General features: G+C 43.7%; 2 protein-coding genes and 1 long non-coding RNA gene across 6 annotated transcripts; 1 reads left to right on the forward strand and 2 right to left on the reverse strand.

Annotated features, from left to right (window-relative positions):
- Positions 1–22,294: 22,294 nt before the first annotated feature.
- LOC138762969 (zinc finger protein 135-like) lies at positions 22,295–36,360 on the reverse strand. 4 transcript variants are annotated; one of them, XM_069936461.1, is made up of 3 exons: positions 35,251–35,434; positions 30,307–30,411; positions 22,295–25,891 (listed from the first exon to the last, which is right to left on the reverse strand). In XM_069936461.1, the coding sequence occupies exon 3, from the start codon at positions 25,850–25,852 to the stop codon at positions 24,854–24,856; it is 999 nt and encodes a 332-aa protein (XP_069792562.1). In that variant the 5' UTR covers positions 25,853–25,891; positions 30,307–30,411; positions 35,251–35,434; the 3' UTR covers positions 22,295–24,853. The 4 variants fall into 4 exon arrangements, with proteins under 4 accessions (XP_069792562.1, XP_069792561.1, XP_069792559.1 ...); XM_069936460.1 differs by lacking the exons at positions 30,307–30,411; positions 35,251–35,434 and adding an exon at positions 36,232–36,360; XM_069936458.1 differs by lacking the exons at positions 30,307–30,411; positions 35,251–35,434 and adding an exon at positions 35,441–35,845.
- A 1,674-nt stretch (positions 36,361–38,034) lies between these two features.
- Positions 38,035–60,664, forward strand: LOC138765546 (uncharacterized). The gene is made up of 8 exons (XM_069942577.1): positions 38,035–38,112; positions 38,844–38,882; positions 46,061–46,199; positions 47,083–47,208; positions 48,717–48,818; positions 51,532–51,578; positions 54,187–54,360; positions 58,531–60,664. Exons 1-8 carry the CDS (start codon positions 38,035–38,037, stop codon positions 58,741–58,743), a joined length of 918 nt encoding a protein of 305 aa, XP_069798678.1. The 3' UTR covers positions 58,744–60,664.
- Positions 60,665–76,747: 16,083 nt separating this feature from the next.
- On the reverse strand, positions 76,748–78,856 carry LOC138765139 (uncharacterized). The gene is made up of 2 exons (XR_011358492.1): positions 78,421–78,856; positions 76,748–76,863 (listed from the first exon to the last, which is right to left on the reverse strand). It is a non-coding gene; the product is annotated as an uncharacterized lncRNA (long non-coding RNA).
- Between the last annotated feature and the right edge of the window lie 65,323 nt (positions 78,857–144,179).

The following is a 144,179-nucleotide window of genomic DNA, read 5'->3' on the forward strand; positions in this document are numbered from 1 at the left end:
CCCTCCAGTCATGGATTTATGACTCCTGTAATACAGAAGAAATATAATGAGGCTCAGGGGACTGCAGGAATTTTAATAAGGCAGGCAATAGCACTTTGAAGTCTGGCTTAAATACCTGAATACATCTGGTGGGGCCCAGCAGTACGTCCAACACATTGTTGCGGAATTATTGTTGCTTGTTGCATTCTGAATATTCATAGAATTAGTCAACGGAAAAGAAGCCCATTTGGCCCATTTTCAATCCCTGTTCAATGAAAGAGCTCATTTCCATCCTGTTCAATCCAAGGTCAAGGTTCAAGGGTCCTTTTACTGTCACATAAATGATATACTTTAACTTTTGTCTGCCCCAAGTTAAATGGGCAAGGAGGAACGGTTGGTACTTCCTGAAGCAGGAGGCAGTGGTGGTGGCAAAGAAAATGGTGCAAGTTGACTATTGCCACATCTGGAGTTCTCCATAAATGATGCCTTGACAGCCATAAATATGGGCGTGGATTTATCCGAGGCTGCAGTGGGAGGAAAGAGCAAGAGATCGTTGGTTTTGCTGAGATTTTTAAATGTCCATTTACATGTGGGCCTCCTTTCCAAAGAAGGCAGCAGGGCAAAGGCTGGGAATGGTAGACCTGTGAGGCTACATCAGTGGTAGGAAAGACACAGGAAAAAAAATTCTGAGTGAGCAGATTAACAGTCTGATCAGAGGTAACCATCATGGTGTTTCTCAAATGCAGAAGCGCAATAAGCTGCCGATGCTGTGATTGAGGTTAAAAACACCGAAATGCTGGTCTATTCAGCATCCATATGGGGATTTAAGTGACTCTTGGATGGTTGAGAGTTTATTTTTTTTGGTAGGTATATATGGGTCAGCACACCTTGTGGATTGAAGGGCTGCACTGTGCTTTAATGTTCTGTTCTTTGTTCTATGTACTTGTCTGCACTCTTGCTAAAAAGCCCACTTTAAGGCTTACCCCATCTTCCCTCTGATTATATTGTAGCCTCAGTATTACATTTTACATCTGGTTAATTCTGCCGAGGTCATCCATTTGTATTAATATTGTTCAGCTTTTCCATCTATTCACTAGCCAATTCCTACAGAACTGTGTTCTGCAGCTTTACAATCCTTTTTTTGTGTTCCCTGGTTCTAAATAAGCTCATTTCACAGCTTGATGTTATTTGTTGATGCTCTCTCCCACCTCCTTCATTAAACTACCCATTGGATGACCTCACCCACAGCTTATTCCCCTGACAAATCTGGCCTATGAAAGTAATTTGCTTTGTCGTATCCATACCTCTCCAACTCCTTCTGCAGCGCAAAACTAACTAATTTTCACTCTTTCCCAGTTCCGTTGAAGTCCCGAAAGGTTACTACTGATGTTGTCTGACCTGCAGAGTGTCTTGGGCAGTTTCTATTTTAATTTAGATTTTCAGTGACTGCATGCTCTTTGATTTTTGTTCACCAAGAATCCACCAATGGCTTTTCTCAATGCGAAACTATTCTCAGTTGAGGATATATATGGATTTTGCAGTTCCATTTGAGGCTATGCTGATTAGAATTGTAGGGGATGTATATTCAGGGAATGATTTCAAAATTGGGAATGAACTTTGCCACTTTATTGTCTTTAGGGAGAACGGCAGCAACGTCGCCATTGCTGAAGTTAAAGCCAAATGTTGTGCATTGGCTCCATAACATCTGGCTTCAAACCCAGGGGTCATTCTCCTCCTCCTCCTCCTCAGTGACAATGCGCACAGGCATACTTCAAGGATACTTGCTTAGCCCACTCATTATACACTCCTGACTGTGCGGCTAGGCACAATTCCAATGCCATCTACAAGTTTGCCGATGACACCACGGTTGTTGGTAGAATCACAAACAGCTATGAGAAAGTGTACAGGAGTGAGATAGATCAGCTAGTGGAGTGGTGTCGCAACAATAACGTTGCACTCAATGTTTACCAACCAAGGAGCTGATTGTGGACTTCAGGAAGGGGAAATTAGGAGAACATGACCAAACCTCATCGAGGGGTCAGAAGGGAAATGGTTAAGAGTTTCATGTTATTGGGTGTCAACATCTCTGAAAATATATCCTGGGGCCTTCATGTTGATACAATCACAAAGAAGGCTCGCCAGCGGCTATACTTTGTGAGAAGTTTGAGGAGATTTGGCATGTCACCAAAGACTCTTGCAAGTTTCTACAGATCTACTTTGGAGAGCCTTCTGACTAGTTGCATCACTGTCTGGAATGGAGGTTCCAAGGCTTAGGACAAGAAAAACTCGGCCAGCACCATCATGGGCATCAGTCTTCAGTCCATCGAGGATATCTGCAAGAGGCAGTGCCTTAAGAAAGCAACCTCTATCCTCAAGGACCCTCATCACCCTCAACAACAAATTTTGTGACATGTTCATGACAATAAATTCTGATTCTACCCAGGCCATGCCGTCTTCACTTTGCTACCATCAGGAAGGAGGTACAGGAGCCTGAAGATGAACATCCAGCGGCACAAGGACAGCTTCTGCCCCTTCACCATCAGATTCTTGAATGGACAGTGAGCCACAGGCACTACCACGATTTCTCATCTTTTTTGTACTCGTGCATTTATTAACAATATTTTCATTAACATTGAATGGATATACGTTGAAAGTCAAAAAGACACATTACACTTAAATCATATCATTACACCCAAGATACCCCACATTTTAATCAAACAGATTATATTATATTGAGAATATAAAGGAAAATCTAAACCCACTACCAAGAAAGAAGCTGTTTGGCCAAAAATAAGGCAGAATTCTTATTAGAGAGATAAATCACCTCATTATTCAACAGTTCTACCTTCATAACAAATCAAAGATTACAAAGGTAACTCAAAAATGGTCCCCCACAGTGTTTGAAAATTTGAATTCAAATCAGAAATTGAGCATTTATTTTTAAACGTACGTTTATAGCAACATTTGCACTGAAAAGCTGCCGCAAGATTAACGAATTCCGTGACATGTTCACGACAATAAATTCTGATTCTGACTGGAAGAGGTAAGACTCAAAATGGCAACAAGGAATGAAACTGAGGCCAGATTTGCACATTTTGTGATTCCCTACCAGAGTAAACTACATACAACTTCAGGATATTTACCGGTGGTGTTTCTGATGATCCAACAGGAGGTGCAGCAAAATGCTGATAATCTGGCACCCTTGAAAGTTTGATGGTGTCAGACCTTTGAACATTACTCCCAACACTATTTCCCTTTGTTCGTCCTCAGTATTAACATGGTTTTGAATGAACGTGAGATGAGTTTAAGGGCATGAGAGATAGAGTGTAAGTTGATAAGTGCACAAAAACTAAAAATCCCTCAGAACTAGCAGATGATTTGCCTGTTGGATTGTCAGGGCTGTTTGATACTCAGTATTTGAACACATCGCATCATTGGTCTCTTATACCCATCGCTGGAAAGAGAAGGGAGCGACTTAAGATCAGCACTTCTAGAAAATAAATGCTGTGAAACAAAAGACAATTGTCAACCTTCCTCCTGCCTCTTGCCAGATCTGCCTTTCTAGACATCTGTATTTGACCTTCCTGGGCAGCCCGCAAACAGCCCAGCAGTGAATTCTGAAGCATGTGCAGTATGTACCAGCTACTTGTTCTGGCAATGCCCAACTGCTCCAGGATGTTTTTCAGAAGTTCTAATCAAATAAAATTTATGCCTAGCTACAAAAGAACTGTCATGGTCAAAGTAAATGCCAAGGGACATTTTAAATGAGGGAAGAAGGTAGACAGGTTTAGTGAAGGAATTTCAGAGGTGAGGACAGGGATGTAACAGTGTTGGTTTCAATTGTAAGACTTTCCTTGCTATATGGTCGTAAACTGCTGCTTGCATCCAGGTGACACGATTGTAAAGATCAAACTATTTCTAAACTAACTGGACAGTTGCCAGCAGCTGCTCAGGCAGCTGTATCTCCCCATCTCCAATATTGCTTAAAAGTTATATAAGCAAAAGGGTTCAAGGCAATGAAAAGAATCGATATCTTATCCCTCCGGAGTTATTTGCATTAATGCCCAAGGGATTAATTTGTAGGTCTTCAGCACCCTAGGGCAGTGATTCTCAACCTGTTCCTTTCCACTCACAGACCACTTTAAGCAATCCCTATGCCTTTGGTGCTCTGTGATTAGTAAATGATTGCTGAAGGTGGTCTGAGAGTGGGAAGAAAGAGGTTGAGAACCACTGCTCTAGGGCAGTGGTTTTCAAACTGTCCCCCTAAACTCACATTCCACCTTAAGGAATCCTTACACCATAAGTGCTCTGTGATTAGTAGGAGATTACTTAAGGCAGTACGTAACTGGAAAGAAAAAGTTTGAGAACCACTGTTCTATTTGTGGATTGACTCATTATGTGCATGGTTTCATAACTCTAAAGGAACTGGGCTAAGGACAATTTTCCTCAAGCAAATGATCTCAGTAACAATTGGGTCAAGAGCAGAGATTCTCAACCTTCCCTTCCCACTCACAGACCACCTTAAGTGATCCCTTACTAATCACAGAGCACTTAGGGCATAGGGATTACTTAAGGTGGGATGTGAGTTTAGGGGGGCAGGTCTATGGTGTGTTCAAAAAACATTAACTAACCAGTCACGTTATCATCATTTTGGGAAACAGTCAAAAAAGGGAATGGAAGTAACAATATAAAGCAGCCTTTACAGTAGCAAGATATTCCAAAGGGTTCAGTGCCAATGAAGTACTTGTGAATGTACCCGCCATTAAAATGTACATGCTCTGATATCTGATTCTTATAATGGAAGCTCTTTGTAATATTGGTTTAGCACACTGGTTCTCAACCTTTTTCCCCACTCACATGCCACTTTAAGTAATCCCTTCCTCACCACGGATCACCTATGTCCACCGATCTCATGGGTGCTCTGTGGTGAGGAAGGAATTACTTAAGGTGACATGTGAGTGGAACAAAAAGATGAGAGCCACCGTTCAGCTTGGGTGCAAAGTCCAGAAGTGGTGTTTACTTTAATTTTTGTTTAATTCTAGAACAATAAATATTAAAATCAGAATGAAACCTTAGCAATCTGCAGCAATCTCTGGGAAATATCTAAAATTGTAGTTAGCTATTAGCTAGGTATCTCTTGAAATGTTAAATGTGCGTGAGAGGATGAAAGATTTACTCCTCTACAACATTGGTGGGGGGGGGGGGGGGTCTGTCCAATTAAAGACAATGGCGAATCCTGATATGACATTAATATTTCCCCCTAAAGCAGCCTATATAATTTGCCATCTTTGCTTTCCTGCTGGATGCCATTAAAGCCAAATGGATGCCGGTGGAGGAATGAAACAATCAGAGTCTAATGCAGACCAGCTGGGGAAATGAATGAGTTTTCTGAACTGGGCAATTATTTAACTTGCTGGACAGAGAACAGTTAACAAGGAGTTTGTGGTGTTTTAGTATGTTGATTACCTTGTCTGATAGGGATTAATCTAACAAATAAGGTCGGAGCATTAGTGTTCCACTGAGACCTGATGAGCTTTCATCTCTCTCCATCACTTCTAAGCAACATGACCCCAAATAGCTGCCCATTTTCTAAGCTTGTGTTGAGAGAAGCAGGTGTGATGCAGTGGAAGCCTTTGAATCCAATGGGCAAGGTTGGTGTCCCCTCTCTGACATACATACAAGAACTCTATACACACACACACACACACTCCTCTCATTCCCTCTTTCTCTCTCACACACACAAACCCCTCTCTCTTACACACACACACACACACACACACACACAAACCTCTCTCTCTCCCCCCCCCACACACACAAACCCCTCCCACACACTCACACACATCCCTCTCTCTAACACACACACATCCACCCACGCTCAGACACACACATACACACCCTCACACACATTCACTCCCCACACACACAGACACACACACACACATTCACAAACACACGCACATACAGACATATACTACACACACACACTCACATATTCACCCACCCCATACATACAAACACATACAGACACATACTGCATATACAAACCCACACGTGTACAAACACACTCTCTTACACAAACCCCCCTCTCTTACACACACACACAAAAATCCCTCTCTTCCCCTTCCCACACACACACACACACACACAAACCCCTCCCTTTCCCTCACACACACAAACCCCTCTCTCTCCCACACACACACACAAACCCCTCTCTTTCCCTCACACACACTAACCCCTCTCTCCCACACACTCACACACACCTCTCTCACACACTCACACACATCCCTCTCTCTCACGCACACACCCTCACACACACATCCACCCACGCTCAGACACACACATACACACCTTCACACACATCCACCCATACTCACACACCCACGCTCAGACAAAAACATACACACCCTCACATACATGCATACTTACACATGCATACTTACACATACATGCACACACATTCACTCCCCACACACAGACACACACACATTCACAAACACATGCACATACAGACATATACTACATACACACACACACACTCACATATTCAGCCACCCTATACATACACACACATATAGACACATACTGCGCACACACACACACACACACACACACACACACACACACACACACACACACACACACAAATATTCATTCACAAAATTAAGGTTAAAATCCACAAGCACACACAGTAGCTCAGATACAAACAATATAGTTACACACACACCCGTTGCCAGAATGTGACTGAAACCTCACTTAAACACCCACTCATTGGAACCAGAGAGCCCTTCAATATCAATTCCCTCTGCCCCAGCGCTAATCTCTCCAGATGGTAACGCTAGACTCCTGCACTTTTGGTTGCACTGTTCCATTGACAAGGTAATAAACTGTGGCACCTCCTTGAAATGAATGGAGTATCAGTGTGATACTGCAGAACTAATCCAATAAAGGCTACCTGATGCTATCCAGAAGGATCGAGTGGCAAATGAAGTTTAGACAGTGCCTACTTCCATTGCTATAATCAGGAAGGTTCTTCATCCAGCAGCTTTCTCAGAAGAATGGAGCATGAGAGGGCAGAAGCCAATGTAATTTGGCAATACCTTCAGTGCCGTTATCATGGGATGAAAGGCCTGTTTTTGTGCTACATTATTTTCTCATGATCAGGCAGGGAGATCTATTTAAGATCTTGACTGCAGATTTGCAGATACAGTAAAGTCACATTCTCTAGAATTCAAGCAACCTACAGCCTCAAGCAACTGGCAAAAACATTGAGGAAAATAAATAGGCAAAAAATACAGGTTTGAAATTGGCACGCCTTGCCGTTAGTTCGCCAATCCATGCCACACGCAATCTCAAGCAACCAGAAAATTCTGGCATCTACTGATAATCATAGATGCCGGATAGCAGGGGTTTAACTCTGCAGGGAACATTACAGCACAGTACAGGCTCTTCAGCCCACGATTGCTCTACCAACCTATATATACCTATTCCACAACAAAGTAATCTTCTCTACCTCACACCTATAACTTCCTATTTTTCTTACATTCATATGCTCATCTAAGAGTCTTACAAATGTCCCTATTGTACTGAGATGTAGATAATTTTTCACTCAATAAATGGTAAGTCCTTTGATATACCTACATCAAAGAGCTTTGTTAGGTAATAATCAGGGCTGGGGTCAATGAGATACATAGGGAAAATAAGAACTTCAAATCGGTGGGTGTCAACATCTGTCCTGGAGCCTCCATGTCGATACAATCACAAAGAAGGCTCGCCAGCAGCTGTACTTTGGGAGGTGTTTGAAGAGATTCGGTATGTCACCGAAGACTCTTGAAAACTTCTACAGGTGTACCGTGGAGAGGATTCTGGCTGTTTGCATCACTGTCTGTTACAGCGGTGCCAACGCTCAGGACCTAGGCCATACCCTCTTCACCCTGCTACTATTGGGAAGGAGGTCCAGGAGCCTGAAGACAACCACTCAGTGCAGCTTCTTCTCAGTCAAGAGATTTCTGAAGGATCAATGAACCAAAGGCATTGCCTTACTTTGACTTTTCATGCACTGTTGTAATTTATTTTGGGTAGGGTGGTTAATATAAATATTTCCCCCGTGAAGCTGCTGCGAAACAATGAATTTTGTAACTTGTTTGTGGCAATAAATTCTGATTCTGATAGCTGAGTTCCCATCTTACTGAATGACAGGGGGACCCAGTGAGCTACTTCCTCTACCATTATGTTATATTCCAGAAAAACTATAAGTCATAGGAGCATAAATAGACTATTCAGCCCATCATGAGCTGATCTATTTTCCTACTCAGCCCCACTGTCCGGTCTTCTCCCCATAACCATTGACATCCTGTCTAATCAAAAACCTCATTCTCTGCCTCAAATACACCCAATGACCTGGCCTCCGTAAATGCCTGTGGTGACAAATTCCACAGATTCACCACCTTCTGGCTAAAGAAATTCCTCCGCATCTTGGTTTTAAGTGGAAGCCCTTCATTCCTGAAGTTGTGCCCTCTTGTCCTGGACTCTCTCACCATTCTTGGGAGAAAGCAGGAATTGGAGGTCAGATTCTTGTGATGAGAACACGCCTGCACGGGTGAAGTCAGGTACGCAGTGCCATTGCGGGAGAGTGACAATTGGCACCATCTCCGAATGAATAAAGACTCACTTACCGCTTCTCTCGAGTGATGTTTATTTTCAAAGGGAAAATACATGACAAAGTGGCGACAGGGATGATGGAATCTGCACGATTTGGGGGTAAAAGGATGGCGGAGGTGGAAATTGAGTGAAAAAAAAGGATCGACATCGGGCTATAGCGAGACGGTAGCACCTGCTCGACAGCAGAAAGAAAGGAAAAGGGAAGAAACTCGAGAGGAAGATGACAAAAAAGTGAGAATAAATTCTGGAGTTACAGAATAATAAATAATGGAAGGATAATTTGGAGAATATAAAGAAATGGAAAACTGGTATGATTATGTGGATAGGTTCAATATTTACTGTATTGCACATGATGTGACAGATGCTGAAACCTGCAGGAGACAACAGGCACTGCCTTTATGCGAGGTGGGGAGCATATGGTCCGATCAAGGCCCTATTGGCACCGGTAAAACCAAATATCAAGAGAGCATCTGTCCCCATAACCAGTGGTGATCACACAAAGATACAAATTCTACATCCTGGGAAAAATTCAGACGGACCAGGAAAATTGCAATGGGAATGGAAAGCCAAACCTAAATTCTTTAGCCAAGGACGGTACCCTTCACGATTAAAAAAAGGAATTGAGACGGAGTTCAACAGATTCAAAAATGAAGGAATACTCGAGGAACGTCAGTGCAGTGACTGAGCCAACTCCTATTGTGTTGGTCAAAAAACCCAATGGTGAAATTCGAATAAGTGGAGTCTATAAGGCCACAATTAGCCAAGTGCTGCAAGTTCCCAGTTCTGAGATTGGATGAATTATTTTCAAAGCCAGGTAGAATGTAAAAAGGAACCAACCTCTACACCACACCTAAAACACATCTCTGATAATTCAGGTTTATATTAGTGTAATTTCTGTGGGGTGAGGTACAGTTGATGGAGAAAATTATAATGGACCAATTTACACCTGGCATTGATAGTAGTCAAGAAACGTCCCTGACACAGTCTGACCAGAGTTGTTCTTCAACTGTTGTATCTAAGTCTGACTTCCATCTCACCATAGATTTTCTCCTTTTCAGTGAGTCCAGGTAGAGTCATTTCAGGGCACAAATTGGCCCTAAGGAATGATTGTAACTGAAGGTAACAAAAAAAGGCTTTATTGAACAAGTCATATTTCTTCATTAGCTGTTCAAATGACGTGAAGGGTCCTTTTTCATAACAATCCTTCAGCATTGCATCCCTAATGATACCAGGTTTCCAAAATTTTATTTTTCAAAGTTATTCTGCCTTAAAGATGTCTTCAGTGACAATCCAACATCGTCAAATTAAACTTTATGCTATTTACCAGTAAGTATAAAAGATTTGTTTGAGGGGAAGAATGTTGTGGGAACATGCATATGCATAGGTGATATCAGGTATGCGGAGTATTATAGGGACATGCATACACGCATGACATCAGGTATGCAGAGTGTTGTGGGAACATGCATGCACAGGTGATGTTAGGTACGTGATGTGCATTGTGGGAGAGTGTCAGTTGGCTCTCCCTTCGAATGAATAAAGATAGGGTTACTGCTTCTCTTGAGTGATGTTATTTTCAAAGGGAAAATACATGACAACCCTGAGGACTTGATGGTAAAGTGATAGAAAAGAATCCAAACCAGAAGAAAATTAGCCTTGAAGAAACTAGATTCACCATGAATCTGTCAAATTGACTGTTGGGTCATGGTAAATGTTGTTTGGGACAGTCGACAAGCACCTTGAATGTTCAGTTAAAGAGTAGGAAATGATGTTTACCATGACTGTATGAAAGATTGTGGTACCCCTATAGTGTAGAAACAATACTTCAACGCACCAAATCCACGGCAACCATCAATTACCTTTATTACAATAATCCTCCATTAATTGCTTTTTAATATTTTGTATTCTCCCCACATTTGCATCACTGACCCATACACTCAGGGCAACATATAGTGGTTAATTACACTGGAAAACAATTTTTTTCCTTGAAGGGTTGCTTCCTGCAAAGGAATTGGGAATTATGATAGACAACTTCAAGCTGAACACAAAGATCATTTCAGATTTGCTGTGTCACGTAGGAAGTTCAAAAATCATTAAATTAACTTTTATTGAATTTAGCAGGTTTAATCGCATAATAATGCTGACACATTGCGTAAGTTCAACTGACCTAAAAATGTTTTGCCGCTGATTTTCATTTGTACTCAGCATCTGATGCCTCTCATATTAATGTCCAAAAATAGTTGGCCAGCACTGATGGATTCCAGTTGCCCTGATACCGCTTTTCCATGGTCTCAGTGATACCGCTTTCACCATGTTCGTCACTGACTGCACCAAGATCAGCGGGGAAGGAATCCAAGTCCGAATGCAGAAAATGAATTTTCAATGATGTTGCACTTCATAGTTTTGTCTCCTTGAGGTAATAATCGCAAAAAATAGTAATATCTAATTTGTTAAGGTGATTTTCGTGATCAGCAGTCCAAAGTCCATGTGTTCAAGAAGCAAAATCTTTGTTGCCCAGTGTGTCTTTATCAGCCCAGATGGCTTAGGGACATAGAGGTAATTGAGGCAACCCAGAGCACCCAGAGGAACCTTGTGGTCAACGAGACAATATATTGGGCATCATGGTTGGCATAGCGGTCAGCACAATGCCTTTACAGTTCCAGTGATCGGGACTGGACCTGGGTTCATGTCCCGCACTGTCTGTAAGGCATTTGTACATTCTCCTTGTGTCTGCGTGGGTTTTCTCTGGGGGCTCCAGTTTCCTTCCACCGTTCAAAAAAAAAAGTATCAGGGGTTTAGGTTAATGGGGTGTAAATTGGGCAGCACAGACTTGAGGGCTTAAATTGCCTGTTACCGTGCTGTACAGTATGTCTAAATATAAACCCTACACATAGAGCACCTGAAGTCAGGGTTGAACCCTGGTCTCTGACATGGTGAGGCAGCTGTTTGAGGCAGCTGCCCCGATAGGCCCTGGGTAATTGAAGAGAATAGATGATGCGGAAAATGATGATGTGTAAAGTCTATCTCATCATGGGAAAGATGGGGCAAATTATCCTTCATCGCTACAGCACACTTATGTTTCCAGGATCCCCCGAGAGTATGCACAAGAAAGCAATGTTGTGACAAAGCAAGGTTTCAAATGAACCAGGTATTTGTTATGACAAGCCCCTTGGCTAACTGCATATCTCAAACACAGCTCTAATAGAAACCAGCTGACAACTGAACAAAGGTTATTGAAACAAGGTCTCCATTTTTCTAACACTGTGACTTGAGGAGCAAAAAAAGGAAAAAAAAATGTAATTCATTGGTGGAAACGTGTCTCTTTTTGGGAGGAATCCTGGAGGAACTTTTTTTCCAAAATGCTTAGAATATGGAGCTCAATTTTGCATGCCGTTCTTGATATTAAAAAACATGCTTCCATTTGAGCCAAGCAAGATATTCCAAGGTTAATCCGATATGGCTGAATGAACTCAAGGAAGTGGAACATGGACCATGTTTTAGGACTGCAAGGATGAATAAGAATCCATACTGTAATAGGTGCAAATAATATCTTACCTCTTAAACCACATCATCTTCTATCTTTTGTGTAAAAAAACAGAGTCTGTATCTTAAAATAAAGATGATGTGAGCCATTGCATGGTGCAATTATGAAATAGAATTGGACTGGCACAGAGAGCGTAGAGGTTAGCCCAACGCTATTGCAACGACAGCGATGTGGGGTTCGAATCTGTCGCTGTCTGTAAGGAGTTTGCACGTTCTCCCCATGTCTGCATAGGTTTCCTTCGGGTGCTCCGGTTTCCTCCCACCTCTTGCTCCCTCTAAGCTATGCGCGTGTGTGCGCACACTTATTTCGCAACCAGCGCACAAAGGAAAGTAACAGGCGCACCAAAGGTGAGTTACCTAGTTCAAAGTATAGAATAAAATTTGAACTAAATACGTAACTTTGTAGAAGGGAATAATACTTGTATTGTATTAAAACATGCCAATACAGTTTTATTCACCCTGAGAGATAGGCTGTGCCAAAATGATCTTGAAACAATTTCAAGTTTACAGTTGCACAAGCATTTGGCCACAGGGAAAAAATACTTGCACAAGAAGATTTTTCTGCACACTGACTACCAAAAACTAGAGGGAACATTGCCTCCCACCGTTCAAAATGTATGTGGATTGTAGGTTACTTGGGTGTGATTGGTCAGCACGGACTCATGGGTCGGAAGGGCCTGTTACCGTGCTGTACGTCTAAATTCTGGGAATAGAAGGGAGAATGAATGTGTGTTTTACATTTCAGGTAAACATTCACTTATATACCATCTTGCTGCAACTTCAGTACCTCTCATACTTATGTGCTGCTTTTCATTCTGCTCACTTTGTGAATCTATCCCCTGATGGATGCTAGTTTCTCCTGTGGGAGCATCTTTATTTCATCACCTTTAATAGCCTCAGGATTGAGAGATTCCTACTCCAATCAATGGTGCATTTCCAAACATATTTATCCACTCAATTTAAGCTTTAAGTCAATCTAGTCTTGAGTACAACAGGTAGTTGCAACATAAAACAAGGCTGCACCATGTACCATTTTATAGGGAAACTTACTGTAGCACAACGCGCGGCACTTTCGTTTAATAAGTGTGCTACCTGCTTAACTTATGAGCTAACTTGCCAGGAGAACACGAGAAAACAAACCCTTCCATGGTACACATGACAATGAACAATCAAATTCCATTTGTAAACCAGTAACAACTAAATAATCTGCTTTTGTGATTGATCGATACATATTGGAGAGGACGCTTTGATTAACACCCTTACCGTTCTTAAATTCTAGTCAAGGAATCCTTAATTCAAGACTCACAAACACTGGAGGAAATCAGCGGTCTCACCACATCCATACAAGGTAAAGATATATTACTGACATTTCAGGCCGGAGCCCTTCCTCAAGGTACAACGAGGAAGGGCTCAGGTTTGATATATGGATTTTGCAAGGCCTGCTGAGTTCCTCCAGCATTTCTGTGGTTGGTCTACAATCATAGCGGTTGCAGACTTTTGTGTGTCAAGCCATCTTTTCTGTCTGCCTAACAGAGCAGGTGGAGCCCTGGCTCCAATTCTCTTCCACAAGGAGGAAGCAGCCAGAGCAGTGCTGCACTGTAATGCCATTCTAGATCCCCCATACATCATTAACGAAAGCAAGTCAACTCAGAAGCCAACATTGAGTCACAGACAGTACTTCTGTTTATATAACTAAAGACACAATTACACTGGGAAGCCTATTGTTGCTGGATTGTGGGCAAATGAGGCAGGGAACTTGACATAAAAGAGATGGTCAGAGAAAGGCTGACGAGATTGAAAGTGTCATAATCAAGCAAAGTTAAGATAGTTGAATAATGCACGTCAATCAAATATATTGCCCTTCATAATGCAAGGGTCCGAGATTACTTTTTTATACCTAAGATTTTGTTCTGTATTTAGTTTCCACTCACTGAAGTAATCTGGCAAAATTAACCTGAATTTTAGAAATGGCTGTAGTTTCTGCTTCCTCCACTCTCAGTTTTCTGACTGTGTTTCCTGTATACTATTCCAGTCGCCATGAATCATATATCCTGCTTGACCCCTATCTCACTCGTTGAATTAAAAATACGCTACAAAATTTTGATTTAAATATTCTCTGGTTTCCATATTATATGGAGCCTATAAACAATTCAAGACTGTATTAAAGTAATTGCTGGGAAATTGTGCCTCTAAATTGAATCATAAAATCAATGATCTTTCTGATAAAAGTGCAATTCCTGACAATGGGCAGAGATCTGTTTGTGCGTCAACAGTAACTGAGTTGGCAGCACCTTCACCTACCTCTGAGACAGTAAGTTTGGTGGTCAAGATCCTTACGTGTAGAAATCTGAGCTGACAACTGGGTGAAACAAGGAGAGAGCAATTTAATGCATCAACTTCAGGGCCTCTCACCCATGACCTCACTTGCTGCACCAGGTGAAAATAAAAGATTCTTTGCACAATTTTAAAGCGCCCTGTGTCTCTAAATACAAATGATCTTGCCAGGTTTTTTTGTAGAACTTGATTTCTTAAATACATGTGCCTTCACCTCGAAAGTACTTTGTTGGCTATAAAGAGCTCTGTGAAAGAGATAAGAAAGGACTTTGGAAATATAAGCCTCTCTTATCTTTAATCCATTTTTAATTTGACGTCTGGATCTACTTTATGGTTATTATTGGGAATGAAGTAGAAAGTCTCTTCGAAAAACTCTTAAGTTTGCTTCCTAACTCCCATATGAATCAAGCAGATCTGTTACTATCCACAGTTGCCATCCAATTTGACATTTGTTGACCCAGTGTTGACCAGGTATTGATCCAGGGTAGCACAGTTAGCCTGGCGGCTGGTGCCACGCTGATACAGCGCCAGCGACCGGTTCATATCTGCTGCTGTCTGCAAGGAGTTTGGAGGTTCTCCCTGTGTCTGCACGGGTTTCCTCCGGGTGCTTCAGTTTTCGGCCCTGTTCAAAACATACACAGTTTGTAGGTTAATTGGGCTCGTGGGCTGGAAGGGCCTGTTACCATGCTGTATTATCTAATTTAAAAAAAGTAAAATTAAAAGTTCCTTTTGAAAAAGGTATCAATTGCCCTAAATTAACATATTTTCATCCTGGGCTGCTTCTTTATTTGGGGTAAACATGTGACTCGAATGAGAAATCATTATGTCTGCAGTAGAAGATCTTGGAACATACTTGTATACAAGTTCCCGTAGATCAACAACTCAGAGATTATTAATTTGCTTACCAGTGGAAATTTCTCAGAAAGCAGTGGCACAGTCCATAACGGATGGAAGCCAACTCTTAACAGTAAATATCCCCACCTCCTTCAAATAATCTTCTGTGGAAGAATGGCTTGTTTGTGTGAAATGCCTTTGAAGACATATTGAGGGATGATTTGCCCTTAAAAGGGCTAGGGTGAATGGGCAGATGATGCTCAGCACGGACTCAGCAGGCTGACTGTATCTTGCTGTGACTAAGACAATCTTGAGCTATAGTTGCTGTTGTCACCCAATCTATAAGCAGCAAGATCATAGAGTCCTTGAGCTCCATACCCGTGTCTGTGCCATTCCAAGTTGCCTGGTTCAGCTGGTCCCACTTGCATGTGTTTTCCACATATCCCAATAAAATTTAGAGTCTAAACCTTCCCTTTCCACATATCTGTCCAAATGTCTTTTAAGTATGGTAACTGTACTCATCTTTGCAGCCCGTTGCAGAGACACACCACACTCTGCGTGAAAAAGCTTTCCATCAGCTCCCTTTTAAATCCCTCCCTTCTCACCTTAAACGAATGCCTTCTAGATTTACACTGTCTGGGCCGGCAGCAGAACATCGAGCACCGTCACGCTGAGCACTGGCGCACCACAGGGCTGTGTGCTCAGCCCGCTCCCGTTCACACTACTGTCCCACGACTGCATCGCCAGATCCAACTCCAACAGGGTCATCATTTTCAGATGACACAATAGTTGTCGGCCTCAGTAGCAACGACCATGAATCGCACTGCAGAGAAGAGGTGGAAATTCTCATGGTATAGTGAGAGAGTCTCAATGTGGACAAGAGAAAAGGAGATGATCTTGGACTTCAGGAGGACCAGGAACAATTCCTTTCCACGACACATAAATAACTTGGTCGTGGAGAGCAGCAAGTTCCTTGTTGTTTACCTTACAAGTGACCTACCGTGGACACACAACAACTCCTAATTATCAGAAAGGCACAGCAGTGACTTGACTTACTGGGAAGACTGAAGCGGGCAAGACTATCGGCCACCATCATGTCAACTTTCTACAGGAGCTCTATCGAGGGCGCCTGGCCGGCTGCACCATTGTGTAGTATGGTAGATATGAAGAAGTGGATTGGAGGTCAATCCATGCGACCATAAGTGTGGCAGAGAGGATCACTGTGTTCTCCTTCCCTACCATCGATGTGATCAACTGGGATTGTTGTCTGAAGAGGGCACGGAAAGTCATTGAGGACCCCTTCCATGGGCAGTGAGAATGTCGAATGGTCAAAGGAATTGCTCCCACTATTCATCTGAGACCCTAATATTTACTAAACAATAATTAGTTGTTTATTCGTAGATATGTATTGCTAGTCTATGTGTGTGATATATCTGGTTGTGTGTCTGCATGTTTTGCACTGAGGACTGGAGAACGCTGTTGCGTTAGGTTTTACTTGTACAATTGGATGATTTAAAAAACTAACTGACTTGAAAAAGCCAATGAGTATTTATCTTATCTATGCCCTCGTGATTTCATGCACCTGCATTAGGATCACCATGGATATTGGATATCACAGTGAGAAAGTGGCTTGCTTTGATCACTCTGTTTCCTGGTGAAAAAAGTGATCACTTCCAGTTCTGACAATTCCAATGTTTTCCTCACCTTTCCGTCACTCTTCCCCTCATAAACCTCCATTTGACTGAATTCCGCTCTCCCTTTCCTACCTGCGCTATTTTGCTCACCCATTGCCCCCCGCTCCTTCTGCCCCAACTTGCTCCCATTTGGTTCACTGGTTCACCATTTACCATTTCCAAGCAAGCCACCAAAACCGTGGCTCTGAAGGGTGACCCGCTCTGTGATCATTTGCGTTTTCTACCTCATTGCTCACACTCTCTACCAGGAAGGGAATTTGTTTCCAGAGTCCGATAAGAGAATGGAAATATAGCGGGGAATTCCATTTAGGAGTTTATGGGTACATTTCCTGAGCTCCTTTGACTGGGGTGGAGTTGATCCTGTGAGCCGCAAGCTGAATGAATTACATGGCTGTACTGAGATGGAAGTGGAGGCCAAGCAAGACCGCGGGACTTCCCACTCATCATTACAAACCCACGCTTATATATTACGAACCCTCTTTCAAAAGCAGTAACATTACATCCCTAGTTATGCGGCCTACTATTGTTTGGGGATTTTTTTGCCTCAGCCAAAAAAAAAGGAGGCGCTACTGGAGTTGCTGCTAGTGTTGGCCCATGGAGGGGCGGGAGCGGAGACATGGCGCTTCGCCGCAGGGCTCTACCACCCAGTCCAACTGCCAACAGGCTTTAAATGGCCTGTTAAAGGAGATGACGGTGGTTTATCTTACAATCCTGTGATCACGGGGTCTGTGCCCAAGATGACAGCGCCTGTGTTCGGCAGTTGCCACGTAGGGTTACAGGCTCCGGGGGAGCAGAGGACTGGCACAGAGCCCCAGAAAATGGGGTGGCCATTCTCCCCCCCCCAAACCCCCCCATCCATTTGAGATGGAGAAGCAGAGGAGGCAACCCTACAGGGCAATGGCCTTGGCGGCAGAAGAACACACAGGGTGTGGGCTGTAGGTGAAGAGGTGAGGAATCCATCCAGGTTGCTGTCGACTGAAGTCAAAGGAACTCACACCAGGCTACAGACTTACTGGAGAATGGCTAAAGGGGTTACCAGGTATCAGAACCGGGGTGCAAGAGGGGGCTGAGAGCCCTGAGGCTTCCTGTTCATGTCAGAGGTTTGCATCTGGAGCTCAGGTTGGAGCATAGACTGAAGTCTGTGGGATTGCAGAGGCTGCGGGTGCATTGGAGGCAAATTCACGGACATTCTGTGAATCTCCTCTTTCTCTGACTGTAAGAAGCGTTGGGCAATTTCTGCTGATGGCGAATTTGTCTGCCTTAAGGCTAATGTGCTGTAATATTCTTCTTGGCTTGGCTTCGCGGACGAAGATTTATGGAGGGGGCAAAAAGTCCACGTCAGCTGCAGGCTCGTTTGTGGCTGACAAGTCCGATGCGGGACAGGCAGACACGATTGCAGCGGTTGCAAGGGAAAATTGGTTGGTTGGGGTTGGGTGTTGGGTTTTTCCTCCTTTGCCTTTTGTCAGTGAGGTGGGCTCTATTTTACATCTATTTTATTCCACAGCTGGGTAGGGCTGCACTACCAATATGTTGCAGTGGGTGGTGCTGCTGAGTACAGTAACTTCGCATGGCTCAACAGCACCACCAGCAGGTGTGTTGAGATATTGGATCCTCCTTCCCCTCCCATTATCAACTCCCTCTTTATATTCTTTTATTTTAACTCCCTCTCTCGCTGTGTCTCATCCTTTCTCGTTTACTTTTCTCCTGCTTCATTCTTTCTCATCCTGCCTTTTTTCTGTTCTTTCACCTCCTTATTCTTTCCTTTCTTGATTTTCACTCTCTCCCCTCTCTTGCCCCTCTTTCAGGGGGGTCTCTGTCAGTCTGGGGCAAGGATGAAATGGAGACACACAGGAGAATGCAGATGCTGGAACCTGAAGGTTCGCTGAATCTCCTGGAGGAACTCAGCAGACAGAGCAGCGTCAGAGGGAGAAGAGGAACGGTCCAACACTTCAAGCCAAAACCCTTTGTCAAGGTTGAAGAAATGCTGGTTAACGTTTGAACGTTTCTCCATTCCTTGAAGTTTTCCTGTATCTTGTTGCCTCATTATGCTCCACGTAGCACTGTCTTGCTCATTGTATATCACTTTGTCTCATTATGAGTCTCTATCCAATTCCTCCAACTCTCTATGTTCAAACAGCACAGGAACAGTCCCTTAGGCCCAGCTAAAACTCTGTTGCTTGCTCCGGATATCCCTTCATGGCAGAATAAATCTAATGGGGGGGCATTAGGGTAACCGCAGTGGGGGGAGGGGGCATAAGCCGACATTTGAAAACTCACTCAGCTGGGGGGGTTAGCAATGAACCTCCTCCGTGAGCCGCCGTCATACTTCCCCCCTCTCTCCGGCATAACAAACGCGTGTGCTTACAGTGCAAGGAGAATGCCCCCCCCCCCCCCGCCCTCCCCCATGATGCCAAGCCTGCATGTGTGTCTATCTATAAGCTTGTTAAATGCTCCCATTGTATCTACTTCCATCTGCTGTTAGTGTTTAAGGCATTGGTGAGGCCTGGTTTGGAGTACTGTGCTCAGTTCTTGTCTCCAAATTATAGAAAGGATATAGATAAGATGGAGAGGGTGCAAAGAAGGTTTACAAGGATGTTGCCTGGCTTACATCATCTGGATTACAGGGAGAGATTAAAGAGACTAGGACTTTATTCATTGGGATGTTGATGACTTGAGTAGGGACTTGATAGAGGTATTTAAAATTATGAAAGGAATAGATAGACTGGACATAGACTCTTTTCCCTGAGGGCCAGGGAGGTTGGAACAAGAGGGCATGAGTTAAGGGTAAGGGGGCAAAACTTTAGGAGAAATATTAGAGGATTCTTTTTCAATCAGCGAGTGGTGGCAGAATGGAATGATCTTGCAAATGAGATAGTTGCGTCAGGGTCCCTTCTGTCATTTAAGAGAAGGTTTGGATGTGTACATGGAGGTGAGGGGGTTGGAGGGTTATGGGCAGAGAGTGGGAGGGTTGAACTAGTGGAGTTGTTCTAGTGAACCGGTGTGGACTTGAAGGGCCGACATGGCCTATTTCCGTGCTGTAAATGGTTATATGGTTATATCTCCTGGCAGGGTGCTCCAGGCCCCACCTCTGTGTTTTAAAAAAATGTTCCCCGCACATATTCCTTAAACCCCCCCCCACACCACCCATCATCTCCTTAAATTCATATCCTTGAGAGCACCCATTCTCAATGGGGCCTCCTGGGTGCCACAGCACAGTTCAGTAAAAGCCTTTGGACAGAGCCAAGGCGCTCATCGAAGCGATCTCCCGGTCCTTATATGTGTAGTAAAAGGCTTTTTTTTCTCATCTCACACAACACTTGATGTAGTCTGCAGGAGAGACGTAGGGAAGGAACTAAAACTCGACCACTTCACAGGGAAAGAGGCTCATCAACTTCGAGCAGAGTCACAGGGAGGCAATAGCCAACAAAAGGCTTGCGACATTTTAACCCCAGGAGAAATGTTCTGATTGTCTACCCTGTTAATACCTCTCAAGATTTTATAAACTTCTATCAGGCAGGTTATTAACCTGTGATTCAGCCACACTCTGCTATTATTCAGCATTCTCTCCTGCTGCATCTTCCTCTTCGTAGAACATTACAGCACAGATCACAGGCCCTTCAGCCCTTGTAGCCTGTGCCAAACTATTATTCTGCCTGGTCCCACTGACCTACACAGAGTCCATAGGCCTCCAAACCTCTCCCATCCATGTCCTTGTCCATGTGGCAGCTTGTCCACACTCCCACCACTCTCTGTGTGAAGAAGTTCCCCCTAAATTTTCCCCTTTCACCCCTAACCCATGTCTTCTGGTTTGCAAATCAGTGGTAAAAACTGAGTTACATAAATATCCTCATTATTTTGCATACCTCGATCGAATCTCCCCTGAATATCTCCTAAATCTCCTTCTTTGTCTGAAGCTTCCTTCAACCTAAAAGTATTCTAAGCAGTGACCAATTGTGCACTTAATGGTGACAAGCTGTTACCTTCAGGTGGTGGTGTGAGCCATGGGAGTACAAGGAACTTCAGGATTTTAACCTGGTCGTGATTAGGAGTGGTCACTTTCTGTTGCTGTGCGGATGGTTTGGAGGGGTGGGGGGGGGGGAACGAAGGTGATTGTGTCTGACATTGCTCCTTCTTGCGCTGAAATATGTTGGGAATGGGGGGCGGGGGATTTATGCAACATATCTGGTTGAGTTTCTGTAAGGCATCGTGAGAGTTATCACGCGTCAGCACTGGAGACTTTGGTCTTTATTGTGTTGCAATTCCTGCCACTTGTGAATGTTTCCCAACAAGAGTAGCACAAAGCTAATAGAGCACAGCAATCAGGGTTCGAAACCTGCCTGTCAGAAGTTTGTACGTGGTGGGGCATGGACCACTGGGAAGTCCCCACTACCACAGTGGGCAGTGCGAAGGTGCTCATTGAGATGATCTCCCAGTCTGCGTCCAGTCCTTATGCAAATAGTCAAGGATAGAGCCCTGAAGAGGACTGTGGGACCGAGAGACCCGGTCGGTGTACAATTACAGTTCCCTGAAAGTGGCGACATAGGTAGGCAGGGTCGTGAGGACGGTGTTTGGCATATTTGCTTTTAACAATCAGGGCACTGAGTACAGGAGTTGGTACTTCTATACTTCTCGATGGTCACCTACCACCTCCTACGTTTCGGGGAGAAAAGCCCAGCTCTTCCAGTCTCTCCTGATGATTCAAGACCACGTACCACGGAGAGAGAGAGCTAATTTTAATTTGGCTGCATCATAGTCTGGAGCGGAGGTGCCAATGTACAAAACAGGAAAAGACTGCAGAGAGGTGTGAACTCAGCCATCACGGGCAGTCGTCTCAACTCCATTAAGAGGTGGTGTCTCCCATCATCAAGGACCCTCACCACCCAGGCCGTGCCCTTTCCCCTTGCTACCATCAGGAAGGAGGTACACGAGCCCGAAGACACACCCTCAACGTTAAAGAAACAGCTTCTTCCCCTCCGCCAGCAGATTTCTAAACAGACAATGGACTCTACCTTATTTTTTCCACACTAATTTTTTTTAATAGAACTGTAATTTATAGAAATTTTGCATCTGTAATGCACAATACTGCTGCAAAACAACAAATTTTGGGACACGTGTTTATGACAATAAGCCTGATTCTGTATGCAGTAGTTACCCCCCCCATAGTTGTGTTATATCGATCCTTCCACGATTTTGACCAAGGAACCGAGAGCCCAAAACTATTCCACCCCCACCCAAAAAATAAAGCAGAAGCAACATTTTTTTGAAGATGCTGTCAGTCATTCTTTTAATAGACAATTAGACAGAGATTACACAAGGAGAGGGAGCACAGCAAATTTAGGCAAATACATTAAGATTCCTTCCATCTCCAGCAATGTTCAAACAAAATATTATTAAAAACAGAATCATGTCAGCAAAGAAATTATAAATATGAACAAAGCACAGGAATTTATCATAAAGGGCAGATAATTCGTTAAATGAGCAGGATCTCGGTCTGGTTGCACTTTGAGAAAACAGCAGTAATGGTTCCTACACTTCAACTTTACAATGGATGGGTTTTAGTCTAATTATAAAGATTTCTAATCTTTGGAACCTCCCTGTTTGTACAGACCAGTTGTGAGAGATTAGTTCTACTTTAAGATTAGACAGATTGGGCCATTTTCCTTCACTGAAGACAATGACCTGATAAGAGTCATTAAACTTGAATGGTATTATACAGGGTATTATAGATTTATTGCAAGGGAGGCCTTAGGACCTGGTGTCCATGCCAGAAATATTTCCACATGCAGAAAAAAAAACTAGGAGCTGTTTGCTGAGGAAGACAGGTGACGGACCATCAGAAGGGTGGAATGGTTGGCGTAGCAGTTAGTGCAACACCTTTAGAGCATCAGCGATCGGGGTTTGAATCCTGCGCTATCTGTAAGGAGTTTGTACGCTCTCCCTGTGTCTGTGTGGGTTTTCCCCGGGGGGGGGCTCCGGTTTGCACCCACCCTTCAAAAAACGTACCATGGTGTAGGTCCATTGGGCAGCACATATGTCTATGTCTAAATCACCCAGACCTTGTTCTCCTTCAAGCAGAAGTCTCAAGTCCAGCACCTTGAGATTCAAGAAGGATTGTTTTTCCTGCAAGCTATCAAGCTCTGTATCTCTGTACTACTCCTATACTTACCACACTACCCCCCCATCCTTACTATTACATGACTTCAAGACCACCAAAGTTGGCCCTACTGGCTCAGCGATATTTATTCTGCTACGACCAACTGTGAATATTTATCATTATTTACCTTCCAGTTACATTATTTTCTTCTCCTCTTGCACGTTATGGGCTCTATGTACCTCAGAAGCTGCAGCAAGTAAGACTGCAAATGTGCCCTGCACTCATGTATATGACAATAGACTTTATCCATTTCATCCATCCTTTAAAAACAAGAAAATGCAACAGGAATGAAAGATTTCTTATAATGCAGAACTCAGACACTGGAAGCAGGCGAGGGAAGTGTTTTTGACAGTAAAAGAAATGTTTGACCCTGATGAATAGAAACATTGAATGGATGAGATGAGATGGAACAAATTCCAACCGTCACGTATTAAATGTAATCAGCTGGGTTGGAGAGTGGCCCATTTCAGTGCTAATAATGCTTTTCAACGAAGGTATGAAATGTTTTCAGGAACAATAATGATTTGGATTTAAAAGACACTTTTAACAACTCAAAAACCCAAGGAGTTACTCACCAGGGTTCTCAAACATTATTTGACACCAAGCCACACCAGAACGATGACCAAAAGCTTGGTCAAAGAGGTAGGTTTTAATGAGGATCTTAAAGAGAGGGGTAGGTACGCAGAGGGGGTTTACGTCAGGAGTTTCAGATCCAAAGGTCTTGCCTGCTGAAGGTGCCCCTATCTATAGGAATGGTCAAGGGGTCAGAATTGGAGCGGACAGAGATGTAGGAGGATTGTGGGGCTGGAGGAGGTCACAAATGTAGGGAATAACCAGACTCATATAGGATTTAAAAACACTTGACACTTGGAGACGCTGTTTAATGTGGATCCAGTGCAGGTGAACACGCACTAGGGTGGCAAGCGAATGTCATGGTGCGATGACAAGGCAGATTGGGGCGACAATGTCTGTTGAGCCTCTACCTCACAGAGAAAGTAGGCTCAGTGCCAATTTTCGGTGCTGTCCGTGCAGTTTGTACAGTCTTCCCTGTAGAAGGAGGGTCGTTCTCCAGATTGGAAGTCCGTGACTGGTGTTTCTACCCAAAGGTGTTCTGGTTTCCTTGCACAACATCATAAAAGATCTGTGGCTGACCATGGCAAATGTTGCAAAGGCGAGCATGGAATATTGTGGAGGGTGGGAGGGAATGGATGGGAAATGGCGGCACGCTTAGCCTTGAGGCCAGCGCAATGATGTTACACCGCCCGCGACCAGAGATTGAACCTTGCGCTGTCTGTAAGGAGTTTGTATGTTCTTCCCTGGTCTTCCAGGTACTCCGGTTTCCTCCCACCATTCAAAACATATCGGGGGTTGTAGGCCAATTAGATGTAATTGGATGGCATGGATTTGTGGACTGGAAGGGTCTTTTTCCATGCTGTATGTCCAAATTTAAAAATAATAAAAACTGGGATTGGCGTAGGATTGGTATAAATGGGTGGTTGAGAGGCCTGTTTCTGTGAAGGTTTGGGAGGGAGCAGTTTGGAGATACATAGATAGAACATTACTGCACAGACCAAGCCCTTCAGCACACAATGTCCTGCTAAGCTTTGGAATCCTACCCCGCCATATCTAATTATTCCCTGTCAGAAGAGATGACACAGCCTTACTTTTTGGGCCTCTCCTCTGGGAGGGCAATGCACCGGTGCTTTGCCAGATAACTGGCCAGGATGAAGCCCTTGCCGCAGAGTGGGCAGCGGTAGGGGCGCTCGCTGCTGTGTTGGTACTGGTGCAGCTTCAGGCTGAAGGCCTGCGTGAAGCTCTTCCCGCAGTCGGTGCACTTGAAGGGCCGCTCGCCGGAGTGAATGCGCTGGTGGATGCGAAGGGTGGCGGGGTAGGCCAAGGCCTTGCCGCAGACAGAGCACACGAAGGGCTGCCGCTGGCTGTGGACGCGCCGGTGCTGCGCCAGGTTGCGGGAGGCGCGGAAGCGCTTGCCGCAGGCTGCGCACTCGAAGGCCTTGTCGGCACGGTGGGTCTGCCGGTGCTCAGCCAGCTTGTTGGAGGCGCAGAAGCGCTTGCCGCAGCCTGCGCAGGCGAAAGGCTTCTCACCAGTGTGGATGCGCTCGTGCTTAGCCAGGTAGCCGGCAGCCCGGAAGGCCTTGTGGCAGACAGAACAGGTGAAGGGGCGCTCGCCACTGTGCAGCCGCCCGTGTTTCGCCAGGTAGCTGGCCGTCCAGAAGCGCTTCTTGCAAACGCCACACTCGAACGGCCTGTCGCCGGTGTGGGACGCCCGGTGCCTCGACATCTCGCCAGCCGTCAAGAATCCCTCGCCACACACCGAGCAACGGAAGAGTTGCCCCCGTGTGTGGCCTCGGGTGTGCCTGGCCAGCTCGGCTGAGGTGTAGAAGCGCCTGTCGCACGCCGTGCAGCCAAACGGCCGGTCTTCGCTGTGGATGCGCTGGTGCCTGGTCAGGTTGCTGCAGCTGTAGAAGCCCTTGCCACACACTGGGCACTCAAAGGGCCGCTCCCCGGTGTGGACCCGCAGGTGCCTCTCCAACCCAGACGGGGATCTGAAGCCTTTGCCACATTCGGGGCAGTTGTAGTGATACCAGGGCTGGAACGCCTCACTGGGCTGTGGGCCCTCTCCTTCCTTCTTTGCCTCCATGTCCACCCCTTGTGAAGTTATTCCCAGCACCAGGCTCTACTGCAGAGAAAAAGGACACCTTTAATCTCACACAGCTGAATGTCTAGAGCAGCCATTCTCAATGGGCCCCCCACCCCCATCACGCACCCCTCCTACCCTCCCCATCCTGGAGCACATTTGAGGAGAGGCTGTGGTCTGGAATCATGAAACAACTTTTGTTTTTATGTCATCGCTAGGCGAGAAGTACGAACGAAACCAAATAAACTTGACTTCTTTGCAGGGAAAGGGGCCCATAAACTTTGAGCAAAGTCCTAATGGGCCCATTGCCAAAAAGAGGTTGAGAATGACTGGGCTAGGGCAACACAAACAAAGAAACTCCCACCCCTACAGATAGAGCTATACAGCCCAGGCCAGTCAGCCCACGATGTTGTGCCGACCTACTCAACCGTATTCTAAACCTTTCCTACCTCACCCCATAACTCTCTATTTTTCTTGCATCCATATGCCTGTCTAAGAATCTTTCAAATGTCCCTATTCTCCCAGCCTCCACCACCCCCCTGGCAATGCATACTCTGTGTGTAAAAAACTTACCCGTGACACCTCCCCTCACCTTTCCTCCCCTCGCCTTGTATGCACGTCTTCTAGCCTTTGGTGGGATCCCGAGGAAACACGGGGGGCAGCTGAAGGGACTCAGGCAGCGTCCACCGGGACTGAGCTTTCTTCTCACGTATGCTGCCTGGCCTGATGACCCTCACTGCGGCTGAATGTCAGCCTGGATCTCTCACCCCATCGCTAAGCTGTAATTTACGCCTTGGTTTCAACAGTTCCAAACAGGTTTTCCAGCCTGTGATGCATCCGGTTCAAACGGGCCCTTCAGCCCACCATGTCCATGCTGTTTTACTTAACTACATCAATGAACTACCCAGCCTCCTATGCCTTACAATTCAGAAGACCCTGTCCAACTTCTTCTCACTGTCAACTGTCCACATTCTAACCACCCTCTGTGTACCCTTCAGATTCACTCTAAATATCTCACCTCTCATTGTAAACCAATGCATTCTTCTCTACATTGGAAAGACTGGACGCAGACTAGAAAATAGCTTCACTGGTCATCTTTGCTTCGTCCTTATCAGTGACAGGGATCTCCCAGTGGACAACTATTTCAATTCCGCTGCCCACTCCCACACTGATCTGTTTATCCATGGCCTCATGAACTGTCCGACCAAGACCACCCATAAATTGGAGGAACAATGCTTGATTTTCTGTCTGGGAACTCTCCAAATAGTTTCTGCTAGCCCACTCCCCACTCTCCCTCCCTTCCACAGCCCTGTGTTTCATTTCCTCCAGATCTCCACCTCCTTCCCTCTTCATTCACAGAGCCATCCCTCCTCCCCCTGCTTGCTGGTGTGCCCTCCCTCCCTCTCTCATCCACCTACTACCTCCTCCCTGTAGGACTGTGCTTTTTCTCCCCCCCCACCCCTCACCACGCCCAACATTTTTGTTGAGCGCCTGCCTACATTTTGTTCATACCTTGATGAAGGCCTCATGCCCGAAATGTTGGTTAATATAAAGGACACTGTTTGACTTGCTGAGTTTCTCCAGCGTAGTGTTTTTACAAGCTTTTTACTGCATCTCTTTGCACAGGACAATAATTCAATTCAATTTATAGACCTCTATCAGGTCATCCCTGACCCTCCTCTTCTCTGCCATCATATACCATTGATCCCAACACTGGAGACCCCTGCCAACCATTCTATCTATCTATACTAATCCCATGTTTGCATTAATTCCATATCCCTCTCTACTCTACTCATTCAACTCCCTGTCTTAAACTCCCTCCTACCTCTGTCACCTCATTCCAGCTATCAATTACTCTTTGTGTGGAAATCTTTACCTCTCAGATCCGTTTTGAACATTTCCATTTAACTTTAAGCCTATGCCCTCTAGAGTTAGGCCCCACGATAGTAGCTTCTCACAATGTTATGGATCTCCATTATGCCACGTCTAAGCCATCTTTTCTCCTGAGAAAATAGGCCTGGCCTATCCAATCTCTCCATGTAACTCAAGCCTTATAACAACATTCTGGATGAGGCCTTGCCAACGATTTATGAAATTACAACATGACAACGCAGCATCAGCAAGCGAAGGCTTTCTTCACCGATCCTTGAGCTAGCAAGAGCTGCCACTCTCAGGGAACCCAGGATCTTTCTGTTCCCTTGGGCTCACCATTTACTACAAACATCCTATTCTTCTTTGCCTCACCCTGCTTCTGTCAGGATTAAATTCCATTTGGCACTTCACTGCCCAAATTTTCAGTTGATCTTTGCCTTAGGCAACCTTTCCCACTTTCTGTAACATGACACTTACTTTTCCTATCTCCTACATTAATGTACCAGACATCATGATCCCTGCAATGATCCTTGAGCTATCAACAGTTCAGCACTAATCGACTTTGCTCTACTGGAATAACATGTATGTAAGAGTTTTTGATCATCTTGAATAGCCCTACATTTCTTTCCAGAGAGATTATTTTGTGTGAAGTAAAACGCGAAGGTCTGCGGACACCGTGGTTGAAGTAAAAACACAATGTTGGAGAAACTCAGCAGTGTCCTTTATTCTTCTTTGGCTTGGCATCGCAGAAGAAGATTTATGGAGGGGTAATGTCCATGTCAGCTGCAGGCTCGTTTGTGGCTGACAAGTCCGATGTGGGACAGGCAGACACGGTTGCAGCGGTTGCAAGGGAAAATTGGTGGATTGGGGTTGGGTGTTGGGTTTTTCCTCCTTTGTCTTTTGTCAGTGAGGTGGGCTCTGCGGTCTTCTTCAAAGGACGTTGCTGCCCGCTGAACTGTGAGGCGCCAAGATGCACGGTTTGAGGCGATATCAGCCCACTGGCGGTGGTCAATGTGGCAGGCACCAAGAGATTTCTTTAGGCAGTCCTTGTACCTCTTCTTTGGTGCACCTCTGTCTCGGTAGCCAGTGGAGAGCTCGCTATAGAACACGATCTTGGGAAGACGATGGTCCTCCATTCTGGAGACGTGACCTACCAAGCGCAGTTTGATCTCCAGCAGCGTGGATTCGATGCTGTCGGCCTCTGCCATCTCGAGTACTTTGATGTTGGTGATGAATTCGCTCCAATGAATGTTGAGGATGGAGCAGAGACAACGCTGGTGGAAGCGTTCTAGGAGACATAGGTGATGCCGGTAGAGGACCCATGATTCGGAGCCGAACAGGAGTGTGAGTATGACAACGGCTCTGTATACGCTAATCTTTGTGAGGTTTTTCAGTTGGTTGTTTTTCCAGACTCTTTTGTGTAGTCTTCCAAAGGCGCTATTTGCCTTGGCGAGTCTGTTGTCTATCTCCTGGTTGCTCCTTGCATCCGATGAAATGGTGCAGCCGAGATAGGTAAACTGGTTGACCGTTTTGAGTTTTGTGTGCCCGATGGAGATGTGGGGGGGGCTGGTAGTCAAGGTGGGGAGCTGGCTGATGGAGGACCTCAGTTTTCTTCAGGCTGACTTCCAGGCCAAACATTTTGGCAGTTACCGCAAAACAGGACATCAAGCGCTGAAGAGCTGGCTCTGAATGGGCAACTAAAGCGGCATCGTCTGCAAAGAGTAGTTCACGGACAAGTTGCTCTTGTGTCTTGGTGTGAGGTTGCAGTCCACTGAAGAGATACTGGGCTTCTCCTCCAGGAAAAACAAGGACTGGTTCGACGAAAACAACCAGGAAATCCAGGAGCTGCTGGCAAAGAAACGAGCTGCCCACCAGGCTCACCTTGCAAAGCCGTCCTGGGCAGAGAAGAAACGAACCTTCCGTCACGCATGCAGCCATCTTCAGCGCCAACTCCGGGTGATCAAAAATGAGTGGTGGACTAGCCTCGCCAAATGAACCCAGCTCAGCACGGACATTGGAGTGTCCTTTATATATAACCATATAGCAAAGGTAAAGATATATAACCAATGTTTCAGGCTTGAGCCCTTCATCAGGAGTTTAGTTTGTGTTGTTTTATTTTGAAACAAATCAAATAGTTGCAGGTTTGCATCTTGTATTGTTACAATACTGGCCTGATAATCCCAAGAACACAGGCTTAAATCCCACCATCATGACTTCTGAATCTAAATAGTTCAGTAAAAGCAATTGTGAGGTTGTGAGTTTGTAAAAATTCAATGTTTAATTCATTGTTTTTGGAAAGGAAACCAAACTTTACTTATTGTTGCTCTGTTGGTATCTTCTATCTTGCATGAACATCATTACCGTATATAATTTTTGATACCATGCAATAGTTATTCCCTCCCCTTTTGGCCCAAAGATTGGGTGTTTTTTGTACGACTCACGTAAAGGTCGACCACCCCCCTGCCTCTATTTTTGGCTCCGACCACCCACCTACCCACCCAAGCCCCCAATGCTCCGAATGCAGATCCTCGGCTCAGCCGCCTGTCCACCGGAGCTCCCAACGCTCTCTGAACGCTGATCCTCACCACGCTCAATCGCTTCATGAGCTTCTGACCCCCTGGCCACAGACTCTCTCCTAGGCTCCGACCGCTGACTCACGAGCCAATCCAGGCCATCTGAGCTCCCGATGCCTTGAACAACACAGGTACTTACTGAGGTCAAAAAATATAACCTGTGTAAAAGTTACCCCCACCAAATTTGACCTGAAAAATTGGTTGAAAAAATTCGACCATCACTTGAGTATATATGGTCATTCTTAACTTCCCTTCTAACGTGTCCTTGGAAGGAATGATCAGAAATAGTGAATGGTTAAAAAATAAACGAGCTAAAATATTTTAAATTAGTTGCAGAAGGCGCTGTTAAAATGGATTATGCCACCACAGGCTGTTATATTCTAATCCCATTGGGGAGATTACCCAAGGAGGATTTAAAATACTTCCAATAAATCCACTATCTTAAGAGGAGAATTGGTCAACTTTATTCAAGCTGTTGAGTGGGATGGAAGCAGGGAAGAGAGAAATAGGATGAAACAAAAACATTGCATCTTGAGAACAACATTGAATTTTCATTTGGCATATTCTTGATCTCAATATCTCTATAATGGTCTTTACTGAAATTAAAAACAGATAGTTTCAATCGAGTCCACAAACAGAATTACTACAAAATAAAACCAAGTTGTTACCCTCAGGTGCTTACGTGGAGGCTGGTTTATGGTCATAAAAGAGAGCACATCTACAGTGTTTAATTGACCTTCCAAGTTTAAAGAACGTTAATGGAACCACATTTCTTAAATGGGGACTATCTGACCTGCTGTGTCTGATGAGTGAATATTGAGGGAACTTTGTTCATAATCGAACCACTGAGGTTACTTTATAGGACCATACAAAATGTTTAACCCTGTTTTATGAGATAATAGTTTCTTTGGCTGCTCTGTACTTATCCAGTTAAGGGGAAAATGCATTCTCAGACACTATTGCAATGTAATAAAACAGAGATGTCAATTGCACAAAATTACCTTCAGTCTGCAAAAAGATTCACCAGTAGCATTATAATCAAACCCATGCTCTATTTACACTGGGAGTGTCTGATCAGACAATGCAAGAAAGCCTTTGCCCAAGATCTCAGCCACACCTTTCCTTCCCTGAAGTAGTCTGGAGAGAGAAGCAAGGACATTACATCTATCCTGTATTGTAGATGAAAAAAGTGAAACATGCCATTCATCTGACTTTCCATCTGGAAAAGGGCCAAAAATAATCTTGTCTCCTAGCACAGTATTGACCAAGAATTTACCAAGAATGAACCTATTAGAAATTATTATTAAATAATTTAATAACTACATTTTAGCATTACAAGGTGCACAGGGATTAATATGCTGAGTATTCATGAATCAATATTGAAGGAAACTACAGCATAAAAACAGGCTGTTCTGCCCATCTAGGCCAGTTTAGTAGTAGTCTTCATTCCATACACCGACTGACCAATATCACTGTCTCTTTTCCTGCAGCCACTTGCCTAACCCATTAAAATATTGAAGAAGTATCTGCTTCGACCTCCAACTCCATTAATTCAGAATGTGACCTCATAATTTTCTCCCAAACTCTGAAAATTATAAAGCAAATCCAAATGGTCTCTCAGAACTGACACCATAATGCACTGACATTTTTCTATCTGTTGCTAAGATTTATATTCCTTCAATCACCAAAATATATTAATTTCCACATATTTTTAACCCATCCATTGTAATTTTGAAAGCTTATCTTGCATCATTTTGTGATACCAGTACAACAAAAACACCATAAAAAATTTAATAATGCTGTGGATTATGAAGTATTCAGGAGGGAGATTGGACCTTTAGCTGGCTGGTGTAGTAATTACATCCTCTCTCTAAAACCAAGAAGCTGATTGTGGACTTTAGGAAAGGAAAACCTGAAGTGATCATTGGGAGATCAGAGGTGGTGAGGGTGAACAAATTTAAATTCCTGGCAGTCACTAACTCGGAGAATCTTTCCTGGACCCAACATATTAATGTCATCGTGAAGAAAGCACGTCAGTCCTTTACGTCCTCGGGAGTTTGCGGAGGTTCATTATGACATCGGAAACCCTGGCAAATTTCGACAGCTGTCAGTGGAAGGTGGCTGACAGGCTGCACTATCACCTGGTATGGGGACACCAAAACCTCTGAGCAAAAGGAAGTGGACACAGCCCAGTACATCACAGGCAAAACTCTCCCCACCATCGGGAAACTCTCTACTGCCCTCAGATCCACATCATCCAGCACATACTCTGTTCTCACAGCTGCCATCAGGAAAGAGGTAAAAGTGTCACAATGCATACTAATTGGTTCAGGAACAGCCGCTACTCTGTCATGAGCTGATCCCTTCTCCCACTCAGCCCCACTCCCCTGCCTTCTCCTCATAATCTTTGATACCCAGACTATTCGGATACCTATCAATCTCAGCCTTAAATACACCCAACGACTTGCCTCCACAACCACCTGTGGTAGTAAATTTCAGACATTCACCACTCTCTGGATAAAGAAATCCCTCCACATCTCTGTTTTAAAGGGGCACCCTTCAATCCTGAAGTTGTGCCTTCTTGTCCTTGATTACCCTACCATGGAAACAACTTTGCCACATCTCCTCTGTCCAGACCTTTCGACGTTCAAAATGCTTCTATGAGTGACCCCCCTCATTCTTCTGAACTCCAAGGAGTACAGTCCAAGAGCCGTCAAACATTCTTTCTTTTGTATTCAAATTGTTCTTCTTGTGCACAGTTTACAGTTTCTGAGAAGTCAAAATTCTGCCTGGCCCACAGGAAAGAAGAATCTTAGGGTTGTTTCTGATGTCATGTATGTACTCAGACAATAAATTTGAGCTTTGAACTTTGTTTAGAGTTACTAATTAGAAATTCTGCTTGGCCTACATACAGGGGGAAAAAAAAACAAATCTCTTCTTGTGTACAGTTTACAATTTCTGATAAGTCAAAATTCTGCCTGGCCCACAGGAAAAAGAATCTCAGGGTCCTATGTGATGAAATATATGTACTCTGACAATAAGCCTGAAATCGGAAAATCTGACAATAAATTTGAATTTTGATTTTGAAACGTGGTATTTTCTATTCTAAAATGATCACATCTGTAAATGTCTCACAAAACTCAAATTTCCTTATTTGACAAAGTGTTCTTTCTTTGGCTTGGCTTCGCGGACGAAGATTTATGGAGGGATATATCCTCGTCTGCTGCAGGCTCGTTGGTGACTGACAAGTGCGATGTGGGACAGGCAGGCACAGTTGCAGTGGTTGCAAGGGAAAATAGGTGGGTTTGTCTTTTGTCAGTGAGGTGGGCTCTGCAGTCTTCTTCAAAGGAGGCTGCTGCCCGCCAAACTGTGAGGCGCCAAGATGCACGGTTGGAGGCGAGATCAGCCCACTGGCGGTGGTCGATGTGGTAGGCACCAAGAGATTTCTTTAAGCAGTCCTTGTACCTCTTCTTGGGTGCACCTCTGACTCGGTGGCCAGTGGAGAGCTTGCCATATAACACGATCTTGGGAAGGCGATGGTCCTCCATTCTGGAGACGTGACCCACCCAGCGCAGTTGAATCTTCAGCAGCGTGGACTCGATGCTTAAAACATGTCAAATACCTGTTGTATTACTCAACATCCTGCCTTTTGTGGAGAAGGTCTTAAAAACCACGTTACACTGATGCCTCACTAATATTAAACGTTGATTCAATTCCACATTTTGGATTTGATATTTGAAATTGCCTGACATTCTGATGATAAAACATCATTCTCTTGATTTGTGTGCACACATGGAGCTGGGTATCAGCCACAGAGTGGCATTTAGATTAAGAACTGGTGGTCTGGCATGGGGGACACCGATACCCCCCCAAATGAAAATCCCTCCAAAAGGTAGGGGGCAGAGCCCAGGACATCACAGGCGTATCAAAAACATCTACAGGGAACACTGCCGTCAGAGGGCAGCAGCAATCATCAAGGATCCACACCGCCCAGCCCTCACTCTGTTCTCGCTGCTGCCATCAGGAAAGAGGTACTGGTGCCACAAGACTTGCAGCGCCGGGTTCCAGAACAGCTGATCCCCCTCAGACTCCTCAACAACAAACTCCATCAGAGACTCTCTCTGTACTTCACAGTTTGTTTACATTTCTTTATTTGGGTACCTGTGTACATTGTGTAGTTTTTTTGCACTACCAAGAAGTGTTCATTCTGCTTGGGCCACAGGAAAAAAGAATTTCTGACAATAAATCTTCTGAAATTCGAGGAGACTTGCTTGTAGTTTCTCTGAAGCGGCTCCAGCGTCACAAGATCACAAGGTAAAGGAACAGAAGCAGCCCACTGGGCCCATCGAGTCAGTTCCGTGACTCTACACTAAGCTGAATTATGCTCACACCTAGTTCCAATTTCCAGCCTTTTACCCCCACCCCCCCAATCCCCCGATACCCTTACTAATGAGATACTTGTCCACTTCCTGCTTAAATACTCCCAGTGGCCTGGCCACCACTGCTTTGTGCAACAGTGAGTTCCACAGATCCATGACCCTCTGTCTCTAGAAGTTCTTCCTCCTCTCTGTTTTAATCGGATAACTTCTAATTTTAAAGACTGTGACCTCCCTCGATTCACCCATCAAGGGAGACATCCTATCTGCCTTCACTCTGTCAAAACCATTCAATAATCGAAAGGTCTCTATGAAATCTCCGCCCCCCCCCCCATTCACCTATACTCCAACGAATACAACCCAAGAGCTCCCCATAAGTCAGCCCTTGAGAAATAAAGCACCTCACAGAGATTTTGTTCTACTGGTATTTAAGCCAATGAATTAATTTGTGCCTCTCCCTGCCTTGACTCATCTTGAAGTGAAATAAGTGTCAGCTGGGGAAGGGCACACTGAAAGCAGTAGCCAGATCACATCCCTTGGTCATTTTGTATGAGTGTTAATCATCTGTGAGTGAGGTTACCTGCTCCACTTTCTTGTCCCAAAGAGCCCTGAATGTTTCGTTTTAAATCCTTGGTGAGAGTCCAGCCCCTCCGCCAGAGAGCGAAACCTTCTCTCCCTGCCAGGGCTGAAATTAGACGAACCCAGTCCGACGGCTTCGAGCCAAGGCATTTAAATGCCACAGAGGTCGGAGGGGGGAGGGGGGGGGTTACCTCTGCGAGCAAGGCAGCGGCGTCCGACACCCATCCGGATCCCACACGCTCCTTCCTAGCCCATAAGATCACGCAGGGAAGGGACGGGAGGCGAACCCTCGCCCCTCTGTCCCTGAGCCGCAGTACGAAGCTTCCGAGCGCGGGGGGGGGAGAGAGGGAGAGGGGTGGGAGAGAGGTGGGAGAGAGGGAGAGGGGTGGGAGAGAGGGAGAGGGGTGGGAGAGAGGGAGAGGGGTGGGAGAGAGGGAGAGGGGGTGGGAGAGAGAGGAGAGGGGTGGGAGAGAGAGGAGAGAGAGGGGAGAGAGAGAGAGGAGGGGAGAGAGAGAGAGGAGGGGAGAGAGAGAGGAGAGAGAGAGAGGAGAGAGAGGAGAGAGAGAGGGGAGAGAGAGAGAGGAGGGGAGAGAGAGAGGAGGGGAGAGAGAGAGAGAGGAGGGGAGAGAGGAGGAGAGAGGGGAGAGAGAGAAGGAGAGAGGGGAGAGAGAGGGGAGAGAGAGAGAGGAGGGGAGAGAGAGAGAGGAGGGGAGAGAGAGAGAGGAGGGGAGAGAGAGAGAGGAGGGGAGAGAGAGAGAGGAGGGGTGAGAGCGAGAGAGGAGAGAGGATGGGGGAGAGAGAGGAGGGGGGGAGAGAGAGGAGGGGGAGAGAGAGGAGGGGGAGAGAGAGGAGGGGGGAGAGAGAGGAGGGGGGAGAGAGAGGAGAAGGGGGAGGAGAGAGGAGTGGTGGGGGGGGGGGGCTCATGCATCCGCGACCCCTCCGGAGGGGGGGTGGTGCTCATGCATCCCCGCTGCTTACTTACGCTCGTCGCCTTTGCAGCGGCGGGTCCCGGAGCCTCCGCTCTTGCCCCGTGCCGGTTTGCCCACCCTCGACCATAATACAAAGGGATGAAAGCTCCTTCCATGCGCATGTACGACCCGCTCTCCTTTCTCCAGCTGTGGGTTCTGGGTAAATACTTTCCACGATCTTCCCTTAAAACGGCTCCCCTGCAAGGATTCACACACATTTCGCATTCAGAGGCTCGCCTGTTCAGCCCCCAGAGCAGTTTTAGAACCAGGGAACGCAGAGGAGCAGACCCTTTGGCCCATCTAGCAGTTCTTTCCACTCATCCCACTTTCATTATTCCCTGTGCTGTCGGTGCTCTGTGATTAGGAAGGGATGGCTTAAGGTGGTTTGTGAGTGGGGAGGGAAGGTTGAGAATCACTGCTCTAGACCCGATTGTCACTGAAAAATTTTGCTTGAGAAAAATTGTCATTGGCCCATTTCCTTTGGAGTGATGAAACCGTGCACATAACGAGTCAACGAGGGACGATGGTATGGGGAACACTTCAAGTGGGTATGCAAAGGGTTGAGAAGCACTGGACTCAAGCTTGCCATTTAACCCCATTGACCTTTCCCCCCGATCCCGGCCTTGTTGCCACAGGCAGCTGTGAAGTCGAGCTCGTTGGGTATATTTAAGGAGAGAGAGATGGGTATTTGTTTAGTCAGGGCATGAAGGGCTATGGGGAGTAGGGTAGAGTGGGAGGATGGCTCAGCTCATGATAGAATGGTGGAGCAGACTCGATGAGCCGATTGGCCCATTTCTGCTCTATGGCTTATGTCTTGTGAGCCCTCCCCCCCACCCCCCACCCATATCCCTCCCGTCCATATACCTCTTCAAATTTCTCTTAAAAGTTGAAATCAAACCCATGTCCACCCCCTCCAATGGTGGGAGAAGGAAGAGGTGTAACAACACCTCTGGCCATCAACACGAGTCCCTTGCTCTATTCCGTGTACAGTCATTACTTCACAGCCAAGTTCAGTTCCAACTCAATCTACACGTTTGTTCCCAACACTGCCACTGTCGGCTGATTAACTGTGAATGACACAGGATAGAGATCGAGAGTCTGATTGGTTGGTGCCAGAACAGCAGTCTTGCTCTCAATATCGCCAAGACATGAAGCCAAGGTATCACCTGCCTGATTGCTTTGATGGGAAGCAGGTGAAGGAATTCAGAGCCTTCAAGTTCAGAAGAACATTCCTGGAGCCAGCACATCAAGGTGGTCATGAAGATGGTACACCAATGCCTTTACTTTCTAAGGAATCTGAGATGCTTTGGCATGTTGTCGGATGCTCTATTAAACTTCTGTTGATGTATGGCTGGTTGCATGGCAGCTTGGTTTGTGAATTCCACTGGCCAGGATTGCAGAAGGGTGCAGAAGGAATTAAACATAACCAGGTCCATCACGGGCTCTGACCTCCCCCCCCACCCTGCCATTGTAGACATCTTTGTGAGGTGCTGCCACAAGAAGGTATCCAACATCATAAAGGACCGCCGTCACCCTGGTCACAACCTCTTCTCCCTGCTACTTTCGGGCATAAGGTATAAAAGCCTGAAGGTGACATTCGAGAATAGCTTCTTTCTAACAAATATCAGACTTGAACCTCACCTTGGTTACACTAATCATGTAGATGTGGAAATACTTCAAGTAGAGGTGATGGAGCTGAGACAGAAATAGGAGGCCCTGATGGAGGAAGACAAACTGCACAATTTGAAACCTCCCCCCTCCATCCCAAAGAGGAAGTGAAACCTGATTAAATCAAATCTATCTGCATCACCAGAAAAATGAATGGAAGGATTCTGAAGAATGAGCTGACAAATTGGATTGAATTAGGAGAATTGATGAATACTGTGGAAGAAAAAGTAGATGCCCCCCCCCCCCCCCCCAGTCTTTCAGGTTGCACACATCAAGTGTATCACCATTTTCGCCTGACCCTATGCAGTGATGCTGTTGGCTTACCTGTTAAAACCTGCCCAAGAAGTTTGATTCAGAAGTCTCTATTTCATGTAAGATGAATTGCAAACACTTTTATGACCACTGATAAGTCAGGAAGTATCTCTCCACATAAATATTTGAGCAATTTCCATCCTCAAGCAAAAAGCACCAACAAACTTGGCAACAAACGCTGGGTTAAATTTTATGATTGGCATTTTGACAGCAAAGAGGCATTTGACATGGCTTTCTCTTTGTACAAGCAAATTTGTTGACCAGTCTCTTCTTTTTTGTATTAGGATAACAGTGAATATTTATATCTTGTGTATTTATTGTCTCTTTTAGTTTAATTCGATTAGTTCACTATTATATCTTTTCCTTAGAGTGTTTGGCTGAAGCAAGTAAGAATTTTGGTGCATTTGTATATTGTACAATGTGTATGACAATAAACTCGTCTTTTTTTTATTGTGAATAATGTTTAAATTTGGAAAAAAAAGAATATTTTTTCTATTTCACAATGCAGTGTTGAAACATCCTGACGTAACAAGACATGCTTGGTTTTACGGAAGAATCATAAGTTTGTTACAAGAGTACCTGCGCAGAATCTTGGTCACTCTCAATTGCACGAGTATTGAAACTTTAAACTGAACTTTAAATCCAGATCAAGGAAGTTCCCGTTAACCCACCATTTGCTGCCAAGGTACTGGTGAGTTTGTTGGTGATATTTGCATGTGTATGTAGATTGCGCAAATATATATGTGGAGAGATACCTCATGACTTATAAATTGCTACGTTGATGAATGATATGTTCAAACTCTGCCTTAACAGATGCATAAACATAGTAACTTCCCCTCACACTCATTCTAAGCCTTGTAAAATGGTTTGAATTGCGTTAATTGTCCCGAAGGTAAGGGATGGAACTGAAGGTTGCTGCTCTTTGATTTCACTGCACAACAAAGATTTTGCTTCCTTAACACTTTTGGCCATATTTTATGGATTTTGGGCAGGTGATCATGAACAACACCTTAAAATTTTCCTGTCACAAACTATTTTTTAGATATAGCTTATTTTACAATAGGCTACATTTGTGATTTTCTGTCATATTTTAAGTCTCTTATTGCCCACAAAACAAGCTGGTTTGGTCATGCATTCACAACTGGTGCTAGGCAAATGTTGTCTTATACAACATCTCCAACTTCCTTTGTGGTTTGGCAAATCTGAAATGATCTTCCGGTTCAGCTTGAAGCCGTCTGTCATAATCCCTAGTTTTTCTTCAGAAAGCAAACCTTTTGAAAAAAAATGTTGTCCAGTTTTATGGGCCAGAACATAAACACCTGTCTCAAGGATATTGTACTTGAGGTTTTCACTTTTTGTATGTGTGGCAAAATAAGGGGAGGGGGTGTGATGGTATTATCCAGCCACATGATAGAATTAATTCACATGGAATGGAGAGAAATGTTACCAAAATGAAAGGAGTCAAGGAGAATTTAACAGGTGAAGCTGGGCTTGTTCTCCTTGAGACTTAGGGAAGACAGCACCGGACAGCAATTTTTTTTTCAAAAGGTTTGCTTCCTGAAAAAAATAGACAACTTCAAGCTGAACACAGAGATAATTTCAGGTGATCACATAGGAAGTTGGAGAAACCTTAAATTAACTTTTATTGAATTTAACGTGTTTAATTGCACAATGTTGCGGACACATTGTGTTGGTTCAACTGACCTAAAAATGATTTGCCACTGATTTTCATTTTCACTCAGCATCTGATGCCTCTCATGTCAGTGTCTAATAATAATTGGCCAGCATTGATGGATTCCAGTTGTCCTGACACCACTTTTCTATGGTCGTAATATAAATTACTACATTGACCTTCTGCTCGGACTGGGGCTGGGGCCGCCGCCGCCTTCCCTGTGCCCGGACCAGGGCCGCCACCTCCTTCTTTCTGCCCGGACCGGGGCCTCCGCCTGCTTCACTCTGCTGAGACCGGGGCCACCACCTCCCCCTCGCTTCTGCCCGGACGGGGGCCTCCGCCTGCTTCACTCTACCGAGGCCGGGGCCGCCACCTCCCCCTCGCTTTTGCCCGGATCGGGGCCGCCGCTGCCTACCTCCTGCTTGGACTGGGGCCGGGGCTGGGGCCGGGGCCGCCGCTGCCTTCCAGTTACACAACAATAAGAAAGGGTGTGACTCGGTCAACCCCGTCAGAATCCAACCGGGTCCCTGACCTACCTCAGAGGTAGTTAGAGAACCCAATTAAACTTACCTAGGCCATGTCCACAGGTGATTTGCGACCAGGTATGGTCCGACCTAGGAGGGGAGGCAGGCCCCTCCAGCCCGGGTAAGAAACCTGCATAGGAGAAGGCCACTCCATTATAAAACCTACGACCTCGCTGCCACGTCCCAGCTTGCTTGGCCACGGCACACGAACCATGGGTGTAAAGGGTGGGGCCAGTACTGCACACACTGCTCTCCACCTAAAAGCTCCTTTGCTCAGGCCCGAGGGCATGTCCACGTCCTCCCCCTCCACGTCCTCCCCCTCAAAACCGCAGAGCCCACCTCACTGACAAAAGACAAAGGAGGAAAAACCCAACACCCAACCCCAACCAACCAATTTTCCCTTGCAACCGCTGCAACCGTGTCTGCCTGTCTCGCATCGGACTTGTCAGCCACAAACGAGCCTGCAGCTGACGTGGACATTGGCCCTCCATAAATCTTCGTCCGCGAAGCCAAGCCAAAGAGAAAGAGAATATCCTGGTGAAACCTTTCACTATGTCAATGACTGTACCAAGATCAGCGGGGAAGATGTCCAATTCTGAAGGCAGAAAATGAATTTTCAATGACACGTTGCACTTCATAGTTTTGTATGTTTGAAGTAGACTTCAAATATGGCAGGAAATCTCAAAAATGGGTTATATCTTTAAAAATGGTATGTGATAGGAAATTTCTAAGGAGATTTTCGTGATCAGCAGGCCAAAATCCATAAAATACACCCAAAGTGTTTAGGAAGCAAAATCTTTGTTGTCCACTGTAATCAGTCCTTCAAGTGGAGTAGCTCCCATTTCCAGAATTTGCTTTGTCTTCTTCTCCTCCTCTCTTCATTTCTGGTATTTCAGATTCACTTTTACCCCTGGTCCTGACACAAATACCACCTGAGTCAATGACTTTCTCCTAGGCTTCACCTGTCAAACTCTCCTTTAGTTCTGACACGCCCTTGTCCCTTTCTCTGCAACCTAAAACTTGTTCCGTTTCTAACCACACTCAGTTCCGATGAAAGATCATCCATCGGAAGCTTTAACTCTCCTCTTCTTTCCACAGATGGTGCCTGATCTGCCTTTTCTATGGCTTTCAGCATCTGTAGTATTTTATTGAAATTTTGCTCTGGCATTGGCTAAAACCCAACTTGATTTTTTTTGGGTATTCTATGATTGTATGTATATCATGGATACTGTTACAGCACAAGCATCCCGAGTTCAAATCCCACGCTGTTTGTAAGGAGTTTGCTCGTTCTTCCTGTGTCTGTGTGGATTTCCTCCAGGTGTTCCCATTTTCTCCCACTGTTCAAAACGTATAGGGGTTATAGGTTAATTGAGTGTAATTGGTCGGCATGGGCTCATGGGCCTGAAAAGCCTGTTACCATGTTCAAATGAAAAATAAACACCCATGGAAAAATTTTGCATTTGTATCATTCTTCACTTCCATTAAGGTTATCGCAAAGCATTCTAGCCTGAAGAGTTGATCCAGGGGCAAGAATATAGAACATGACAACACAGTTCAGGCCCTTTGGCCTCGATGTTGTGCCGACCTATATATTCCTAACAAAAAAAGATACTAAACCCTTCCTACCTCATAACCCTCTATTTACCTTTCATCCATGAGCCTAATAGTCTCTCAAATATCCCTAATGTTTCAGCCTCTACCGCCATCCCTAATAAGGCACTTCATGCACCCACAACTCTCTGTGTAAAATACTTACCCTGATTTCTCCTCTAAACTTTCCTCCCTTCATTTTGTAGAGATGTCCCCTGGTGTTTGATATTCCTGCTCTGGGAAAAAAAGGCACTGGCTGTCCATCTTATCTATGCCTCTCAGAACATTGTAGACCTCTATTGTCTCCTCTCGATCTTCTAAACTCTAAAGAGAACAGTCCCAGCTCTGCTAACCTTGCCTCATAAGACTTATTTTCAAATTCAGGCAACTTCCTGGCAAATCTTCTCAGCACCCGCTCCATAGTTACCACATCCTTCCTAAAATGAAGTGACCAGAACTGAACACAATACTTTAAACATGGTCTCACCAGAGATTTGTACAGATGTGGCATGACCATTTGACTCTTGAACTCAATCCCTCATTAATGAAGTCCAGTGACCCACAGGCCTTCTTAACTATCCTATTGACCTCTGCAGCAACCTTAAGAGATACAATTAACCCTGGTTTGACCTTCCAAAATGTCTGTTTATTTATTTATTTAAAAAAATTTAAATGTATCATCTCACATTTATCCATTTATCACTTCTGACACTTTTCTGCCCAACTCTGCATCTTATCTATATCTTTTTGTAACCTCGACAACCTTCAGCGCTACCCACAACTCCTCTGAGAATTCATTTCTCATCCTTTAAAGAAGTTAATGCGTCATCTATACCTGTGGTGGCCTAAATATGACCCTAGTCTAATGAATAAAATGTGGACAATAAATATCAGCTTTGTAAATGTTTCTATGACGCATGAGTTTAAAATAAACTAGATCATGTAAGTTAACATATTAATTGAGAACAATTTAACCAAGTTACTGGGTATTTCTGGGAATTTTCTTGATCTAATTTCTTTGCCATGAGAAGGAAAAATTGATTGAGGTTTGTTTGAATGGCTTCTGAAAAATGGTAACTCAGACAGTGCAGCATTCTCTCAATACTGTACTGATGGGCACCTAATTATTTGACCTAATGTCTCTGGAGTAAGACTTGAACTAGGAAGCCTGCTGACCCAGAAGTCCCATAACCAGGAATTATTGCAATTATCAAATCGTTTTAGTTTGGGACATTAGATCAACAATGCCTCATGATCTCTTTATTAATGTTCTTTGCTGTTTGACTTTTTCCATTAAAATTTTTTTTTTAATTGAATCAATGTCTTTTATCAAGTACATAAGGATTAACACATCCATTTACTGTCACTCATCCATAATCTTTTTTATCCTTTTTGATTTCTGGACTGTCAACATTTCAAAATATCATCAAGGATTTGACAGTTTATTTGGCAGTCTTGAAGGATAACACTATTTGCATTTATATTTTGGCATTAACTCAGGAAGGCACCCCAAGGCACTTGACAGGAGATCTTGTAAGCAATAACGAGAGGGTGGTAGTGATCTTGATGAATGGTTCTCAACCTTGATCTTTCCACTCACATTCCACTTTAAGTAATTCCCATGCCATCAGTGCTCTGTGATTAATAAGGAATTGCTTATTATGTGAGTGGGAAGGAAAAGTTGAGAATCTCTGCTCTAGACCCAATCATTACTGAAATATTTTGCTTGATAAAAATTGTCATTAGCCCATTTCTTTTGCAGTTATGAAACCATGCATAGAATGAGTCAATTAGGTACGATAAAAACAGTGGTTTTCAACCTTTTTCTTTCCACCCACATCCCACCTTAAGCAATCCCTTACTAATCACAGAGCACATATGACATAGGGAATACTTAAGAAGTATGTGAGTGGAAAGAAAAAGGTTGAGAACCACTGATCTAGATCAACTGAGAATGGCAGGTGGAATTTAACTCGTATGTGTTGGTGCCAATGCCAAGGACAGGATAAATCTCCAGAGGGTTGTTAATGGCCAGCGACATCACGGCCACCAATCTTTCACTCCATCGAGAACATCTGCAAGAGATGGGTGTCTTAAGAAAGCAGCCTCTCAACTTCCTGGGAAGATTTAAACCTAATATTAAATAAAATTACAAAAAACAACATACCAAAAGATTTTAATAACATAAGAGACAAAAAAGTAGGTCTAAAAAGGTTTATTATTGATAGCGCTTGGAGCAGCAAGAAAAGTGTATAATGACATCTTGAAAAACGGAAGCAAATTTAAAAATACAACAATGGCACACAGAAATGGACAGGTGTATTCCATTAGAAAAAAGTACATGAAACTTAAAGGACAAATATACCTTATTCGAACAAACTTGGGAACTATACACAAAGTATGTTAGAAAATGCCGACCTCAGACCTCCATCTCCTAAATTGATACGAAAACAAATACAATGAGACTTTATGGGGGCGATATGACTTACTTTTCCTTTTGTTGTCTTCTTTTGTTTTGTGTGTTTTTATTATTTATTGGTTTATGAAGGGGGGAGGGGAGGGGGAAGGGAGGAAGGAGAGGGAAAAAAGGGAAGTGTCACCGTGTATATTTTATGATGAATATTTGTATATATATATTGTACTGATATGGTTCATGGTGCAATAAACAAAAAAATTACAAATAAAGAAAGCAGCTTCTCTCCTCAAGGACCCCCACCATGCTCTCTTTCCTCTGCTACCATCAGGAAGGTGGTACAGGAGCCTGAAGATAAGCACTCAGCGGCAGAAGGACGGCTTCTTCCCTTGCTCATCAGATTTCTGAATTGGTAAAGATCCACAGACGCTACCTCACTTTCACCCATTCTCATGGATTATTTATTAATTTTCAAATGTAATTTATAGCAATATTTTCACTGTAATACTGCCACAAAACAAAAGAATTTCATGAAATGTTCATGACAATCAATTCTGATTTTAATTATGGATAAAGGTTAAATGATATATTTAGGTAGGTTCATGAATGGCATACACTAGATGTCAGAACTCTGGGAGTGTTGTTGAACAGAGAAACATCTGGTTACAAGGGCATATTTCCCTGAAAGAGGTAATGGAGGTAGATAAGCTGACGGAGAAGACTTTGGCATCCTTGACTTCCTTGGCTGAGGCACCGAATATAGAATTTAACATGTCACAATACTAGCGTATAAAACTTTGGTCAAACCACCCTCCGAGTATTGTGGCAATTCTGGTCATTCCATTACAAAAAAAAGGGATTAAACTAGAGAGGGTGCAGAAAAAAATTCACATTACCAGTCCATTCTTAATTGAATTAAAGATTGGGGGGACGTGTAAAGCAGATCCCTGGCTCACCACCATCTATTTCACAGAAGGAATAAAAAGCTTCCTCATTGTCAATTAGCTCCTTGAGTCAAAGCATTAGATTCATTAACTCTTGGTATCAGAATACACCTGAGATTCAATATCAGATGGAATTTAGCATCGATGGGGTGCCAAGGGCATGGAAGGTTTCCTGATTATGTCGGAGGTTCGGATCTGGAGCTCAGGTTGCCGATGCTTTGGACTGGAGTGGTTGCAGAGGCTGCAGGAGTGCCAGAGGTGAAAACACACAGACACTCAGATGGGGGGGACCTCTCTTTTTCTTCCTTTTCTCTGATTGAAAGAGGCATCCGGCAATTTCTGCTAATGGCGAATCTTTGTATGCCTTAAACTAAAGCAAATTTCCCATAACATTACACCTGTTTTGTTACATGACAATAAAGGAACGTTGAATCTTGAGATATTTCAGCTGATATGAAGATAATTTTATAAATATTCTCTGGTGGAACGGTTTATTCTTGGTGATTAGTGAGGGGAAAAATAATAATTTCCCTCCAGATCTTAAATAAACAATTAAGGAGTAAAGGGAATTCTTTGATGACAAAGAGATTGAGGCAGCAGAGGTTAATGCTGGTGTGACTTTGGTAGAATGCCAAATGGAAGAGCAGAGCCAAGCAATGATAGTTTGGTGGAAGTTTTGAAAGCTCATTCGATTAACCTGGCTGTGTATTGCATTTATAGGGAGCTCAACGGCTGGCAACATCCAGACACCAACAAGTTAAAGGACTTGAAGGAAACAACCAATGGGTATTTGCTGCCAGCCATTATGTTGTGAGGCTGCATATTACATTAAGGACAAAACGACATGAGCTTGACATGAGTAAGGCACAACATGGGTGCATCATTCGGCAAGATAATAAGTTTAGCATCAATCCTCAGTATTTACTTCCAAAGAATGTCAGGGCTAAAAATTTAGAGGCAAGTTGCTGGATTCTTTTTCAATGAATTGTGTTTAAAAATCTATTTTACTTTTACAGGAGTGGAACCTGAGTATAATGGCTTCACTCTTTCAATCTGATTGGGCAGTTACATTGAAGGGCCAGCATGGTTGACATAGCATTTAGCACAATGCCTTTACAGCGCCAGTGATAGGGACGGGTGTTCGAATCCTGTGCTGTTTGAAAGGAGTTTGTACGTTCTCCCCATGTCTGCAAGGGTTTTCCCCGGGGGCTCTGGTTTCCTCCCACCGTTCGAAACATACTGCAAAGTGTAGGTTAATTGGGCTGTTAAAAGTGTAGGTTAAAAGGCCTGTTACCGTGCTGCATGTCTAAGTGTAAATTTGTGAAGCACCCTAGCACACCTGACATGACTTCCATGATATCATTCCCTCTGCTTTGTTCCTTTTGGAATGTTGTTTTGGAAAGCTCCAATTGTTGGGCACTCCCAGATTTTACAGAAGAACTGGATATTAATCATTCTGCCCTCATACCCCAGCATCGACCCCACTCAGATAGATCCACCATCTCCTCCATCGCCGCGCCTACCCATCAATCTCAACCCCCTCAACCTGCACCCTCCACCCGAGCTTCTCTGCAGCCCAGACCGCAGACCTCTCTCGATAATTCCTGGTGTTCGTCATTAAAATAAGATGGATCTATATTGGTCAGGTTGCACATTCAAACAATTTCTGCGCATGTTGTTCGGATTTTAAAAGATGGGACTTAGCAAGCATTAGTATACCTGTCAATTCTTTTTTTTTGTAGGTCAAAATTCTTCAAAAGGGAAGCGAAAACATTCAGAACCTACCACAACCCCTGAAGCAGCTACAACAACAACAGCAACAACAACAACAACAACAACAGCAGCGACAACAAGAGTGGCTCAAATAAGTACGTTTTCTTTTAGCAGCATATAATACTACGGTCCCACTCTCAGAGTAGTGCACATCTTACCAACGACTCCTCCAGTGATGTCCACAGTTGGCTTAGAGCAGCGTTTGTAGTCAGGACTAAGGAGCAAAGAGAATCAGCTGCTACACATGGTGGGCTTTCAAAGTGCGATAGCTGGGGAGTCTGGCCCAGGTAATTTAAAGGGGCCAGTGGTCAGGTGTGCACTAATGGGTGGGCAACCTTGATGGCAATTGATGCGACTTTTGACTAGGTTCCAGACGGAGAAGCCATGTGACCCTCCACAATCCACATTCCCACGTGGTTACATTACCCCTCTACAATCCACATAACACAGGGTAAACACTTGGGAGTGTGTTGTCCCATGCCAAGGTAAACACTGGGAGTATGTTGTCCCTTGACAGGAGATGTTAAGGGACAGAGCAGATGCTGGGAGGTGAAAGTCTTCGAAGCAGTGCTTGGCCATTTTGTAATGAGAAAGTACGGAATTTATTTACACAGCTGTTGTGAATCTTCAGAATATCTTTCAGAGAGGATACACGTAATGTAGATTGTTGGCCACCAGGCAATCTAGGGATGTGGGTGTACTAACAATAACCACACCAGTAGTGTGAGTATAAGACAGCTTTAATAAACTAATATGTACACTAAGAGGTCTTGTCTCTCTGCAAGACGAACCTGGAAGGCTAGATTTTAGCTCTGGACTGCTTTATACACAAGGTCACCTGGATGACCCCGGGTGACCTAGTGGTGTAATTACATAGCACCACAGTGGGGACCAGGTAAGGCAGGAGTTAGTCACAATATTAATGCCTGGGCATGTTGTTAAGGGGACAAACATTTACCAGGACACCAGGGAGAACTCCTGCTCACTTCCTGTCCCTGTTTCTCCTCTTCTCTCACGTTGACATCGGTAAGATATGATATAATGCAGATGTTTAGTGGAAAGTGTGCTGACCGGCTGCATTACAGTCTAATATGGGGACACCCCTGAGCGTAGAGCCCTGAAAAAGGTAGTGGACACAGCCTAAGACATCACAGACAAAACCCTCCCCCCCATCGAGAGCATCTCCAGCGAACACTGCCATCGGAGAGCAGCAGCAATCATCAAGGATCCACACCACCCAGCACATGCTCTGTTCCCACAGCTACCATCAGGAAAGAGGTAGAGGACTCGCACCACCAGGTTCAGGAACAACTTCCATTATCAGACTTCTCAATAACAAACCCAATTATGTCCTTAAATAAGGACTCTTACCTTTGCGCTTTATTGATTTTTAAAAATCTCTGTATTGCATAGTCAATGTGTTTACATTTCTTTCTTTATTTACATGTGCACATTGAGTACAGTTTTTGTTTTGCACTACCAATAAGTGGTAATTCTGCCTTGCTCACAAGATAAAGAATCTCAGGGTTGTATGTGATGTCATGTATGTACTGACAATAAATCTGAACTTTGAAGTTTGAAGATTTTTTTTCTCTGCCACCAGATTATGTGAAATACATAACAATTGGATCAGTTTTCTTCGTGATTCTGGTTTTACTTCTTGCTGTTTGTCTGTATTTCATCCATAAGAAAAGGAATCATCAACGTAAGTACATCGAAATTCTTTGAAAAGCTGCAACCAAAGAAGGCTTGTACTTATGCAGAGCTTTACACGCCCTCTGCAAACCAACCCCCCCCCCCACCCCCCGCCCGCAATTGCATTGCTATCCGAGGAGTCCCTGGTGATTAAATTGGAGCTACAGTAGCGGATTGGTCCACTGCGGACCACTGGGTAACCCATTCTAAATTTTGGGCATGTCATTGAGGGAATTAATGCTCACTGAATTTTGAGGCAATGCTGTATCCTTATAAGGCACTGGTGAGACTTCACTTGGAGTATTGTGAGCAGTTTTGGGCTCCTCGTTTAAGAAATGATGTGCTGACATTGAAGAAGGTTCAGAGGAGAACCAGAAGGATGATTCCAGGAATGAGGAACATTTGACAGCTCTTGGCATGTGCTCATTGGAATTTAGGAGAATGGGGTGGGGGGGGGGGGAGGGAGGGGGAGATCTCATTGAAATATTTCGGATGTAGAAAGACATGGACAGGGTAGATGTAGAAAGATTGTTTCCCACGGTGGGAGAGTCTAGGACAAGAGGAAAAAAGGCATCAGCTTAGAACAGACGTGTGGAGGAATTTCTTTAGCAAGACAGTGGTGAATCTGTGGAATTTGAGGCCACAGGCGGTAATGGAGGCCAGGTTATTGGGTGTATTTGAGGCAGAGATTAATAGGTTCTTGATTAGCCAGCGATTATAGGGAGGAGGCTGGCAGTGAGCTGAGTGGGAAAATGGATCGGCTCATGATTCAATGGCGGGGCCTATTTCTGCTCCTGTGTCTATGGTCTTTAACATCCACTTGAGAAGACAGCTTGGACCTCTATTTGGCCATCTTATCTGAGAAACAGCACTTCTGACTGCATCTGTCCATCAGCAACACACAAGGAGTGACTGCCACGTCCTATGGCTAAGCCTGTCAAGGGAGACGTTAACTCATACTCTGGGCATGCTGGGCTCCTTTGTGTGGAGCAATGAGTATGAACATCAGGAAGTCATGCTGCAACAATATACAGTAATTCTTTGGTCAGTCCACAGTTGGAGTATTGTGTGCAATTCTAGTAACCCTCAGAAAGGATACCGAAGAGGCTTACCAGGATGTTGCCTCATTTAGGGAGTATGAGTTTGAGGGCTCATAGGATCTTTTTTTAATTTAGACACGCAGCACGAATACAGGCCGTTCCGGCCCACAAGCCTGGGCTGTTCAAATACACCAATGAACCTATGTTTTGAAGGGTGGGAGGAAACCAGAGCACCCGGAGGAATCCCAAGCAGGCACGGGGAGAGTGTACAAGCTCTGTCCAGATAGCGCCAGATTCGAATCCGGATCACTGGCACTGCAGCAGCGTTGTGTCTAACCACTACACGAGCCATGAGAGCGATTGATAAGGTGGACAGCCAGAGAATTTCCCCAGCGTCACACGATAGTGATTTGAGGTGAGGAGGAGGAAGTTTAGGGAGAGATGTACGGGGCGGGGGGGGGGGGAAATAATTTATTTGGTAGGTGCCTGGAACGGGCTGCCAGGGGTAGTGGTGGAAGCAGATGCAACAGAACCTTTTAAAAGTCCTCTACATAGACGCGTGACTGTGAAGGAGAAAGAGGGAGATTTATTATGTGCAAGATGCAGAGTTTTAATTTGATTTAGACATCATAGGTGGCTCAGTTGGCATTGCTGTTAGCGCAACGCTGTTACAGCGCCAGCGATCAGGACCGAGGTTTGAATCTCATGCTATCTGTAAGGAGTTTGTACGTTCTCCCCACATCTGCATGGGGTTTTCCCCAGGAGCTCTGGTTTCCTCCCACCCTTCGAAAAGTACCAGTGGGTGTAGGTTAATGGACCTACGGGCTGAAATGGCCTGTTACCGAGCTGTGTGTCTAAATTTAAGTTTAAAAAAACAATTAAATGTACTGACTTGATTTGTGTTCTTTGTTCTTTTATCCTAGAGGTGAGACACAGTCAAATTTATTGAGGTGACAGCACCCAGAATGATATTGGGGTTAAATTTTAACCTGATAGGCCAAGCGACAGGGCTGGTTCATATAAACCATATAACATGTAACAGTTTAACAGTGCAGAAACAGGCCATATCGGCCCTTCGAGTCTGCACCGGTTCACTTGAACAGCTCCACTAGCTAACCCCTCCCACTCTCCGCCCATAACCCTCTAACACCCCCTTATATCCATGTACACATCTGTTACCAATTGGTTTTCGAACCAGAGGCCGCAACAGATTTATTGTCACAAAACTTGGGGTCCATGTGGCAGCAGTTTTTGTGCATTCCAGGTGCAGAATTGTTACAAATTACAATTTACTAAATATAAGATAGAGGAAAAAAGAGGTGGCATCCATAGATTCATTGTCTGTTCAACATTTCTCACCCTAAAAATGGATCATTTTGGTAATGACAGCCTTGGTCAGGTAAAAAGCAACACCTCTTTCTGGGGAAATCCAGTTCTTAAAACTCTGAATTTCAACTTGTGTTTAATAGGAGCACGACTTCACCCCCAAAATGACCCCAGACTTTTAAAAATTAGAACCGTTATTAAAGCCCCTGAAGTTGTTTTGATCTTTACTTGACACCATGCCTGTGTGGATTGACGTGTAAAGTGGGCGGGATGTGCCGACACCGCTAATGGTCACATCACTGCCTCCTTATGTGGTGCCCTAGCAAAAGTGTCAACATCTGCCTCTGTGTTTCACAGGAAAGGACCTAGAAACTTCCCAGAGAGCAAAAACAAAAGAAGAGGAGGTAAACATGAATTCTTTTTTTAAATTTAGTGTTTGATTATTTAAAGGAAACTATTTCAGTAGATAAAATGATAGAAAGGTACTCTCTCTAGACCACTCCCCTGAGGGTCTTCACAGACTAGGAGGCGTGGAAAGTGTAAACTCAGTGTTGTGGTTGTGAGGCCAGTAAAGTGTCCATTAGTGTGGGACTGTGGTCACAAGCCAGTCAGACTAGATGAAGAGGGTTGGTTTCCTTCCCAGATGGGCTAACAATTTGGACTGATTCATGAACTCATGAGGAAACCAATTTCGGATTTGACCAAGTTAAGAGTGAAATGGACAAGTCTAAATGAAAACAGAGATTATTATCTTCTTCAAGAGAAACCAGGCAATAAAGTCTTGCTGGGTATGATGGTGTAGTTGTTACATAATGGACTAATTACTCAGTTCTAGCCCATCACGTTAATTGATCAAAAAGACATTAACATCGAATACTCCCCCCCCACCCCCTTCTTCTGTCACTCTCTCTCTCTTCCCCTTTCTCTCTGTCTACTTACACAGAGCCAACGTCAATTCTCACCTCTCCTCTTATCATACCCAATTAACACCCTTTTGTCGGTCTGGACTTCTCTCCCTGCCAGTCTCCAGTCTTTATTCTGGCGACTTCCTGATTTTTTTTGCTTATACCTTGAAGAAGGGCTCAGGCCTGAAACATCAGCAATACATCTTTACCTCCTATAGACGCCGTGGGACCGGCTGAGTTACTCCAGCATTTCTCCACCCTAATTGAGCAGTCTTGATATCATCCTTCTGACCATCAGCTTTTAGAAGGTTGTAGAACCCAAACAGGTCCTCAACCAGCCTATAGTCCAACCCCAATGCATCTGATTCTCAATGGCCCTGTGAAGTCTGCTGACAAACCAATCTACCTTCTCAAGGCAAGCAGGGAACGGATGCTATTCAAGTCTTACAAGTGACTACCAACATGAGGGAGGATCAAAGCCATTGACAAAGGGAAGTTGTGTGTGGAGGGCATCACAGCTGGTTGAGCTTCAATGACGTAAGTTCGAATCTGACCTCCAACCCTGTGTGGAGATTGCACATTGTTCCTGTGTTCTGATTTCCTCCCACATCCCAAAATTGAATTGATGGAGGATGGGGGAAAATAAAAGAGGGCTACTGTAGGATTAGGGCAAATGAGTGTCCGATCATCGGGTACGCACAACATACATTTTTGCCGCACCTCAGCTCCCTTGAACTTGGATTTAAGCTTGAACTTAAACTGTTTCACTATAATGGGGAAGTGAGGATGAAGATTTTCTTGCGGTTTTACTGTCTGGCTGAGCAATAGATGAAACTGTCACTTCCTTAAATTCCACACAGTGTTTAGACTTTGAAACTGCTTTGCTGGTAATGTTTTTCTGTTTTGGGAAGGACCTGATATGGGGAAAGATGTTGCATAAACACCAGCCTGCCACATCCATGACCTTGTTTGTTTCTCAACCAGTGACGGATTAGTAGGCTGTGGTTGAAGCGACCCATCCACTCCCATGTGCTGAGGAATGTGCTTCCCCTCGGTTGGAAGTGTTAGTGTAGGAAGAATCAACTTGAGTTTATGCCCTGGCAGACTCCAAATAGTGCCCAGAGAGGGCCTGCAAAGAGCAAAGTGTCAACAACCAATTAATTGTTCGACATTTTAAGGAAAGTATAGGTAAAGGACATGACTGAGAACTCTGGGGTGAAACAAGAAAGTCTGCAGGCACTGTGATTGTAGTTTAATACACAAAGTGCTGGAGGAGATCAGCAGGCCTCGCAGAGAGAGTCCATATATACAATCAACGTTTTGGGCCCGAATCCTTCATCGAGGTATAAGCAAAAAGCAGATTAGACACCTGAATAAAAAGGCTGGGGAGGGGGCGGGGGGCGGGCGGGCGGCTGGGCGGGAAGTGGTCGATGGACACCAGGTGATCGTAAAACCACTGGTTGAACAAGTGGATCCCACGGAGGATGAAGTGTAGGAGAGGTCCGTGGCGAGTGAGGCTCAGAACTGTGGTGGCGAGAGAGCGAGGGTCCTCCCTCCCTGTCCTTTCTGCTTTTTCTTTGCTCATTCCTTGACAAAGGGCTCAGGCCTGAAACGTTGGTTATAAATCTTTGCCTTCTGGGGATGCCGCGGGACCGGCTGAATTTCTCCAGCTCTTTTGGGGATTAATCACAGAGAACTCTCTTCCTATTTGCACCTGAAATTATCTCCCCTCTTTGACATCCCAATCTTTGGAATCAAGATACAGAAATTCATCCTAGTGGCTGATGATGAACAGTTGCTGGTATATTCCACCTTCCTGCCAACAGTGCCTTCCCTGGGTCCCATTGTATGGCAAATGTAATAAGTGGATGGTCAGTTCTTGACCCTGGAGATCAAGATGAATTTCTCAGATTTTTGGCCAAGTTTAACTTGTTGGCTTAGTATCCACTTCCTCCTTTTCCAGCATGAAGATGAAACCTTGAAGGCTGGATGGATCTTGATGGGTTCCTTGTTTCCTGCCCCTCCATTTAACAGCAGGGCGCAGATTTTTATCACTCCAGTTGTCATGAACTTTGCTTAACTACCTTCCTCTCCGATTCCACTACAGAACTCAGGAAGGCCACTCAACGGTTTTGAATATGCAAAAGTCACAAAGCAGGGCAACCAAGTTCAAGGCGTCGACGTCCAGACAGCCCATACACTAATCCCCGAAGGTTTGGAGAAGCAGGAGACAAATGCAGCGAATATTCCCTCAGTGGTTTACAGCACACTGGACTTTGAGGTTGAGACCCAGCTCAAGGGTATCCACTGTTCTAAGAGTGCGACTGAATATGCCACTGTGATGTTTAAATGAATGGGAACTCAATTGGAATCTCTGATCCAGAGCAAAAATAGGGCCTTTCCTTATGATGGGGGTTTCCTAGCATGGTTGAATGTATGCCTGGAGGGAGAAGTCAATGCATGCCCAAGCTTAATTGATCATTTGAAACACTGTGCTTTTAATATGCTATCTTCCCTCAGCCAATTAGTATACAAATAGACTTTTGGTGGCCAGTGCTTAGCTATTACAGTATCAGACAACTCTGCATAAACCTCAGGCTGCTACTCCCATGATCTTGTTTAATTCAGAACCATTGACGGATTGGCAGGCCCTGGTCCTAGTGACCCAGGTTTGACCCAATTGTACCTGCAACCCGGGTTTAAACCTGGGTCTGTCTATGAAGAGTTTGCATGCTCTCCCTGTGCCCTCTCCCTGTGGGTTTTCTCCCACCCTTCAAAAACATACAGGGTTTAACTGGGTATTTGGATGGCACGGGCTCATGGAGGGGAAGGCCCTATCACCATACTGTCAGAATCAGTCATGAAATTCAGTAACATGTGTAACATGGTGAAAGACTTGTATCTACCAGTACTGTAGGGCATGTTGTAAATAACTTGCCTGTACCTGCCAGTGCTTCCTGGTTTATACAGCGATGGCCCCATGTCCACCAGTATTCACGGTAAACCAGAGGTGCAGCAGTGACGGAGCCGGGTCTGCCACTGTGTAGCTACAGATGTCCGTTACTTGTGGCGGCATAACTACTGTGGTCTCCTATGGATTCTATTTTTCTGATAATGCTCCTGTGAAATTCCCCATTTTAAATGGTCATAAAATGTGTTGGACAGTGGTTCGGCTTCGGAGGGCACTACAAGGCGCCTCTGGATATGAATGGGATGCTGGAACAGCCTTTTAGGGCCGCTGTCTGATAGGTAAGTTCTTAGTTTTCCATCTGCTCCTGTAGCCAGCCTCAAGGCGGAGGCCTGACATGAAAGGGCCTATTGAAACACAAGATCCTTAGTGTGATGTCCAGGTATTTTTTGCCAGTGAGAGAGAGAGATCTTGAATAAGCGGGCATGGTTTCAAGTTTAGGGGGAGGTCAGTGTATTTATAATCAAGAAAACAATTTAACAAGGGAGTCAAACAGAAACCTTAGTTAAATCTCTAATTTGTGTCTTTTGTTTACCATTGTCTGCATTTTTACTCTCTGAGACGTGGCTGTATTGAAAATGCTTGTTGCAGCGAGACTTATTTGCAACCGTTTGCACTTGACCCTTACAAATATTGGTGCCCTTGTCTGGGTAGATTGGATTTAGTTTGGGATGATATTTAAGCTGCACAAACATGCACAGATCGACTTGTACGATTTGTCTCAAAGTACATTTTTGTATTGACTCTGATCAGAATGTGGGAACCCCATGCCATGTCTTTTGAACACTGCTAAGCACATATTCTCCCACAGTCGGAGAGCACGCAACACTCGTGGTACCTTAACATTCACAACTTTTCATAATGGAGCTTTCTTTTTATCAAAGTGATTACTACGAGTCCTGGTAATTCTCCTTAACCCAGACGCTGAAGTGACCCTCTACTACCATGGTCCTGGTGTTGCTGGGGTGCAATCTGTGCGGTCACCAGTAGATGGCAGCAGTTCTCCATCACAGGGAGACCATTGCTTCACACCCCAGACATTGTTGAAGATCATTAGGCCAGATTGAGTGTTCTTCTACCCAGAAAAAAATAAATACATTTCTGTCATTTTGTTGGATCTCATATGTGGAATATAAATTGATTCCCCAGCACAGAGTCTGACAGAAGAAAGAGTTGTAGATTTCAAGTAAATATTGGGTGCAAAACACTTCCTAACCATTAAAACAGCTAATCAGAAGGTGCTGTTTTCTTACCCTGGGCTTCTCCTTCAGAGGAAATAAGCTTCCTATCATTTTCACGGTTTCAATCCTATCAGCCCTTAATCTGCTAAATTTGAGGGTATTTGAGGTGCTGTGGAATTAGCTCAAATGGTAGAGTTCTCGCTTACCAAGCAAGACGTAGCGGGATCGATGCCATATCAGTTAGCACAGCACCTTTACGGCGCCAGTGATCGGGACCGAATCCCGTGCTGTCTGTAAGGAGTTTGTACATTCTCCCCATGTCTGTGTGAGCTTTCCCCGGGGGCTCCGGTTTCCTCCCACTGTTCAAAACTTACTGGGGGTATAGGTTAATTGGGTGCCACAAACTGGGCTAAATTTATACTTCTAGTAGTTTAGTTTGGTATATTTTTTTGAAATTTAGGTAGGGAGCTGTCAGCGGGGCAACAGGGGCCAGTGGGGTAGCGGGAGCCGACGGAGCCAGCAGGAGCCATCAGGGGACAGCCTTCAGGGCCGCTCTCTGTGGCTCACATCACAGCAGAGCAATGGCCATCCTCCCTACCCATAATCCCCCCTCGCAGCTGGAACTATTCTGGGAACCACAGAGGATTATAGGTAGGGAAGACGTTTTTATGACAGTGGTGCTACAGCAGCAGTTGTCCCGCCTCCATCGACTTCGGAGGGCGCTACGAGGCGCTTCTGGATATGAATGGGACGCTGGAACAGCCTTTTAGGGCCGCTGTCTGATAGGTAAGTTCTTAGTTTTCCATCTGCTCCTGTAGCCGGCGTCAAGGCGGAGGCCTGACGTGAAAGGGCCTATTGAAACACAAGATCCTTAGCGTGATGTCCAGGTATTTTTTGCCAGTGAGAGAGAGAGAGAGAGAGATCTTGAATGAGCGGGCATGGTTACCAGTTTAGGGGGAGGTCAATCAGAACTAAGGTGGATAGAAATTTCTCATAATCTCTGGACATTTTCCACCCTGGAGGCTAGATTATTGTAAGTACAGTAAAACCACTGATGGGTAGATGCCGGATGAGTGAATTTGCCGGTTGCTTGAGCTTGCGTGATACATGATTGGTGAACTGACCTCGAGGGACACCACTTTTAAAGTTCAGTATTTTTTGCCTATTTATTATCCCAATTTTTTTTGCCTGTTGCTTGAATTTCCGGATAACAGGGATTTTACTCTATAAAAGAGGAGCAAAATTAATTTTTGAAAGACTGGGGAATTGACAGCTATGGGAAACGGGCAGAGTAAAGAGGAAATGAAATCAGAGGAGCTCCATCATGATCACATCGAATGACAGGCTAGGCTTGTGGGACGATGTGGCCTACTCCTGCTCCTATTTCCTCGTGCCCCAATACTGAATCGCCGAGGGCGGTGTTTGCACGGAATGAGCCGCCAGAGGCGGCACAGTTGATGTAGGGGCGGCACAGTTGGCCTTTACAGTGCCAGCGATTAGGACCCCGGGAGGTTCGAATCCTGCGCTGTCTGTAAGGAGTTTGTACGTTCTCCCCGTGTCTGCGTGGGTTTTCCCCGGGCTCTCCGGTTTCCTCCCACTGTTCAAAACGTACTGGGGGTGTAGGTTAATTGGGCGGCACGGACTCATGGGCTGAAATGGCCTGTTACTGTGCTGTATGTCTAATAGTAAAGACAGGTACAATTGCAACGTTTAAATGACCTTGAAGCAGGTACATGGATACAAAAGGTTTAGAGAGGTATGGGCCAAATGCAGGTATACTTCTTGGACATCATGGACATTTTGGGCTGAAAGGCCTGGTTCCTGAGCTGTAAATCTCTATGACAGCCAATCTAGATTGACACAACTGAAGCATTAAAAACCTCCCTTTTATATTCCAGTCCCCTTTGAGATAAAAGCCAATGTTCCACTAACCTTGGTTTCGTTTTTGCACTAGTTATTAGCCTGTGTTCCAGTTCCTGCACTTCTTCCATTGGAGTGTATCAGACCTTAACCTTACGGGGAGGATAGTTCCTCCACTTGTAAGGGCCTCTGATGGACAAAACAGTGACAGGGCTGAGGAGCAAAGGAGGAAGAAGAAAAGGACCAAGGGCCAACAGTAGGAGAAAGTTGGTGTGAACGGTAACAACAGAAGAGGCTCTTTGGCCTTATGTTGGCTCCCCATCCTGTTTTACCCCACGTTAACTGCTGTGAAGTAATCCCATTTTTTCCCATTCCTCCACTTCTGATCTCCTGTGTCTTGTCAGCTTGTTCTCTCCCATCATTTGTCCTTTGATTCTTTTAGCTATCAACCAACGTAACCCACCAATCCCGTCTTTGTGATGTGGGAGGAAATAGATGGACCCAGATGGACAATGGAGAGAACTATGAACAGAAAACACCAAGGTTGGCATGGAACTCTGCCCCCTGGGACCATGAGGCAGCTGCACAAACTGTTGCAGCGCCATGTCATCGAATCATTTGCAAGGTGCCCAGTGAGAGAAGCAGTCTGCTGTGATTCTATGGAAGAGATGGGTTGGATCAGCATTGAGTCTTCTCCATTATTACTCTTCCTGTTAGCTGTGTGTCCTCAAGAGGCCAACGCAGGGATATTTAACCAGGTCACCATTTTCCGCAGTCATGTTATGGGATTTAATGCATCATTGAATTTACCTGACCAAGGTTGACTACTTCAGAGAGGAGATGTAAACATTTACTTCCTCTCCTCCCACAGCCTCAAAGTGTTGCAATGCAGGAAATGATTGCCAGGACAGGCCATTATTAGGACTACAATATTTTGTATGCTCATAGCTTCAAATATTGGCTTGGTACAGCAATGTCATTATCCACTCTGTGACTGGAGGAGATAGATTCAACTCCCACCCTAATGGCTTGAGGACATAATTATAGACTTTTGGAATCAAGAAAGTCACGCAACAAGATGAGAGGTGACTTGATGAAGGTCTACAACAGTGGTTCTCAACCTTTTTCTTTCCACTCACATCGCACCTTAAGTATTCCCTATACCATCGGTGTTCTGCGATTAGTAAGGTGTCGCTTAAGATGGGATGTGAGTGGGAAGGGAAGGTTGAGAAACACTGCTCTAGATCCAATTGTTGCTAAATATTTTGCTTGAGAAAAATTGTCATTGGCCCATTTCCTTTGGAGTTCTGAAACCATGCACATAACGAATCAATGAGGTACGACTAAAACAGTGGATTTTAAACTTTTTCTTTCCACCCACATCCCACCTTGAGCAATGCCTTACTAATCACATACTTAGTGGCATGTGAGTGGAAAGAAAAAGGTTGAGAACCACTGGTCTACAAGATTATGAGATGTATAGATAAGGTAAACAGTCAGTGCCTTTGTCTCAGGGCTGGAGTAACAGATAACATCTGTACAAAGTAAAGGGAGGGAAGTTTAGCGGAGGCATCAGGGATAAGGTTTTTTTTTAACACAGAAAGTTCTGGGGGCCTGGAATTCCTTTCCAGGGGTGGTGGTGGAGGCTGGAACAATAGGGACATTAAGTGACTCTTAGACAGACTCATAGATGAAAGAAAAATAAAGGGTTGCCAGGAAGGAAGGGTTTAGATTTTCTTTGGTAGTATTTATGGTTCAGCACAATATTTTTGTGGACCGAAGGGCCTGTATGGTGCTGTAATGTTCTATGTTAACACAGAAACAGGCCCTTTAACCATCCAGGTCTCTGCTGATCATCGTACACATTTATACTGATCCTACACTAATCCCTTTTCTCCCCATCTTCATGTCAGCTCTCCCCAAATCCCACCACTCATCTCAATATCAGAGGCTATTATAACAAGGACAAATTTAACTGACCAACTTACAAGTCTTTGGGCTCTGAGAGGAAACAGGAGCATTCAGAAGAAATGCATCGGAGAGCATGCCAACTCCATAGAGACAACTGCACTCAGCCACGTCATACTGGAGAGCTCATCCACTGAGGTGATATGGGTGGAGCTCAGAAATAAGAAAGGTGCTACTATAGGCCTCCCACTTGCCAGCAGAACAGATGTAAATGCAACAGGGCTGTTGTAGCAGGTAAATTTAATTTCCCCAAAACTGACTGGGACTTTCTTGGTACAAGATGCATAGATGGGGCATAATTTCCTATGAGTATCCAAGGTGGTTTCTTGAAACACTCTGTGGAGAGTTCACCCACTCTGTGGAGTCCATCAAACTCAATCAGGGACTCTTACTTGTGCACTTGATTGATTTTTATATTCTCTCTGTATTGCAGTTTGCTTACATTTTTTTATCTGTTTACATTTCTTTATTTGTGTAACTGTGTACGTCATGTACAGTTTTTTGTGCATTAAATGGCAAATTCTGCCTCGCCCACAGGAAAAAGAACCTTAGGGTTGTATGTGATGTCATATGTGGACTCTAACAATAAAACTGAAATCTAAATTTAACCAGTGGCCTCACTAGACATGAGCCTGGCCTTCAATGGGAGAGTATTTTGGGAAAGGTGATAAGATCTCCTTGGGTTGAAGATGGTCATGGATAAGGATGCCTATGTGGCGAAAGAAAGTGTTAAATTGAGAGAAGGCAAATTGCAACGAGCGTTGTCACAAGCTGAGGAGAGTAGATCAGGAGTAACTGGTGATGGGCAAGTCCATGTTGGGCATGTGGGAGTTATTTAAAGACCAGCTGATCGGAATTCAGGAACACCATGTTCCTGGGAGGAAGACAAAATTTCAGAAGATAGCAAAAGATATGAATTTAGTCAGAAAGTTAAACAAAGCCTATGTAAGGTTTAGAAAGTTGCAATTGGACATGACCTTTAAGGAATTTAAAGATAGCAGGAAAAAAATCGAGCAGAGAATCTGGAGAGACAAAGGGAGCCATGGCTAGCGTGGTGGTTAGTGCAACAGTATTGCAGTGCCAGTGACCCAGGTTTGAAACCGGAGCTGTCTGTAAGAAGTTTGCACGTTCTCCCCATATCTGCATGGGTTTCCTCCGGGTGCTCCGGTTTCCTCCCACCCTTCAAAATGTGCATGGGTTGCAGGAAATGTGAGCTGGAAATGTGCTGTATGTCTAAATTTAATTTAAAATTTAAATGTAAAAATTTAATGTGGGGTCACAGAGCTCACAGCACGGTCTTTGACCAGAGGACCCTGTTGCGGTGGGACAATGTATGGGATTTTATTCTGTACTGAAACAAAGGAGTAGAGGGAGGGAGGTGATGGCAAAGACTTGCTTATTGCTGATTGGTTAGTGGTGTCAAGACAATCAACTGGGATTTGAGGAATTTGGCACCACCAGTGTACAGAAAGTGGCATAGAGATACAGCTCCTGGAGTCAAGATCCTAGAGGGGTACGGAATCTGATACACTTACTTGGGGCTGAGTGGGAAAATGGATCAGCTCATGATGGAGCGGACTCAATGGGCTGAATAGCCTACTTCTGCACCCATACCTTATGGTCTTACTGCCTGCACCTAGACTACTGGATGTCAGTAAAGTTTTAATGCCATTAACTATCCAACACGAGGGAGATGAGTGCAGGTTTTGTAGACAATGGAGGGCTCTGGTTTAACTCCAGTGGTATTGTCCTCAGAAGCTATGTGAAGAAGATAACGCAACTGGAAAGCATTGTGTGGTTTATCGGCGACGGAGGAATCCTGGAGCCGATACCAACTCGTTCTTGGAGCCAAGTCCTGTTAACACCTCAGAGAACACTGACATGGTCTCAGGTGTACCGAGAAAAAAGACAGAGAAGGGGCAGCATCGTTAGAGTAGTGGTTAGTGCAAAGCTGTTACAACGTCAGCATCCTGGACTGGGATTTAAATCCAGCACTGTCTGTAAGGAGTTTGTATATTCTCCCTGTGTCTGCATGGGTCACCTCTGGTTTCCTCTCACCATTCAAATGGTACGGAGGGGTTGTGGGTGAATTGGGTGCAATTGGCCGGCACAGGCTTATGGGCCAAAAGGGCCTGTTACGATGCTGTATGTTTAAAAAGTTGGGAAAATCAGGAAGATTCCTTTATGAATTGTTATACATCAGACAACGTACAATGAGAAGCCCACTAATCTCATTGCCCCCCATCTGTACTTCCTGCTACTCTCAAGCTCTACGACCATGTACTCACCCAGACTCGCTTCCACGGATCTACCTATTATCTCCCGCCTTTGGGGACTCTGCTCGTCCCCCTGCCCCATCCCCACCATTTTGTTCAGACATCTGCCTACATTTTGCTCATACCTTGATGAAGGGCTCAAGCCCAAAAGGTTGCTTATGTATCTTTATCTTTGCTACATAAAGGACACTGTTTGACCTGCTGAGGTTCTCCAGCATTTTATGTTTTCATTTCAACCACGGTGTCTACAGGCTTTCATGTTTTACTTCTGCCTGGACTTCAGATGCTGAGTTTGGAGCATCAGACAATGAAAGGAGATTTGACATACAAGACTTTGAGGGGAAATGGAAGCAGGCTTTTTCCACTGAGGTTGGGTGAATCACGAACTAAAGGATATGGTTTTCAAGTGAAACGTCAAATGTTTAATTTAATTTTTAATTTAAAGATACAGCACGGTAACAGGACATTTCGGCACACGAGTCTCTGATGCCCAATTTACACCCCATTAATCTACACCCCTGGAATGCTTTGAAGAGTGGGAGGAAACTGGAGCCCCTGGAGAAAACTCATGCAGACACAGGGAGAACATGCAAACTCCTTAATAGACAGCGCGGGACTCAAACCATGATCCAGTCCCGATCGCTGACATTGGAAAGGTGCTGCACTAACTGCTGCACCAACTGTGCCACCCTAAGGGAAATTCTCCAAGGGACTGAGAGTGCTAACAAACCATCAGTGGGTTCGATTTCAACATTTCAGAGTAGATTGACTAGGTCTATGAATGGGAGGGTTATGGCAGGCTCTGCTCAGTGTACTAGGCAAAATAAATTGTTTGGGACAGAGTAGATGGGCCATGGGGTCCTGTTGCTGTAGAATTCTCTGGTTTTCTATCAATAGCTACTCTCCACACTGCCTCCAACAGACACATTCTTCATACAGCAAGCTGGGAGCATAAGGGCATCATTCTAAGGATGAGATGGTGAAGAATGGATAAAGAAGTAAATGAATTCCTTTGGTCCTGCAATGGATATATCAGTGACATTGTCTCTTGGCTGCCCAGTAACCAATTTCAATGAGTGTCAATCATTACAAAAAACCATTAGAGATTTAGATTGGAGTGGAAGAGCCTCAAACAGGAGCTCTAGTAACAGGAAAAGGAAGTTCTTGACCTGGAATATTGACCCCCACAACTAATTAATTTACTTCCTTTGTCACGTCAGAATGGAACTCAGTGGTTGGCTGGGGTGGAGCAGGAACAGGATGGCAACAGGATGAATCCTATCAATTTAAAGATCCTATTTATAGAAATCTGTTCCCTGGAGCAAAGGTTCTCTCTGGGCGAGGTGCCCATTCCAAACACGGATGTCATTCCTGCAAGGTTTCCTGTTTTCCATAGCATTGTGGACACTGCGGGTCTCTGGGGGGAAACAATGTACAGGGGTGGACATTGTTCCACACCAAACCAAAAGGGAGAGGTTTGTTCTATTTATTTACCTTAATCATTTTGTATCTATTTTTATTTTCCAATTTTACTCTCTTTTGTGAAACTAATGACTCAGTAATTTCTCAATTGCTTTGAGACTGTGGGGAAAAAATTGGCAAGGTTCTTCCTTGCTTGTATTAATCCAAATTCTTTCAATTCACCCTCAGGATGTGGTTATCGCTGGTGCGTAGAGAACAGATAGACCATTACACCCGCTCAGGGCTGTTGCCTTTCAGTTACATGAAGGATACATTCTAGTGCACTCTACATTTCAGGTATCACTAAATAGTCATTGCATATTTTTATATTCAGAAATATACTGCTAAGTTTTGGGAGGAGCAGAGTTGTCCTTATTGGATTCAGACCTTGGCGACATGGTTACTGTGGCAGTCAGCACAACACTGTCAATGCATCTGCTGAAGCCCCAACCAATTCAGCCACCCAACCCTATACTTTTCCTAATTCCCTTACCTTCCAAGGCCTTGGTTCCCTCAATCCCCAATCATCCTGACTGTCCAATCTGTTACATTCCTGAACCTTCAACTATCCCCACAATCTCCTAACCAATCGACATCCCCTGCCTTACCTCCTGATTCAGACTCCCAACTCCAAGTATGCCCACCCTCCTGACCTGAAGCCAGATTTCACCCCAACCACAGGCTTCAATCCTTCCACCGATTAATTACAAAAAAATTTTAGACATACAGCACAGTAACAGGCACTTTCGGCCCACGAGTCAGTGCTGCCCAATTTACACCCAGTTTACCTCATCTTGTCAAGTTTATTGTCATCTGATTGTACAAGTACAATCCAATGAAACAACGTTCTCCAGTCCTCAGTGCAAAACACGCAGACACACAACCTGACATAGCACACATAGAGACAGACAATACATATGTAGGACAACTATTTTATCTATAAAATAAATAAATAAATATTGCTTTGTGCAACTGAGAGTCTCAGATGGTTAGTGTGAGCAGTTGTTCAGCATTCTCACTGGCCTTGGGAAGGAACGGTCCGTCAACCTGGTGGTGCTGGCTCTAATACTCCTGTATCTCTTACCCGACTGGAGCAGCTGAAAGGGATCTTCATGATTTTGTCTTCAGACAACAATCCTGGTAGATCACGTCAAATGTAGGTGGGGGGGGGGGGGGGGTGCGGTGCGGTGGGAGACTCCAGTGATCCTCTCTGCAACTCTTATGGTCCTGTGGATTGACCTCCGATCCATTTCTCTGCAGCAACTGTGCAACTCCCATACATTCTGAAGTGCAGGAGGAAACTGGGTCACCCAGTGGACACCCACGCAGACATGGGAGAACAAGCAAACTCCTTAAAGTCAGTGCTAGATTCGAATCCCGGACCCACTTGCTGATCTAGGATCAGGGTGTTGAGGGTGAAGGGTGCTGGTGCTGTGATGGGCGAATGTGGGGCATTGTCATAGGTTAACGAAGTCCTCATTTAGAGACACCCCATTTCAATCTGACATCCCCAATGGTTACCTAGGAATAAACTGGTTCCAGGACAACTTTGCCCTGTGGCCCACCAATTTTCTGAAAGGAATGTTGTGCAAGGAATGACAGCATCCTGTGTGTGACTGCTGTGATGAAATGACCATTGATGCAAAAATGACATATGAACATAATTGGGTAATGCACGTGACCAGGGATTAATTTTAATGGCTTCTGTGTTTTCTACATGAGGAAGGTGACAATAATTCACACAACTTTCTTTGGGTGTAAAGTACTGTCAGATGCCCTGAACTTGTGAAAGCCAATGTAAATACAGGTATTTGTTCCCCTTTCACAGGAGGCCAAACTAATTAACCCAATTTGCATCCCAGCAAAGATGTCAGCTTCATATTTATTTATTTATGGGTTTTAAACAGTTGGTGACAGAAGAAAGAGGAAACTCAGCGATCCTCAGATCTTGGGAAAGGCGACAGTGGGAAGCGATATGGAACATCGTAGTTTCCACGCCTTGGGATTAAGAAGAGAGAGCAAGCCCATTAAGTCATTACTCAAAGGGAGCAGGAGTGGAGAGTTGGAAGGGCTGCCTGTTTCAGTTTATTAGTCATAAAACAGAGACAGGAAAGTACTTGGTGATCCCCTTTTAAGGGAAGAAAAACAGACCAGCGAGCTACTTTGACCTAAGTGTTTATCTTTAATAATTAAAAGCAGATTTTTCAGTCAGAATGAACGGATCCAGATGGGAAAACTGCTCTCTGAGCAAAGCGTGGTTTAGGACAGAGATCCTCTTTGAGGGCAGTAATGCACTGAGGAACCTGACATTTGGTCAGATGTCAACACACCGATTTATTCCCAGATCGATGGGCTGATCCACCAGAGCTTGTCAAGAGAGCACTGTTGAACTTTTATGTGATTTATCTGTGCATGTCATAAGGGAAAGATCATCAAAAGGTAAGAAGTTCTTGTGCCTGAACTTTACATCATTAAAATGCTGCATATTGCAACAAAAAAAAAGGAACACATCACTGCTGCTCTCCAACAACTCAGGCACAGATGGTCCTGTTTCCCTCGCCAACAGATGTATCATCAAGGGTTAGTCCAGACCTGTTTGAGCATTCACAGCTGATCTGTATCTTTGCTTCATACAACACCATTTAGTTTATCATCTTTAATATCCAAGCCTATCCCGGACTTCAGGAACTGAATGACAGAGAAAGGTTAAACAGATTAGGATGGGATTGTAGAAGAGTATCATATCATATCATATCAGTTTAGGGCATGGAAACAGGCCATCTTGGCCCTACAAGTCCACACCGGTTCACTCAAACAACTCCACAAGCTCCCCCTGCCTATTCTCCACCCATAACCCTCCAACCCCCTCTTATCCATGTATATATCCAGCCTCCTCTCAAATGAAAGAATTGACCCGGCCTCAACTATTTCCTCCGGAAGATTATTCCATTATGTATTTGCAAACACTGTAAAGGTACCAAACAAAAATAATATGAGGGGAGATTTTATAGAAGTATTTAAAATGATGAGTAAATGTAGGGTAGGTTTTTCCCCCACCGAGGGAACAAACCAGAGGACATGAGTTAAGGGCGAAAGGGGAGAGGTTGAAATGAAGCATGAGGGGGGACTTCTTCATGCAGAGAGTGGTGGGAGTGTGGAAAGAGCTGCCAGCTGGAGTGGTGAATGTGGACTCATTTTCAACATTTTACAGGAAATTCGACAGGATGAGAGGGGTATGGAGGACTATGGATAGTGCAGGTCAGTGGGGCTAGGCAGATCTAGGCAGAGACTAGAAGGGCCAAAAGGCCTGTATCTGTGCTACAGTGTTCTATGGTTCTATAGTTTCTTCTGATGCTCTAATCAATGTTATTTGGGGAGATTCGGTTCCATGTTATGTGGGACTTCATTCTTGAACACCCGTCGCTCTCCCCAAAAAATCACAAACCAAATCAATGACATTTGTTGAGTCCATGAATGTTAAAGGCAAGGATATTAATCTAAAATCCAAAGATGCAGCCAATGAGGCATATCCAGTCAAGATAGAGCTGTTGCATTTATCCTGATTGATAACATAGTAAAATGACCAAGGATGCCTCCCTATTGCATTATCAAACAAAATCTGACACCTAGCTACATATCAAGCCAGGCCTCCACCCCCCCCCCCACTCCGAGATTTACTTAAAGTTATAGTGTACCTTTAATAATAAATACACATACGACTTTTTATCTGATTCTTGGTACATTGTTGCACCCGACACGACTGTTAATTGAGAGCCTTCAACAAGAATATTTTATTGAGAGCTCTACGTTGTCGTTGTTTGCCTTGGGAAGCAACAAAGGTCAAAAGAATCAAAAGAAGGCAGGCTTCTTGGAGTGAGCTGAGAGGTAAGTTTAGGGCATTAAAAGCATAACCACAAATACTGGGTAGATGAAAAATGAGTCAGCCCAAGATGCTAAAAGAGCAGCGAGGTCTCAGAGGTTTGCCGTGCAGCAGTAAGTTACAGGAATGGAAAGGAATGAGGGTATGACTCATTGTCACACTGGGAGAGAACAAGGGTCATAGAGAGTGGATGCGAATGCAAATTAGGACAGAGGCAGCAGGGGCTTAGATGAGCTGAAGCTAAAGGAGGCTACATGATGGGGAGCTGAACAGAACCTCATTGGAATAAGCAAGGACGGAAGGAGCAAGGATGTAATGGGGGGAACGGTTGGCGTAGCAGTTAGCACAACACCTTTACAGCACCAGTGATCGGGACTGGGGCTCGAATCCCTCGCTGTCTGTAAGGAACTTGTATGTTCTCCCCGTGTCTGTTGGGATTTTCCCCGGTTTCCTCCCACTGTTCAAAATGTACCGGGGATGCCAGTTAATTGGGTGTAAGATGGGCGGTATGGACTCGTGAGCCAAAATGGCCTGTTACTGTGCTGTATGTCTAAATTTAAATTTTAAATTGAAAATGAGCAAAGAGGATTTCAGTAGCAGATGGACGAGTGCGGCTAGAGATGTCAGGTTTCAGAGCCTGAAATATTTGTCCATTTACTTGGCATTCAACCATGACTTTAATAATATTCTAAGGTTTCCAAGCTTGCATTATTTAGTATATTCATGTAGAGTTTAAATCTGGCATGCTAAATGATAAACTTTTGGGTGGAAAATATAAGGTGAAAGCGCTCTTGCATAACTTGTAGCTCCTTCCTGGGTTACACTCAAACCGACTCAGTCCAAATTCTCCAATATAGAATCTAACCAGAAAGACAGAAAGAGCTCTAAACCTATCGAATGTCAGAAACGTTAAAGGGGTAAGAAAAACTAAAAATATTCTGCATAGGGAGAAATAGCATTAACATTACAGTCAGAACTTATTTTTCGCATTTTCAGTTTTTATTTCAGATTTTCAGTATCTGCATTCTTTCTACTTTTCATGTAAAATGCTCAAGGCTGTCACTCCATTCATTGTTTGGCACTGTTCTCCCCACCAGAAATCCCTATAGCAGGTGGCAGCTTGTGATAGTCTGTTGTATTGGTGCGCTACCGATATTAGCCTCAATCAATAAATAGTAACCAGGGGTAGAGATATTCACTGGGTAGTTGATCCAAAATTGTAGGAATTTCAGTATTAGCTGAAGTCAAAATTATCCCCCAGATATGGAAGAGTTACACAAGTTAATGGTGGTTAACATTTCAAGCTCAAGGGAGTCTCAGAACTTAAGTAAATAAACTGCAGATGTTGGAAAATTGAAGTAAAACAGAAAAATGCTGGCAACACTCAACGATCCAAGTATCATCTGTGGAAAGAGAACCAGAGTTAGGAGCTAAGGTCAGAGACCGTTCAAAGTCAGAGTTCAGATCGATTGTCAAGAGTACATACATGACATCGCATACAACCCTGAGATTCTTCTTCCTTCGGACAAGGCAGAATTTTGACTTGTTCGTAAATGTAAACTGAACTCAAGAAGAAAGATATGTATACAAAAGAGAGAAATGCAAATAAACAAAGCAACGTGAACAAACTGTCCAAATACAGAAATTATTATACATTAAATGCAAAGTAAGAGACCTTAAACAAAGTCTCTGATTGACTCATTTGTATAGGAGTCTGATGGTGGAGGGGTAGCAGCTGTTCCTGAACCTGGTGGTTTGAATCTTGTTTCATGATGGCGGCAACATGTCCTAGGTGGTGTGGATCCTTGATGATTGTTGCTGCTTTCTGATAGCTGCGTTCCCTGTAGATGTTCTCGATGGTGGGGAGGGTTTTGCTTGTGATTTCCTGGGCTGAATCCGGGGCTTCCCGCTCAGAGGTATTGGTGCTACAAACCGTGCGTGATGCAGCCAGTCAGCATACTTTCCACTGCACTTCTGTGGACGCTTTTCAAGGTTTCCGTTTTCCAAGATCTCCAAAAATTCCCGAGGAAGTGGTTGCGCTGATGTGCTTTCTGCACATTCATCAGATTCTGTGAGGTAAAGCTGAAGATAAATGCAGCACAGTAAAACAACTGGGATATTGCAACAAATCTAGTGTAATCCACCACTGGTGCAGACCCAGGATCAATGCAGGTTTATACTGCCCAATAGAGCAGGGCTGGCAGAGGCTCTATGTTATGGAAAATACATGAACTTCCATGCTCATGTTCAGCAGCCCAGACCACAAGGGTTGCAGACTCAGGGGGGAGCAGCAGACTTGGCACCCGCTCCCCCTCCCTCCCCCTCACTGCCCTGCCCTCTTCCTGTCAAGAAGAAGCCTGGAAGAGGACCCTGCAGGGTAGAGGGCTACTGCAGCAGACCATCACAGGGGACAGCAGCCAAAGGCCTCACATCAGGCCACTGACGAGCGGCTTGTGGGAACTGGGTAAAGGGACCAGCATTCATGAGGGTGCCAATGGATGCCCGGGAGCTGATCACTTTGGGGGGCAGAGGTAACAACCAGGGGCAAGGAGTGCAACTTGGATGCTTCGAGCTCAGGATGGCCACTGGTCCAGACAGGAGGGCACCCAGTGCAGGAGTATCAGAGGAGGTGCCAAAATCCACAAAAATACTTTCTCCAAAAGTCAAGTGTGTTTGATTTGCAAGGAATCTGGTAACTTTAATAGTCTATCCACATGTTTACACATTGCATCATAATTATTAATGTGGACTCTTGGGCCATGAACTGTATTCACTGAGAGTTGTGGAGGAATGTTGGAAAAAGCCTTGTCCCTTTCTTGATCTTTTCTCCTGTTCCTATTTTGCACCCAGGTTTTTGTTTTAGATTGCCTTTGAATAATAGTTTTTAAAGAGTTCTATTGCATTCATTTAAATTAAATTAAAGAGCATCAGATACAGAAATGTCTGTAATATCAATAAATTACTGTAACGTCAACAGTTAAACTGTTCAGTAATGTCACACAGTATAGATGTTTTGATAGAAAATGAATTTTGGATGACATAAGGATTTTCTGGTCTTAAAAACACCATGTAGCAACTACTTTGGTAGATGCTACTAATTAAAGGCAAAGATAGTCAACTCACTACTTGTTTATTGCAGACATACACAGACCTTTTATTCCCTGTCTGTAAATGAGCTAATTAGTGAACAGCTGCTGGTCCACAGGACCAACAGGTTAAAACTATGAGCCATTAGCGCTCCACATTTTTAAGCAGGGCTTCATCTGATCCACTTGCTATACTTTGGTACGCAGCACTGCTAGCCCGTGATGTGTCAGGTAAGTCTGTGAACTGACGGTGGCAGTTTGCAATGCTGTGCGCCTGCTACAACCATGTTTTTTTACAGTTTAAATGGTTGAAAACTACTGGGCTTAATATTGTTTGGTTCACATTCATAAAGGTTTGGTCACCCTTGGTTTAAGGTGAGGTGGGGAAAGTTTAAAGGAGGGGCAGAGAATGATGGGGCCCTGAAATGGGCTGCAGGAGTAATGGAAGAAGGAGGTATAATATGATAAAAATCTCCATTATCCAGAATTCAAGCAACTGCCAGCCTCAAGCAACCAGTAAAAAAAAACCATGGAAAATAAATAGGATTTAAAAAAAAAAAAAATGCAATGTTTAAAATTGGCACCCCTGAGCGATTAGTTTGCCAATCATGCAACATGCAATCTCAAGCAGCCGGAGAATTCATTTATCTGCCATTTACCAACCCCATAGATGCCTGATACTGGAGTTTTTAACTGTAGTAGCATCTAAGAGGCTCTGGACATGAATAAGCAGGGAATGGAAAGATTTGCTTCCTTTGCAACCAGCAGAGTTTTAGTTTGTCCTCATGTGGCCAAAGGGCCTTTTTTTTTTGCTGCTGTTCTCTGATGTGTTTGATGTGTAACTGATGACTTACTGTGGCCAATGGTTGGCATCTTCACTCAAGGGTTTCAGGAAATTTAGTCAGTAAAGAAATCTTCTTAATGAAACATTTTCATGACATCCTGAGTTCTTGAAGTCCTTTATTTTGACAGCTAGTTGTCATATAGCACAGCAATTTGCAAACAGGAATGTCTCATAAGCAGCAGGTGATAATAGGGAAATACTGACCAGATCATTACCTTGTCATTAATTTGTCATTAATCGAAGCTTGTGATGAGCAAATGGGTTGCAAGGCACTTTGAGGACATCACAAGCTTGTGGAAGGTTCAACATACAGGTAAGTTCTTTTCTATCTTGCATTTCTCTTATTGCTATTTCAGTGAGTTAATGCTGGATATTGACAGAGGATAGGACTGGGTTTGGCTGAAGTATCCACTGTGGTCGAATGACCTACAGTTTGAAAAAGTTACAAGAAATATACAGGAAAAACCTTGCATGGCACATCTAAATATATGCTGTTGCCAAGCAAGAAATCAGCAAACACTAAATGATCTGGTAATGGTCTGGCATCGAAACCTTGAACACCATCACTTAAAGAAAGCATTAGCTGGTCAACACCAAGATACTGTTTAATTCCATAACTAACATCATGTCCTGCATTCCTTTGTTCCCATTTATCTGGCTATATGTACCTATGCTATTCGTTTCCGCTTCTATAGTAGTGGGTGAAAATGTTTTGTCCAGATTTCCTTCCTTGATTTATCAGCAACTGTCTGAAAACCGTGAGCCATTTCTTTAGGAAGAAGCCAAAAGAAATGTTGGTTCCTGTAGTGGCATCTGGGGGCGGGGTTTCAGATGCGAATCGTCCCTGTAATGGTGGCCGACCATACGTTCCGGGGGTCCGTGCTAAGATGGCGCTGGGCCCCCTCCACTTTGGGCCCTAAGCCCACGAACCAAGTAATGCATGGGATCATGACGTCACTTCCAGTTTCGGGATGGCCGAACGGGAAGTGACATCAAAGATGGCTGGAAAGAGAATTAAAGAGTTTTTCCTGCTCATCTCAACCTGAGCCAGGCGTTTTCTTCTGTAGCTTTGCCGTTAGTGGCGCTACATTTCCTGTATTGCTTCCTTGACTCTTTGGGGGTGGTGAACAGTTGAAGGGACAGATGTGTTCCTAGTGTTTCATCAGTTAGGCCGTCTGTTAGAACAGATATTCCCTCTCCTCCATCTGACTTTGGAAAAGAGCCTCCCTATTGCAGCAAAGAGAAACATATTATTCACTTAAGGCAGAATGCTAGCTTGCACCAGCCACAATGGTGTGCACACTTCCCAGCAAGTCGTTTTGAAATGAGCAACTATCAATTCCTAACCTGAACAATCAGAAAACATACTTCTAAGAATGTTTTAGTGAACCCAACTGCTACTCATGTGTATTTTCATTTTGGAATTAATTTCACATTGCCATCAGTATGCTATTCCCTATGTTGTGGTCTTATTTATTTCTTTGCCTATTTGTTATTATTCCTCTACCAGCTGCATGAGTTTATAGCTCACAAGATGAAGCTTTTACATGTATTATGAGTCCAGAGGACCCCAAAACCCAGCAGCAATAGAAATTCACCAAGGGAAATGGTTAGTTAAACAAAAGTTGCTTTTAATTTTCTTTAAACATAAAAACAGGATCAAACTTTAACTTATTACTATTAACCTAACTTAGCCCTCTTCTAATTCTAAGCGTATGTAATGTGTATATGTCCAGGAAAGTTCTTTGATTCACAGTCCAATCTCACTTCTCACTCTTCCAAGTTCACCGGTATCAGGCAATTCTTGTACTGTGCACAAAATTGTACATTTATGAATTTTTACCAGGCTCTGGTGGTTAAAGGTAAATGGTTACTGCTCAGGAAGTTTCTTGTTGGTTTCAGAAAGAGATTCACTGCTCGTTGGACACACACAAACTAATTTCCTCTGGTCAGCCACTTGACCCATCATGGGTTTTACAAATGATAACTTCTTCTTCCAGGTCACCACAGAGTTCCTCTTGTTTCCCTTATTTCAGGAGAAATACTCTAGCCAGCCATTTCCTCTTGTATGGACTACAAGAGTTTTTCAACAGGCTGAACTCATAACTCACAACCCATCTTCAAAATGGAGTTTTAACAAGCCAGCTTACCAGCTTATCATGTTACAACCTCCAGAAGTCACTGCAGAACTGTCAAACTGAATTCTCTCTCTTTCCTTGTAAACACCAGAACTTCTTGCAGGGCTCCAAACTCAATCTTATCAGCACTTGAGCCCCCCCCCCCCCCACCCCCACCCCACCGTACTTCTCCATTTGCACCTGCTTTTGAAAATTCCTTTGCAAAGGCACTCAGTGCCTCAATACTTCACTGCAGCAAAGTTCTTGCATTTTAATTGGGATGTGAAGTCTTACACTGTTTATAGTGATCTACACTAACCCCCCACAATCTATCTCTTTTAAAGACATATTAATATATAATAAAGAATATAATATACCCAGTAACATATGTGAGAATAAAACCATTCAAGTCACAAGCTGATGCTACATTTCCATCTTGACAAGGAAACCGAGCCTGTGCTTGTAAACCTTGTGGCGATGTGTTCTCGGACAGCACATCTCCACTGCCCACCCCCTTATTACTGGGCCTTTGCTGGCTTCAAAACAACTAGCTAGTGCTGGCAGTATCCTACTCTTCCTCATTCAACTTCCCATCCAAGGCATTTACTTAACAAACTGAGCAAGCGCAGAGCTCAGCAAAGGTCCTGTGCCTCAAATAATGGAAGAAATCAGCTTTGAGCGCAGAATAGTTGTGGTATTAATTCCCAAGTGTCAAAGGCCACAATATGAAGCTTCCATGTGCTGAATGATCACTTTCTGTGATATAACAACTCTTTGGGTCTGAGAATTCTGTGGGTAAGGAAACTATAAATGGTTTTGGAAATCCCCTGAGGTTTCACTGTGTGTTTCTAAGAGATGTCGGGGGAATTTCCTATGTTGAAATAATTCTTCAGTCAGCACCAAAGATATCAGTGATCACGGGAGGGGCTGACTGCTTTTTAGGTAAAGCATTAGTCCCCATTTCCATGGAGCAGGCTCATGGATAACCTGATCAATCTTGTTCCTGGCACACTGTGACCAGGAGGTGAATCTAACTCTGCTCTAGTCACTTCCCAATGGAGTCGTATGAGTTGTAATGGGTGACACAAGTTCATTGTGGTCACAGGCAGTGGCAAATTAGACCAGTTACTGTGAGTCTGATCATTCTTGCCCTAGAATTTCCTTTTTCCTCTTGTATGGTCCTCCTCTCTTCCTTAGCTACTCTGGCACTTGGAGTTGTGGATCACCCCTTTATTTAAAATCTGACTGTGAACATAGAGCATTGCAGCAAAGTACAGGCCCTTCAGCCCACGATATTGAGCTTTCCAACATAAACCTACTCAAAAAAAAAACAAAACCTATTCAAAAAAAAAACAAAACCCTCCTTACCACATAACCTTGAATTGTGTGTTATTCATTGCAAGAGGATTTGAGTCCAGGAGTACAGAGTTCCTGCTACGGCTAGACAGGACTGGAGTACTGCGTGCAGTTTTGGTCTCCTTATCTGAGGAAGGACATCCTTGGCATGGAGGGGGTGGAAGAGAAGACTCACTAAACTGATACCAGGGATGGAAGGACTTGCATATGAAGAAAGGTTGGATAGACTAGGCTTGTATTCTCTGGAATTTAGAAGATGGGGGTTGGGGGGGGGGGTGGATTGTGATAGTACAGATTCTATCACCAATGTGTCTATGTACAGATTGTAGTGTAGGATGACTGTGATTGGCTGAGAGTGTAGCCACACCTAGATTCTATCACCAATGTGTCTATGTACAGATGGTAGTGTAGGATGACTGTGATTGGCTGAGAGTATAGCACCACCTACTGACAGGTCTTAAAGGATTGCTCCTAGCCAGACCAGGTCATTCTGGACTGGTCGACCTACTTGTGATATGCTCCAGTCTTTTAGTTAATAAAAGCCTTGGTTTGGATCAACAAGTCTTTGGTTCTTTCAACACGCTCTACAGGGATGTTATAGAAATATATAAAATTCTTAAAGGTTTAGACAGACTAGACACAGGTAGGTTGTTTCCAATGCAGGGAAAAACCAGAATGAGGCGTCACAGTTTAAGGATAAGGGGGAAGTATTTTAGGACTGAGATGAGGAAAAATTTATTCTCTTATTAGGTGGTGCATCTGTGGAATTCTTTGCCACAGGAAATAGTTGAGGCTGGTTCCTTGTTAATATTTAAGAGTAGGTTAGATTTGGCCCTTGTGGCTAAGAGGATCAAGGGGTATGGGGAGAAGGCAGGAACCGGGTACTGATCAGACATGATCATAATGAATGGTGGTGTAGGCTTGAAAGACCAAATGGCCTACTCCTGCACCTATTTTTATATGTTTCTATGCTTCTATCTTTATATTTTTGTTACATAAAGAGCATTGTTTGACCTGCTGAGTTTCTCCAGCACTGTTTTTATAACTATCACAGAGTGACATCGTGTGGGACAAGTCGTCTTGAAGATGGTGGTACTCCCCCTGCAACTCTGCTTCCTCCAGATGGTGGAGACGTAGGTTTCTGGGGGTGGTACCTCATTGTGGTGAAGATGCACACTGCAATGACTGGACACCGAGAGTGGAACGAGAGGACCATCAAGCAGTGGTGGCTGGCTGATTGGCCAAAATGTTATATTTCAGATTACATTGAGGAGAGAGGGATCTGTTTGATCCAGTGAGTCAGCAAAGAGAGCTGGTGCCTCACCATGCCGGAGAGTTGGGCTCAATCCTGCACCTTCGGGTGCCGGCTGGGTTGATTTTTCACCTTCTCCCTGTGACCGTGTGGGCTCCTCCAGTTTATTCCCACATCCTCAAGATGTGCAGTGTTGACGTTAATTGGCCCTCGAGGGCAGGCGTGCGGTGATCTTGGAGAGAGTTGAGGAGAATGTGGGGAAAAGTGGGATTTGTGTAGGACAATTGTAAATGGGTGGACAAATGCTGGCACAGACTCAGTGGGCTGTGGAACCTGTTTCTGTGTTGTATGACTCCACAGATAGTCATTGAGTAAAACAGCATGGACATGAGTCCTTCATAATATACATCACTACAATATACAGGTGCAATGAAAGTCTTTTTTTCAAAGTTCAGAGTAAGGACATGGCATCACATACAGATTCTTTTTCTTCGGGCCTGACAGAATTTCTAATTACAGGTAATTGTAATCGGTTCTGTAAGAAATAAATGTAAACAAACTGACTGTACAAATACAGAGGTATAAATATACAGTAATAAATCATGAGTAAAGTACTTTACACAAATGGTAAAAATAATGGCAGCTCTGCTGTTGGGGCAGACCCAGGGAAGCGGAAACACAGCACTCCTCCGCAGGGTTCTCCCATGCAGTCCAACTACTGACAGCTTAGTGCAGGCTTTAAACAGCCTTTTAAAGGAACCAATGGTGGTTTACTTTAAAATCCTGCGACTGTAGGTTCTGTGCCCAAGATGGCGGCACCAGTGCTGGCAGTGACATGAAGGGTTGGAGACTCTGGGGAAGCAGAGGACTGGCACAAGGCACCAGAAAAGGGGAGAATACCACTCTCCTTCCCCTCCCATCTGAGAGATGACCCTACAGGATGGTGTCCACAGCGGCGGACCACTGAGGCTCTGCAGCTGAAGAACACTCAGGCAGCGGGGTTTGGTGACTCGAGGCAAGGAATCCACGCAGGCTGCGACTGCTTCTGACTTGCGGTCAAAGGACTCGCACCAGGCTGCGGACTGCTTGAGATTGGCTGAAGGGGTACCAATGATCGGAATCGAGATGCGAGACGGTGCCAAGGGCAGGAAGAGCTCCCGCAGAGGTGCCGGAGGTTAGGAACTGGAGCTTGGTTTGAATAGGAGTCTGTGCGGCTGCCAAGGCTGAGGTCCTGCTGGGTGCAAATCCACAGACACTCAGTGACTTTTGCGGGGCTCTCTTTTGCTTCTCTTTCTCTGACTGTAAGGGGCGCCGGGCAATTTCTGCTGGCAGCGAATCTTTGCCTTATGGCAGACTGAATGCAACTTCATGTAATTTTACATCTGTCTTATTACATGACAATAAAAGAGTCTTGAATCTTGATGAGTGGCCAATTTACTTACTGGACCAGCATGCATTTAAGATGTGGGAAAAGACTGGGGCACCTGAAGGAAATCTACACAGTCGCAGGGAGAACATACACTAACATGATCATTGTCTCTGGGACGCTGGAACTATGAGGCCTCAGCATGGTTCCACAATTAAATATCATCAGTAGTTAGGGGGTTTAATAGTTTCAGTATTTTAATTAAATTTAATTTGGGCATAAGGCCCTCCCGGCTCATGAACCCGTGCCATCCCAAATGTTCTAATTAACCTACAATCCCTGCCTGTTTTTGAAAGGTGGGAGGAAACCAGAGTACCTGGAGGAAATTCGTGCAGACACAGGGAGAACATAAAGCGCTGGATTCGAACCTGGGTTACTGGCACTAACCGCAATGCTATCCATGCCGATCCAGTATTGGTCAACTACTGGAAGCCAATAGTAAACATGATGAGTACTCTGAGTGATAAACTGAAATCCCAGGAACGATCAATAATTAGAAAGCTCTTTAAATGATATTGAACTCTACTGGCAACATTCTAAGTGCCATCAGGCTCTCTGTATGAATGATGAGAGTTATTTAAGCATCAGTTCCATTTATCAATTCCAGCAGTGCGGCTAATGTTTCAAGAGTGACATGACTGACATCGAAACAGAATAAAAGCAAACCTTGCATGTTTGAGCCATCTTGCATCATTTGGCTCCATTGCTTTTATCTTGCGTGCTGTTCAGCATTGCCTGTTGTCCTGGTTCTCATGGTTACACTTTTGTAATCAACTCTTATCCTCGTGACAAAACAATGAGATCACTATTTCACACAGTACCTTTTTGAACTGTGTTGGAAATGTTTCCACCAAGCAATTCAACCTTGGGATTTGTAAAGAGTGTTGTCAGGGAGGTGAATTCCACAATCTTCCCAGAGAGAACAGGTAAACATAGAGCGAGCTGCTGGAAGAATTCAGCGGTCAGGCAGCATCTATGGGTAGAAATGGCCAGTCAACGTTTCGGGTCAGGACCCTTTGAAGGGAGGAAAATGGAAAGTCGAGGTCGGCACAGTTAGTGTAGTGGTTAGCACAGGACTGTTATAGCGCCAGCGAGCCAGGTTAGAATCTGGCACCGTCGATGAGGAGTTTGTACGTTCTCCCCCTGTCTGCGTGGGTTTCCTCCGGGTGCTCCAGTTTCCTTCCACTGTTCAAAACAAACATGCCAGCATTGTACATTAATTGGGGTATTTGAGCAGCATGAGCACAAGGGCCAGAAAGTCTGTTACTGTGCTGTATATCTAAATGTTTTTTTAAAAAAAAAAATGAAAGGGGTGATGTTATGGATATAAAGGGAGACGATGAAATCACAGGATGCTTTTGATTTTCCTCAACTAGTAGGAGAATTTCATTTAAATAATAGAGCCCTTCTATGGCTGAGTTCTGGCTCTTGTTTGAATTGATGGACCAAGGTCGACAATTATTTTGTAGCTATTAAAGTCCTTCTTAATGTATAGCTACCATTGTAATAAGTGGATTTTGACATCCTTCTGCCATCTCGCACACATTGAATTCTATCCATCCACCATCCCATCACATTGAAATTGTGTCCTATCCATCTCACTATCTTTTCAAACATATAAATAAAATTAACATGACCATCCATTTCCCTATTCTCTCGTATTCGGTCTTAACTATCTATTATTCAGTATCCCAGTTCTTACAAGCAATATTTCTTTATTATTCCCATTTAAACTAATGCTTTTCTTTTATCCTCTTGCAATACATGTGGCCTTTTTTTCCACCCCTCAGTTTAAGCAGGAGCCTACTGACCTCCCACTTCCTACAATGCCACGCCCAGTCTCCTTTGGCCCTTTGCTCCCAGGCACTCACCGTCCATTGCTCCCTTTCCTATTTGCTCATCATACCACTTTACATTCCTCCCTCTCGCTGACCCTAATCTGCTGCACCTTAGGCTGGCCTACCCTTCTCCTTGCCCCTTCCTCTTGGAATTCAATCCACCCCATCTATTCTGGACTTGTTTAATGACATTCATCGATTCCCTGGATTCATCTGGGTGCGGATTCAATGCTAATCACACTGGGCAACAATTTTTTTCAAAAGGTTTGCTTCCTGAAAAAAAAAATTTGGGGACTACGACAGACAACTTCAAGCTGAACACAAAGATAATTTCAAATTTGCTGTATCATGTAGGAAGTTGGGGAAATGTTAAATGAACTTTTATTGAGTTTGGCATGTTTAATCGCCTAATGATGATGACCCATTGCATTGGTTTAACGGGCCTAAAATTGTTTTCCCGCTGATTTTCATTAATACTCAGCATCTAATGCCTCATATTAGTGCCCAACAATAGTAGGCCAACGTTGATGGATTCCAGTTGCCCATGGTCACAATGTCCTGGTGAAACTTTTCACCATGTTCGTCACTGACTGCACCAAGATCAGCAGGGAAGACGTCCAAGTACAAATGAAGAAAATGAATTTTCAATGACATGTTGCACTTTATGGTTTAAGTAGACCATGTAATATGCTTGAAGTAGACTTAAAATATGGTAGGAAATCACAAAATTAGGTTATATCTAAAAAAAAAGGTATGTGATAGGATAATTTTAAGGTGATTCTCCTTCGCCATAATTAACCTAAAACTAATAGTATTATGATCACTAGACCCAAAGTGTTCCCTAACACAAACCTCTGTCATCTGACCTATCTCGTTCCCTAATAGGAGATCCAATACTGCCCTCTCTCTAGACGGTTCTTCAATGTATTGATTTAGAAAACTTTCTGATCACATTTGACAAACCCATCCAGCCCTTTTACAGAATGGACGTCCCAGTCGATGTCTGAAAAGTTTAAAATCTTTTCCAATCACCACCTTATGTTTTACTACTCATATATGCTATCTCCTTACAAATTTTCTCCTCTAACTCCCTCTGTCCATTAGGGGGTCTATAATACACTCCCATTAGAGTTTTCATGCTTTTCCCATTCAATTCTTCCCAAATAGCCTCACTGCATGAGCTCTCCAATCTATCCTGCCACAGTAATGCGACTCTTCCATCTTTTATCCCCCCCATCTTCTATAATGCCTAAAACAGCAGAATCCTGGAACATTTAGCTGCCAATCATGTCCCTCCTGCATGATTGATACAGACATTTCGCATGCTAAATGCCAATGACCAAGAAAGGAAGCTTCAAAGCGTTCTCTGTATTGTAACACTAAAGGGGCGGGGGGGGGGGGGTGTTGGTGGGGTCCTGAAAGAAATTCACAAGGAAGAAAATTAAAGAACAAATGGATTCAGAGCATATTACTGTTTTTGATCTAATATTTTAGGTTGGATTGGAAATGGGGTTAAGAACACATTAGTTTTGATGAAGGATTCTGATAGGCTCTATCAATAACTCCAAAAAGAGGAACAATAGAGGGCTTTATTATACTTTAAACTTGTAGCTGGCCTGATTCCATGCGCTCGACTGAGGACAGGGAGAGGGAGGCCAACCTTTATTCCAGGGTCACAAGGAAAAGAGTTACCAGGGAGCGAGTCACCAGTGGGGGACGGGCCAGCTATCCATCGATATTTACATATTCGTATCACTGCAGGTTGCGTAGCCAAAACATCACTTGTTTCTGCTGTCTGTCTTGCTGAGTTTTTCCGGAAATGTCCATTTTTACTTCCGATTTCTGGCAAATCTGCAGTTTTTATTTTTTGATTTTCATTTACTGAAGATAAAGTTAGTAAGCTCAACCTAAATGTCATGCCCGAAGAGACTTTCCTATTCCTGTTAGGACACTCCATTCTTATTATAACTATTCATCCAAAAGGGAATTTAAAATAAAAGTCTGAGCAAATTCAGGGACCGCTTCAGGGGAAATAGTCTATTATTGCAATGTTCAAACTCATCATGCTTATTAACGGAACACGCACCCAAAATGTATAAAGTTTTTATATTGTAGAAAACTTCTCGGAAATCTTAACCTCTTCCTCTTTGCATTATTCCCTTAGCCTTGAAAAATACTCTTCATGTTCTGAGATTGAAGATATTTTGTGTTTATAATTTATAACCTAGAAACAATTCATTCAATCTGATAAGTCACTGATTATTTAAGCTCTGCGTTGGCCTTTTGCAATTTGGATGCTCATTATCATAGAGCAGTATATATTTACACCAATCCAACATGAATCTCATTTTATTCTCCCCATATTCCCATCAACTCCCCAAAATTCTACCAATAACCTAAGCACTAGGGGCAATGGACAGTGATCAACTGGCCTACCAACCTGCGCATCTTTGGGATGTGGGAGGAGACTGGAGCATCTGAACAAAACCCACATGGTCACAGGAAGAATTTGCAGGCCCCACGCAGCCGGCACTGAGGTCAGAACTGAGCTCAGGACAACTATGACCGGTCCTCCCAGACCTGTCCTCCAGCACCAAGGAAGACCAGGGGAGCAGATGAATGGTGTCACCACCACCTGCAGGTTCCCCTTGGATCACAAGTGATCCTGACTTGAGAATATATCAATGAGACCTATGTTATTGCTGGTTCTAAATCCTGGAACCCTGGGAGTGCATCATTACCAGAAGGACTGGGACAAATCAAGAACGCAATTCACCACCACCTTCTCAAGAGAATGTCATAAAATTTGATATGGGGCTAAATCAGTAGTGAGCAAAAAAAAATGAAAGGAGGGGAGTGTCCAAAAGGAGGATTTTGAGGAGGATCGAAAATGAAGAGGGAAAGTAAAGTGGCCATTTTAAGGAGGGAATTCCAGAGCTCAGGGACAAGTAGTTAAAAATTCTGAGGCCAAGAGTGAAGCAAAAGAATATCAATGAATTTTATAAATTGTGAATTGGCCATGGAGATCTCTAAGGGTTATGGGTGAGAGGAGGTGATAGAGGTGAGATGAAGGAAGAACAAGGCGATGAGAAGCTTGGGTATTTTAAATTTCAGCCACTGCTGAATCCAGATCTGAAAAGAGGACATGTCCACCAGGCTCACAAGGAAGCTGATAGGTTACCCCCTTGCTGCAGTGTTGCAGTGTATTCAATTTCAAAGCTGGATCGTGGAAACTTTGTGATCCAAGACTCTCTGCTCAGTGAGGCCTTAAGTTTACTTGACTTTTGGAAGGATATTTTGTGGGAACATTGCAACAGGAGTGGATATCTAGGAATTCTGGATTAAGATCCCAATAGCATTGGGTTCGGTGTTCCAGGATTTAGAACCAGCAATAATGTACATCTCATTCCCTCAAATAAAACACCAAATGGCAGACATTTACCCTGAGTGTTATTGCCCTAAACCATGGGCTGTATGTGTAATCAAAATGCTCATGTCCCTTTCTAGAGCTTTCTGCACAAAGTCCAAGCTGATAATCTAGAGCATGACTGAGGGAGTGGCGGACAGTTAAAGCTCCCATCTATCAGGCACGTTGCTTTCCCCCGATATGGTGGTTAAAGATACCAAAACACTTTCAAAGAGGGCCACTCTCACCAACTTCACACCAATCTCCCAACAATCATCGAAGACAAGCTAGTTCAATATTATTTCATTGCTATGAATAAATTTGAAGTTAGATCCCCTTTATGACAACAGTAAACACATTTCTAAAATAACTTTTTTTTAGCTGTAAGCCTTTCTGGGGCATCCTGAGGTCATAAATACAAATATTTATTTTTCCTTTCAGAGTATGTGCTTCCAACACTGTCAGCTGATGAGGTGGGGCTCAACGAACTGCCGATTGTAAGGCAATATTAATTTGCTCAGTAAACAGTCTATTTAAAGAGCGGAGGAAACCAACTGCAGCAAGCTCTCTGGTAATAATAGGGTCATTACAGCAGGATCATGAATCTTAATGAGTTTCTCCACAGTACCGGCGAGTTGGCAATGCCCTTTGCCACTTCAGTCTCTGACCATTGGACCATGCTCCGCTAACAGCCAGTGCAAAAGTTCTACAGGTGTACTGTGGAGAGCATCTTGGCTGGTTGCATCACTGTCTGGTACAGAGGTGACAATGCTCAGAACAAGAAAGAACTCCAGAGGGTTGTTAACTCAGCCCGTGACATCACAGGCACCAGACCTCACTCCATCGAGGACATCCACTACCCTCAAGGACCCCACCACACTGCTACCATCAGGAAAAAGGTACAAGAGCCTAAAGACGAGCACTCAGTAGCACAAGGACAGCTTCTTTCAGGCTGCCATCAGATTCCTGAATGATCAGTGAACCAAAGACACTGCCTGGCTTTGACTTTTCGTGCACTATTTTTTATTGCTGTCAATATTGTTTATTTGAATGTTTGCCCTGTGTCGCTGCTGCAAAACAACAAATTTCTTGATGTTTATGGCAATAAATTCTGATTCTGATTCTGAAAAACTTTGAGGAAGGATTACAGTCCAGGGTTCAGCCACTATAGAATACTGATGGACTGGGATCCATGTGACAGCCTCTCAAACACTTCATAATTGTACTGTTTAAGAAGGGAACATGACTGGCATTGGCATATTACCAGAGAATATAATCTGATGTTAGTGTTGAGAAAAACAGATTGCCATTTACATTTACTATCCCTTTTTTTGGACTGCGTGGAACTGGTTTCATCAAACAGTTCAACCTAGTGAACTGTAAAGAGTGTGGTTAGGCAAGTGAAATCAATAATCAACCCAGAGAGAACAATGAGATCACATGCAAACAAACCTATCATGGACACACAACTTGTCAGGAAGGTGCAACACCAACTGCACTTCCTGAGAAGACTGAAGCAGACAAGGCTAGCCCCTATCATGTCAACCTTCTACAGGAGCTCTATCGAAAGCATCCTATCCGGCTGCATCACAAATGTGATACAATTTCTGCAGAAAAATTGATAAAAAGTCAATTCACGGGTCCATAAGAGTGGCAGAGAGGATCTCTGGAGTCTCCCTTCACCCTCCATCATTGTCTAAAGAGGGCACACAAACTCATTGAGGACCCCTTCCATCCCGCACACAGCATCTTTCAACTGCTCCCAATGGGAGGGGAGATACAGGAGTATCAGAGCCAGTACCACCAGGTTCAGAAGCAACTTCTTCCCACGGGCAGTGAGAATGCGGGGTGACCAAAAGAGTGGATCATACTAACCATCCGAGACCCTCATATTCACGAAAGAAGAGTTCTTTATTTATTTGTACCTTGAGTGTGTGTGTGTGTGTGTGTGTGTGTGTGTGTGTGTGTGTTTTATCAAACTAGTAGGAAAATTCCATTTAAATAATGGATCCCTTCCATTGCTGAGTAATGGCTCTTGTTTGAAGTTATTATTGAAAAAGGTATATTTTTGAAATAAAAGGAACTACTCCCCCAGTGATGGGGAGTGAGCCGATGTTACAGTTTCTGACTGATATTTTGCAATGACACACTTCGTGACGTTAGCATGTTGCAAGTGAATGCATCAATTGCCAGATGGACTGAATTAAGGTTTTATCACCTTGCATTTTATTAATACATATTTTTGAAAGAAAAATCTGCACACTTTTGAAAATTGCCAGTGGGTTCCTCGGGCATTTGAATTGCTGCTGGGGACCTTGGGTGCGGTTGAATGTTGAAAAGCATGGACAGAGTAGATGTAGAAAGGTTGTTTCTTATTGGTGGGAGAGTTTAGGACAAGGGGGGAACAACTTAAGGATTGAAGGGTGTCCGCTTAGAACTGACATGAGGAGGAATTTCTTCAGCCAGAGAATGCTAAATCTGTGGAATGTGTGCAACAGGCAGTTGTGGAGGCCAGATCATTGGGTGTATTTAAGGCAGAGCTTGATAGGTTCTTGATTAGCCTGGGGAACCAAAGGATACGGGGAGGCCAGGCAGTGGGGCTGAGTATAAAAAAGGATCAGCTTGTGATTAAATAGCGGGTAATATTTGATGGGCTGAATAGCCTCTTTCTGCTCTTATGGAACAGTCTTATGAGATGGTCACCATTCAGTCAGTGGTGGCTGGAGCAGGGGTTGGCGAGCATGAGTCATTCCACCAGCAGTGGGAACAGCAGGTCTGTAGAAGGACCCACTGTACCTTCGCTACTCCCCAGGAAATAATAGAACTATGCAGAAATGACAGGGCAAGGAATCTGCAGTTGGTGCAGGACTGAAAGGAGTGTGAGGGAGGTGGGAGATGAAGAGCTCAGTGCAAGAATGTCTCATGTGGCCTTGTGATGAAAAACTGTAAAATCTGGACTAAAGTGCTGAGGGAGTGATTGAAGGACCTTCCTTTCAAAACTTGTCCACAAGCCTGCCCTCAAACTCAACGCAACTAAATTCAGTCTCAGTGCTGCAACTTCCAATTGCCCTTTTCCATCTTTTCTCAGGTACTGGCAAACAAATCCCATGAGCGACTTGAAAATGAAGGGATTTCCTTTCGTGTCCTAATCTATAGTTCAGACTCAACTGACATTACTGAAACTAAATTATTTAGTCGTTGCCACTTCACTGTTCTTGGGAGCTAGCCATGTACATTGCCCGTCACACTCACTACTCTACTACATTTTAAAAGTACTTCATGATCAGTGGAGCTCTTTCGGGCTAACATACGGTTGTGCAAAATGCTTTTTAAAATGAACACAAACACTTCCTTCTCAAAAGGGGAACCGGAACTGTGAGGAGCCACTGCAGCTGGCTGAAAATTGTACCACTTGACAAATGAAAACTGAAAGGCTTAATTTTTGTTCTCTGCCAACCTTACAACTCAGGCTGGGTTCACATTGGAGATCAATACTCTGAATTAATTTCAGTGCTCTTCATGTTTTGATTGTGATTCATCTGGTGCAGACCTTCTCTGCAGTGCTTGAGCTGTTGAGGTCATTGAGGCCCTGGAGTGGAGATGTTGGAGATGGGATGACTTCCACAAATATCCTGAGCTTTAATGTATGACTGCTGCTTCAAAGATTAACACCACGCGGACTGTAAAAGAAAATAATTCTTCCAACATCTGTATCCTTTCCTCTCCAAGCATCTGTTTCCTGTTTTCAGATAAGACAAACTAAATGTGACTGTTTCTTTGCATTGATGATTATAAGTGTTACAGTCATCGATCTCTCGATTTAATTCGGTGGGGGAGACTAGAACTAGGGGATAGAGCCTCAAGATCAAGGGTAGCAGATTTAGGAGGGAGATAAGGAAGAGCTGCTTTTCCTTGGTGAATCTGTGGAATTCTCTGGCCATTGAAGCAGTGGAGGTGTCCTCAGTGAATATATTTAAGACAAGGTTGAATAGATTTTTATAAAGTAGGGGGAATTAAGGGATATGGGGGGAAAAGCAGGTAGATGGAGATGAGCCTATCATCTGATTAGCCATGATCTCATTGACTGGCAGATTAGGCTAATCGGGTCAGATGACCTCCTGCTCATGTTCTTGTGTAGCTGTGAACTGCTACTAATTGCAACGCAAGTCCATTTTGTTTAGAATTGGGTTAATTTTATTCTGTGCTAGCATTGGCAAGGCACACATGTGACAGAGGACACCAAATTTCATGCTACAAACTAATCTATTGTCATAGAAGGAAGACATTTGGCCCAATGATATCTACGCTGGCTCTCTGAAGGAACAATCCAATTTCACTTATCTAGGTATCCAAAGCATTTATATTTTTTCTCCAAACTATATAGCTCTTACCTTGAAGATGATGTGGAGTGTAAAAAAAAAAAAAAAAAAAAAAAAAATATAATTCATGCAACATACAGTATTTGAAGTTACTATTCAATTTGGCAATGTCATCTTTCAGATGGTGCATTACAGATTGGAAAAGTTAATTGTGTTAAAAATCTTTCCCCTCATGTCCCATCAGTTAATTTTCCTGCCAAACAACACATCTGCACCCCTTCGCTAATGATCCCTGCTTGTGGAAGCAGTTTACTTTAAATATTCAGTCGGAATCCTTCATGTTACTGAACTCGCTCAATCTTATATATTCTGAAGAGATACAATCCAGTTACACTCATTTTTTTAATAGCAATTGCAAATCACTCTTGGTTATATTACAGCTCAGTAATATCACCCAGACAGTCTCGCTGTGTCACAATGTCAGATGTGAGAAGGCATTATTCCAAGTCACTGAACTATCTAGTTCTCCATCAGGGAAATAGGGGTTTTATTCATCTGTATGAGTTGCTTTTGGACCAAAACCTACTCCACCCATCATACCAAAATTCAGCCATTTTTTATCTCAATAAACAGTCCCAAAGGATGAAAGTTGACGAGAGTATCAGCAAATCTCTATCAAGGAAGAACCTTTCATCCCAGCAATCTTGGCTCGGAGATCATGGATCTTTGACCCAGGACCACCAACCCAACCCAGCTCATACTTTCAGTGAAAATAACAAAACTTGATTCAAATGGAGCATTTCTGGGAAGAGATGTTGAACTTCAACATTGCTATTTATAACTGTGAATCATAAGTAAATGAAAACTAGGAATAAAGAGAATGAAATAAAAACTGCAGGAGGAACTCAATGAAACAGACAGCATCTGTAGAGGCAAAGGGATGGTCAACATTCTGAGATGAGTCACTGCATTAAGATTAGATCTAGTACTTGACCATCCCTTTGCCTGTACAGATGCTGCTTGACCTACTGACTCTTCCAGCAGTTTTAATTTTGCTTCCGTGTCCAGCATCTTCTTTCTCTTGTGTCTCCAGGAATAAATAAAGGGTATTTGCCCTCAATTGCCTATCCTTTTTTGACGGCTGTCAGACATGCCTACTTAACTCTTTTGATGCCACTCAATATCTTCCAACTCCCACCAAAAATCCTTATCTCCCCTTAAATTTCTTATACGAGCTGTCGGTGAACATCCCTCTTCTACTCCTTTTATGAAGTTCAAATACCATCACTGTTGTATAGTGTTGCTTGTATATATTGTATTATAGAGCTGAATATGTATTGTTTGTCTCTGTGTTGTCTGGTTGTGTGCCTGTGTGGTTTGCACTGACGACGCTTTCTCATCGGGTTTTACTTGTACAATTAGATGACAATAAACTTGACTTGACTTGTGAAAGACCTGGCTTGAACCACTTTAATGATTTCCCATCATGATGAGATCTTTGGCACAACAATTAATTCTCTCAAAAGATTTGTGTCTTTAGCTCTACCAGCTACTTACATACTGTAGGTGCCTACCTGATTTTTATTCCACTGAGGGAGTTGTTCTCTATCATGTAATCATGGCATGTTATTCCCTTGGCAGTGAAACAGAGTTAACATATCACATCTGATGAAGGGTCTTTAACCTGAAACATTAGCTCTGTTTCTCTTTCTACTTGTGCTGTCTGACTGTCTGATTTTTATTGCAGATAGGCAAGGTGAATGGGAATTATCTTTATCCCAAAGTAAGGAGACAGGTGGTCTCAAACTTGGGGCATATATTTAAATTGAGAGGGAGAGGATATAAAGGGGACAACTTTTTTTTTTAGACATACAAAGTGCAGTAACAGGCCTTTTTGGCCCATGAGCATATGCCACCCAATTGATCTACAAACCCTGGTACATTTTGAACAGTGGGAGGAAACCGGAGCATCTGGAAGAAACCCACACAGACACAGGAGAAAGCAAAAACTCCTTAAAGACAGGAACCCTGGTCTCGATCGCTGATCCTGTGTGGTGCACTGTTAGCCAGAATCAGACACACACAAAGATAAAGACTGTACAACAGGCTTTAATCCATAAAGACTTCCACAGAGCCAGGATGGCTGTGGCTGCAGCAACTCTGAGTGAGGCCTCGGGAGGCCGGCGCAGGCTTATATCCCGGAGGGTGATTGACACCTGACCGGGTGGGACTGACTGATTGACAGCTGGCCAGGTGTTGTCTTGTCCCCTTACACCTGCAGGTACAGAGGTTTCCCCCTGCAGTAGGCCGGTGGTACACTCCTGCAGGTACAGAGGTTGCCCCCTGCAGTAAGCTGGTGGTACACTCCAGCAGGTACAGAGGTTGTCCCCTGCAGTAGGCCGGTGGTACACTCCTGCAGGTACAGAGGTTACCCCCTGCAGTAGGCCGGTGGTATACACCTGCAGGTACAGAGGTTGCCCCCTGCAGTAGGCCGGTGGTATACACCTGCAGGTACAGAGGTTGCCCCCTGCAATAGGCCGGTGGTGGTACACTCCTGCAGGTACAGAGGTCGTCCCCTGCAGTAGGCTGGCGGTGTGCTAACAGCTATGCTAAACATGCTACCCAGTCACACAGAGTGTAGTCGCACTTTGTCACAGAGAGTGTGATAGGAATGTAGAACAAGATGATAAAGGAAGCAATATATGTGGGTGAAATTATAACATTTAAAGATATTTAGTACATGAATAGGAATGGTTTAGCGGGATGTCGGGCAAGGAATGAAGAGAGATTTGATAGAGGTATACAAATTATAATGGGTATAGAAAGAGTAAATGCAATGGTTTTTTCCTCTAGGATTAGGCAAGATACAAACCAGAGAGTGGGTTAAGGACGAAAGGAGAGAAGTTTAGGAGGGATTTCTTCATGTGGAGAGTAGCAGGTGTATGGAACGAGCTGCCAGCTGAAGTGATGAATGTGGGTTCAATTTTAACATTTAAGAAAAATTTGGACAGGAATATGCACGGGAAGGGTATGGTGGAATATGGACAGGGAGCAGGTCAGTGGGACTAGGCAAAATAATAGTTCAGCACAGACTAGAAAGGATGAAGGGCCTGCTCTGTTTTCTGTGGTTTTAAGTGGTGGCAACTGGGACTGGCTTATATAGACCAGCTGATTGATATGGGCTTGTTTCTGTGCTGTATAACTCAATGACTCCATGATTCTACTTCCAGCATAGAAGATGTTCATTTTATGGACAGCGTGCTGGGATAATAATTAGCGCGGTTGCTTTGTGGTTCTCGAAACCTAGGTTCTATCTTACCATGGGCGCTAATGCTATGGCGTTTGCATGTCCTCTCCATAACCTCATGGGTTTCAGCTGAGTTCTTCCAATTCCTCCACATCTCTTGTGCTGGCAGGTTTATTGTTTACTGTAAACTAAGGTACATGTAGATACATAAATGACAAATGAACCAAAGGAGAGTGGAGGAGTAAAGAGGAAGTGTACACTACAGAGGGCTGGGCATAGCATAGCCCCAAAGGGCTGGGCATAGCATAGCCCCAAAGGGCTGAATAGATCTTTTCTATGCCATAATCAGTGAGTATGTCCAGGAGGTAAATGGTGTTGCTAAAGTGTTAATTTTTTCGGAATATAGAGAGTGCAATACAAACGGATTTTATTTGCAGTATTATACTGAAGGCACCTTTGCCAAATGTGTGGGACTTGTTTAATAAATCAGATATAATAAAACCTCTGCTATCTGGCACCTATGGGGACTGATAGATGCCAGATAAGTGAATTTTCTGGTTGCTTGAGATTTTATATTGTGTGATTGGCCAACTAACCATTGTGGGGGACACTAATTTTAAACATTCATATTTTTTACCTATTTATTTTCCGCAATTTGTTTTGCCAATTGCTGGAGGCTGCCGATTGCTTGAATTCCGGATAATGGAATTCAAGCAACCGGCAATATTCTATGCAATATTTGGTGCTCTATGCTTTGAGGATATAACAAACTCTTCTGAGCATGGAGCACATAAACGAATTCAACCAATTCCTCATTTCAGACACTTTTTTTCCCTGATTCCGTTTCCATGAACTCCCTCCCAGACGTTATTTCCATCACCGCCTTTCCTGTTGATTCCCCCCAACTGGTCTATTGCCGCCACTTCCCTGACAACCATTTTCCCAGTGTTAACTCCCATGGAGGGAAACAGTACAGAAACAGGCCTTTCTGCCCATCACATCTACACACTGACCCTATTTTTATCCTGATCCTGCCCCAATCTATCTTATTCTTGCCATATTATTGTCAACCTTTCCTCATATTCTACCACTCACATGCCCGGTACAGGAACAATTAAAGTGACCAATTAACCAACTCACCTGCACCTCGTTGAGATGTGGAAGGAAACCGGAGGACCTGGATGAAACTCATGCAGTCATGGGGAGCTTATGAACAACACCTGAGATCAGAATTCAACCATTAAGGAAGTAGCTTTACTAAATGCACACTGCTGCACCAACTTCAATTCCAATCCTTTCTGTCATGCTCTCACCCTGACTCTCCTTTCAACACATCCCACCACACTACTATATGTTATTATGGACTGACTGAAGAAGGCACGTGTGTGTTTTTACCTTGAGTATAATGTGTAAAAGACTAGCACTGTTACAGCCTACACAAACCTGGCACAAGTTTGTATGTTTGTTTGCTAGGCAAATGTCGAGTATAAATAATTCAGCTCTCAAGGTCAAAGCCAGGTGCACCCTCACTCTCAGGACCTTGCCTCTGTATGCTGTGCCCTATCTGAATTTTTATTGCTCAGTTCTGCACAGTAACTGCTTTGGCAGGGATTTTTTAATTTTTGGTAAGTGTGCCTTTTTACAATCACACCTGAAAGAAGTGCTGCCACTGAGCAGGACTGCCACTTGCACAGGCCTAACTCATGCGCAGGCCTCTCACTTGTACAGGCCTTCCAAATGCACAGCCCTCCCACTTGCACCGGCCTCCCGCTTCCACAGCCTGCTCAGGATTTCAGTTGAGCACCTTTTTGTGTTCTTGTAATAAGCCAGTCTCTACTTTCTGGTCTGTTGAATATGGAACCACTTGTCTTCCTGCAGGTTTTTTTTTTTGCTGGTCTTACTGAAAACTTAGTTTTGAACAGGAATCTGCTGAAACCACATAGGGTGTGGGAATAGGTTTCCGGTTTGTGACAGCTTACTTGAGGTCATTCAGCAGAATGTTGTAAGCACCATGTCAATGGCCGCAAGGGCAAAGGATCTAATCCTTTAAATAATGTTAAATGATAAACCAGTCCCTTGACTCTCTTCCCTCCTTTAAACTTACTATGACTTTAAGACTTAGGACCAGAATTAAGCCATTCAGCCCATTGAGTCTGTCTGCCATTCAAACCATGACTAATGTATTTTTCCATTCAACCCCACCTATCTTCGTATCATCGACAAACTCGACCACAAAGCCATCTGTTTAGTCATCCAAAACATGTACCTACCCTACACAGACCCTGGGGGAATACCATCAGCCATTGGTAGCCAGCCAGAAAAGACTCGTTCTTTGCCTTCTACCAGTCAGCGAATTTTCTATCCGTGCAGTACCTTTCCTGTAATATCATAGGCTCCATTCTTGTTTAGGAGCCTTATGTGCATCACCTTGTCAAAAGGCTTCTAAATTCCAAATAAGCAACATTCACTGACTCACCTTTGTCAGCCCTGCATGTTACTTCTCAAAGATCTCCCCTGATGGAAACCATGCCAACTTTGTCCTATTTTACCTTGTGCTTTCAAAGTACTCTGAAACTTCATCCTTAAAAATGAACTTCAGATTTCATGTTGAAGTACATACATGACATCACATACAACCCTGAGATTCTTTTTCCTGCAGGTGCGACAGAATTGCAGCCAATTGGTAGTGCAAAACAAAACTGTACAGAGCATAAACATGTAAACAAAGAACTGCAAACAGACAATGAATGCCAACAAACTGACTGCAACACAGAGAATAAAAAAGAAAATCAATAATGAAGTGCACAAGTAAGAGTCCCTAAATGAGTTTCTGATTGTGTTTGTCGTTGAGTCTGATAGTGGAGGGGTAGCAACTGTACCTGAACCCTAGTGGTGTGAGTCTTGTGACATCCATACCTCTTTCCTGAAGACAGCAGCAAGAACAGAGCGTGTGCTTGGTGGTGAGTATCTTTGGTGATTGCTGCTGCTCTCCAATGGCAGCATTCCTTGTAGATGTTTTCAATAGTAGGGAAGGTTTTGCCTGTGATGTCCTGGGCTGCATCCATTACCTTTTGGAGGGCTCTATGCTTGGGGGTATTGGTGTCCCCACACTACACTGTAATGTAGCTGGTCAGCCACATCTCTGCAGACATTTGCCAGGGTTTCTGGTGTCAGGCCAAACCTTTGCAAACCTCTGAAGCAGTAGAGGCACTGATGTGCTTTCTTCACAATGCCATTGGTGTGTTGGGTCCAGGAAAGATCCTCCAAGATAGTTACACCCCCAAGAACTTGGTTTGCTCACCCTCTCCGCCTCTAATCCCCCAATAATCATTGGATTGTACACCTCTGGCTTTCCTTTCCTGAAGTTAACAATCAGCTCTTTAGTTTTGGTGACACTGAGTGCCAAGTTGTTGTTGGTGTAAAATTCAGCCAAGTTTTCAATCTCCCTCCTCTATGCTAACTCATCCCCTTCCTTTATACAACCCACTACTGTGGTATCATCAACAGATTTGTAGATGGTGTTATTGTTGTACCGAGCCACACAGTCATAGATGCGAAGTGAGTAGAGCAGGGGGCTAAGAACAGAGCCCTGTGGCGCTTTGGTACTGGTGAGATTGTGGAGGAGAAGTTCTTACCAGTCCTCACTGATTGTGGTCTAGAGGTGAGGAAATCCATGATCCAATTACACAGGGGCGTGTTAACTCTCAGGTTGTGTAGTTTGCTGATCAGTTTTGAGGGGATGATGGTGTTAAATGCTGATAAATGCTGTCGATAAAGAACATCCTGGTGTATGCATCTTTGCTGTCTAAGTCAAGTTAAATCAAGACTTGAGAATCTTACCAACTTTTATAGTTAGGCAAAACAGTCAATAATTTCTATCTTTGAACATCTTTTGGTTCTAGTATTTCAAAATATTTTATTCAATCTTTTTACTTTATGCACCAATGAAGTGCATGTTAATAATATTTTTAATATAGATAGGATGCTTTGTTACACATGCTGTATTATAAACCGTGGTCCTGATGACAAATCGCCATTCCTGTTGGCAGTGCTGCGTCGAAGATGTGGTCTAAAAGCTGAGTGACAGACAGCATGACGCAAATGGTGCATTGACTTTTTGTGCCGCAGATATGGAAATACAGATGTTGATTTACTGATCCAGGGTTACAGATGTTCAAATGGACTGACATGTTACAGATGGATTTTAGTGTTGTTGAATTAGAATCAGAATCAGATTTCATTGTCATAAATGAGTCACAAAAGTGAGTTCAATGTCCATTTGGAAATCTGAGGGCAGAGGGGAAGAAGCTGCTTCTGTATCGTTGGGTGTTTGTCTTCAGGCTCCGGTACCTCCTTCCTGATGGTAGCAGTATGAAGAGGGCATGGCCTGGGTGATGAGGGTCCTTGAGGATGGAGGCTGCTCTCTTGAGACACTGCCTCTTCAAGATGTCCTTAATGGAGTGAAAAGTGATGCCCAGGATGGCACTGGGCAAGTTCTCAACTCCCTGTAGCCTTTTCCTGTCCCGTGCATTGGCACCTCCAGACCAGAGAGTGAGGCAACCAGTCAGAATGCTCTCTGCGGTACATCTGTAGAAACTTGCAAAAGTTTTTGGTGACATACCAAATCTCCTCACACTTCTCACAAAATATAGCCACTGGCGAAGTTTTTTTGTGATTGCAATGATATGGAGGCCTTCAGAGATGTTGACACCCAGCAATTTGAAATTTTTAATCCTTTCCAATGCTGACCCCTCAATGATGACTGGTTTGTCCGCTCCCGGCCCGCTCCCGCTCCCGCTCCCGGCCCGCTCCCGCTCCCGGCCCGCTCCCGCTCCCGGCCCGCTCCCGCTCCCGGCCCGCTCCCGCTCCCGGCCCGCTCCCGCTCCCGGCCCGCTCCCGCTCCCGGCCCGCTCCCGCTCCCGGCCCGCTCCCGGCCCGCTCCCGGCCCGCTCCCGGCCCGCTCCCGGCCCGCTCCCGGCCCGCTCCCGGCCCGCTCCCGGCCCGCTCCCGGCCCGCTCCCGGCCCGCTCCCGGCCCGCTCCCGGCCCGCTCCCGCTCCCGGCCCGCTCCCGCTCCCGGCCCGCTCCCGCTCCCGGCCCGCTCCCGCTCCCGGCCCGCTCCCGCTCCCGGCCCGCTCCCGCTCCCGGCCCGCTCCCGCTCCCGGCCCGCTCCCGCTCCCGGCCCGCTCCCGCTCCCGGCCCGCTCCCGCTCCCGGCCCGCTCCCGCTCCCGGCCCGCTCCCGCTCCCGGCCCGCTCCCGCTCCCGGCCCGCTCCCGCTCCCGGCCCGCTCCCGCTCCCGGCCCGCTCCCGCTCCCGGCCCGCTCCCGCTCCCGGCCCGCTCCCGCTCCCGGCCCGCTCCCGCTCCCGGCCCGCTCCCGCTCCCGGCCCGCTCCCGCTCCCGGCCCGCTCCCGCTCCCGGCCCGCTCCCGCTCCCGGCCCGCTCCCGCTCCCGGCCCGCTCCCGCTCCCGGACCGCTCCCGCTCCCGGACCGCTCCCGCTCCCGGCCCGCTCCCGCTCCCGGACCGCTCCCGCTCCCGGACCGCTCCCGCTCCCGGACCGCTCCCGCTCCCGGACCGCTCCCGCTCCCGGACCGCTCCCGCTCCCGGACCGCTCCCGCTCCCGGACCGCTCCCGCTCCCGGACCGCTCCCGCTCCCGGACCGCTCCCGCTCCCGGACCGCTCCCGCTCCCGGACCGCTCCCGCTCCCGGACCGCTCCCGCTCCCGGACCGCTCCCGCTCCCGGACCGCTCCCGCTCCCGGACCGCTCCCGCTCCCGGACCGCTCCCGCTCCCGGACCGCTCCCGCTCCCGGACCGCTCCCGCTCCCGGACCGCTCCCGCTCCCGGACCGCTCCCGCTCCCGGACCGCTCCCGCTCCCGGACCGCTCCCGCTCCCGGACCGCTCCCGCAGTCCACAATCAGCTCCTTGGTCTTGCTAACTTTGAATGCAAGGTTGTTATTGTGACATCACTCAACCAGCTGATCTATCTCACTCCTGTACACTTCCTCATTGCCATCTGTTACTCTGCCGATGGCTGTGGTGTCATTGCCAAATTTGTAGATAACATTTGAATTGTGCTTAGCCACACAGTCATGGGTGTGGAGCAGTGAGCTAAGCACGCATCCTTGAGGTGCACCTGTGTTGATTGTCATTGAGGAGGAGACTTGGTTTTCGATTCATACTGACAGTGGTCTTCCAATGAGGAAGTCGATCCAGTTGTAATAATGTAGTATTACATGACAATAATGGAACCTTTACCTTTAGTAGTCCAGATTGGGAGGGAAATAAAAATTAGCTAGTCCAGTCTCTCAGTTTTCCAGTGATGTCCGATGGATCAAAACTTGCATATAACTCTCATCAATACCACCAAGACCCAATCCTTGTTCTGATCCTCCCACCTCCATGATCAAATCATGTCAAGACATTCAAAACCTAGATCCACACAGAAAAATCCAGTAGGAAATTCTATGCCCGTCCCCTATTACTGCAAGAACCTGACCCTTTTGGAGAGGTGGGATAACAAAAGCAGAAAAAGAAGATATTAATCCTCCAGCAATTGAGCCCATTTGATTGACAGATGCAGTGTTTTTATTTTGTTTCAGCCAGAGGTGAACACAGTGAGAGACAATAATGTAGGTCACTGTTAACTGGAGCAGACTACATGGGAATCTAAATATAGGTCATTGCCATTCAGAGAATTAACTCAGTTCATTTAGTTAGAGCTATGATGTTATGAGCATATTTAAACAGAAAGAAGGTCAGTTCACAACACCAATGCATAATGATGGACGAGGGATTTCCAATTCATGTTAATTATTCATGGGCCTCAAATGAAATGAGCCACTAACTGTAGGCTTGATAGCAACATATCAGAGTGTTGGCTCAAGATATGATCCACTCCATCAGCCAATACTATCCTGCCAGTAGATGGTCTTATCCATTCATGGTTCATCAATTGACAATAACGTCCAACCGAATTCGGGCATGACTCACTCGATTTTAGCTACTCATTCAATCATCTGCTAGCAGATATATTTTGTGTATTAGGAATGTAGCCTCCACAAGACCACTCTGCCATTAAATTGGAATGTGATTGGCCTTCATCATAGCTCAACCCTGGGTCCTGAAATTGGATCCTGTTGCACCTAATTTCCATGCATAGAGGTTGCTTAGACCTGATTAGACCACGCATGCAATTACTTCTTGGGAGCATTATGCCCATTGTGAGATGGACACAATCATTTCCTTAGCTCAGCTGGTATTTACCAGCTACACTCATGGGCTTAATGGCATCACTAGTCTCTTACTTTAGAAGCAATTAATGACTTTGACTGATAATCACAAAAAGTTTGGAGTACATTGAACAGGGACCAGAAATAACATGTCAATTAAAGATTCAGCACTCTGGCGCTATCAATGGTAAATTATATTGGCAATTCTCCCTTCACTGATGTCAACCCTTTTGTACAAATCAATGCTGAGGTGCACATTGTGGCCACTGGAAAGTTGATCAGCATAAAACTCATTGTGGCCCAGGGCTACTCAAGGGGCAGGATGTGACTGCAACAGTATTTAATTTTTTTGAATAATTAGACATACAGCATGATAACCGGCCCTTCCAGCCTATGAGCCCATATCTCCCAATGAAACTAAAGCCCCAGTACATTTTTGTTTGGAGGATGGGAGGAAATTAGAAGCCCTGGAGGAAACCCACACAGACATGATATTTCTTTTATTGTAATAAAGAAACTTGGGTTCTTTTAAAACAACTATACTTTATTAGCTAAAGAACTCCTGACCATGTGGAGGCATCCATCTTGAATCCAACACAAGCTGCAATAAACTAGTCTCTGACTCCCTCTAATGGTCAGGAGGATCACCAGCACCCTATTATTACAATAGGCAGAACAGCGTCGGATTTGAACCCTGATCACTGGCACTGTAACAACGTGGCACTAACTGCTATGCCAAACGTGCCACTATCATGTGCAGGTGACCGAAATAGGACATTTCCATGTTTTTTTCTTCCCTGCATTTTTCTCATGACTGTTGTATACAGCGACATTGTTGCTGAGGTGAGAGAGTTTACTAAGCTGCGATATGCTTCCCAGCGATCGGTGTGCCAACGCAAGCCCATTGTGCTTCTCTTTTTAGGATGCAAAATGCCAGAGGGTGTACTGTATTTAATGTACTTTTGACTAATTTTGCAAATATTTGCCAGAGATCTGATTAACCATGAGCTCTGTACACAGCTCACATTTAAACCATCACAAAGGACTGAAAACCAATGCCTCTATTGATTCTGCATCCCGGGCTCTCAGGTAATCCATCGATCTCAGTTCTAACAAGCACGGTTTATACCCCATCTCAACTCCAGATTTCCACCCTTTGCATGAAGCAATGCTTCATTAATGATGCTGAACCACTGCTGCTGAATCATTTCTGCCCCTTCCTCCAATTCATATGCCTTTATTCGGTGGGTTGGTTTCTGATTTGATTTAACAAGTGATGCAAGCAAGGGTTGGGACAGGGCTGAAGATGGTAAACGAATATCAGGGGAAACTAAGATATGGACAACAGTGAGCCTTTCTAACCTCTCCTGAGGGATTTTGTGTGGGTAGACTTGATGGGCAAATTGTCCTCCTTCTGTGCTATAGATTTTCTGGTATGGGTGGTGGTTTGCAGGCCAACAGCAAACTAATACCTGACCAAGCTTGCCTTTCTCACACCACACCCCCAACCCCCACAACCCGAGGGCCTGCTTATCCTGTTGGCCTGAGCAGGATCAATAAAAGAAACACAAGTTACTACTCAGAAGCACTCTTACCTGTTGAGACAGGACACGATGAAGTGCATTCACAAAGGTGCAGTAATATATTCGCAAAGCTGACTCCAAACAAACATTCATTGAAACCAGCCAACACCCTATAACATCATCAGACTCTGATGACCCTGGTTAGGCTGCTGCCTGGGGCCACTTACGACTGGTTCCTGCTCCTGTTTGCCTTCTGCACAAAAAGTAAAGCTTCTCTAAAATCCTTTCACTAAATAGCCAGGTGAATGAATATTCAGGACAAAACAACCCTTTGATTCAAAAAATGTAAGGGCTTCATTGTGCTAAATAAATGCAAGTCTCTTTTCTTGAGAACAGAAGAGTGGAGGGCCAAGACAAGTCAATTCAAGTCAAGTTTATTAACATCTGATTGCACAAGTCTTCTTTCTTCTTTGGCTTGGCTTCGCGGACGAAGATTTATGGAGGGGGTAAATGTCCACGTCAGCTGCAGGCTCGTTTGTGGCTGACAAGTCTGATGCGGGACAGGCAGACACGGTTGCAGGGGAAAATTGGTTGGTTGGGGTTGGGTGTTGGGTTTTTCCTCCTTTGCCTTTTGTCAGTGAGGTGGGCTCTGCGGTCTTCTTCAAAGGAGGTTGCTGCCTGCCAAACTGTGAGGCGCCAAGATGCACGGTTTGAGGCGATATCAGTCCACTGGCGGTGGTCAATGTGGCAGGCACCAAGAGATTTCTTTAGGCAGTCCTTGTACCTTTTGGTGCACCTCTGTCACGGTGGCCAGTGGAGAGCTCGCCATATAACACGATCTTGGGAAGGCGATGGTCCTCCATTCTGGAGACGTGACCCACCCAGCGCAGTACAACCAGAAGAAATGACGTTTTCCAATCCTCGGTGCAAAGCGTGCAGACAATCAACCAGACATAGCACACATACTGTAAAGACAAGCAATACATACACAGGACAAGCATTCTATACCAATAAATAAATAAACAACGATGTGGAAATATGAGAATCTCAGATGGTCAGTGTGAGCAGTTCCTTTGGTCATTCAGCATTCTCGCTGCCCATAGGAAGAAGCTGTTTCTCAGCCTGGCAGTGCTGGCTATGATACTCCTGTATTTGTTTCCCAGTAGGAGCAGCTGAAAGATGGTGTGTGGAAGAGGTCCTCAACGATTTTGCGCTCCCTCTTCAAAGATCCCAGTAGATCACTTTGATGGGTGAGGGAGACTCCAGAATGCTCTCTACCACTTTTATGGTCCTGTTGATTGACCTCTGATCCATTTCTCTGTAGTAACCGTACTGCACTCAATAGAGCTCCTGTAAAAGGTTGACATAATGGATGGGGGTAGCCTTCATTAGGAAATGCACTTTCATGACCAGTGAAGAGATGTTGACAATAGGTCACTATTTAAGTGAAGTCCAAGGAACTACAGAGTTATTGATGTGTGATGGAGGATAGTCGTTCCTCATCCTCTTGAAGTCCACGATCATCTCCTTCATCTTGTCCACATTGAAACTCAGGTTGTTACTCTCTCACCATATCACAAAACATTCCACCTCTTCTCTGTAGTGCACCTCATCTTTGTTACTGATGAGGCCAACTACTGCTGTGTCATCTGTACATTTGATGACACTGTCGGAGCTGGATGGGAGTGGGCTGAGCACAGAGCCCTGAGATGTGCCAGCTTGATGATACTCCATGTTCTACTACTGACTCTGACAGAGTGGAGTCTTTCCCTCAGGAAGTCCAGAATCCAGTTACAGAGAGGGGTACCAATGAGGGCAGCTTCTCCACCAACCTCTAGTGAATGATTGTATTAAATTGTAAGTTGATGAACAGCGGCCTGGCATCATTCTCCAGGTGGGTAAGGATGGAGTGAAGGGACAAAGCTATAGTATCATCTGTGGAATGGTTTCTTCTATAGGTGAATTGAAATGGTCCAGCATCTCTGGGAGGTACACTTTTGTATGTTTCATCACCAGATGCTTGAAGCATTTCATAATGGTGGCAATCAGTGCCATAGAATGGTAGTCATTGAGGGCTGTTACCGTCACCCTCTTTGGTACCTGGACGATGGTGGCTGTCTTGAATCCTGTGCGAACTTCTGCTGTGAAGTATTGAGATGACATGAAGAAGATGTAGGGTGACCTAAAGGAAGACTTTAGAGCGATGAAAGGTTTCGTGGAGGGTTCCAGTTGTGGGGAGGAGACCATCATTGCAAGAGAGACACCAAGAGATCTCTAAGGGAATTCAGAAGCATTATCTTCAACCAAAGAATGATGGGAATACAGAACTCCCAAACACAGGCAGTGTGGTAGCAAATGATGAGGCTGAACTGGTGTTCGCGCTGTGGTCTTCTCGACATTCTCTGTTGTATACACAGGACTGATCCTGAGGTTTTCTATTGTCTGTCACTTGAATTCCACTCCCACTTATATATTGTTTGATCAATGTTCAATGATGAGCTTGGTGAACTATATCTCATCTTCCGATGAAGTACAGTTCACACTGAATATTGACTTCAACAATTTCATGTAACCTCCCTGGCCTGCAACAGAACAACCTGGATCAGATGAAAGGTCCAGTATTTCCAACTCCACAGCTGCTGCCCAGCCCATTCAATATGTCCAGCATTAGGCTTCGTCATAGTTCCAGCATTATTTTTCTCTCTCCTTGTTTATCTTCCCCTGTGTATAACTCATTCGGACGGATCAGCTGGATATAACAAGTTTTCACCACCAGCCACATTCCCACCCCCCACCACCCCCCCAACCCCAGCTGGTATCACCACTGCCACTGACATGATATCTCCCAGGGTCTCCATGAGTTTTTGTTCTCATTGCCTGTCTCCTTTCTCTGAAACTTAAAACGTTAGATTTCCAACTTTTGCACAACCTGGTTTCTCTCCTTACAAATGATAACTAATCCATTGAGTACATTTTCTACTTTATTTTAGATTTCCAGTACCTACCATTTTTTTCTTAATTTAAATCAGATATTCAGCACGGTATCAGGCCCTTGCGGCCCATGAGCCAGTGCCACTCAATTACATTCAACACTCCTGGTGTGTTTTGAAGGGTGGGGGGAAACAGGAGCACCCAGAGAAACCCCACGTAAACACAGGAGGAACATAGAAACTCCTTACAGACGCCGTGGGATTCGAACCCAAGATCCGATCACTTGCGCTTTAACAGCATTACGCTAACCACTGATCTTATTCCAAAGCATGGTGGCGCTGTCAGCATATCTACTGCCTTGCTGTTCCAGTGACCCAGGTTCAATCCTCACCTCTGGTACTCCCCATGTGAAGTCTGCATGGTCCTCCTGTGGTTACATGGGTTTCCTGCCACATCCCAAAGGTGTCAGTGCTTGTAGGCTAATTAGCTGCTGTAAACTACCCTTCATGTGCAGGTGAAAATCTGATGGGAGATGGTGAAAATAGAGGGAGAATTAAAAGTGCTGGTGTAGGAACAATGTAAATGGATGGCCAGCATGGGCTCAGTGGGCAATGGGTCTGCTTCTTTGCTGCATCTCTCAACAGTAAAAGCCCTAAAATGCAGTCTGCTCAGGGATTGGGTCAGTCTGGGTTATTGGATTTTCCAGATTATAGGACAGTACATCTGTGGCGCTTACGCATTGCATGCATGCATGCATGCGCACGCGCATACACACGAAATGCATGCATGCAATGCCCGCACATAATGCACGGTGCCAGACAGTGTAAAGGAGAAGTAAAAAATCTTGTATAATAAGAACAAATGGGTCATGAGGGAAGGAATAGGTCCCCATAAGGATAGGAGGTGTGTCGATGTGTGGAACCAGAGAAGATGGGGGAAGATCTTAAATAATTATTTTGAGAATGTTTTGACTGTGAAACTGGTTAGCAGGAATGGGAGGTGAGGGAGTTAACTGAAACTAGCCTTGGGCATGCCTGCATCAGGAGTAAAGAAGTGTTAACAGTCTTAGATTGTACAAAGGTGGATAAATCTCCAGGTCCTGACCAGGTGCACCCCAAAATATTGTGAGAAGGCAGGAAGGAAGTGGATGGGGCCTTGACAGACTTATTTTTAAACTCATAGCTGACAGGAGAAGTTCCAGAGGACAGGAGGATGCCATTATTTAAAACCGGCTGCATAAGCAGTGGGAAAACTGCCACAGAGGATTCTGGGAGGTAGAATCTATAAACACTTGGATGGCTGGGGAAAATTAAAGAAACCCAGCATGGATTTGTGCATTGGAAATGGTGCTCATAAATTTGGAAGATTATTTTAAAGAAGTGACAAAGAGGGTAGACTAAAGCAGGGCAGCTGAAGTTATTTCCAGTAAAACCCCTGGTATCCGGCACCTATGGGGATTGGGAGATGCTGGATGAGTGTATTTTCTGATTGCTTGAGACTTACTCCTTACTAATACACCTGCATTAAGAATAAACAGTTTAAGAGACAAAAATACTGTACCTGTACTTGCACTAAAAAGGCTTCACTTGCATGAATATATAAACTTTTAAAGCATTTTACTTTATTTTCAGTCAAATTCTTTGAAAACATTTGACTGTCATTGCATCTGCAGGTTGCTTCCCCTCCACGGAGGCAACCCGAAGATGAACAATAATATATAGATGATTAACCACCCCCTCCCTCGAGTTTACTAGTAAAGCCTCTGACCAGGCGGACTCTTACTAAGCAGGGATAAGGAGACATGTTAAGAGAGTCACTCCCAACAGTGAGTGGCATCAACCAGCTCTTCATCCTGAGTGACACCATTGCTGTTCCACACAACTTTATTCAAACAGCTACCATGAGCAAAGCACGACCAAAGCACTCCACTGGCTGAATATTTGCTCCCATCTTCACCAAAGGCTTACGACATTTAATTTTACAATTGTAAACATGCATTTTTACTCATCATCTTATTCTTATTTATTTTAATTTTTAAAAATTTATTTTCCGCCAGCTGCTTGAGGCTGCTGGTTGCTTGAATTTCAGCTACCAGGGGTTTTACTACATAAGGACTTTAGTAAAGCATTTGTTAAGGTCCCATGTGGTAGGTTGATGTAGAAAGTTAGGGCACATGGGATAAGAGACCAACTGGATAAAAAATTTGGCCCAATGATAGGAATCAGAGAATGTTGCAGAGGGCATTTTTTCGGACTGGAGGGCAGAGACCAGAGAAGCGCCTCTGGGTTCAGGACGAGGAACCATATAACCATATAACAATTACAGTACGGAAACAGACCATATCGGCCCTTCTGGTCCGCACCGATTTAAGTGGAAGTCCTCTAGTTCCACCTACTTGCTCCCTGCCCATAACCCTCCAACCCCCTCACATCCATGCACTCATCCAATCTCCTCTTAAATGATAAAATTGACCCTGCTGCAATTACCTCTTCCGGAAGGTCATTCCACTCACCTTTGCTTTTTTAGAATATACATAAATGATGAAGAAAAGGGTATTTGTGGCAAGGTGAGTAAGGTTACTGATGAAACAAAAGTACATGCCCTGGTGGAGAATAAGAAGATAACCTGGTTTGCAACAGCATCTAGATCAATGGGAAACTGTGCTAAGAAATGGCAGATGCATTTCAACTTGGAGAAGTGCATGGTACTGCATTTGTGCAAACTGAACCAGGGTAGTGCGGACAATTAAATCATGAGGGGCATAGATAAGGGTGAATAGTGACAGTCTACTTCCTAGAATAGAAGAATCTAAGATGAGAGGCATAACTATAAAGGGGTGTGATTTCGAAGGGACTGTTCTTCGCTCAGAGGATGATGGTCAGATGGAACAAACTTCTAGAAAAAGTAATTGAGCATGTATTTTGGCTTCCTTTCAGAAACACCTAGATAACAGCATGGATGGAAGGGGATTGGAGAGGCAAGGGCAAGGAGAAAGGCACATTGTTTGGCATGGACAAAATGGGCCTGTATCCTGTTTCTGATCTATTGGGCTATATGAAGGAGATAGTCAAAGCCCACGAGTTGTACAGGACAGGTCAGGCCATTTGATCTAACTCATCCATACTGACCAAGTTGGCATTCAGGGCTAGTCCCATTTTTCTGCATTAACCCCATATATTTCTAAGCCTCTCCTATCCATATATCTGTCCAAATGCCTCTTGTATGTTGTTGATGTAAATATACGACTGTTTTAGCTTCTCCTGCCAGCCTTTCAAGATATGACTACATCTGAAGGAAACAATGTCCCTCAGGTCCCTCCTAAATCTCCTCTCTCCCATCTTAAACCTCTGGCCTCTGCTATGGGAAATAGATTGTGAGCTTTCATGAACCTCATGATTTTATAAAGTTCAGTAAGGTTATCCCTCAGCCTCCTACACTTTAGGGAATCAAGACCCAGCCTATTCAAATTCTCTCTGTAACTCGAGCCCTCCAGTTCCAGCAAACATCCTAGTGAATCTCCTCTGCACCCCTTCCAATTTATTGATATCCTCCAAGTGTGGTCCTGCCAAAGCCTTGCACTGCTGTATCATGAGATCACAATTTTTGTACCTAATAGACTTAAACAAGAAAATCTGCAGATGTTGGGCATTGAGTGCAATACACAAAAGTCCTGGAGAAACTGAACAGGTCACACAGCGTCCATGGGAAGTAAAAGGGAACCAGAGTTTCAGGTCTGAGCTCTTCATTGGGAATAAAGAAAAAAAACCAGTACCCCACTCCACAAAGGAGAGCATGTCCAACACATTCTGCACTACCCTGTCTACACAAGGTGCCAACTTCAGGTTATTATGCACCTGCACCCCAAGGCCTCTCTGTTCTTCAACACTCTCCAGGGGCCTGCCATTTACTGATGTAATCTCTCCTCTAGTCTGACTTAGCAAAGTGCAAGTCCTCACATTTGTCAGAGTTAAATTCCTTTTGCCACCTCTGCCCATCTTCACAGTGGATCTAGACCCTCTGATAAGATATCCTTCTTCACTGTCCACAGTTGTTGAACATGGATGGGGAATGGTAAGAAATAATGAGTGTTAAGGATGTCTCTTTGACGTACCTCACCAATAGGATGTTGGCGATGACTCACTTGGGGTGTGCTCTTGTCTCTGAGTCAGAATGTTGTGGTTATGCCTGTCGCTTGAGAGACCTAAGCTGGTGCTTACTGAAAGAACACTTACGGTCAGAAGTATCTTCATTCAGATGAAATGTTAATCAGAACCTGTGGCATATTTTGACATTTCCTGGGTAATCCTTATTCCTCAACCAACTGCATTGTAATGATCATCTTCTAGTTATTGATGGGAAGGTATACCCACATGAGTTGTTGTATTACAATAGAACATGATGTTCATTATCAGAAGGTGGAATCTAATGTAAAGCTCCTGGAGGCAATATATCATTGTGCACTGACTCATAAAGGAGTGCCAAATTGGATAGTCCATCAATTTCCTGCTTTAAAAATTAGAAATTATAATATGGACAGTATTCAATACTAAAGCATCTCCAATATGATCGGTTACCATAATGGTTAGTGCAATGCTATTACATCACCAGCGACCTGGGTTCAGATCTGGCTGTCTTTAAGGAGGTTGTACTGTTACGAGCCCAGAGGACCCATGAACCCAGAAGCAGTAGATATTGACCAAGACAAATGGTTACTTAAACAAAAGTTGCTTTGAATTATCTTTAAACATGAAAACAGAATCACACTTTAACTTAACTAACCTAACTTAACCCCCTTCTAATTCTAAGCACACGTGTGTGTAAGCTCAGAAAAGTTCTTTGGTTCGCAGTCCAATCTCACTTCTCATTCCTCCAAGTTCACTGGTTGCAGGCCATTCTTCTACTGTGCACAGAATTTAACATTTATAAAGTTCACCAGGCTTTGGTGCTTGAAAGGTAAATATTTACTGGTCAGGAAGGTTCTTGTCAGTTTTCAGAGAGAGATTTGTTGTTCAAGGACATCTACAAATGATTCCTTTTTAATCTTGCTGACGAAACTTTCCCCCTCAGGGTTCTCCAGATGATAACCTCTTTCTTTCAGGTCACCACAGAGTGCCTTTTTGTTTCTCTTATTCCAAATGAAACATTAGACAGCCAGTCCTCTCCTCTTGCATGAACCGCAAGGGCTTTGACCAGGCCATCTTCCAAATGGGGCTTTCCACAAGCTTGCCAGCTTGTCCTGTTCCAGTCCCAGTTGCTGCTGCCGACTGTAACACCGTAGCAGTGTTCTCTGTCTCTGTCACTCTCTCTCTGAGAGAAAGCCTGTTTTTCTCTCTCTGCTTGCAAAACCACATGACTCTTTTAGAACAGCAAGTACCCCTCCAGAGCTCCAACAAGCTCTTTCATCTGTTGCCTTTTGTTTACAATGATCCATTAGTGAAGTCTCTTAGGCACTCTCCAAAGCTCTTGCAAAAGCTATGAAGCCGTTATGTCTAGCATTAGCAGACCTCCAATGTTTCAAATAAGATCTCTTTTAAAGTGTTTGTATGTGACCTACTCTAACAAACCTTTCACAATTTATTTCCCAAAACATATCCATATACCCTGTCACATTACATTCTCCCCATTTCTGCATGGATTTCTCCAGGTGCTCCAGTTTCCTCCCACTCTTCAAAATGTAGGTCATTTGGGCGTAATTGAGCAGCCTGTTACTGTGCTGTATGACTAATTAAAAAATAACAGGGAAGTGCTCAGCAGCTCAAGCAACATCCATGAGGACCCAACTAGAGGCGAGGTTTTAGATCAAAGAGCCTTCAACAGATCTGGAAATGTGAGAAAACAAATGAGAGGTGGAGAGAGAAGAGGGAAATGCTTGTGATAGTGGGCAGATCAAAGTCACCCAGGTAACAGTTACTTTGAAAAATGGTTTTTGGAGACCAAGGAGTAAAATAAAATGAAACAAAAGACTGTCACATCTGTGAAGAGAGACAGAAATTAAGGAGAATCGCTGAAATCGTTACATTCATTATTGAACCCCAAAAACTACAGAATGCCCTGATTCCCCCATATATTGGGCATTGATAGAACAACGTAAGAGGTCAGAATGGGAAAAGGATGGAGAATTAAAGTGACAACTGACTAGAGTCATCCTTGTAATTCGGTTAGAGAAGTTCTGAAAAATGGTCTCGCTTATCATTAGGGTTCTAATTCTAATTAGAAATTAGAAATTCTAACTTCACAGCTGTTTTCACCAGTTGGACTATTTGGAAGATTTTTTTACTCCCCAAAATGTGAATCACATCATCACCCTGTACAAAAACAAAGGCGAGAAATCAGACTGCTCAAACTACAGGGGAATCACGTTGCTCTCCATTGCAGGCAAAATCTTCGCTAGGATTCTACTAAATAGAATAATACCTAGTGTCGCTGAGAATATTCTCCCAGAATCACAGTGCGGCTTTCGCGCAAACAGAGGAACCACTGACATGGTCTTTGCCCTCAGACAGCTCCAAGAAAAGTGCAGAGAACAAAACAAAGGACTCTACATCACCTTTGTTGACCTCACCAAAGCCTTCGACACCGTGAGCAGGAAAGGGCTTTGGCAAATACTAGAGCGCATCGGATGTCCCCCAAAGTTCCTCAACATGATTATCCAACTGCACGAAAACCAACAAGGTCGGGTCAGATACAGCAATGAGCTCTCTGAACCCTTCTCCATTAACAATGGCGTGAAGCAAGGCTGTGTTTTCGCACCAACCCTCTTTTCAATCTTCTTCAGCATGATGCTGAACCAAGCCATGAAAGACCCCAACAATGAAGACGCTGTTTACATCCGGTACCGCACGGATGGCAGTCTCTTCAATCTGAGGCGCCTGCAAGCTCACACCAAGACACAAGAGAAACTTGTCCGTGAACTACTCTTTGCAGATGATGCCGCTTTAGTTGCCCATTCAGAGCCAGCTCTTCAGCGCTTGACGTCCTGCTTTGCGGAAACTGCCAAAATGTTTGGCCTGGAAGTCAGCCTGAAGAAAACTGAGGTCCTCCATCAGCCAGCTCCCCACCATGACTACCAGCCCCCCCACATCTCCATCGGGCACACAAAACTCAAAACGGTCAACCAGTTTACCTATCTCGGCTGCACCATTTCATCAGATGCAAGGATCGACAATGAGATAGACAACAGACTCGCCAAGGCAAATAGCGCCTTTGGAAGACTACACAAAAGAGTCTGGAAAAACAACCAACTGAAAAACCTCACAAAGATAAGCGTATACAGAGCCGTTGTCATACCCACACTCCTGTTCGGCTCCGAATCATGGGTCCTCTACCGGCACCACCTACGGCTCCTAGAACGCTTCCACCAGCGTTGTCTCCGCTCCATCCTCAACATCCATTGGAGCGCTCACACCCCTAACGTCGAGGTACTCGAGATGGCGGAGGTCGACAGCATCGAGTCCACGCTGCTGAAGATCCAGCTGCGCTGGATGGGTCACGTCTCCAGAATGGAGGACCATCGCCTTCCCAAGATCGTATTATATGGCGAGCTCTCCACTGGCCACCGTGACAGAGGTGCACCAAAGAAAAGGTACAAGGACTGCCTAAAGAAATCTCTTGGTGCCTGCCACATTGACCACCGCCAGTGGGCTGATAACGCCTCAAACCGTGCATCTTGGCGCCTCACAGTTTGGCGGGCAGCAGCCTCCTTTGAAGAAGACCGCAGAGCCCACCTCACTGACAAAAGGCAAAGGAGGAAAAACCCAACACCCAACCCCAACCAACCAATTTTCCCTTGCAACCGCTGCAATCGTGTCTGCCTGTCCCGCATCGGACTGGTCAGCCACAAACGAGCCTGCAGCTGACGTGGACTTTTTACCCCCTCCATAAATCTTCGTCCGCGAAGCCAAGCCAAAGAAGAAATTATGTGTCAGAGGATTGGCTAAATGCTTGAAAAGGGGAAATAAATAAAGGCATCCATGTGGATGGACATTTCAAAGATCAGGAACAGACAAAATGGGCAGAATGGCCTCTTTCTATGCTGCACCATTCCTGTTCAGAACATCAGATCTCGGTTGCTGCAGTGTTGGTCATATTCACAAAGTCTTCACTTTCAGTAATGTGACACTGGGATGTGGGGACATTTATTTCATCTCAACTTCCATAGAGCACACAGCACAGAAACAAGTGAATATTTATTCTCTGCACATACCTCCTCACAACCATCTCATCTCAACCCAATGACCCATCCTTTAATTCCTCTCAACCCCAGGAACTTGGTCGTGCAACCATTACAGCAGGTCAGCCGCAGCTGGTGTGGACCTGCGGAGAGCAGGGAGTGAAGACACAGTTCTCCTGCCCTACGCCAGTCCTCTGCTTCCCCAGAGTCTGGAACCCCTCATGGCTGCAGCCGATCATAGGCTCCACCATCTTGATTGCGACTGCGAGGTCTGTGCCCAAGATAGTGGAGCCTATGATCGGCTGCAGCCATGAGGAGATCCAGACTCTGGGGATGCAGAGGAGTGGCGTAGGGCACCAGAAAACAGGGAGAACAACCCCCCCCCACCCCCATATGAGAAAAAGAAGCAGAGGGGATTACCCATGGGATGGTGACCATGGAGGCGGACCATTGAGGGGTTCTGCAGCTGAAGAACACACAGGCGGTTGGCTGTTGGCGACTCGAGGCGATGAACCCGTGCTTGCTGTGGACTGCTGGTGACCATGGTCAAGTGATTCACACCAGGCAGCAGACTGCTGGAGACTGGCTGGAAACTGGCTGTATGGGTACCAGGTATTGGAACCGGGATGCGAGAGGATGCCAAGGGTGCTGAAGGCTTCCTGATCTTGTCGGAGGTTCGGATCTGGAGCTAGGGCTGCTGATGGTTTGGACTGGACTCCGTGTGCCTGCAGTGCTGGAGGCCAAATCCATGGACATTTGGTGACACTGATGGGCTTTCTTTTGTTTCTCTTTCTCTGACTATAAGAGGCACTTCCAGGCAATTTCTGTTGAAGGCAAATCTGTCTGTCTTACGGGAGCTGAAAACAAATTCTGTGTAATATGGTACCTTATTTATTACAAGATAATAAAGGAATCTTGAATCTTGTCTCCGTTTTTTTAAAAAAAAAAGTATGGAATTGAGTTGGCATTGTGACGCTGCAAACTGATTTACTGCTTCATCCTTCAAATGACCCAGATTCAACACTGACTTCAAGAGCGATCTGTGTAGAGCAGAGGTTCTCAAACTGCACCCCCTAAACTTGTATTCCATCTCATGCAATCCCTGTACCATAAGTGCTCTGTGATTAGTAAGGGATTGCTTAAGGTGGCACGTGAGTGGGAAGGGAAGGTTGAGAACTACTGCTCTAGACAGATCGCTCTTGAAGTCAGTGTGGAACCTGAGTCATTTGCTTGAGAAAAATTGCCATTGGACCATTTCCTTTGGAGTTATGAAACCATGCACATAATTAGATATGATTAAAACAGTAGTTTTCAAACTTTTTCTTTCCACCCACATACCACCTTAAGCAATCCCTTACTAATCACGGAGCACTGATGGCATAGGGATGATTTAAGGTGGAATGTAATTTTAAGGGGGCAGTTTGAAAACCAGTGGTGTAGAGGGAGAGGCAGAGAGAACATCGAATTTGCACATTCTCCCTTTGGATTTGCATGACCTCCAAGAACTTTGATTTCTTCCTGTGTCCCAAAGACTTGTTGATAGTTGGGTTAATCAGCCACTCTACATTATCTCTAGTGTGCAGCTGATCTGGAGAAGTTGTTGAGAATGTTGCAGAATCAGATGGGATTGCCGTAAATACTGTTTCAGAGCAGTATTTGTTTATGACATTCTGGTAGAATATTCTGTGGCCTAACCACTTCATGGATTGAGAATGATACACACATGATCAAAGTGATGTTATCCTTATTTGTATGAACTAAAAAGGTGCTGTGGATCTTTTGCAGTACTCAGATGTGCTGGAGAACTCCACAGGCTATGCAGCATCCATAGGAAGTAAAAAGCAACCGAACTTTTGGGCTCGAGCTCTTTATCGGGAATCAAGTAAAACAGGACAACACCTGAATAAAAAGAGTGGGGGGTGAGGGGGGGGGAGAGGAAGGAGGCAGGAAAAGGAGAGGGGAAGGGAGAGTGGAGAAGAGGAAAAAGTGCAGGCTAACAATTATGATGTGGATACAGGTCGGACGGGTAGAAGAGAAAGATACTGAGGAGTGTTGGGAGAGAGGTCAGAGGGCTAAGAAGGGTTATCTCTGTGATAGGATGAGGATGGGAAGGGGGTGGGGAGCTGCGAATCTTTCACCGTTTTTACCTCAAAAAGCTGTTCATGCTCAGCCATTGCTTAAGTTGCTAGATTCCCTTTGCTGACTCTCCCAACTCCCAGACCATGACCTGAAGTGGAAAAGCGACAAAAATTATGTGACTACAAGAGCAAATCAGAAACTGGGCCTCCTCCGCTGCCTTCTCAACCGCTATTATGAATGGACATTAAATAGTGGTTTGTCAGCAATGCCCAAATCCCATAACAATTAACAAATTAAAGTACTTTGAAAGCTCAGTTCCTTAGATAAATGTTTATAGATCACTATGGAGACTTTCCATCACAAATCTTGTAAGCTGTCCACAAGTCAAATGGGAACACGACATAATTATATCCAAAGAGCTTCAAAGTAAAGTAGTGGAGGATATTCACTTGGAATGTTTTGGGATTATTTACAAGTAAGTAGTAGTCAATTTGCCAATTGGTCAGGATTAGGCAAGGGGCTGGGAAAGTTAGCCAACAAGTTTACAATAAGCCAAGACATTCAGCAAGAGGGCCACTTCCAAAATTTCATAGTTCAGATTTATTGTCAGAGTGCATACATGGCATCACATACAACCCTGAGATTCTTTGCCTTGTGGGTGAAGCAGGGTTACCTCTTAATGGTAGTGCAAAAAAAACTGCAATTAAGTAGACATGTAAACAAACAAAGAAATTAAAACAAACTGATTGTGCAATATGGAGAGAAAAAAATCAATAAAGAGCAAAAGTAAGAGACCATATAACCATTTACGGAGCGGAAACAGGCCAAGTTGGCCTTTCGAGTCTGCTCCGGTTCACTGATTTTGTGCACCCTCTTCAGGCATGGGTCCCGGTAGATCTTCATTCAATAACGATGGATGAATTCAATGCAGATGGAATCAGTTTGGTGACAATTTGCCAAAATTCTCTGGACAGGTCCCAGTAGATTGGAAGATCCTATTCAAAATAGGATGTAGGCATGAATTGCCACTTTCAGGGAACTTTGATCCTTGCAGTAAGAACTGGATGATATTCAGTCAAGAGGCACGAGATGGCCTAGTAAGTTCCTGATTGAACTTGCTGTTGAAATTGATGGTGTAAATGTCGATGTGACACTCATGGGGTCATTTCAATTGGACTCCATAGACCACTACAGGTCGAATATCCCTTATCTGAAATGCATAGCACCAGAAGTGTTTCAGATTTTGGAATTTTTGGATTTTGGATTAATTTGTTTAGGGTAATCAAGCAGCCCAATACTATCAGTAGAATCCCTGTATCAACTGTTAAACATCAACAGCAAGCTTTCAGTCTCCATCTCCGATGCTGTGTTTTGATCCAAAGGTTACAGTACCATAATGTTGCTCCCTATGTTACACTCAAACATGGCACTTTAAGTGGAGATGAATTTCAGATTTCACATGAAACTAATGTTTTGAACTTACCTCCAAAAAAATGATCTCTGCTTACGAAAGAAGATAAATGCAGCACTAAATACTAGAAATTCTGCTGGATGACTTTTTAAAATGTTTTCTCCGGAGTCATTACTGTGAGTAATGATGTAGGACTGGCAGTGACGAAGGTTGGCAACAAACTGGCGCCAACACATGGGCAAGTGAGGTCAGGTGTGGACTTTTCCACTTGTGGCATCACGTTGGCGCTCAAAATGTTTTTTGGATTTTAAAGCATTTTGGATTCTCGGATAAGGGGTACTCGACCTGTACGAGGAATTTATGGACAACGTCCTGGTACTGGTGGATGGCCATTCAAAGTGGATTTAGGAAAAATGTGGGGTTTTGCATCAACACTGAACATGCTGCGGTGGATCAGTTTTCACAATGTGTATCTCCTGGGGAGATTGTATTCGATAATAGTTTGAAATTTTAGTCACATCAATTTTAACAGTTTGTAATATAAATGAGATCAAATATCATTTCACATCTCTTGTCCATTAAATAGAGAGGCTGAGAATGCATACAGCGAAAAGGACACCAAACAAACAAACCATGGAAGGCTCTGGTCATGAACTCACAGATTTTCTGTTATCGAATCAGAGAGTTATACAGCATGGAAACAGGTCCTTGCCCACCTCCACTAAAGTGTCCCACCCACACTAGTCTCACCTTTGGCCCATAACATGCATCAGACCAATTGCTTCTTAAACATTGCCTCAACCACTTCCTCCGACAGCCCATTCCAGACACCTACCACTGTAATAGTTATCCCTCAGGATCCCTTTAAATCTCTCCCCCCCCCCCCTACTTTAAATCTATGTCCTCTGGTGGCCAATTCCCCTAATCTGATTCACCCAATTATTTCCTCTAAGTTGAAACACGTAGAAAAAATATGAGAATGGACTGTTGATACATTTAAAGGACAGAGATAAAATACAAAGAAATGAGAGACAAACTCTTTGTGGTAAACCATTTAGCTGCCTGGACACATCCCTTTGTGTACCTGCGGCTCCTTCCACAGACTTCAGAATAAAGGTAACTGTACCACAGCCCCCTCCCCAGTTCAGGGCAGTCAACCAGCATTGACGTGTCTCCATTCTATTGCTAATAAAAGCCTGTCAGTTTTATATAACTTCTAGTCTTTTGGAGTTATTGATGGTGCTACAAAACCTGCCCATGACAGAATTGACGCTAAATGAGACCAGGCAGAGTAGGATTTGGTGAAACATGATTGGCTACAGATGCTGTGATTGTAGTAAAGACATCAAAATGCTGGAGGAACTCAGCTGGTCTTTTCAGCATCTATAGAAGACAAAGATATACGGGTACTTCCTGACATACATCTGTCTTCCGTTGTGGATGACCAGGCATATCTCAGAATGGACATATATTGGAATTCCCCTACCTGTGATACTGAAGAGTAAAACGATCAATTTCCTTCCGTTCTCTATCTCTGAATCCTTCTCTGTTGATGCAGACCCTAAGCACCCTACGGACTCTACTGGCCTCTTAAAATATGTCTGACTGTCAGAATATTGAGCAACGGAATCAGTAAAAATAGGACATAAGGAGTTAAAATTCAGTGAAATATCTCAACATGGTGGCCACCACCTCTCAAAAGAGACATTATTTTCCGTAGATGGGCCTGATTTTCACCGTAAGTGAGTTTTATTGGAAAAAGAAATTTTGGTCAAATGTATTGCTGACATTTCGGGCCTGAGCACTTCTTTAGGGAAATATCAGAAAAGGCAGAGCAGGATATATCAGAAAGTCTCAGAATTCAAACAATGGGGGAGGAATCCAGACCAACAAAAGGTGTTAATTGGATAGAAGCGAATAAGGAGAATTTATCATGCCTGTGCAAAAGACAGGGAGTAGATGGGTGAAGAAGGGGATGGGTTGGTGGTTTAACAAAAGCCAGAGGTCAATATTAAGGCCATCTGGTTGGAGGGTGCCCAGTCAGAAAATAAGATTTGTTCTTCCAATTTACGGTTGGTCTCAGTACGGCAGTACATGAGACCATGGACAGACATGTCAGCAAGGGAATGGGATGGAGAATTGAAATGAGTGGCCACTGGGAGATCCTTGTTATTGCGAGAGACAGAGCTGAGGTGCTCAACAAAGCGATCTCCCAGTCTGATTCCAGTCTCTCCGATGTAGAGGAGACCACAGAGGGAGCATCGGAACAGTAGATGTCCCCTGCAGATTCACTAGTGAAATCCTGCTTTACTTGGAAGGACTGTTTGGGACCCTGAATGATGCTGAGGGAGGAGGTGTGGGTGCAAGTGGAGCATCTCCTGCAGTCATAGGGGTATGTCCCAAGGGGACGGTTGATGAGGAAGGAGGAATGGACAAGGGAGTCACAGAGGGAGCAGTCCTTGCAGAAGGAGTTGAGGGGGATATGTGTCTAGTGGTGGGATCATTAGTAGGTGGTGGAAATGGGGGAGGAGGATGTGTTAGATGCGGAGGCTGGTGGGGTGGTAAGTGAGGACAAGAGAAATCATGTCCTTGTTGCGCATGGAGGCAGAGGGGGGCCAAGGCAGATGTGTGGGTAATGGAGGATATGTGGGTGAGCGCTGAGTTGATGATTGTAGAGGGAAAGCCATGTTGTTTGAAGAAGGAGGACATCTCTGATGATCTGTTATGGAAGTCCTCATCCTGGGTGGAGATGCTATACTTGATCTTAGCCAAAAGGCCAAGAAAAAATTGAGAGAATGGAATGGAGTCCTTTCAGGGGCAGGTGGGAAGAGGTAACTGTGGGAGTTGGTGGGTTTAGAGAAGATGTCTGTTGAGAGTTTGTCTTCTGAGATGGAGACAGTGAGATCGAGGAAAGGGAGAGTGTTGCTAGTGATGGACCAAGTGAATTTGAGATCAGTGAAGTTGGCAGCAAAGTGGGTGAAGTCAACAATCTCATCATGGGTATATGAAGAGGTACCAAAGTAGTCATCGATGTCGCAGAGGAAGAGTTGAGGGGCCTTATCTTTGTACATGGATTGCTCCATGTAGCCAACAAAAGGGCAGGCATAGCTTTAACCCATGTGGGTACCCATGGCTACCCCTTTAATCTAGAGAAAGTGCAATGAGTTAAAGGAGAAATTGTTAAGGGAAGGATTTATCTACATGCTGAGTGATCAGTGATGACTATACTTTGGCAAAGGAAAAGATGGTGACTGAAGTCCATGCAGTTAGTCTCATATTCCCAATGGTCTCTTGAGAAGTGACTTCCCTGATATCTTTTTTGCCCTGACATTTAATTGAATTGTCCTCAAGCTCTTCATGCCCTGTCAGCCATTGAGTTGTAGTTCAAGGTTTCATTCCACAGCAGGATATAAACCTGCAGAAACACTGATGTATTGAAGACTCAGAAATCTTCTTGGCCTGGGTCCAGTTCAGCCAAACCTGGATGGGAAGGTGGAAGACAGCTGGTTGCATCAAATAGCATGATAGAAGGGAGTTCCAATTGTACGATAAAGTTTGTGCACTGACACCGCCAGCCATGTCAGTAGGGACGATGATGGGTTTGTCGATATATGTGTTTCCAAGATTGATCCCATTAAGAGGAGGTGAGTGATTTAGAGAGGATTGTGTAGGTTCTTGGATCTCTAAGGGTGCTGGTGAGTTTAAATATTCTCCTGAAGTGATACTACAATTGTAGAAGAAATCTTGACACAGAACATGACTGAAGGGGGTCTTGAGGTGGATGCTATACAAACAACAACTGCTGAGTCTCTTAAGATCTACTCAAACAGCATTGACATGGTTATAATGTTCAAAGACAATTCAAAATTTCAAGATCATTTTATAGTCATGTAATAAAATGCAATATTACACAATATTTCCTTTAGTCAGACAAGGATTTGCTCTCATCAAAAAATTCCCAGCACTCATTACAGCCAGAGAAAGAGAAGCAAAAGGGATTCCCCCAGAGTCACTGAGTGTCCATGGCTTCACCTCCAGCGCTTCTGCAGCCTCTGCAGCCATGCAGCCTTCAGTCTGAACTGCCAGCAACCCGAGCTCCAGATGCACATCTCTGACACGATCAGAAAGCCTCCAGCTCCCTCTCATATCCTGGTGGCGATATCTGATACCCCTTTAGCCAGCCTCGAGCCAGTCTCCAGCAGTCCGCAGCCTGGAGTGAGTCCTTTGACTGCAGTCGCCTGCAGCCTGCATCCTACGACTCGAGGCACCAACAGTCTGCCTCTGTGTATTCTTCAGCCTCAGAGCCCCTCACTGGTCCGCTGCCATGGTCACCGTTCCATCGTCTCCTCTGCCAGCTACTGATTGAACTTGTACATTTGTAGATGTTGCAAAACCAGATTCAGTATTTTGTTTAAAAGGGGGAGGCTGTTAATAAGTTTGAATAAACATGATGTCTTAGAATGATGTATTTGATCATGACTGTGTTATTTTGCACATGCGTCCAGTCCAAGGAGAATGATAAGAAAACCAGCCACACCTATTAAGGGTCACAAGTATTCCCCGATACACAATCTGCATCTTACTTCATTGCAGACTAAGATTCCACAGGGCATTTTATAATGAGACACCCAAAACTGCTGTAAGGCTGAGCAAACAATGAGGAACTGGAGGAACTCAGTGAGCCAGACAGTGTCCATGAGGAGAAATGGACAGTCAATGCTTCGGGTTGGGACCCTGTTCAGTGTTATAATGTGACCACAAGGGCAGATCAGTGACTGGCATCCTGAGCCTCCTTCTCAAGGGCATTCACAATTGGAAAATATACGGTGGCACTGCTATGGCAACCAATTGATTTCCTCCGAAACTCGTGCTGTTGAACAGGGTTTAATTTTTCACACTGCCGATGAGAACTAGAGAAATGAGTTTTACTTGGGAAGGGGCAGTAAAAAGCATAAAAAGGAGAGGGAAGGGGTGGTGGGGCAAGAAGTAATAGGACACTAAGCAGATGAAGGTGAGTTGGGCAGAGGAGGAATGTTGGGGGTGGAAGCAAGGAGAATGGGAATAAATTTATCATTTATAATTTTTAAAATAATTTTATTTACAGAAGCCAATTCAGGCCATTTAAACAGTGCTGCCCAATTAACCTCCAATTAAACCCTGTGCATTTTTGGAGGGTGGGATGAAAGTGGGGAAACACATGCCTCCATGGGGAAAATGTACAAACTCCTTATAGACAACGCTGGATTTGAACCCGGATCACTGGCACTGTAACAGCTTAGCTATTACAATTATTCAAATAGGTAAAAGACAGATGGAAACAGTGGATCTGAATGTTTGTAATAAAAACACAAAGCTGGAGAAACTCAGCAGGTGAAGCAGTGTCCCTTGTATAGCAAAGGGAAAAAATACATAATCAACATTTTGGGCTTGAGAGCTTCATCAATGTATGGAAAAATGTTGGCAGATGTCTGAACAAAAGAATGGGGGGGGGAAGGGGTGGTTGTAAAGGCACGAAGAAGGCTCGCCAGTGGCTACACTGAAGACTCTCAAAAAATTCTACAGGTGTACTGTGGAGAGCATTCTGGCTGGTTGCATCACGTCTGGTATGGAGGTACCAAATCTCAGGACAAGAAAAAGCTCCAAAGGGTTGTTAACTCAGCCTGTGTCATCACTCCATCAAGGACATCTACATGAGGCGGTGTCTTAAAAAAACAGCCTCTATCCTCAAAGACGCCCACCACCCAGGCCATACCCTCTTCATTCTGCTACCATCAGGAAAAAGGTACAGGAGCTTTTTCAATAATGATTACATTTCAACGTACTTCATCATTGTCAAGCATTTAAAAACATCCTGAGACTGTGAAAGTAGCTATGCCAAGGCAAGCTCATTTGCTCCTTATCTCCTGAAATATATTACAGACACCAAAGTGTTGCTAAAATGTCGTCTCTTGTGGTTCTGGACCAGTGATATTGTACAAACAAAGCTTGATTCCACAAAGATCAATTGGTGGTTTAGCATTACTGAAAGATCTCTTTGTTCTTCTTCAATAGAACTATGAGTATTTTAGTTGAGGCATTGGTTTAATGTCACACTTAGTTCGACACTGTTCGTGGCATGGCTAGCATAATTGTTAATGCAGCGCCATTTCAGTGCCGGTGACCCGGGTTTGAATCCGTCTGTACGGAGTTTGTACATTCTCCCTGTTACTGCGTAGGTTTCCTCCTGCCCTCCAAAAATGAATGTTCCAATCTCAGGCAATCACCACAACCTTTCAGTTCCACTGTTTCCATTTGTCCTTTACCTCTTCGAATAATCACAGCACCAGCAATCGGGGTTCGAATCCGGAACTCTCTGTAAGGAGTTTGTCCCTTCTCCCCATGTCTGCGTGGGTTTCCTCTGGGTGCTCCAGTATTTCAGATTTATGTCAGACTACATACCTGATGTCGCACGCAACCCTGAGATTCTCTTTTCCCGTGGGCGAGGAAGTCTCCCCACCCTCCAAAACGTACCAGGATCGAAGGATAATTGGGTATTTGGGCAGCGCGGGCTTGTGGGCTGGAAGGTCCTGTCACTACGCTGCATGCCTACATTTAGTTTTAAAAACTGCACTAAACCTAGATTATCTCTGGTGAGTGGGGCTCCACTCTGCGAGTTGCCTGAATCAGCTCGTTAAATTGTCAGTCATCTGTCGTGAGAAGCAACCGATGGTTTAAAAATCAAGTGCTTCTGTGGCTTAACCTCTTCACATTAATCTGCCCATTAATGTCAACTCTGTGCACACTCAGTCACTGAATTCCTCATCAGCAACATCCTGGGGGTCACATTGACCATAAACTCAAGTGGAGTAGCTACCATAGTAAAATGGCCACAAGGGCAGCTCAGTGACTGGGATCCTGAACCTCCTTCTCAAGGGCATTCATGATTGGAAAATAAATGTGGACTTTGCTATGACATCCAACTTATTTCCTCCTACCCTCGTGCTATTAAATCGGGTTTAATTTTCACCCTGCCGATGAGAACTGAATAAATAAGTGTTACTTGAAGCAAGTCACAAGAAGTGATAAATCATCAACTAATGAATGGATTATGAAAATTAACACCAGTTCACTCACCTGAATAAATTATTCAAATGATTTTAACATCAAAGCAATTACTTGGCAGAACCATCAACAGAACTATTGAAACCTTGCCATATCTGATAATGATGATATAATCCCTTAAGAAGCAGTCCCGATGCTGTGATGTACAGCTTCCACATTCAGTTTTCAGTCATGGACATATTTCAAGTCGAGACTTTATGCAACTCGACAGTTATACCTCCAATCCGTTTACTTACACAATGAACATTTTAGCAAATATTGCTCTCAGACCTCAAAGCAAAAGAAACCTCCAAGCTACTTCTTTCTTTCTTTTTAAAGTATTTTTTATTGGTGTTTACCTTATAAGCAATTAAACAGTACAGTTATAGATTGGACTATGATTCAAAAGACAAAAAGAATTATTACATCATGTTCCTCATGATAAAAAAAATCACCACAATCATATTAAAGAAAAAGAATTTAACAACTCCAAAAAAAAACACATAAATTTCAACCCCCTGCCACTAAGCAACGTTAAAAGTTGACACGTGAGGATCAAGTGACATCAATCCTGGAAATTGACAGAACCAAAGTTTCAGAACATCCTGATTTCTTAAGATGATAATATTCCATAAATGGGCCCCACGTCTTTTGGAAGGTTACTATTTGACTCTAATGCCATATCTAGTTTTTTTCTAAAACTTAAACAAGGCATAATATCCGTGTGTGTGTGTGTGTGTGTGTGTGTGTGTGTGTGTGTGTGTGTGTGTGTGCAGGTGGAGTATTGTCTTTCCATTGAATCAAAATTGCATGTCTGACTAACAATGAAGTAAAAGATAAAACTCAGTTTTGAATTGAAATCAGTAAAACATTATCATCTTTGAATGGTCCAAATAGAGCAATTAAAGAGCAGGGTTCAAATTTGAATTTGACAATCACTCATAATGTTTGAAAAACTTCTTTCCAAAATTTTTCTAAGCTAGGCAAGCTACTTCAAATCACTTCCTAACCTCCACTGATAACTCTACAATCCCAACATATTCAAAGGACTGTATCTTCCCTGTTTAAGGTTGATGGCCTTATTTCCAATTCAAACTCTTTTTAGAATAACCATTTGTCCCCCCAAAGTTCCCTTTTCCTTCTCTAGAAATACCTACATTAGTTAAAGACCCTTGGCAAGACCAAACCCAACTAAGCCGATCCAGATCCAGTAAGAATGTATCTCATCTTCTGCCTCAATATTTCTATAACTATTCTATTGATTACCTTAGCATCCACAGACTTGATATACTTTACAACTAAGCGCCACCAGACTCCAGAATCCAGAATTCCCAGGGTTCTCAATTTTCCACGTAAAAAAATTTCTCCTGTTCTTAATCCTAGGTGGTCGACTCCATATCCTGGCATTGGTCTCTCCTGCCAGTAAATTAACATTGAAGTTATGAAACAGTCAGGCCTTTAAGAGTTGATAAAATATACAATCAATGGCAACCGTACAAAATATTCTTCCTGTATCTGTGGGTTTGACAATGGGGTCACATAGCTTTCCTGGCTGAGATAAGCTAAATCAACATAAACTCAAATAATGGAGTAGCAGCTCTTTGACCACACAGCATTTACTGAACACTTTCAAAGCTTGAAAGTAATGAGGCTCAAATTATGACTATTCCCACAAGAGAAAATCTAACCACTATCTGCAAAAGAAATCTCACTCTCTACAACTCAAGGGCAATCTCTGACCATGAAAAAAAATCATAGAATCACAGAATAATACAGCCCAGAGGCATTTGTTCAATTAGGTTTGCGTCAGATCGTTGAATGGTTTATGGTACAGTAGTTGCAGAGAAATTGATTGGAGGTCAATACACAGGACTTTAAGTGTGGCAGAGAGGATCACTGGAGCATCCCTCCTCCCCTCCCCCACCCACTGTCATCCATGTGATCTATTGGGATCGTTGTCTGAAGAGGGCTTGCAAAATCATTGAGGATCCCTTCCACCCTGCACACGGCATCTTTCAGCTACTCCCGTTGGAGAAGAGATACAGGAGTATCAGACAACATCATCAGGCTGAGGAACAGCTTCTTCCCACAGGCAGTGAGAAGGCTGAATGACCAAAGGAACAGCTCACACTAACCATCTGAGACTCTCATATCTATGAAACAATATTTATTTATTTATATACATGAATACTAGTCTCCATTATGTTTTGCCCCTCTGTGTGTTATGTCTGGTTGTGAGTCTGTGTTTTACATCAAGAGCCAGAGGACTCTATTTTGTCGGGTTGTACTTGTACAGATGACAATAAACTTGACTTGAAAAGGTAAAATACCAGATTCCATTCTTTCACCCTATATCAAAAATGTTATTCTCCAAATATTTATCAAATTCCCTTTTGAACAATACTATTTAATGTTTCCACATCCTTTCAAGGATGCATTGTAACTTTTTTATTTTAAAAAACGTTTTCTTGTATTACATCTGGTTCTTTTGCTGGCCTCGGTCAACTTTTCAGCCATTCAAAGTAGTTTCTCTTTAAATCATGTGAATCCTTCATTATTTTGTCAAATCCCCAGTTCTTTGCAATTACAACAATCCTAGCCTTGCCATTCCTTGCAAGACACTGTAAATCATAACCTCTGGGCCACTCGAATACACTTTCATGCCATCTCCTGCAGAATACTTGCTGTTGTTCCCTAACAATTAACAATCTGAGACTCATTTATGAACTCTTAATTTGCAAGTTATTTATTACTAAATATTTCTTTTTTTTCTGTATTTGCTCAGTTAGTTTGTTTACATTTCTTCCTTAGTTTACATTTCTCACTTTTGTCCAGGTATCTTTCTTCTTGGTTGCAGTGTACAGTTACTGTTGAGTAGAAGTTCTGCCTGGCCTGCAGGAAAAACTAAATCTCAGGGTTGTATGTGATGTCGTGTATGTACTCTGAACTTTGAACTTTGTACTAAGTGCTGTCTTAAAGATTAAACCCAGCATGTTTCCACCCAGGATTGAACTGGCGATCTTTCACATGTGCAGCCAAAATGTGAGAAATGCTACATTACAGGAACCATGATGTGTTCAAACATTCACTGCTGGAAATCCATTCTCAATACTTTAGCTCAAGCGAAAGCGATTATATATATATTTAGGTCTATCATAACATCCAAGAATTTTTACTCTGTGCTTTTTTTTAGACATACAGCATGGTACCAGATCCTCATCAAATTCATCTTCTACCTAATCTAGAAATCCAGTAGCAATTTAGCAAATAATGAGAAGCTGGGGGCAGGGGCGGTGGGGGGAGGGGGGGGGTGGTGGGGGTAGTTAGTGGGACAAGCAGCATCAATGGAGATGAATAGCCAGTCAACTTTCAGGTCAGTACCCTTTATTGAGACTCCTCCGTGGCAAATGGCACTGACTCTGTGCAGTCTGATTTATGCCTACTGCTTTCTCAGGGTTGGAGGACAAGAATGGTGTTGAATGTGGCATGTAGTTAAACTTTCAGCTACCTTTCCTTTTGATTGCTTTAAAATATTTCAGAAACTTTTTTTTCTCCAACAATAATATTTACTGAGCTTACTGTACAAACCAACAAAATTAGATATACTTCAGTATAAGGAAATACATACTGAATGTGTTTTAGGCAGAAAGGTGTTAAATTTTCTTTTTTCCATATGTAGGGGAAGTTCCATGATGCAAAATTGCAGAAACATTCTTAAATGATATTAGTCATCAGTGTTATGTGATAAATGATCTCTGTTTTATTACTCATCTCATCAATGCCAATTAAGGAGATATGTATCATTCTACATTGCAACGTATCATAGATTCAGAGAGAGGTACAAAACAGAGATAGGCCCTTCAATCCAACAAGTCTATGCCAATGTTATCCACACACTTACACTTCTTTGGCTTGGCTTCGCGGACGAAGATTTATGGAGGGGGTAAATGTCCACGTCAGCTGCAGGCTCGTTTGGGGCTGACAAGTCCGATGCAGGACAGGCAGACACGGTTGCAGCGGTTGCAGGGGAAAATTGGTTGGTTGGGGTTGGGTGTTGGGCTTTTTGGGTTTTTCCTTACGCTAATCTTATATTAATTCCACATTCTTGTTAAGGTTGGAAAGATACACCGACAAACAGTTAAAGATCTCTCCAGAGCTGCTGAAAAGGATAGTCAGTGGCTCTGGATGAGGAGAAAGGGTTCCACCTAAGCAGCCAATTGGGTGAGCCCGGGATGCTGGGATTCATTGCTGAACCCTCCAGAGGTGTCGTGGATCTATCAGCGATACACTGAGAAAGGAGGGCGCCCTCTTGATAACCCAGAAGATGCCACCACTCACTTGGCTACCCCGCAGAGTCTAGGCAGGAAGTCTCAGGAGTGCAATAAGGGATATTAACATACATACTCCTCCAAATTCTACTACTCACATTATGGCCTATTAATAGTGCCCAATTAATTTATCAACCCACAAGTTTTTGGGAGGAGACTGAAGCTTTTGGAGGAATGTGGTCAATGTGGTCCTCATACAGTTAAGCACCCAAGGCAGTGGCATTACTAGCTGTTCCCCAGGAGCCTTGTGGTCCCATCATACTAATGTCATTGTGAAGAAAGCACCTCAGTACCTCTACTTCCTCAGGAGTTTGCAGAGGTTTGGTATGTCATTGGAAACCTTGGCAAACTTCTACAGATGTGTGGTGACCAGCTGTACCATGGCCTAGAATAGGGGCATCAATATCTATGAATGGGAAGCCCAGTAAAAGGTAGAGAAAACACCCCATAACATCACAGGCAAACTCTCCCTATCGTCGAGAATGCTTACATGGAATGTTACCATCAGAGAACAGCAGCAATCATCAAGAACCCACACCACCAAGGACATGCCTGTTCTTACTGCTGCCATCAGGATAGATGCTACAAAACCCCTACCACCAGGTTCTGGAAGAGCTGCTACCCCTCAACCGTCATACTCCTAAACAATGGACAATCAGAGACTCATTTATGGACTCCTACTTTGCAAGTTGTTTGTTACTGAATATTTCTTTTTCTCTGTATTTGCACAGTCTTTTGTCCAGGTATCTTTCTTCTTGGGTACAGTTTACAGTGACCATTGAGTAGAAATTCTGCCTGGCCCGCAGGAAAAAAGAATCTCAGGGTTATATGTGATGTCGTGTATGTACTCTGAACTTTCAACTTTGTACTACATGCTGCCTTAAAGATTAGATCCAGTATGTTTCCACCCAGGATTGAACTGGCAATCTTTCACATGTGCAGCCAACGTGAAAAATGCTACATTACAGAAACCATGATGTGTTCACACATTCACTGCTGGAATTCCATCTTTCAGAAAAGATCATGTAATTCAAACCTTACTCGGGTTATCTGAGCACATTATTTATTCCATTTCACTATTTAAACATAACTGCCTTGCATGCTTCTAATAGCAAAGGACTTTTTTTTCTCACAGCAAGTGGACATTGCTGGCATGGCTTACTTATCATTGCCTCTGCAGTTCACACCACACACCTTAATTTTTAAAGTGTTTTGCAGCCTGTCTTGCCATCTTCCAGGATCATTGAACGAGTGATCCAAGTATTTTTGTCCCTTTAAGAATGTATTAAGTTGTTCAGATTTCTTCCCTTAATTCTTATTAAACTTATTCTGGTTTCGACAGGACCAACAGGGGAACAAATGGTTAAATGAGGAGGCAACACACATTTCAATTTTTTGCCATAAGATGCTAAGCATATGAAAGGGAAGTGTTTTACATAATCTGGAATTTAAAAACCAGAATTAATGCCTTCTAAAGGAAATTGGATAAGCAGTTGAGATGGAATAATTCGCAAAGCTGTGGGAAAATATTAGGGAATGGAGCTGAGAAGATTGGTCTACATGGATGCACTGAATGGCTTCCAACTGTGTCATTACAGTTCAATGACTCCCCACACACTGAGCACACACTTTCATGCATTCATACCTGTCACATGTCAGCCCAAATCCTTGAGTTTTTATACTTTTCTCCTGTTTGTGACATTTCTGAGTTTTGTGTCATCCACTGGCACGAATGTTGTGTCCTGTAATTCCAAGAGAGAAATGCACTGATATGTATCATAAAGACCAGTGGACGTAATATTGAGGGACAAAAGTACCACTTCCCTCATAGGATCTCAGTTTGCGCACAAACACAGATACACAAAGTATATTAAGTCATTATACATGCGTACACAACATCTTTGCTTTCCAATTCTCAGGTGATTTCATATCTAGGCAATCACTGATGGTTTACTCCCAGAAGCTTTATTCATGCATATGAAGCCACTGCCTATGGAGCGCAGGGAAAGTTAACGGTGCTCATTCCAGTGAGCTACCACTTCATGATTAGGATACGAAAAGAGGATGAAAAATATAGACACTAATAAACAGTGGATGTTAAACTGTAAACTAACCACATTCATCCTCCTCATTACCTCATCAAACAACAGAAACCAATCGTAACCCCAATTCATCAATTCAATTGCATGTTCTCCACATTTTGGAACCTAACAAATGGCCTTTACTCCAGCAACGGAGGTCCAGGAAAAAAACCACCCTCCACTACACATTAATAGCTCAGTAGTGGAGAGACTGGAGAGCACCAGGTTCCTCAGAGTCCACTTAAGAAGTGACCTATCTTGGGCACAAAGCATCTCCTCACTGGTCAAGGAAGGGCAACTGCACATCCTAAGAAGACTGAGGTGGGCAACGTTACCAGCCACGATCCTGTCAACTTTCTATAGGAACTCTTATTAAGAGTGTCCTGGCTGGCTGCATCACGGTATGGTAGAGTTGGTGTAGATCATTGGATCAGAAGTCAATGCACAGGTCTTTAAGACCAGCAGGAGGTTCACTGGGGTCCACCTCTGCAACCCCCCACCCCACCCCATTGATGGGATTTACTGGGATCATTGTCTAAAGAAGGCTAGCAAAAAAAAAAGCGAGAACCTCTACCATCCCACACACAGAATCTTTCAGCTACTCCCATCGAGAAAGAGACCCAGGAGGATCAGAGCCAGCACCACCAGGCTGAGGAACAGCTTCTTCCCACGGGCAATGAGATGCTGAACTGCTCGTACAAACTCTCTGTGATTCAACTGTTTATTTAACGATAATATTTATTTATTTTAATATTTGTATATAAGTACTGTGCATATATATCATTTGTTTGTCTGTATGTGTGTTTGCAGTGTGTTGCTCGGGGGACTGAAGAATGCTACTTCATCAGGTTGTTCTTGTTGAATCGGATGATAAATAAACTTGAAGTTCTATGATTAATTGTGACCTCACACTTATTGAAACTGATGATTCCAAAGGAAAACATCTCAATAATATCTTCTATTTTAATGTTATCAATTAAAATGTCAGGGACCAGATGTACAATTGGACCACCATAAAACATTTGCAAGATAGACATTAAGAGGTTGTTTCTTCCAGCGGAAAATTTGCAACCAAGCATTGTGTCAGGTCAAGAGGTCAGGCATCCTAAAATGAGCTGAGAAGATTATAAATCTTTAAAATTCTTTGTATCAAATTTCTTTAGTTTCCCACTCACTGAGGTAAGCGATGAAATGGTCTCCATCTATAAAATTCTGAAGAACTTGGGGAATGTTCCGGAAGCCATACCTGCACTGGCGTGAGACTCATAACCTCTTTTTTTCACTCACCTTAATTTATCATCCAATTTCTCTGTGTTAAGAAAGAACAAAAGTCACAATCATTGCCCTAAATTCTTAGTCCTAGGCAGAATTGTGTTTTGTTTTCTTCTTAGTTGGGCACAAGCTGAAATCTGATTATTTAAATTTCCACTGTCACCCCCAGCCCTGGAATGCTTCAACCCTTAGGTTCTTGAGGATGAGACTCTTTCATAATGCTGTGTGACCCCTGACTCCACCTCTGTGTGTGTGCATTTGCATGTGTGTGTGTGTGTGTGTGTGTGTGTATGTGTGTGTGTGTGTGTGTGTGTGTGTGTGAGGAAGGGGAAGGAGAAGGTGGATCAGGGAACTTTCAATGAGGTGTCTCCCTGCCTTGGTTGCAAACCTTTTTCAAATGAATTCATGCAATGCTCAGGCTGAAACATTTTTTGTCTTTTAAGCAGTGGATGTCTGCAAACTTGTTTCTTTTTATTGCCTTCAGATAAATACTTTCTGCTCCATAAATGGTTATATGGTTACTTTAGCTGACTTCTGATCCCTATACTTAGAGCATGGTTGTGTTGTGTGAATTAAAATCACACAAAATGAAAATTGGCTGAATGCCGCATTTTCATATAAAATGCATGGTAACATCCTTGGTTCTGTGGAAAAAATGCACAAAAATTGTACATTGGCATGCAGCTCTCTGTTTCTGAATTAGCCTTTAACAGAAATATTTCCAGAATAATTAAGCTTATTGGCCATCTGACTGTACAAGTACAACCCAACAAAACTGCATTCTCCAGTCCTCAGTGCAAAACACGCAAACAGATAACGAGATATAACACACATTGGACAAACAATACACAAGCAGGACAAGTATTTCATCTATTTAAATAAATATTGCTTCTTGAATATGAGAGCCTTGGATGGTTAGTGTGAGCCGTTCCTTATATAGGTCCATGAACACATTTCAATTTCCAGGATTTTATCAACTAAAATAGCATGCATGTAGTTTTGGGGAGAGATTGGATAGGCTACGCTTTTTTCTCCTGGTGTAAAAGATGCAGAAGTGTATAAGATTATGAGAGGAATAGATAGGATATATATTTATAATCCTTATCCCATGGAAGTGATTGACATGATCAACCGGATTGTTGTCTCAAGAGGGCACACAAAATCATTGAGGACCCCTTCCACCTTGCACACAGCATCTTTCAGCTGTTCCTGTTGGGAAAGAGATACAGGAGTATCACCACCAAGCTGAGAAACAGCTTCTTCCCACAGGCTGTAAGAATGCCGAACAACCAAAGGAACTGCTCGCACTAACCATCTGAGATTCTCATATTTATTATTTATTTATTTGAATATATGAATACTTTTCCTGCATATGTATTGTTTATCTGTATGTGTGTTATGTCTGGTTGAATGTCTGTATGTTTTGCACCAAGGACCAGAGAACGATGTTTCATTGTCTTGTACTTGCGCAATCAGATGACGATGAATTTGACTTTTAGATGAAAAATGTGATACATAGAGTTAAGATGAGAGGAAGGGGATTCATAGAGATTTGACTGAAAAGTTTCCATACACAGAGAATGGTTGTTATCTGGTACATGATGCCAGAGGTGCTAAAGGCAGAAGACATTAGGAGGAAAAAGGAGGGAGGGCACAGCAGTAAGCAAGGGGTGGAGGGATGGTTAGGTGAAAAGAGAGGGAAGGAAGTGGAGAGCTGAGGGTAAGAAGACAGGGGGAAGGGAAGGGAAAGGGGAAGGGACAGCTGGTTAGCAGAAACTGCTAAAGTCGATGTTAATGTCATCCAGCTGCAGAGTGCCCAGGCACAAAATCAGATGTTCCTCCTCCAATTTATGGGTGGTCTTGGTGGGATGGTACAAGAAGCCATGGATAGACATGTGGGTATGAGAATGGGATACAGAACTGAAATGGTTGGCTACTGGGAGGTCCCTGTCACTGATGCAGACAGAGTGAAGGTCCTTAGCAAGGTGATCTCCCAGTCTGCACCCAGGCTCTCCGATGTAGAGAAGGCCACAAAAGGAGCATCGGATGCAGTAAATCAATCCTCTGGATACATAAGTGAAGGGTTGCTTCACTTGAAAGGCCTGTTTGGGGCCCTGGACTGTGGTGAGGGAGGAGGTGTGGGCGTAGGTGCGGCACCTCCGGCGACCACAGGGGAAGGTGCCAGGAGTCGATTGGTGGGGAGGGATGAGTGCACAAGGGAATCACAGAGGGAGAGATCCCTATGGAAGGCAGAGAGGGGAGAATGTGTCTGCTGGTCGGATCCTATTGTAAGTCTGGAAATTCCATAGGATAATGTGTTGGATGTGGAGGCTGGTGGGGTGGTAGGTTGTATCTAGGGGCAGAGGGGGACAGGCAAATGAGCGGGAAATGGAGAAGATGCAGGAGAAAGCTGAGTTGATAGGTGGTGGAGGGGAAGCCATGTTTGTGGAAGAAGGCAGATATTTCAGAGGATCTGGGCTGGAAGACCTCACCTTGGGAACAGAGGTGGCATCAAGGTCAGCAGGGCATGGTGGGCTGAAGGGCCAGTTTTTGTGCTGTAAAATGAGATCACTCCATGACTCACATTTTTTACATGTACATTAAATGAAATATTGGAAGGTTGTTGGGATTTGGGCAATAGTTAACTTGAGCCCAATATTGATGCAATGAGTAAGTCTCATGTCAAAAAATTGTAGACCACCAAACACTTTTAGTTTCCTAAAATATGTATTAAGTATAACGATAAGATCTTGCAGATTGCTGTACAGGAAGTCACTACAATGGTACAATTGATAAGGTGCTCCCTCATAATTCGAGTGACCCAGGTTTCTCCTGAACCCCAGCAGAGTTTGGGTAAAGTATGCATAATTTCCTGATGACAATATGGGTTCCCTCCAAGGCTTCTGAGCTCTTCCTAAATCCCAAAGACATGCAGGTTTGATTGGTTAGTTGGCCATTCCAAATTGTACATAGTGTGTGAGTTGGTGGTAGAATGCCATTATGTAGGTGTGTAGTAGAAGCAGGGGGTGTAGATGGAACCGAAAGGAATAGAGAATGCGATTAGCGCAGGATTAGTGTAAATGAGGTCTTGATGTGAATGTGGTCTGGACTGCATTCGTATGAAATTGGGCAAAAGCATCTTTGTAAGATGGGGAGGCAATCATTTTAAGTGCACTAAATTCAGTACATAATAAGGTTCAGACACATTACTGTAACCAACAATATAATGGGTAATTTGTATCAATTTGAGAGTGAAACTGTTTCACATTGACAGAAACTGTGAATAACAGCCTAACGTTTCCAGGAAACTGCTGAAGCAAATTAAATTCCAGGATCACCAAATGCAATCTAAAATGACACATTTTGTGAAACCATCGGAACCCAGCGATGGAAATAGTGCAGCCCCGTCCTTTAGTCAGATTCAGGAAATAGCCAAAAAAATATAGTGAAGTGATCTTTGATTAGAAATTGAACTCATTTGATTATTTGTTCAGGCACAAATAAAACATAAAAACAGTTTTACCCAACTCAGATCATGTTACTGATATTTCTGAGAAGTTGCCCCAGGCAATTCCACACAATTCAAGTTAGTACAATAAAACCCCTGGTATCTGGAATTCAAGAAACTGGCAAAAAAAAAGAGGAAAAATAAAGAATAAAATAATAGGTAATTTCTCTGAAGTAACACATAAACCTTTGGTGAAGATGGGAGCAAATATCCGGCCAGTGGAGAGACATGGTCGTGCTTTGCTCATCGCAGCTGTTTGAATAAAGTTGTGTGAAACAGCAATGGCGTCGCCCGGGATGAAGAGCTGGTTGATGCTGCTTGCCGTTGGGGTGAATCTCTTAAAGTATCTCCTTATCCCTGCTTAGTGAGATGCTTTGTCTGTAAACTTGGGGGATGGGAGTGTTAATTATCTGTAATGTTATTGTTCATTTTTCAGGCAATTGAATGGGGAGGAACCTGCAGATGCATCAATGGTTAAATATTTTCAAGGAATGTAAATGAAAATAAAGTAAAATGCTTTAAGGTTTATATATTCATGCAAGTGAAGTTTGTTCAGTATAAGTACAGTGTAGTATTTTTGTCTTTTAAACTGTTTATTCTTAATGCAGCTATATTAGTTAGGCATTGCAAAAGTACATCTCAAGCAACCAGAAAATACACTTATCTGGCATCTACCCATCCCCATAAGTGCTGGATACCAGGGGTTTTACTGAATATTTAGAGCAATGCTATTTAATTATTCAATGAAGATCATGATTTAAAGGTGACCTGCCTCAACAAATATCGGCAGGTGGCACTGATGTCTATTGTGATGGAATGCTTTGAGAGGAGCAAATCAAATCCTCTGTCAAGAAGCACCTGGACCCACTTGTATTCACCTATCATCACAACTGATCAATGGCAGATGTCATCTCACTGGTCCTCCACTCTGGTTAGATCACGTAGACCACAGGAACATCTACATCAGACTTTTATTCATTGACGACATTTTGTCGTTCAACACCATCATACCAGCAAAACTCATGACCAAACTAAAGATCCTGGGACCTTGTCCATTCCTCGGCAACTGGATCCTCAACTTCCTCATCGGCAGACCCCAATCAGTGTGGATTGCCAGTTTTGCCACATCACTTCCTCCTCGCTGACCTTTAACACAGGGGACCCCAGGGATGCATGCTTAGTCACCTGCTCCATTCCCTATACACTCATGACTATATAGCTAATTTCACCTCCAACTCAATCGACAACTCCTCCATTGTTGGCTGAATAAATGGAAATGATGAGATAGAATACAGGATGGAGATCAACAACATGATTGGGTGGTGCCAGATCAACAATCTTGCTCTCAATGTCACCAAGACCAAGCAGCTGATTGTTGACTTTAGGAAAGAGAGGCCAAGGGACCATGGACCTGTCTGTATTTACATTATGTTGATGGGAAGGAGGTGGAGGGAGTCAGATCTTCAAGTTCCTGGGAGTCCATATCTCAGAAGTAAAACCACAATGGTGGTGAAACTCAGCAGGTCAAACAGTGTCCTTTATGTAACAAAGATAAAGATATATATAAACGACATTTCAGGCTTGAGCCTTTCATCAAGATAAGACCTTTCCTAGAGCCAGCACATCGTGACAACTGAGAAGAAGGAATCTGAGGAGATTTGGCATGTCATTGGATGCTCTATCAAACTTGTACAGGTGCATTGTGGAAAGTATAGTGACTGGTGGCATCACAGCCTAGTTTGGCAATGCAACACAGAAGGATGAAGAAGGTAGCAAACACCTCCAGGTCCATCACAGACTCTGAGCTCTCAGCCACTGCAGACACCTAAATTAGGCACAGCGGCGAGAAGGCAGCCAACACCCTGCTCACAACCTCTTCTCAGCAGAAGGAACAGAAGCCTGAAGCCAGCACCTCTATGTTCAAGAACATTTTCTTTCATACTCTTAATACACTAATCATGGACTGTCTGCTCCTTTCTGAGTTTTTTTTTGCACAAGGATTACTGTAAGTACAGTAATTATTATCTATCTTATGACTTATTGTCACTTTTAATTGAATTCAATTAGTTTACTATTCTAGTTTCTTTTTATCAGTACCTGTGCAGCAAGTAAGAATTTTGGGCATATGTACATCGTACTTTCATTAAAAAGACTTATGAAGAGTTTGACCAAGAAATCAGACCCAAAATACTGATACCCTTCAGATGCTGCGCGACCAATTAAGTTTCTCCAACACATTTGTATATTGCACAAGAGTTTGCAACTGTTACATGACTGCAATAATGATCATTGGGAAATGCATCAGATCTTAAAATGATGCCACAGAATAACCGCTGAATGGCTTCCATGGACATGAGGGAGGATCTGAAGAGAAATCAGGCTTAACTGCTATTTGCCTGGACATTACCTGTGAGTTGTTTGCCTGATGGAGTGATTTCCCTGGGTCACTTCAAAGTATGGGCTGATCATTTGGGCAGTGATGCAACAAAGTGTTATTTGAAAGAAACACCATAACACATGGTGGGGCTACCACAGATGCCGATTCCATAATACTAACAACACTGAGACAGACTGAGGCTGTGTGCAAGATATTAATATCACAATTCACACCCATCATTCATATCTCATTGCCCAGTCCAGCATGGGGTGATAATTTTTTGGTAAATCAATAAAGTTTAGTGGGTTGCACCCAAATTCTGTTGGCAATGGAGGAATCATGGTGTGTTACGGCTACTGTCACAATATGCCTCAAGAGATACTGAGAAAGGTTTAGGTCTGCTGAGGTGAATTGTGCCGGAAAGTGCTTGAGCCACTTTGCCAATGGGGTTGATCTCTCCCAGAAATGTGACCTAGCCTGGGTAAAATGTTTTTGGTATGCACAATTTGGGTGAGGAAAACATTAAATAAAACAATGAACCCAATTTCAAACCTCAGTTTGCATCACAATATTTCTTTGAATATTTTCATGAAACAGTTTAATGAAAGGGATGTATTATTATGTTCTGATGGTTTCACAAAGTGTCTAATTTTAGATGGCAGTTGGGTGATGAGCAATAAATCTAAACACTGATAAGCATAAATTACATGTACTTAATGTCTTCTGCTCTTTCCCCCTTTTGCAAAGCCGCTCTCTCTGTCACTAAGGTTGTTTTTCTAAGTGTAGAACTTTTGACAATCATTGATGGAAACACTAGTTGATTCACGTGGGTGCGTAGTCCTCTCTTTCTGCTCTCATCTGTCCATTCATCATTGTCTGATAGGAGCGACAATCCAATCAATTTTGTCTTCACCCAATTTCAATGACCAAATCCATATTGCTGTTTCAGCTGGATTCAACGATGCAGAACGAATCCAGAACTGAACCTTGCATCTTTCCAGATTGGACATCTTCGGGACTTTATCTGGAGCCTATATGTGTGACGCTGAAGGATTTCTTAACTTCTTTCTCAATCTGGGGTTTGCTGTTATTGCCCATTTCCTGTTTCACCCAAGAAAAGTAGGTATTAGGCTTCCTTCCTGAATTGGGAAGCCATGTGATAGAGGGGAATTTGGTGGCAATGCAATACCCCAGTGGTATCCTTGAACGCGAAAGTGCATGAATATCTGAATGGAATAGAAATGGGAAAATGCATTGTCCGGATTTAGCATAGCAGTCAGCTCAATGCTGTTACAGTCAGTGCCAGCAACTGGGGTTCAAATCCGGTGTTTTCTGAAAGGAGTTTGTACACGCTCAACATGTCTGTGTGGGTTTCCTCCAGGGCACTCTAGTTTCCTCCCACCCTTCAACATGTATGGGGGTTGTAGGTGTAATTGGGCGGCACGCACTTGTGGGCCAGAAGAGTCTGTTACCATGCTGTATGTCTGAATAAAAGAAATAGTTAACTGCATATAACGGCCCATTCCTGCTCGACTAAATGTAACCATTGAACTTAATACTTCAATTATGATATATAGAACTGGAGTCACATGTGGGCTGGACTGGGCTGTGAGATAGAAAGAATTTCAAGTCCCTTTAACCAACAACTAACCATTACGACGAGTGGAGAAGAAATACTAATGAGGTATTTGCATCAGGAGCACATCGAATAAACTGTGTAAATATCAGGCGGAACAGGTCACTTCACAAGTCACCCACTCACCCATCGCATTACCAACCACCAACTTCATCTGAGGAAACTGTCTACCGTTTCCACACTGGCTGCAGATCACTCAAAGCCAGTAAGCAATTTGTCCTCACCTACAAGGGTTACAAGGGGCTACTTAAGAAGAAGAAGAGATTATCATTGTTTACCACAGGCAATTAACCTATCATCATTTGATAGTGTAGGTTTGGACTATGAAGATCGTAGGATCATAAGATCACAAGATATAGGAGCAGAAGTAGGCCCAATGGCCCATCGAGTTTGCTCTACCATTCTAGCCAAAAGCAGATCCATCCTCCCACTCAGCCCCACTCTCCAGCTTAATCCCTGTAACCCTTAACCAATTAATATCTGTCAATCTCTGCCTTAAATATGCACTGCTTGTGATGTTGTGCCCATGTTCTGTACCAGTTCCCTTGGAAGAAAGAGGAAAGAAATAAAATAGATAAAGAGAAATGTTTACGGGCACTAAAATGTTCTTTAAAGAGTTAACAATTCCATATACCACTAAGCTGAGCAGAGTCAAACAGGGAAGTTAATAACCTGACTGAATAAATACTCCTTCACTTGGTTACAGAGAGACTGCATGGTTGCTAAGCAATAGGAGGCAAGAGGTCATGTCCCCCTCTATCACTGATCCTTCCAAAGTGCTATATTTGTTATTTTATAAAAATAAGAGTCAAATTGGTTGACTATATCTTCATCAGCTTGGAACCCTGAGCCAAGAGAATGAGTGCGTCTGTGGAAAACATCAATAGTGACACCTTGTACTTACATTTAATTGATTCACCAGATATAGGGCCATGTAGGGCAAGTTCACTGAAGCACTGGTAACTCTGTTGGAACATTTCAAACCATGTTCGCTTTTAATATACATCAGCACCCTCTCCATTCAATGGACTACTGCACTAATTAGGCAAATTACAGATTTTTTTGTACACCTTTTTCTCAGTGAAAGCAACTAGTATTTATGTAGGACAATTAATGCACTAAAACATCCCAAGGTGCTTCCCTGGAGCAATTAACAGAGGTAAATGTGTCAAGCCAGATAAAGAGAAATTAAGACCAAATGTTTGTTCCAAAGGTAAGAGAAAGAAAGAGCCAAAGGCAATTAATGAAAAAGCTTGTGAGTGGAAGACCTGTCTGTGTATAAGTTTGGATGAAGCACGATTGTGGACAAAGAGAATTCACCTTGCAGTTGAAGGCTTCTGTATGGCTATCATTCATTGATTGAAATAAGTGTTAGATAAAGAAGAAGGAAGAATAAGAGTTTGTAGGATCAGAAGAAGCCTTTATTATGAAGGGCTGAATCTATGCAGGGAGTTGAAAATTGCAAAATGTTACTGGGTTGGGCCAGTGAGCAGAATGTGACACGAATAGTGTAAATCAGCATGTAGCCATCAGCATTTATGATAACCTTGCCCAATATGTTAGGTTATCCATAGGCCACATCCAACATCAATATATCAGAACAGTCCAAGGTATAATCAAGGGTGGGCAACTGTAGCTCTTCATCTATAATCTCCAGACTAAATTAGACAATATAAGAACACTTAGTACCACTACAATGGAGTTCAGATAATGAAGGGGGTGTTTCTTTCTTAGAATGCATCCAATTTTAATTTGTTGGCTTTATTTCTGCGATTGAATGCACTTGTTTGGAATTCAAGCCTGAATAGAATTCAATTAGTTATCAACCCTTCTTTCCTTAAATGGTTGATACAGGTAAGTGAATTACATTTACCCCACCTTGAGCTGACCCACAACATCATTTGTGGCCCCTTCGATTATTCCCTATTATTTTACTTGACTCTCATTGTTGGAATAGGTCTGTAATAATGGCTCCTGTCAGCTCCAGATCTGTCAACTATTCCAGACCTTTTTGTTAGAAACAGGAGATGGCCATGATGATCTTCTTCTGTTGAGTCTGCCCAACAATTCTATTACCATGGGTAATCTGTATTTCAATTTCACTATAATCATTAATATCTCTGCACAACAAAAGTAATTTTTCCTGGGTTCATTTGTTTATTTGGGGAATAGAGTTTGGGATATCCAAAATTTTACCTGAGATTTCTTTATACCACTAAACAGGCCATTTTCAATTTTGAGATTGTGTCTCCTTGTTCTGGATTGTACAGCAGATTAATTTGATCTGTCATACAGAGAGCAGAATTTAAAAAAAATTAAATTTAGGCATACAGGCCCGTTCAGCTCACGAGCCCGTTCCACCCAATTCCACCCAATTAACCTACAACCCCCTATCACTGAAACCGGAGCATCCAGAGGAAACCCACACAGATACGGGGAGAATGTACAAACTCCTTACAGACAGCGCCATTTGGTAAACACTAACACAATTTTTTTGTTAAGTATCCTTTATTGTAACAAAATATCCCAAAGCACAATGCAGTGACATTTTTCCGAGCAGATTTTTACACTTCAGCATAAAATGTGATTAGAGTAGGTGAACGAAAGCTTTCTCGCAGAAGGAAGAGAGAGAGCTGCAGCGATGCAATTCCAGAATTAGTGTTCTTGATGGCTGCCCTATGATCAATGATGCAGTTATGAAATTTGAAGATGAAACTTTATCCTATTCTCAGCAAGATTTTATTGAGAAGTATTGCACAAAGTTTCAAATATCAATATTTATTGTGCATTAAATTAAGCCTTGCAAATGCAAACATATTAAATTCACTTTCTGACTGCTAGGTCAATTATGACAACAGGGGCTTATTGGTAGTTCAGGTATTCCCTGTCATTTAAACTGCTTGTTCAATGCAGTTAAAAAATATCGAGATATTAAACTGAGTTCCTATTTTGCTGATGGATGGCATAATTTCTATGAATGGAAGAGTTCTGCCCAGCATCTATCCCTTAGTCATTGCATTATGCAGGTTAATCTTGTCTTCTGTGTGACAACACTTTGCATAAATTTTGTTAGCTGTGGAGTGTTTTATGATATCCTGGTAATGTGAAAGCTTCTATAGAAATGTAAATTTTAACAGGCCTTTTATTTAATTTGGAATAATGCTTGAAGCGCAAACATCATACACCTCTTTATTTGACCAACATTGTCTCCAGAAAACAACTTGCGAAATATGATAATGCATTATGAAACTGATTGATTTTGCGTTCTATCCAATTAGTCTCAATTGTGAATCATCTATTGCGAAAATAAATGCTTTGTACTTAGCATCAAAAGACGGTAGTCTTTTAATTTTAATAACGTCAACTAGAAAGCCTGCAGGAAAGAGTTGAATCCGCATAGTACCTCTCTTCGTAGTTGAAATTACTTCACAACTGATTGATTCCTTTTAGAGTGCGATCGATGCTAATGCCAGCAAATTCAACCAATTTGGATGAGGATGTAGATGGGACCTTGATAAAATTCCCCTACTCTTCTTTAAATACAGTTGAGGGACTTTCATTCCCATCCAATAAATCTACAGTTTAATATTTTAGCTAGAAGACAGTAAAGCTGGGATTACCACAGCACTTATTAATCACTGACAATAATAGTGGATTAAGCGACAAAATTCTCACACAGACAAAAATATCTATATTTTACCATTCTGAAGCTCACTAAGAAGTCCCAAAGGCAATAATTTGCAAGATCAGAGAGGAATAATAGAAAGGCAGAAGTTTGGAGAAAATCATGATTGGTCCTGGAATAGGCAGTGATGGCAGAACAGAGAGGAATTGAGGATAGAGAGATACTGAGGATCTGGGAGGTAAGGTGCAAAGGTGATGGTTGGCAGTAAGGAGAGGATCAGTCAGAAGTAATCATGGGATTGTATGGGTTTATGATGGCATCAGCTGAGGATTGAGGTAAATAGTTTGGGTTTGAGAGTGGGCATATCAGGAAGAATCTATGGAAATTTTAGTTGTTTCGTGGTGGGATTGGCTGGGATCAAGGCCAGGAATTGTTCAAGGATCAGAGGTTGGGGAGATGAAGCAAGGGCTGGTTTGATTAGTCAGGGGAAAGGAATAAGTAAGATCCGGGTCAATAAAGGAGTGCTCATGTCACTGATTGGAAGCATAGGATCGAGTGGGGCAGTAATCAATAAGAAAAATTCTCAAAGGCGAACCAATATGGGAAAAGACAGGCACGGGATTCCATATAACCCCTATATGGTCATTATCCTTTTAACAAATGCTAACACAGGCTTCAGCTGTCAATTTAGGGCAGCCATTCTCAACCCACTTCCTCCCACCCCCTCCCCACCCCAGTACTCAGCTCAAAGTTTATGGCCGCTTCCCAATGAAGCAGTTAAGTTTTGGCTTCTTCCATTCCATACTTCTCTCTTACTGACTACATAACAAAAATTTCTGTCACTTGAGGCGAAAACAAGGCTTTTATTAAACACTTTATGGTTTCGGGGGAGGGGGGGCAAGGGGGAGTTGGAGGTGGTATGGCCATCATTGAGAATGGCTGGTTTAGGATATAATTTTTTTTAATGACTGATGCTCAGCTGTTTGTGATACTTGTACACACAGAAATGTTTGTATTTGATGTTGAAACATATTTTGTATGCATTTTGACATTCTGTGTGACGTATGACAGGTGAACCCGGAACAATACCCTGGAAGTGTATTGCCTGAACAGAACTCTCTCTGCATTAAATTGTCAGGCAAGATTTCATTTTGAAGTCTCCCAAGAGGAGGTTGAGCCTTCACTTATTTTAAAGAGAAGATTTCTATTAACAAAGACAAGGTGGCAACAGTCTAGAAAAGATGTCAGGAATATTAATCTGAATTAATTCTTCTGCTTGAACATCACTTGGACTCTAAACATATTTTTAACATTGATCCAATTCAGAAACCACTTAGCATGTAGGTCAAAAAATGTCCTCAATGATGTGATTAAATTCATAAGGTTTTCTAATTATGTCAGAGAAATATGACACAAGAGAAATATATTGAACATTCATTCATCCATTTAACCCAACTAACTTGGCCCACTCCTGTACCCACCAAGTGGAAAGTAACCCTCCATGTGCCTATCAGTCAAGGCCAAGAGATTATATTCATTTGGGAACCTAGCTGAATGTTCTCACATTGTTACTTGCTTTTTGATAGCGGAAGGGCAGTGTTAAAGTTCTAAGAAAATTTATTCCTATTTTACAATCATTGAATTACAACTTGGGATTAAAGAATTTTCATCTGTGATAATTTTGTATATAAGAGTGACAAAACTCGCTGTCAACAAAAGCACTGTTCCTCTCAATTTACATCCAATTGCAAAAAGAACCCAAATTTTGCTTTCAGGTTCATTTTGGTTTCAGAATCAGTAACTATCACTCACAGGCAAGTAGTCTCCTCTAATATTCATTTCTTCACCATTGTGTTATTTTTTTAAATTCCATTTTTCTCCCACCAGCCACTCTGAAGTTCATGTCTGTGGGTTGCATATTTATTGCTAATTTATGTGGAATTAAATGTGGTCATATGCTTGGAGATGGGGGTGGGGGGAGGGGGTGGGTTTGTGCGCTCATGGATATAGCAGGAGACTAAGTTTGCCAATGTGGTTGATAAAGGCAAAAACAAAAAAAATCTTATTAATTTAGTCAGCGTTCAAACTGAATCTCAGGGATGAAGTTTGACACATTGTAGCTCAGTTCAAGCCATGTTCTATATTTGAGTTTTGAATTCATTTTTGAAATGGTTCCCCTGCAGTTTTTAAAATGTAGTATCTAAGCTGACAGGATGTGTTCTGTGGTTCTTGTGCCCTTAGAATGATTACTGTTTATGACGACTACCAACTTCCTTATTTTCAGAACTCTGCTATTGTGAATTTAAAGGAGAATGCTTGCAATTAGACCCTTGAGCTGTGTAGTATTATCACCCAGAATTCGCTGACTTGCAGTCATCCACAGTTTGATGAATGTCACTTGATTTTTTCCTACTGAACTTCTAAAGGGGAATAATTTGAATAATTTCACAACCCCTCCCCCTCCACCCCTTCCACCTGACCTCTCTTAGCTTCTGCCACTGGTGTGAACTTATGCAGTTATCCTTGGTCATTATTCAACTTGTGTCACACTTTTCATGAACTAGGAACATAGGAACAACTGTAGGCCTTTGCAGCTCAAATGTTTTTCGTCTACATCAGGGGTCTCAAAGTCAATTTACCCGGGGGCCGCTGGAGGTAGAGTCTGGGTGAGGCTGGGCCGCATCAAGTTTTCCACAAGAAAAGCTCTTACAAAAACATTCCAATGTTATCAAATGTCTTTATTTTTATTTTTTAACACAAAATAAGATGAAAAAATAAATAAATTAACAATTCATAAGAAAAAAAACCAATCAGTTATAAATAAATAAAATGAAAATAATAATAATGAAAATAATAATAATACAGCAGATATAGAAGACTGAAGAAACCACATATAGTTGCTGACTGGAGAAATGTAATTATTATTATTCAGATTCAAATATCTGTATTAACAGTTCTTTAACCTTTAACTTTCTGAGCATGAATGGAACATTGAACATAAACTGTTATGAACATGTCTTCTTCTGCCTACTTCTTACTGCTAGAGATCTGGCAGCGCTTCCTCTCGCATAGCCAGGCCACATTTGGCTTAAGGGAGGAGGCAGTTGAGACCCTCAGTAGGGCTTGAAGATGCTCGTCAGTAAGTCTGGACCTGTCCTTGGACTTATTGAAGTTCAAGGTAGAGAAGAGCTTTTCGCACAAGTATGTGCTCCCAAAAAGACACAGGGTCCGCTGGAACATTCGGGGAAGCTCAGGGAAGCTGGGGGGCAATTCTCTCAAAAATTGCCCAAGCTTGTCTGCTTTTCCACTCACCTCCCTGAACTTGGTTTTGAGTTCAGAGTTGCACTGCAGGTCAATGAGCTCCATTTGAAGCACAGGAGGGGCATCTTGCACATCAAAGGAGAAGGGGTCCGCAAAAATTTGAAATGTGGCTCTGTTTCAGTGTTTAGCTGATGCGTCTTTTCCGCTTCTTTTTCTGTCCCGCTGAGCAACAACTTCCGGGTTCAGACTGGCCGCTGAAGCGCGTGAAGCGGGAGCGGCCGCGGAAATTGCGCATTTGCCGCATGCATATAATGACAAATACAAAATGCACACAAATATGCTTATATTCGCAATAAGCCCAGCCGATGTCCCGCCCCCGCGATTGGTAGGTTCGTTCAGCTCCGCACACAACACTGAAAAGTGCCAATCATATCAAACTCATGGGCCGCACTAACCTTAAACTTTCAAATTAAGGGGGAAGGGGGCAAAAACTATCGTCCCGAGGGCCGCAGTTGGCCCGCGGGCCGCAAGCTTGAGACCCCTAGTCTACATACACAAAAGGGCCCACTGGTCCATCCAGCCTGTTCAATGTAGTTTTGGTGCACTGTACAATACAATATACCTACTCTTCCTACACTTTTAATCTCCTGAGACAACACAAAATCTCAGACACATTGAAGCAAAAAGAAACTTAAGTGATAAAACCTAAACATGTTTTTGCAAAAAAAGGAGAAGCAGGAGGGACTCAGTGATAAAGGAGTGGAGGGAGTGCACCCAATGCGGGCAAAGGGTATGTGCATAGGTAGGCATCATCGAAGGTAATGGATGTGGTGCCAAAAGGCCTGTTTCTATGCAGTAAAGCTGGGACTATTTTTTTCCAAAAAACATTTACACTGTAACATCCATTTCACAGTCTTTCCATAAAACACACACAGAAATACTGAAGGAACTCAACCAGAGTCACAGCGTCCATGGAAGGTAAAGATATATTACCAATGGCTTGGACCAGAGAACGCTGTTTTGTTGGGTTGCACTTGCACAGTCGGACAACAAGAAACTTAACTTGAATAAGCGAAGAACAGGAAGGCTTAAGAATAAAGAGAT

Source organism: Narcine bancroftii, chromosome 5, assembly GCF_036971445.1.
Source record: "Narcine bancroftii isolate sNarBan1 chromosome 5, sNarBan1.hap1, whole genome shotgun sequence".
Lineage (NCBI taxonomy): Eukaryota > Metazoa > Chordata > Chondrichthyes > Torpediniformes > Narcinidae > Narcine > Narcine bancroftii.

Excerpts from the sequence above, each read along its gene's own strand:
- LOC138762969 (XM_069936460.1), bottom strand. The coding sequence starts at position 25,852 with ATGGAGGCAAAGAAGGAAGGAGAGGGCCCACAGCCCAGTGAGGCGTTC.
- LOC138765546 (XM_069942577.1), top strand. The coding sequence starts at position 38,035 with ATGAATGGAAGGATTCTGAAGAATGAGCTGACAAATTGGATTGAATTA. Across the intron at positions 38,883-46,060 it reads ACCCACCATTTGCTGCCAAG|GGAGCTCAACGGCTGGCAAC; the intron begins GTACTGGTGAGT and ends TTGCATTTATAG. Across the intron at positions 48,819-51,531 it reads TAAGAAAAGGAATCATCAAC|GAAAGGACCTAGAAACTTCC; the intron begins GTAAGTACATCG and ends TGTGTTTCACAG.